General features: G+C 37.7%; 1 protein-coding gene across 4 annotated transcripts; it reads left to right on the top strand.

Annotated features, from left to right (window-relative positions):
- Positions 1-34,320: 34,320 nt before the first annotated feature.
- Positions 34,321-125,445, top strand: MDFIC (MyoD family inhibitor domain containing). 4 transcript variants are annotated; one of them, XM_057730856.1, is made up of 5 exons: positions 34,321-34,677; positions 34,985-35,170; positions 53,711-53,833; positions 86,791-87,063; positions 122,615-125,445. In XM_057730856.1, the coding sequence occupies exons 2-5, from the start codon at positions 35,086-35,088 to the stop codon at positions 122,860-122,862; spliced, it is 729 nt and encodes a 242-aa protein (XP_057586839.1). In that variant the 5' UTR covers positions 34,321-34,677; positions 34,985-35,085; the 3' UTR covers positions 122,863-125,445. The 4 variants fall into 4 exon arrangements, with proteins under 4 accessions (XP_057586839.1, XP_057586840.1, XP_057586837.1 ...); XM_057730857.1 differs by having other exon boundaries at positions 34,982-35,170; XM_057730854.1 differs by having other exon boundaries at positions 34,322-34,698.
- Positions 125,446-144,179: the final 18,734 nt, after the last annotated feature.

Raw genomic sequence — 144,179 nt, 5'->3', positions numbered from 1 at the left:
CCCCCAAATGTCCCAATGACTCCGCTGGGGGCTTTTCCTTAGTCAGGTGATGAGTCTTCTATGTAATCATCAGTTCTCATCAGTTCTTCACGTTCTTGTTCATAAACAATCGAACAGTTTTTTTTTTTTCCATGCTTAACATTACCATTCTTGTTTTAACCCTCCAGTGGTTACAAGGGGGAGGAGAACACAGGATAACAATCTGTAAGGGCAGGCCTCTCAGGCGCCACAGGCTTGAAGTGACAGACACATTGTTAGCTGGTTAAGCTTAATCAGTGAGCTATTCCATTCTTATAAGGAAAGGGTGTATGGGACATTTTATATGCAGTTTTGGTTTGACGGACCCTCACTTCACCGGAGTCCCTAAGTTCCTATTCTTTTATCCTATACTAAAAACTATGATGATTAGAGTGTGCATCCTGCCAGCTCTTGTGAGGCCGAGGGGGCAGAGGTTTGGGATAATTGTGATTGGGTGAGGCAGCATTCCTGATCACAATGCATGGCCCATTACAGCCGAATTGCCAGCATGGCCCAAGGGTGGGGATAATAAGTTTAAACATGCCTCCATTACCTGGGTCCCCTAAGGGTCTACATGTGATTTGTTTGCGGCCCATAGAATTTCCACAACACCAAGAAAGCGGGGGGGGGGGGGGGGGGGGGGGGGGGGGGGGTAGCCACCATTCTTGAAGGTGGCGTAGGCGCCCCTTCACCCAGAGAGCTCATCATTCCTAGAAAAAGAAGTAAACAGAGGAAACTCATAGTGAAACTAAATCTCGGAGAACTCCGGTACTTCCAGGATGCCTGCTTTGCAGCTCTCCCGAACTGAAGATGCCTTCATCGGAATTCCCGCCTTGCAGGCCATTCCCGGAGTGCTTGGCCTTGCCTGAGCCTTTAGGCAATCCCCGAACGGCTCCCGGCAGGTGGACACAAATTGTTTCATATCTTGCCTATTGTAACTAATGCTGCACTGAACATGGAGGTGCACACATATTTTCCAGTTAGTGTTTTCATTTTCTTCAGATAAATATCCAGAAGTGGAACTGCTAGATGATATAGAAGTTCTATTTTTAATTTTTGAGGAACCTCCAAATTGTTTTCCGTAGTAGCTATGCCAATTTACATTCCCAGCAACAGTGCAGAAGGGGACCCTTTTCTCCACATCACCATTTGCTATTTCTTGTCCTTTTGTTTATAGGCATTCAGATGGATGTGAGGTGGTATCTCATTGAGGTTTTAATTTCCATTTCCCTGATTAGTGACATTGAGCACCTTTTCATGGACCTGGTGGCCTTCTGTATGTCTTCTTTAGAAAAGTGTCTATTTGGGTCCTCTGCCTATTTTTAAACTCAGATTTTTTTCTTGCTATTGAGTTATATGGTTTATATATATATTTTTGGATATTAACCCCTTGTCAGATATATCATTTGCAAATATTTTCTTTGAATTTTTCATATTTTTTCTATTATAGTTTATTACAGGATATTGAATATAATTCCCTGTGCTATACAGTAGGACCTTGTTGGTTATCTATTTTATATATATTAGTGTGTATATGTTAATCCCAAGCTCCTAATTTATCCCTCCCCACACCCTTTCCCCTTTGGTAACCATAAACTTTGTTTCCTATGTCTGTGAGTCTGTTTCTCTTTTGTGAATAAGTTCATCTGTGTTGTATTTTAGATTCCACATATGAGCTATCATGTGGTATAAGTGATATCATGTGGTATTTGTCTTTATCTTTCTGACTTAATTCACTTAGTATGATAATCCCTAGGTCCATCCATGTTGCTGAAAATGGCATTATTTCATTCATTTTTATGGCTGAGTAGTATTCCATGGTATATATTACCACATCTTCTTTATCCATGTTGAGTTGATTTTTGTGTATGATGTAAGATAGTGGTCCAGTTTCATTCCTTTGCATTTGGCTGTCCAGTTTTCCCAGCAGTATTTGTTGAAGAGACTGTTCTTTCTCCATTGTATATTCTTGGCTCTGTTTTTGTTAATTAATTGACTGTATATGCATGGGTTATTTCTGGGCTTTCTTCTGTTTCATTGATCTCTGTGTCTGTATTTATTCCAATATCATCCTGTTTTGATTACTATAGCTTTGTAAAATAGTTTGAAATCAGAAAGCTTGATGCTTCCAGCTTTGTTCCTTCTCAAGATTGTATTGGCTATTTGGGTTTTTTTGTGGTTCCATACAAATTTTTAGTTTTTCTATTTCTGTGAAAAATGCTATTGGCAGTTTGATAGGGATTACATTGAATTTGTGGATTACTTTGGGCAGTATTGATGTTTAAACAATGTCAATTCTTTAATTCTATGGGCATGGAATATATTTTTGTGTCTTCTTCAATGTCTCATAGTTATCAGTGTATAGGTCTTTCACCCCTTGGTTAAATTTATTCCTAGGTATTTTACTATTTTTGATGTAATTATAAATGGGATTTTTCCCCCTTTATTTCTCTTTCTGGTCATTATTAGACACAGAATGGATTTTTGTATGTGGAATTTATATCCTGCAATTTTACCAAATTCATTGATTTGTTCTAACATATTTTGATAGTCTGTAGGTTTTTTTCTATATATTATCATGCCATCTGCAAATAGGGACAATTTTACTTCTTCCTTGCTAATTTGAGTGCCTTTTATTTCTTTTTCTTGCCTACTTGCTCTGGCTAGGAGTTCTAATATTATGTTGAATAAACGTGGTGAGAGTGGGCATTCTTCTTTGTTCCCGTATCTATTTCATTATTTATTCCCACAGATATTTTTATAATTTTAATAATTTTGACACTCATCTGATCATTGTGTTGAAGAAAAAGCTACTTCTCTATAAACACAAAGTTTTGCATTTAAGAGAATGTATTTTTTCTGAATGACATGACAATCTTATTTTGCAGTTGATATGGCGTTAAAGAATTAGACATTTTCTATTTAGGCCTTTTATATTAATTACATGAATGCATATTATTGCATACAGTGACTACTGGCTGAAGCAACAGTATTTAGATTATGAAGTGACTTTGGTACACTGTACATAATTGGAGTCTCCTGACAAGATGTCTTAGAATTCATGCTCTTATTAACACATTCTGAGTGGAGAGATCTCCCTCTTTCATTTTGTGCTATTGTGATATTTGATTCCATTTTTCTAATGGGACATAAAATATTCCTTTCTAGAGATCTCTTGCATTTCTCAGCTACATAAAGTCATTCAGCTTATGTCCCTGTCATACACTATCCAAGCTATGGCCCTTAAATACACTATTCAAGGTATTTAAAATCACACAAAAGCTCACAGATCTTATTGCTTTTATTTACTTGGTGACTAGCTCACCTTCAAAGATTAATTAGGAAAGTAAATGACATCTTGGGTTTATATTATAAGGCTAGGTAATTTCTGAATTTTTTTAGCTGATGAAAAACTACCTATCATAACATATGATTTGTTAAAAGGCTGTAAGTTTAATTTTATTTACATCTTGCAGAGTTGGGAGACTTTCAATAGTTCATTGAAATTTTTGTATCTATTAAAGGCCTTTAAAAATAAGAGCTAAGCAATGTGCACAATGAAAATATGTTCATTACAACTATAATTGCGAATTCTTTTACCTATATAGACTGTATTCTGTTGAGGATATCAGTAGAAATAATCTTGTTTAAAAAGAAACTTTTTGGTTTGGTTATGTAGTCCTCTGAAAATCTAGGTTTTCTATTAATTTCCACTACAAAACTTAGAAATAACATTTAAGGAATGGTAGAATGGCAAGTAATGTGTTTAAGTAAATAGCTTTGAATATTATAACTACAAAAATTTGCTATGCATTCGATATGATAAACTCATATTATGCAAATATATTCTACTGTTAATATGCATTCACAGTGTACATGGATAATGGTTTCCAAGGAACTGTTATAAGCTATGCTCTGAATATGTATGAAGAAAAATAGACACATGTATAGGTTCAATATACAGTAAGGGTCTAAAAGGCAAAGTACATGGTTCTATTAATATTCACTGAAAATACAGAAGAAACAACAAAAGACACATTACAGTATAAATCTGAATACATATTAAATATGCATGACAAACTTAGCAAGCCTTTATGAGTCCATTGATTCTACACAATGTGATGGGTGATATTTTATTACAAAACATTAGCTCATCCATAAACAGAGAATGATTTAGATTGGATATTATAGCTTACATTTTAATAGAACAAAATGCTTAGAAGAGACTTGCACCTGTATTCTGTTGATCAAAGTATAGGCCTGATGGTTTTGCTTCCCTTTGAGGGGAATAAACTCCTAAGAGACTGATCTTCCCACAGAGTAGAGCTATCGGTTTTGGAGAAAATCCAAAAAAACCCAAAAAACAAAAAAAAACCCAACTACCTGAAGGCTATGGATAAAGACAAAGGACAAAAGCTAAAAAATTTTATAGGGGAGTCAAAACTTGAATGAAAGAAATGGCATGGTTTGAGTTTCTGGCTTTTGCAAGCTTTGGAATGAGGGTAAAAAGTTGAAGCTCCAATAGAAAACTCATGATATTTTTGGTCTAAGGAATCAGGCGACAGCTCAAGGTGGCCACTGCCATAAGAAAATGACAAGTAGCCCTGAAAATAGCCAGAGAAGGGTGGTCTCAGGTTGTATGTATAAATTCTGCCCAAGTCTCTGAAGAATACATAAAGACCAAAAAAATTAAACTGAAATTTGAGATACCATAGACAAAGCAGAGTTTTCAGTTTGAAAATCAAACAAGTTAATTACTTGCCAAGACAAAAATAACAGCACTCTTCAAAGGAATGTAAAGGAATCTAGTCTTCGCAACATAACACTCACAATATCGAGCACACGACACGCATAGAAAAAAGATAAAGATAAGAGTAGAATTCAATGAAACATATAAGAAATTAGGGAAAATCTAAAAGCCAAAAGCTGGTTCTTTGAAACAAGAAAAAAAAATTGGTCATCTACTAGATTGCATATCAAGGAAATAGAGGGAAGGGGGGAGGAAAGGAGAGATAGATCAAAACTGAGTAATGGATGATCATGGCATCTCCTACAGATATTAAAAGGATAACAAAAGAATATTAAGTATGACTTTTGCCAATAAAATTAACTACTATAAATACAATTTACCAAAACTGACATAAGGTGAAACAGAAAATATGCAACCTTAGTATAGGCAAAGATTTCTTAGAACCCACACACATGCGTGCACACGCACAATTATACTTCAGGAAAGTTATTAAATAAAATACAGGTTTGGGGAGTAGATTCTTAGCATTGTGTTTGTTTTATAACTATAGTGCTTTAGAGTTTTTGAATATGTGCATCAGGAAAACACTAGAGAATATCACATTATGCTTAAGCACACTGTGGTAGGAAGATTTTGACATGCTTCACAACAAGCTCCACCTCTTGGTATTCATTCCCTCACATAATCAACTTTCATTTAGTGTGGCCTGGACCTAGTAACTTTTTTTTAATTAATAGAATGTGGCAAAGGTGTTGGCATGTCACTTCTGTGATCAGGTTACAAAAGACCATGTCTTCTATCTTGCTAATGCCATCTGTCTTGCTGGTACTCTCTCCTGCCCTCTTGTTTCTGGCTTTGATGAAGCTAGGTGCCATGTTGTGAGATACTCTATGAAAAGGCCCAAATGGCAAGGAATTTTGTGAGGACTCTAGTATATAGCTCAGGAGGAACTGAAACCTTAGTTCAACAGTCCACAAAGAATTGCATTCTCTCATCAGTCTCATGAGTAAGGTACAAAGTGGATCCTTCCCAGTGGATCCTTGAGATGACTGATATCTTTTGAGAGACCCAGAGCCAGAGGATCTAGTTAAAACCATGCCTAGTTTCCTAACTTATAGATATATTAAATAATAAACGTTATTTTTAATCTGCTAAATTTTGGAGTAACTTGCAGCTACAGAACTAAAACACACAAACATAAAACTACCACATGTTAAAAATTGGAGGATAAAAGTACAGAGAAACAGATTTCTAATTCTGAATATTCATGAGTAGAAGTTAAAGAATTTGGAAATTTTAGAGTGGCCTTTTTAAATTAAATTAAATTTTTAAAAGTTTTTATTGGAGTATAGTTGATTTACAATGTTGTGTTAGTTTCAGGTATACAGCAAAGTGAATCAGTTATACATATACATATATCCACTCTTTTTTAGATTCCTTTCCCATATAGGCCATTACAGAGTATTAAGTAGAGTTCCCTGTGCTATACAGTAGGTCCTTATTCGTTATCTATTTTATATATAGTAGTGTGTATATGTCAATCTCAAACTTCCAAATTATCCCATCCCCCTCTTATCCCCTCATAACCATCAGTTTGTTTTCTACATCTGTAACTCCATTTCCATTTTCTATACTTGTACCCTTTTTTTAGATTCCACATATAAGTGATAACATATGATATTTATCTTTCTCTGACTTACTTCACTCAGTATGACAATCTCTAGGTCCATCCATGTTGCTGCAAATGGCATTATTTTGTTCTCTTTTATGGCTGAGTAAATTCCATTATATATGTGTACCACATCTTCTTTATCCATTCCTCTGTTGATGGACATTTAGGTTTCTTCCATGTCCTGGCTATTGTAACTAGGGCTGCAATGAACATTGGAGTGCATGTATCTTTTTGGATTATGGTTTTCTCTGGATGGATGCCCAGGAGTGGGATTGCTAGGTCATATGGTAGTTCTATTTTTAGTTTTTTAAGGAACCGCCACACTTTTCTTCATAGTGGCTGTACCAACTTACATTCCCACCAGTTTTAAATGGGTCCCTTTTCTCCGCACCCTCTCCAGCATTTGTTGTTTGTAGAATTTTTGATAATGGCCATTCTGACTGGTGTGAGGTATAGTTTTGATTTGCAATTCTTTAATAATTAATGATGTTGAGGATCTTTTCATGTGCCTTTTAGCCATCTGTATGTCTTCTTTGGAGAAATGTCTATTTAGATCTTCTGTCCATTTTTTGATTGGGTTTTTTTTTTTTGATATTGAACTGCATGAGCTGTTTGTATACTTTGGAGATTAATTCCTTGTCGGTTGCTTTGTTTGCAAATATTTTCTCCCATTCTGAGGATTGTCTTTTTGTTTATGGTTTCCTTTGCTGTGCAAAAGCTTTTAACACATTATTGACCCAATACATATCAATATGTTTTTAGAGAGTGATACAATTAACATCACCATATGAAGTTGTTACAGCTTAAAATTGATCTAGGGTTCATTATACAATTTATGATTGTTATCATCCACATTTTCCTCTGTGAGGTTTTTGTTCCAACCTTTTGTATATTATAAATGCAATTTTATTACTGTAAAATTTTCAAAAATGATACATCATGAAATTTTGAGTGAAAAAGAATTTTTTGGTGACTTTTATGTGGATACTTTCTCTGATTGTCTGAGCAACATATATACTAGTGTCTCAGAATATGATATTTCTTCAAAATATAGTTCTGACTCAAACAATGTGAATGTTAGACCAATAAAAAGACAAAAAACCTTAATGATTAATTCTGAAAAGGAAAGTGGAAATGAAACTCACAGTGCTGGAGAATGCTCCCTTGCTTCTACAGAAGAGTGGATTGAAGACAACATTTCACTAAAATTAGAAGACTTTGCAGGTGTGTCAGGTGTAACTATTGAATGTAATAACCCACAAAGTGTTAGTAAAGTAACAGAATTAATTTTTGGTAATGACTTTTTCAAGTTGGTCGATTTTCAAACTTGTATCACCAACAGAAAGAAAAAAATCATATAAAAAGCATGATAAAGCTTTAAAATGAACCGATGTGAGCAATAATGACATGAAGTTTCTTGGATTAATCATTTTGATGGGACAAATAAGAAAGTCACACTGGAAAGAATATTGGTGACTGATCCCTTACTTGAAACACCTATCTTTCCAAAGATTATGACGAGAAGGTTCAAACAAATAATGACATTTGTTCACTTTAATGATAACTTGGAAAATCCACTTCCTGCAAACAAAATTTCAAAAGTAAAAGCTTTTTTGATTATTTTCTACCAAAATTTTTGTTGATCTGTATACTAAAACAAGAGCTATCACTTGATAAGGCAATGATAAAGTGGAGAGTACAACTCAGTTTCAAAACCTGTAATCCTGGAAAACTTACAAAACATGGAATTTTGGTCAGAATGGTTAGCAAAAGTGAAACTGGATATATATGCAACCTTGAGATTTACACAGGTGAAGGAAAGAAACTGCAAGAAACAATATTATCAATCCTACAACCTTATCATTGTTCATGGCATCATATTTACCAAGACAATTATTATGACAGTGTGTCCACACCTGAAATATTGTTGAAAAATAAAAAAAAAAAGTTTGTGGGACTATAAGAGAGAATCATGGTCTACCAAACCAATTAAAGGAGAAATCGGAAAATCTACAAGGGGAGAAATGACATTCTTACAGAAGGGAGAAGAGATTCTTTTTACATGGAAAGGCAAGAGGCTAGTCCACATGATGACAACTATTCGTGATACCTCCATAGCATCTACAGGAAAGGAAGACAGGAGGACTGGCCATCAGATAACTAAGTCTGTTTGTATATTAGAGTATAATAAATATATGAAAGGAGTTGATTGACCTGATCAATATCTGGCAAACTTCAATATCCTGTGGAAAACTCGAAAATGGTATAAGAAAATGGGTTTCTACTTGAGTAATTGTAGCTCATTTAATATGTTCAAAATTTTTTGCAGCCTTAATGCAAAGAATAAAATGACTTAGAAATTTTTTTTAGCAGTAGCTATAGAATGGGTAACTGACCATTCTGGTGAATGTAGTGGTAGTCCTGCACCTGGTCCTTCTTCTGGCATTTCTAAAAGAGCCCACCACAAAGGTCCACCTTGTTGACTAACGGGTAAAATAAAAGAACATATTCTAGGGGAAATAATACCCACAGGATTAAAAAAAAAATATTGCCCGAAAGTGTAGAGACTGCTTTTCCACAGGAAAGCTCAGTGAAACATGGTATATTTGTAACAGATGTTCTGTTCCCCTGCACAGAGGTGCCTGCTATACTGCCTATCACACTATAACAAAATATTAGAATGCTTTAGTAAGACATGTACAAAGTTTCAAATATATTAAGTGCAAAAAAAATTATTTCCTCAAATGCTGGTGTTTCAATATTCACTTACATAACAAATCACTGGCCATAGGCATTAGTTTCTGCAAAAGTCTCCCAGTCAATAATGTGTTGTTTAATTAGGTCCTATTTGTTGGTTTTTGTTTTGATTTCCATTACTCTGGAAGGTGGATTGAAAAAGATCTTGCTGTGATTTCTGTCAAAGTGTATTCTGCCTATGTTTTCCTCCAAGAGTTTCATAGTATCTGACCTCAGATTTAGGTCTTTAATCCATCTTGAGATTAATTTTGTGTATGGTGTTAGGTAGTTCTAAGTTTCATTCTTTTACACATAGCTGTCCAGTTTTTCCAGCACCACTTAATGAAGACACTGTCTTTCCTCCATTGTATATTCTTGCCTCCTTTGTCATATATAAGGTGACCATAGTGTGTGGGTTTATCTCTGGAATTTCTATCCTGTTCCATTGATCAGTATTTCTGTTTTTGTGCCAGTACCATACTGTTTTGATTACTATAGCTTTGTAGTATAGTCTGAAGTCAGGGTGCCTGATTTCTCCAGCTCCATTTTTCTTCTCAAGATTTCTTTGGTTATTCCAGGTCTTTTGTGTTTCCATACAAATTATAAATTTTTTTGTTTTAATTCTGTGAAAAATGCCATTGGTAATTTGATAGGCTTGCATTGAATCTGTAGATTGCTTTGGGTGGTATAGTCATTTTCACAATATTGATTCTTCCAATCCAAGAACAGGGTATATCTCTCCATCTGTTTGTATCATCTTCTATATCTTTCTTCACTATCTTATATTTTTCTGAGTAGAGGTCATTTGTCTCCATAGGTATTAATAGGTTTATTCCTAGATATTTTATTCTTTTTGATGCAATGGTAAATGGAATTGTTTCCTTGACTTCTCTTTCTGATCTTTCATCATTAGTGTATAGGAATGCAAGAGATTTCTGTGTATTAATTTTGTATCCTGTAACTTTACCAAATTCATTGATGAGCTCTAGTAGCTTTCTGGCAGCATCTTTAGGGTTTTCTATGTATAGTATCATGTTACCTGCAAACAGTGACTGTTTTACTTGTTTTCCAATTTGGATTCCTTTTATTTCTCTGATTGCCATAGCCTGGACTTCAAAAACTAAGTTGAATAAAAGTGGCAAGAGTGGACATCCTTGTCTTGTTCTTGACCTTAGAGGAAATGCTTTCAGTTTTTCACCATTGAGAACGTATTGTAAACGGGTATTGAATTTTGTCAAAAGCTTTATCTGGATCTATTGACATAATCATATGATTTTTATTCTTCAATGTTTTTTAATGTGGTGTATCACACCAATTGATTTGCAGATATTGAAAAATCATTGTATCCCTGGGATAAATCACACTTGATCATGGTGTACGATCCTTTTAATGTGTTGTTGGATTTGGTTTGGTAGTATTTTGTTGAGGATTTTTGTGCCTATGTTCATCAGTGATATTGGCCTGTAATCCTTTTTTTTTTTTTTAATTTTTTTAATGATATCTCTGTTTGGTTTTGGTATCAGGGTGATGGTGGCCTCATAGAATGAGTTGGGCAGTGTTCCTCCCTCTGAAATTTTTTAGGATAGTTTCAGAAGGATGGGTGTTAACTTTTCTTTAAATATTTGATAGAATTCACCTGTGAAACCATCTGGCCCTGAACTTTTGTTTGTTGGGAGATTTTTAATCACACTTTCAATTTCAGTACTTGTGATTGGTCTGTTCATATTTTCTATTTCTTCCTGGTTCAGTTTTGGGAGGTTGTATCTTTCTAAGAATTTGTCCATTTCTTCCAGGTTGTCCATTTCTTCCAGGTTGTCCATTTTATTGGCATATAGTTTCTTGTAGTAGTCTATTTTGATCCTTTGTATTTCTGCAGCATCAGTTGTAACTTCTTTTTATTTTTAATTTTATTGATTTGAGTCCCCTCCCTCTTTTTCTTGCTGCGTCTGGCTAAAGGTTTATCAATTTTTATCTTCTCAGAGAACCAGCTTTTAGTTTCATTGATCTTTGTTATTGTTTTCTTTGTTTCTATTTCATTTATTTCTGCTCTGATCTTTATGGTTTCTTTCCTTCTACTAACTTTGGGTTTTGCTTGTTCTTCCTCCAGTTGCTGTAGGTGTAAGGTTAAGTTGTTTGAGATTTTTCTTGTTTCTTGAGGTAAGATTGTATTGCTATAAACTTCCCTCTTTAGTTCCTTTAGAATTGCTTTTGCAGTCCCAGAGGTTTTGGATTGTTGTGTTTTTGTTGTCATTTTTCTCTAGGTATTTTTTGATTTCCTCTTTGGTTTCTTCAGTGATCCATTGGTTATCTAGGAACATATTGTTTAGCCTTCATGTGTTTGTGCTTTTTACAGTTTATTTCCTGTAATTGAATTCTGATCTCATAGTGTTGTGGTCAAAAGAGATGGTTGATATAATTTCAATTTTGTTAAATTTACCAAGGCTTCATTTATGATCCAAGATGTGATCTATCCTGGAGACTGTTCCATGTGTAGTTGAGAAGAAAGTGTATCCTGCTGATTTCAGATGGAATGTCCTATAAATATCAATTAAGTCTATCCACTCTAATTTGTGATTATTTTTTTTAATTTTTATTTTTTTAAAAAAAATTTTTGGCTGTGCTACACAGCACATGGGATCTTAGTTCCTCAACCAGGGATTGAACCCACATCCCTTGCAGTGGTAGCATAAAGTCTTAACCACTAGACCGCCAGGGAACTCCCTAGCGTGTCATTTAAGGCTTGTGTTTCCTTATTAATTTTTTTGTCTGGATGATCTTTCCATTGGTGTAAGTGGGGTGTTAAAGTCCTCCACTATTATTGTTTTACTGTCGATTTCCCTTTTTATGGCTATTAGCATATGCCTTGTATATTGAGGGGCTCCTATGTTATGTCTTCTTGCGTTGAACCCTTGATCATCATGTAGTGTTCTTCCTTGTCTCTTGTCAGTCTTTATTTTAAAGTCCATTTTGTCTGATATGAGTATTGCTACTCTAGTTTTCTTTGATTTCCATTTGCATGGAATACCTTTTTCCATCCTCTCACTTTCAGTCTGTATGTGTCCCTAGATCTGAAGTGGGTCTCTTGTAGACAGCATACACATTGGTCTTGTTTTTTTTTTTTTTTTTAAGAACTTTTATTGAGATACAGTTAACAGAAAATAGCATATATCTAGAGTGTACAATTTGGTGTCCCAATCTCCCAATTCATTCCCCCCCCAACCCTCCCCATTTTCCCCACTTGGTGTCCATGTGTTTGTTCTCTACACCTGTGTCTTTATTTCTGCCTTGCATTTCCTCTTTCATAGTTGTTAGCATTTGCCTTATGTATTGAGGTGCTCCTATATTGGGTGCACATATATTTATAATTGTTATTTCCTCTTCTTGAATTGATCCCTTGATCTTTATATAATGTCCTTTCTTGTCTCTTGTAACATTTTTTATTTTAAAGTCTATTTTATCTGATATGAGTAATGCTACTCCAGCTTTCTTTTGATTTTCATTTGCGTGGAATATCTTTTTCCATCCCCTTGCTTTCAGTCTGTATGTGTGCCTAGGTCTGAAGTGGATCTCTTGGAGACAGCATATATATGGGTCTTGTTTTTGTATCCATTCAGCCAGTCTGTGTCTTTTGGTTGGAGCATTTAGTCCATTTACATTCAAGGTAATTGTTGATATGTATGTTCCTATTACCATTTTCTTAATTGTTTTGTTGTTGTTTTTGTAGGTCCTTTTCTTCTCTTCTGTTTCCCGCTTAAAGAAGTTCCTTTAGCATTTGTTGTAGGGCTGGTTTGGTGGTGCTGAATTCTCTTAGCTGTTGCTTGTCTGTAAAGCTTTAGCTTTCTCCTTCGAATCTGAATGAGATCCTTGCTGGGTAGAGTATTCTTAGTTGTAGGTTCTACCCTTTCATCACTCGAAATATATCATGCCACTCCCTTCTGACTTGCAGAGTTTCTGCTGAGAAATCAGCTGTTAACCTTATGGGAGTTCCCTTGTATGTTATTTGTTGTTTTTCCCTTGTTGCTTTTAATAACATTTCTCTGTCTTTAATTTTTGTCAGTTTGACTGCTATATGTCTTGGCGTGTTTCTCCTTGGATTTATCCTGCCTGGGACTCTCTGTGCTTCCTGGACTTGGGTAGCTATTTCCTTTCCCATGTGAGGGAAGTTTTCAACTATAATCTCTTCCAATATTTTCTCCGGTCCTTTCTCTCTCTTTTCTCCTTCTGGAACCCTGATAATGCAAATGTTGGTGCATTTAACGTTGTCCCAGAGGTCTCTTAGGCTGTCTTCAGTTCTTTTCATTCTTTTTTCTTTATTCCTTTCCACATCAGTGATGGTCACCATTCTGCCTTCCAGCTCACTTATTCACCCTTCTGCCTCAGTTAATCTGCTATTGGTTCCTTCTAGTGTATTTTTCATTTCCGTTAATGTGTTGCATATCTCTGTTTGTTTGTTCTTTAATTCTTCTAGGTCTTTGGTAAACTTTTTGATCTTTGCATCCAGTCTTTTTTCAAAGTCCTGGATCATCTTCACCATCATTATTCTGAAATCTTTTCCCAGAAGAGTACCTATCTCCTCTTCATGTAGTTGTTTTTCTGGGGCTTTATCCTGTCCCTTCATCTGGTACAAAGTCCTCTGCTTTTTCATTTTCTCTATCTTTCTGTGGCTGTGGTTTTCAGTTCCACAAGACAAAATACTGCTGATGCTGCTTGATACTGCTGTCTGCCTGCTTGTGGAGGAAGCTATCTAGGAGGCTCGTGGGTGCTTCCTGATGGGAGGGACTGATAGTGGGTAGGGCTGTGTGGGCAGAGCTCAGTAAGACTTTAATCTGATTTGGTGGGTGGAGCTCAGTGACACTTTAATCTGCTTGTCTTCCAATGGGTGGGACTGTGTTCCCACCCTGTTGGTCATTTGGCCTGTGGCCACCTAGTGCTGGAGCCCACAGTCTCTTTGGTGGGGCTAATGGCAGACTCTGGGAGGGCTCACACCAATAAGCACTTGCCAAAACCCCTGCTGCCAGTGCCCCTGCCTCCTCAGTGAGCCATAGCTGCCCCCCCACCTCTGCAGGCAACCCTCCAACACCAGCGGGTAGGTCTGGTTCAGTCTCCTATGGGGTCACTGCTCCTTCCCCCTGGGTCCTGGTGAGCACATTTTTTTGTGTGCCCTCCAAGAGTGGAGTCTCTGTTTCCACAAGTCCTGTGGAGGTCCTGCAATCAAATCCCACTGGCTTTCAAATTCTGATTCTCTGGGGATTCCTCCTCCCGTTGCTGGATTCCCAGGTTGGGAAGCCTGACGTGGGGCTCAGAACCCTCACTTTAGTGGGTGGACTTCTGCAGTATAACTGTTCTCCTGTTTGTGAGTCACGCACCCAGCATTTATGGGATTTGATTTTAATGTGATTGCACCCCTCCTACCATCTCATTGTGGCTTCTGCTTTGTCTCTGGATGTGGGGTCTCTTTTTTGGTGAGTTCCAGTGTCTTTCTGTTGATGATTGTTCTGTAGTTAGTTGTAATTCTGGTGCTCTTGCAAGAGGGAGTGAGCGCATGTCCTCCTACTCCGCCATCTTCTGGTCTTGTTTTTATATCCATTCAGCCAGTCTATGTCTTTTGGTTGGTACATTTAATCCATTTATATTTAAGGTAATTATCAATATGCATTTTCATATTGCCATTTTCTTAATTGTTTTGGATTTGTTTTTGTAGATCTTTTTTCTTCCCTTCCTCTTTTGTTCTCCTCTCTTGTGTTTCCTGCCTAGAGAATTTCTTTTAATATTTGTTGTAAAGGTGGTTTAGTGGTGCTGAATTCTCTTAGCTGTAGCTTGTCTATAAAGCTTTTAATTTCTCCATCAAATCTGAGTGAGAGCTTTGCTGAGTAGAGTATTCTTGGTTGTAGGTTTGCCCCTTTCATCAGTTTAAATATATCATGCCACTCCCTTCTGGCCTGCAAAGTTTCTGCTGAAAATCAGCTGATAACCTTATGGGGATTCCCTTGTATATTATTTGTTGCTTTTCCCTTGTTGCTTTCAATATTTTTCTTTGTATTTAATTTTTTGTTGGATTAATATATGTCTCAGTGTGTTTCTCCTTGGGTTTATACTGTGTGGGACTCTCTAAGCTTCCTGGACTTGGGTGACTATTTCCTTTCTCATATTAGGGACGTTTTTGAGCATAACCTCTTCAGATTTTTTCTCAGGTGCTTTCTATTTTTATTCTTTTTCTGGGACCCCTATAATTCAAATGTTGGTGCATTTAATGTTGTGTCAGAGGTCTCTGAAACTGTTCTCATTTCTTTTCATTCTTTTTTCTTTATTCTGTTCCATGGCAGAGGTTTCACCATTATGTCTTCCAGGTCACTTATTTGTTCTTCTGCCTCAGTTATTCTGCTATTGATTCCTTCTAGTGTTTTTTTCATTTCAGTTATTGTATTGTTCATCTCTGTTTGTTTGTTCTTCAGTTCTTCTAGGTCCTTGTTAAACATTTCTTATATCTTTCAATCTGTGCCTCCATTCTTTTCCTGGGTCTTGGATCATCTTTACTGTCATTACTCTGAATTATTTTTCAGGTAGAGTGCCTATCGCCTCTTCATTTAGTTGTTCCTATAGGTTTTTATCTTGCTTCTTCATCTGCAAGATATTTGTCTTCTCATTTTGTCAGACTTACTGTGTTTGTGGTCTCCTTTCCACAGGCTGCAGGATTGTAGTTCCTCTTGCTTCTGATGTCTGCCCCCTGGTGGTTGAGTTTGGTCCAGAGACTTGTGCCGTTATCCCCTTGCTTATAGGGTGTTTGATTGGTGTTGTGGTGACCAGAGCCTGCCTTGGATATTGAGTGAAGCCTCCCCTTTGCTCTGTGGTTGTCACTGCTCCCTAGTGTTGGAGTCAAGGCCCCCAGATCTGTTTCTTAGCTGTGTTTCTGATCTGTGGTGTGAGGTCAGCAGGATTGGAGCCTTCCCACTGGGAGAGAAACCACTGAGTATTCCTCCTCTGGAGTTGTTCACCTGTGAATATACTTTGTTGTGTTCCCTTTCGCCCATTGTGTGGGCTCATAAAGTACACTGCTGTTGGCACTGCTCTTGGTCCCACCTTAACTGTGGGTATGCAGGCAATTGCCCTGGTGACTCTCAGGTATTGTTTTCACCAGGCTGCTGGTGCAGATCCACTGAAGTCAGGTCCCAGGACTGCAATAGTTGTGCACCTGTACCTGCTGTGGGAGCTATGGAGGCAGCTGAGACTATTACCTGGCCCAACTCCCACATGTAAGTGCCCACAAAGCCCACAGCTGCTAAGGCCAGACCCATCCCAGTTGTAGGAACACTTGTCCTTTTGCATGTTTCACAGGCACTGAATTTAGGAAGCCATCAGCAGAGGTGTAACTGTTGTTCATGCAGCAATGAGGAGATATTTCAGCTCTTTTTCCTTAGTCACATGGCCCCTGGGGCTCAGCTGTGGTTTCAGTCCCACCTCTGCATGTTTTCCTCCCACCAGAGTCTGCTCCAGAGGTTGCTGGAGCACACTAGCCCATCAGGCAGGAAGGAGGCAAGGCTGCAATTGGGTCAAGCCGGCTGCCCAGGCAGGAGGATGCTGGGGTAGGGATTAGAATGCTTGCGGCCTTCAGGCATCGATCAGGATGAGAGTGTTGCTAAGGCTCGTCGGGGAGGGTGGAGGAAGTGATGGCAGGGGCACGAGATCCAGCTCTGGTGGGAGCCCTCCCTAGTGCCAGTGAAGGCAGGGGCAGGAGTGTGAGAAGAGAGGCTGCAGTGTTAGCCCTGCCCTTTGCAGTTCAGTCAATAATGGTGCTTTGCTTCTATTGCTGTCCAGGCTTCCTCAACAAGCATTACCAGTTGTGGAGCTCCTCATTCCTGTCCCCTCAGGCTGTGTCCTCACAGCCAACAGCAGTCCCCTCCCCAGATCTGCTCTCCAAACCCCACGCTTCAGCACCCGGCCCCTGTGTGCACAGGCAGACACCCATCTCAGGCTAGGGTGCACAGGGATGTGGCACAAACCATCTGTGTAGGTCTCACTCTGTCCTGCCTGCCACAGAGCAGTTGCTGGGCTCTCCTCTGAGCCCCTGAGGCTCCCCTTCTGTCCAACCTGATCTTCCTAGTGGTGAGGGGTCTTACCCAGATGCTGGGAACCTCTCCTCACCTTCAGCTCCATGCCAGGGTGCAGATACCATTCTGCTTCCTCTCTCCATTTTCTCTTCTTCTTTCTTTCATCCTACCTGTTTATGTGGGGATCTTTCTTGTCCTTTTAGATGTCTGAGGTCCTCAGCTGGTGTTCAGCAGTGCTCTGTGAGGACGGTTCCATTTGTAGATGTATTCTTTTTAAAAAAAATTTATTTATTTATTTATTTATTTATTTATTTATTTATTTATTTATTTATTTTATTGGCTGTGTTGGGTCTTCGTTGCTGCACATGGGCTTTCTCTAGTTGCAGCGAGTGGGGGCTACTCTTCCTTGTGGTGCGCAGGCTTCTCATTGCGGTGGCCTCTCTTGTTGCAGAGCATGGGCTCCAGGTGTGTGGGCTTCAGTAGTTGTGGCACATGGACTCAATAGTTGTGGTGCATGGGCTTAGTTGCTCTGCAGCATGTGGTATCTTCCTGGGGCAGAGATCGAACCCATGTCCCCTGCATTGGCAGGCAGATTCTTACCCACTGCGCCACCTAGGAAGTCCTGTAGATGTATTCTTGATACATTTGTAGGGAGAGATGAACTTCATGTCTTCCTTTTCCCTGCCATCTTGGAAAGTTAGAGAAAGTGGTTTTAAAAATCACCTACTGAAGCCACTTCCTTTTATTCTCATGAAAAGTAGTCATGTGACTTGCTAAAAGATGTAACAGCATGGTTTATTTTGGAAATCACTATCAAAGTATTCTAATTGCTTAGTGATTTTCTTGTAGCCCTCCATATATATGTGTGTGTGTATATCCATTTATCAATAGAAAAGTCTCCTAACTGATCCAAGCAATATTCAATGAATGTTTATAAGGCAAATAATGTATATGAAGGTCAAAATTAACATCAAGTGAGATTTAATACATCCATGCTGTTGTACACGGCAGGATTTCCTTCTTTCTCATGGCTCAATAATATTCTAGTATGTGTGTGTGTTTGCATGTGTGTATATCACATCTTCTTTACCCAGTCATATGATGATGAACACACACTGTTTCTGTATCTTGGCTATTGTGAATAATGTTGCAGTGAGCATGGGAGTGCAGATATCTCTTTGATAATTCTCTTTTCATTTCCTTTGGGTATATACCCAGGAGTGGGATTGCTGGATCATATGGTAGTTCCATTCTTAAAATTCTTTAAATATTTTCTCTGCAGGTCTTTCTGATTCCTTTCTAATTCTTCATCTTGAGTATATATAAATTTTTATTTTATTCTTCAACCACATTGAGCTTATTTATTTTATAGATTTTTTTCAAAGGTTTATCATTGGACTTATTTCTATTTTTTTTTAAAGTTATTAGTCCTATCTAATAGTTTAAAATATTATTTGTCATCTTTAACATTCCTTAAAATGAATAATGTTTTATTTTTATCTTTAATTTTATTAATTAAGGCATTTAAGGCTACACATTGCCCTCTGAGTACAGCTTTTCCTGTATTTTCTAGCTTTAGATTAAAAATGTTCTTAATTTCTTTGTGTTCTATTAAGTTCATAATCTCACTATTTCTTCTTTTATTTAATGATTTTCCAGGAGTATGTTTATTAATTTTAAGGTACTTTGGAAAACTTTTATTATTGTCTTATTATTTTTAATATATAAAAATAAATTACTTATCTCTATAATACTAATGAACAATGAGAAACTGAAAATTTTAAGTTCCATTTAAAAATGCATCAAAAAAGTAAGATTTTGGGAGACAATTCTCTATTCATTTCTTTCATTTCTGTGTGTCTCACCAGTGCAGACACTGCCTTTGTTCTGAACCATCTTTTCAAGTGTGCTTGTGTCACAGAAAACATTGGAAGACAGAGATAGTGCCTCCCAGAGAGCAAAGGGTAGGCTTACTTATTGCTTATTATAAAATGTTTAGGTCTCTAAGCTTGTGCAGTTATCACAAGAAATTTTTTGCATCATCTCATAGGAATTGGGGATTGGAGAAGTGGTGCAAATGCTGATACTCTGGCTAGTGCTATCACTGTGAGTAATAAACTATCTTTTGTCTCTGGTCCAGAACTCAACTGTCTTCTGCCAGCACCCATGTAACTGTGACAGGCTAACTTTTAGCTTGCAAGTAGGGTAACATTTCAGAAACATCATAGTTCCTGACAAAAATACTTAGGAATAAATTTCACAAAACATGTGTAAGACCATTACATTCAAAGTATAAACATCACTAGTATTAAGGAAAAGAACTAAATGGAGAGAGATAACATTATCATTGGTTGAGAATCTCAATATTGTTATAATGTTCATTCTTCCTATATTAATACATAGATTCGATGAAATCTTTTTCATAATTTCTGTAGGCTATTTCAAGGTATATGACAGATTATTCTAAAATGTATATGGTAATTTAGAGGATTTAAAATTAAGCCAATTTTTAAAAGGAACACTGTTGAAGGACTTGTACAATATGGTTTCTAGACTTAAGATGAACTGCAGCTATAGTGTAGTATCCAGGTAACGCCAGGAAAACAAGTGATGCAACAGAATAGAGAGCCCAGAAAGAGACCAACAGAATTATGGTCACTTGATTTTTAATGAAACTGGCAAGTTAGTTGAATAGGGAAAGAAAAGTCCTTTCAACAAATTGTGCTGGAACAACTAGATATCAATATGAAAAAAAGTGAAGCAAAGTCCCTCTCTCATGCCATACACAGAAAGAACAATTTGAAATAGATCATAGACCTAAATTTAAAAGGCAGAACCATAAAACTTCTTAAAACTTAGAAACCCATCTTTGTAACCTCAAAGTAGGCAAAGATTTCTTTGACAGGCCACAATAAACACAAACCATAACAGTTTAAAAATAATAAGTTGAACATTATCAAAATTTAACATTTTGGCTCCATCAAAAGACTTCATTAAGAATATGAATAGACAAGCTAGCGTCTGGGGAAAAAAATTACAGCAACTGTATCTAACAAGGGACTTGTACCCAGAATATAAGTACACACACACACACACACACACACACACACATAACAAAAATTCAAGCAACTCAATATAAAAATGGGCAAGATATATAAATGGTTAATAAATGTTGAAAAATGTAGAACCTCATTAGTGGACAGAGAAATTGAAATTAATATCACAATGAGATACCAATTTTACCTACTACAATGGTTAAAATTTTTTAAAAAATACAACATTAAATATTACCAAGCAGGTTGAGCAACTGGAATTCTTCTGTATTGCTTATGGGATTGTATAGTGATACAAGTTCTTTGAAGAACTCTTTGACAGTTTTTCATAAAGTTAGTTATATGCTTACCCAGAAATCCCACTCCCAGGTATTTACCCAAGACAAATAAAAATATATGTACACACAGACCTGTATTCAAATGTTCACAGTAGATTTATTCATAATAGGCAAAACTTCAAATATCCCAAATGTCCATCAACAGGTGAATGGATACATAAGTTGTGGTATATCTATATAAATCAAATATTGCTCAGTAATTATAAGGAAGAAACTGCTGACACATACAACAGGACAGATGGCTATTAAAATTATGTTAAGCTAAGATTAACCCAGACAAAACAGAATAATACACAGTGTTTAAATCCATTATCATGAAATCCAGATTAAGCCAAAACTAACCCATGTCAATAGAAATTAGATAGTTGGTGAGGGAGGTAGCAATCCATGAGGAGGAATAATAACAGGAAAAAGGCAGGAAGAATATTTCTAGGGTGATGGAAATATTCCAAAGCTTGTTTTGGGTGATAGTTACATAGATATACACAATTGTTAAAAACATCAAATTAAGCCTATGTAATCTGCATATTTTATTGCATATTAATCATATCTCAATTTAAAATGTCAGAATATTTGGTGCTTTAGGGAGGTAGAAGAATTCACTTATTTACCCATAGGTATGGTAGAAAAAATTCAGACACTAGCAGAACAGGCACCCATTTACCCTTTGGCTGAAGGACAACTCTTGTGTTTATTTGGGTTGAGAAGCAAACAAACAGGGATCCTGAAACATCAGCTTAAGTGCTGGGCACCAAGGCAATTGCCAAGGCTTAAGCTCTCTCTTTATGGTTCCAAATGGTGTTCTTTTGTACTCTGTGGATTTAGAAAGAAAAAACATGCTAAATGATTGTGTTGGTTATCTACTGCCTTATTACAAATTACCCCAAAACTTACTGGCATAAAACGACACCCATTTATCTCATGGTTTGTGTGGGTAATGCATCTAGGCAAGGCTTAGCTGGGTCCTCTGCTTCAGAAGCTCTCACAGGCTGAAATCAAGGTATCAGCTTGGGCTATGGTCTCATTTGAAGGCTCAACGAGGGGGCAGATCTGCTTCTAAGTTCACTCACAGTTTTTTTGCAGGATTCAGTTCTTCAAGTGCTTTTGGTTGAAGGCTACTTTCAGTGTCTTGTCATACTGGGGAGAGAAAAATACTGAAAGATAGAAGGAGAGGGAGAGAGAGTACTAGCAATATGGAATTTTCAGGCTTTGTAACCTAATTATAAAAGGTGTATAACACCACTTTTGCCTTATTCTGCTTATTGCAAGCAAGTCACTAGGTCCAGCCCACACTCAAGGAAAGGGACTACATAGGATCACTGAAGATCATCTTAGATTGCTGCCTACCAAAATACTTACTAACGTGATTAGCATAGGGGATACTAAGTGTAGGGTACCATGTTATAGAAAGTTACATTTTCTAGTCTTCAGTATGCGTGTTATAATATTTAATATTATTGAGAAATTCACATGATGCTAAACATAAAATATAACAATCTTTCAATATGCCTTTGTAGTATATAGATGTATATAATATAAACATTGACAAGATAATGAAATAATCTTTCAGTTATAAATTATTAAATTTGCATTAAATTTGTAAAGTATTAAAAAGAATATGCTTTAAGTAATTATTTTAATTCAATTTTCCTAGCCAACCGATCATTTTCAAAAATAGAAATTTGTGCCTGGTATAATATTTTTTATAATATGGTAGCTATAACTTGATTGTTTAAACAATTGATCACTTATTGGCTTGATATTTCAATGACAGAAGTCATCCTAAACTATCAAAAGTATCTAACTTTAAAGGTGGCTTTCTAAAATACTGATTTTTCAAAATTTATTAAGCATACAACTATTATTCATTTAAAATAGCCAGGGAAACAAAATTATTTGAAAGTGTTTCTAATATCAGAAAAAAACATTTTTTTATTCAATATTTTGAAACTACCATTGGTCTTCACTGAATACACTAAACTATATGCACATAGACATGTAAAAAATTTTATTGATGTATTTGAATCAAGCTTCTATATCCATAATCCTGGAAGCAAGATTCTTATAAGTAGAGATTATCACTCTTTGGAGAAATTTTAACAAACCAAAAGAATGATGTTAAGCTTGTCAAAGACCAAAAAAATGGATTTCTTTCATTTCATCTTGTATAATAAGTGCAGTTTTTAATGTATCTATTGCCCTGCGTCAAAGGCCACTAGGGAAATATTTCAAACTGCTGATTATTTTACTACAGTTTTTATCTTTCTCTTGGATTAAGGTTTCAAATTCTGTAATCGAAAGTCTTCTCCCTCCACCTTGTCCTGTTGTCTACCCTGATTAGGGTGAAGGGCTGGGGGAACAGATGTGGCTCCTTGACTCAAGAACCTTTGAGTCTTAGAGAGCATGACTTTAGCAGAGCTGAAGAAGGGAGTGACTTAGCTTCTTTATGCTGAACTAAATAATAGAATCATCATTTGAGTTATTTGAGAATCTTCCATAGCTTAGTTTTTAAGGTAGTTTTGCTTACTTTGGGAATTATACTCAGTTTTTTTAAGGGCTTTTAAATAAGACAATCCCAGACTGTCTCCAAGGATTGATTAATCATGCAAAAAAAAAGGTCCAAAGAAGTTGCTTCCTTCTGGTTGTGAAGATATTCACATCCTTGTATGAAAGAGGTTTAGTGTCTGTTGTGCTGAATGATCACAGGCAATGTCCCTCAGCTAGTATGTAAAGAAAGAGCACTCTGGGTCTCAATGCAGACTAAATGAAATATTCTAATGTTATTTCAGCGATTTTAAATGTCATGATTTCGTTTTGTAATGGTTTGTTTCAATCTTATCTTGCTTATCATCTTTGGCCTTAATGATTATATTTTATATGATTTAGAGATTTCCTTTTACTTTGAAACAGTTTTATAATCACACCTCTTATAAACACCATTCCCTCTTTTAAAAAAAACAAAACAAAACTAACTTAGTGGGATTTCCAAGTACTGTCTTCTTGATTACAGAAGGACCCAGAAGATAGCTCTTAGAGTCTAAAAAGAAAGACTCTAGGATAAAAAGAGACAGATGACACCAAAGGACTCCAGCCAGTGTCATATTCCAGCAACACTATGGAGCAAGATTATTCTACTATTGGTGGTATTGGTGGTGCAGTTTATGGTATAAATACAAGTGAGCCTTCTAAGCATACCCTCTTTGTGTGAGTGTGTGTGTGTCTATTGGGAGAATTTTTTTTTTAATTGGGGTATAGTTGATTTAAAATGTGTTACTTTCAGGTGTACAGCAATGTATATCAGTTATACATATACATATATTCACTCTTTTTTAGATTCCTTTCCTGTATAGGCCATTACAGAGCATTGAGTAGAGTTCCCTGTGCTGTACATGTCAGGTGGATTTTTGCCAGCACCACACAGCCAATAGCATCTTCAGCATATTTCAAATGGGTTTTTGTTTGATCACCTGGGGGAAATTTAATAAACGGTCTAATTGTTAGAGAGGAGAAAACATAGTCTAGAAATCCCTCTAAAAGAAGTCTTAGATGAATTAAAATCTTCTGGAACGTATAAATGAGATCCTATTTTGATATAGGCACACATGTTGTAAGAAATACAATAGAACAGGTTATAAGGTTTGGATTTCTCTGAATGCCTACTTCACCTTCTCCTGTATCTTTGCACTTGCTGCTGATTTTCTCTTTCCTCCCCACCTTTCTATCTATGGTTAAGTCCTTCTCATCCACACTCTTCTCCAAAGCTATTTCATTCTTCAGACTTCTCTCTCTTATGATTGGGTTTGGTGCTGCCTCTTCTGTCCTGTCATAGGACCCAATTCCTACTTCATAGCATGAATCCCATTGTATTTTAATCCTCTCTTTACTTGGTCCTTTCCCCTACTCTACTTTTAAGTTTTTTCAGAGCACGGACTTCGTCTCTAACTCTTGCCCCTCTCACACACACTCACAGCATGCCATTGTTCTTCACTAACCACTATCTGTGCTTAGATACTTACACGTGAGATTATTTGACTAATGTCTACCTGTCCTAAGACTAAAACTTTGTGAAGACCAGGACATATGTGTTTTACTTTTCATTTTATTCCAGTGTTTAGCAGAGTATTTGACATCTTGTAGTTGATTAAAAAAAAAACAAACTGCTGCCAGGACCTAACTGGAGACCTGGGATAGAGTTTATATTCAACAAATATCTGAAGAATAATTATGTGCAGATTTCAGTTACAGTCTGAGCGTTTCTTTGTTTTTTTAAATAAATTTATTTTATTGGCTGTGTTGGGTCTTTGCTATGCGTGGGCTTTCTCTAGTTGTGGCGAGTTGCGGCTATGCTTTGTTGTGGTGTGCAGGCTTCTCATTGCGATGGCTTCTTTTATTGCTCAGCACAGGTTCTAGGCACGCAGGCTTCAGTAGTTGTGGCACATGGGCTCAGTAGTTGTGGCGCACAGGCTTAGTTGCTCTGCGGCATGTGGGATCTTCTTGGACCAGGGCTCAAACCCGTGTCCCCTGCACTGGCAGTTGGATTCTTAAACACTGCGCCACCAGGGAGGTCCCCAGTCTGAACTTTTCAACTTACTGCTTAATTGTTTCTCATTGAACCTCTCTCAAACATTTGTTTCCTTATTTTTACACAATGGGAATTCTAATACATTCAATACATATCACACAGGGTTATCCCTAGGATAAAATTAAGGATGGATGGTAAAGAACATGTTAATTTTAAAGGACTTGGTATATGATAGTCATTATAATTAATGCTAAGAGATGGGCTTTAACTGTGGAGGTATTGGGGTGGACATATCAAAAGCCTTTTCCAGGTTGACATAAGAGTCAGTCCCGGGGCTTCCTAGGTGGCACAGTGGTTAAGAATCTGCCTGCCAGTGCAGGGGACATGGGTTGGATCCCTACTCCAGGAAGATCCCACATGCCACCGAGCAACTAAGCCCATGTGCCACAACTATTGAGCCCATGTGCTGCACCTACTGAAGCCCACACGCCTAGAGCTGGTGCTCTGCAACAAGAGAAGCCATGGCAAAGAGGAGCCTGCGCACCACAATGAAGAGTAGCCACCACACACTGCAACCAAAGAAAGCCCGCGCACAGCAAAAAAAGACCCAATGCAGCCAATTAAATAAATAAATAAATAAATAAATAAATAAATAAAACAACAGCAACAACAAAAAGTTAGTAAAAAAGAAAAAAAAGAGAGAGAGAGTTCAGTCCCTTCAGGGATTCAGAGGAGATTGATGTTTGCTGTTCTCTGTCAAAGGGAAAAGCAAATAATTAATAGTACATTGGGTCTAAAGAGCTTTGATTTCACTTTTTCTAAAGACAGTTGTATTAGTTTCCTGTGGCTGCTATAACAGATTATCCCAAATTTGGTAACTTAAAACAACAAAAATTTATTCTCACAGTTTCAGAGGCCAGAACTCTGAAGTCAAAGTTTTTAAAGGCCTGTACTTCTTCCGGAGCCTCAGGGTGAGGATCTGGCCCATGACTCTTTTAGTGTCTGATAATTACCAGGTTCCTTAGCTGTGGCCACCTAACTCCAATACCCCTGCATCCATCTTCATAGTGCCTTCTCTTGTCTGTGTCTGTTACAAGGACACTTGCTGTATTAGATAGGATTCTCCAGAAAAACACAACCAATAGAAGATACATATGACTTACTGTAAAGTATCTGGTGGAGGCTAAGAAGTCCCAGGATCTGCCATCTGCATGCTGGAACCCGGGAAAGCGTGTGGTGTAGTCTGAAGCCTTGAGAATCAATGGCACAGATTCTAACCTGAGACTGAAATCATGAGACCTGGGAGTCTGAATGTGACAGAAGATTGATATTCTAGCTCAAACAGTCAGGCAGAGAGTGAATCCAACCTTCCTCTGCCTTTTTGTTCTATTCAGGCAGGATGATGCCCATCCACACTAGGGAGGCTCATCTGCTTTGATCAGTCCATTAATTCAAATGCTTATCTCTTCCAGAAACACCCTCACAGACACACCCAGAAGTAACCTTTAACCAGCTTTGTGGGCATCCCCTGACTTAGTCAAGTTGACACCCAGAATTAACCATCACACTTGCTGTTGACATGAGGGCCTACCTGGATGATCTCATTTCAAAATATTTAATTACGTCTGCAAAGACCCTTTAACAAAATAATGTAACAGTCATGGGTTCTGGAGATTAGGATGTGGACATATCTTTTTAGGGGCCAATACCAGCAGACTACAACAGTCTGTATGAGACTGAGTAAGAAAACATGGCTTTGAATGGGTGGGCTGTTGTAACCAGAGTGTTCTGCTGTTGTTGACCTTTAACACAGATCATTAGGTAATCATCTGTGTGGTGATTTTAGAGATATATGTAAGATACGCCTCTTTCAGTATATATCCTATAACATCTTCATTTCTTGTCATTTTATTACATTGCCTGATAATAAGACTTGCTTGAATTTTTGTTTGGTACATTATTATCACATTTATTTATTATTTATTTATTTATTTATTTATTTATTTACTAACTATTGGCTGTAATAGTTGTCATGGTTTTGGACCTCTAAAGGAGAGAATTGAGTTTATCAGCACCTTGGTATGTGGCACATTATCACGGTCTGTGCAAGTCCACTTTTCTGTATGAATGCTAGTCTGCCTATATTTGTATGTTCTCTCTGATTGCTATTCTTCACTCTTTTCCTCCCCCTCTTTACCATTGTAAGATGTTTATGTAAGTCCTTTTTCTTAGGTGTGTTCTTATAAACTGCTCTGTTGTTTTGTGTGTACATACTTTTAATTATTAATTGGTGCTACACTAAAATTACATTGTTCCTTACTCTTTTCACTAAATACAATGTTTTAAAGATCCATTTTGTCACTAACATGTGCATGTAATCTGTTCCTTCTAATAGCTACACAATACCCTGTGGTCTGCATCCACCCCATAAACTTCCTGCTCTCCCAGGGATGGCTGCCCAGGTTGACTCTAACTCCCTGCCACCAAAATAATGTGGCTGCAAATAACCCAGGTCCCTTTCTGGGCCTGGATTCATTTTAGGGGGACTGTGAACATGGGAACAGGCTTGTTGCCCCTAGAATTAGGAAGACTATGAGTTACTAATATCGTTGGTTTTAAGATTGGAAGCCTGGGGTCGCAAGAGAATAGTATGGGGATCCAAGTGCCTGAAGAGGAGGGACTGTTTTAAGTAGGAAAGAGGAGAATAACAGGAGGTGGAAGTATATTTAAGAAAACTTTGCCTTTTTCCCAAAGTAGATTAAAGGTCCCAGAATTGAAAGAACAATATAATTGATTTGCAATCCTGCATTTTTTTACTTAGGGTTTATTTCTTAATAGAAACTTTGGAGAAATATAGGCATTGGTTTAAATCCCAGAGTCAAAAGTTCCTCTCTTTACTTGAGATTATAAATGAGTTTAGGGGCCATGGTGACAAAAGAATCCTCATCTTCTATGTTATTTCAAATATCTTTTTCAGGATCATCATGCTAAAATGATTTCTAATTGCAAGTTTAGCACATCAGTCATCGTTTTCAAGGGCCTTTTGTATTTACTACTTTTCCGCCATACTTGGTATATCCCGGTTCACTTTCTATGTACCTTATTTTCTGCTGTATGTGACAAAAGCTCATCTTCATTTCTGCCTTCACACCAGTTGTTCTTATCTGACATGTGCCACTGTCTGCCTTAACCTGTCCCTCCCTTCCTTCAAAACACAAGCAGGAAAGTACAGTGACAGCAAGGAAACACCCTGAAGGCCAGTGCCCCAGGCCAGAGGAGTCAGACAACTGATAGGGACACTAACTGAGAGCTTGGAGGGGAGGGACAAGTCAAGCTAATTCAGCAACAGGAGACTCTGCTGAATTCTCTGGTCACACATTTACAACAGAAAATCTTTGCAACTCCTAAATAGAAGATCAGATATGCCCTGGCTTCTCCATCTCTTAGAAGTGATGGATTCATTTACACAGCTTATCCAGATAATCAATCAGAGCAACAGGCCTGGATGTTTAGAAACGTAGCTCTGTAGCAAACCTACAAAGCAACCTTTGCCAAGTCATTTAACTTCTCTGGGGCTTTCACATTTCTGTGCTGTGTAGGCGTTATCGCGTGTCTGGAATTCCCTAGGCGTTGTGACAGGAAAACTAGTACTCATCAGCAGTGCTCAGCTTGATATCATCTTTCTGAAACGTCCCCCAGCTCTCCCCGCCCACGCCTGAGCAGTTAGGTGCTGCTACCTTTGCGTTGCTGCTGTACAGTCATCGTGAATGGCTCTCTCCCACTCTGCTCCCTGCTCCCTCCCTCACACCCTCTGAGCTCTCAGTCTTTCTCTGTCTTTGAAATTCTGATGCCTAGCATATAGTAAACTCTCAGTATATGTTTGTTGAACCTAGTGAATGAACTTTATGTCTATATATTTCTTCATATGTTAAATGAAGGAGTTGGGCCTTTGGGTAGTTTTCAAATGTTCAAAAAGTGGAAGAACCAGTTTTCTCAGTTAAATTTAAGGGAAGGACCTATGCATTATGGAGAAAAAGAACAAAGTCCTCTATGTGAAGGAAGGATGGGATTCCAGAAACCTGTCCACTTGACCTCTCCTCTTCAAACAGAGCACCAGGAGGCAGAGGAATACTGTTACAACAAATTGGCCTAGAATCATGATTGCTCATTTCCCTGGCAGCTATCAAAATGTAATTCTGTGAAAGTTATTCTTTCAAGTAGCAATATTTTTTATGCGAACTTTTTTTTTTTGGTGGAATTTTTCCTAAAAACGTAAAAATACTGACCTGCCTCCTTAAAAAAACAGAATGCAGCTCTAACGTAACTGAATCTTTCCTTAATGACTCAGGCCCTCATTAGGAACAGTCCCTGCTTCACCGAGCTGAATTCACAAAGGCGTTGTTATGACGTGTTTATTTCTCTGTATCTTCCCTGTCTGTCAGCTGTCATTTCTTCTGCTGTCACTTTTTCTGACCTAATAGCTCCCTGAGCTAATCTCTTTTTCTCAAAGCCCCTGTGCCCTAAATTTTCTGTGAGGTAAAACAATAGAGAATAAAGTTTGTTGAAAAGTATATGTGCACAAAGAAAAAATGAGTAGAATTTGAGAAAGTCGACGGCCATCATGTTGGCATTTTGTGAAGGTCGTGGAGGTTATTTGAGGTACTATGAGACTCAGGGTTATTTTCTGGTTTGTATGCCCTTGGGTTTGGGAATTGCTAAAGTCATGCTTCTACTTAAATGAGGTAGGTATATATGTTTTCTAGAAAAACTAACCTTGGTACAGTCTGGGTGAATGTACTGAGTGAATGTACCTTAAATTATTTAAAACATTTAAATCGTTTTTTAACCACGTAAACAATAAAATACTTTCAAACATGAACCCCTTTTATTTATAAATTATACATACTTTTGTACTAATATGTTATATAAGTTTTAAAACATTTGAGAATTGAAATGACAAATGATGACATAGAAACAAATACAAATACTCATTCTACTCTTTCCTCCTCACTTTCCAGAGAATTGTCTTGTGTACCCTCTGGGAAGCACACACAATTGCACACCCCAGTTGTAGACCTCTGGCTTAGATAACTATGTAAGGATATTAACTTTGACTTTCGCTAGGCAGATAGGCTTCTACCCAACTGAAAAATAATTTAGCTGTTTTTCAAGACATTAAATCAAATAAAAACAAAAATCTCCAGAACTTAACATGTGGAGATAGGTACACGATAAATGTTTGAATGTTGACTGAGTGATGAAGATGAGGTAGTCCACAAGGATGCTTTATAAACTTTTAATTAGTTCATTTCATTTGCTTAGCTCATGTCAGGTCTTTCACAATGTGTTTATGTATTATTACATCATCAGTGTGTACATCACTAGGCAGGAATGGTTGTAAGGGTTGTAATGGGATTTCAGTGCAGAGGGCTTTGAGCCAGCTAGGTTATTTAATTCTAATGGAAGCCTGGTCCCCAGGGAAGGTTTCTATCTAACAAGATGACTATAGTATGAGACATGATAAAATCCGGTTTAATAAAGACCATCATGTGATACACCCTGGGGCATTTGGGCTTGTGGAGGGACACAGGTGGTAGTAGTACTAAATAATGGTGATTCTCAGAGATAGTCAGATAACAGTATTAAGGCATTGAGAAGGGTGCGCAGAAAGCGAGAGGGGCCAGTAAGGACACATTTGGATGGCGTTTCAGGGCACAGTGTGTTTTAGGCCTTCCATTCTTACACAGCATGTTCACCTTGGGTATTCGTGACCTCCTTGCTGGTAAAGTACCATCTTATATGCTTGTATTCCAGACACCTACCCAGCAGCCTACTGGACGGTTCCAATTAGCCATTTCACAGGTTTCTCAGACACTACATCATCCATATGACTAACTCAGCAGCTTTCCCCCAAACCTGCTTCTCTTGAATGTTTCCATTTCTGTAGGTAGTATTACCCCATCCACCAAGATGCAGAAGACTGGAAGTAAGCCGTTATTCCTCTAGTTTCCTTATCCTTTATCTCAGCCTATTTGGCTCCATTCCCACTGCTGTCATCATCCCTTGCCTCCTAACTGGACTTCTAAGCTCCAGTCGCAGTGCCTTCAAATCATTTTACATATTACACCAGAGTGACTTCTATAAGTGGAAATTTAGAAAATAGGTCCTACTTGTTCAAAGCTGGTAAGACCCCTGCTCCTCTCTTCAGCTTCCTCCCCCAGCTCTCTCCCCTTTGCATTGGGTTATCCTCTTACATTGAAGTTCTTTCAGTTCTTCAATGATGCTAGGCTGCCCTCAAACCTCTGCACTTCCACCTACACTGCCTGGAGTGGTCTTTTCTCTTGTCAATTTCTTCTTCTGGTCCCAGAAGAGACATAATATTTCCGGAAACTTTTCCCTGATTCCTAGACCAGACTGTATCTCCCTGCAAAGAAGTATTATCATGGCATCCCAGAACTTTCCTTGCCATCCCACTCAGCGACTGTTAAGTGGTTGTATGTCCATATTTCCTTCTAGACTGAGGTCCAGGAAGGCAATGGCCACACCGATCACCTTCACTGCTGCATCCCTAGCACCCACAACAGTGCCTCCCACCTCCATACGTGTTAGTTGAATAAAAGAATGAGAGGCTGAGGGCACTGGCGTGCTCATCAAGAACTGAGCTAAGTGATGAGTCACAAAGACTGAACAAATACAGCAGGAGATGGGGTAAGTGGACAGCCTGGGGAACACTTAGGAGCCCCTACTTAATTCCTGTTGTATCAAATACCAAGCTTATGGACTTCTAGGTCCTCCTAGAAGGACGACCTGGGTTTACCTAAAGACACAAGATAGCCTTTCAGTCAGACAGACTTGAGCTATAAATCGTAGCAATGTAACCCTGGCAAGGTACTGATAAGGCTGATGTCAGAAGTCTTTGAGGTAACTTGTGTAAAGTATGGATTGCACATGTATACCAGGAACGATTACCTGGCATTCTGATGTGGCCCTTGTGATACAGTCATTACACCATGTTCAACACTAGCCATCAAAATGCTTCTGCTGAATAATAAGAATAGTTAGTATCTTTCAGTACCTTTCCGCATATCTGAATTCTTCTGAAAATTATCTTATTTAGTCCTTATGGGACCCTGTGAGGAGTTTCTCTTAACATTCTCACTTACGAGGCAACCAAGGCATAGAGAGCTTTGACTAACTTGCTCCACCTCTTGCTGAGCAAGATACAGCATTTGACTGTCTTGGTGATTCTACCACACAGACTTTCATTTGCTGCTAATATTTTTACTTGCATCTTATTTCTTCCCTGTTAAAGAGTAAGATGTTTAAATTTAATTGAAGGAGTATTTATTGAATCACCTACCATGTGTGTAACATTAAGTACTGTGCGAAATTAAATTAACATTTATCACTGATTATAACTTTCTAGAAGAGTGCTATAATTTCTTTTTTTTTTTTGTAAATGTATTTATTTATTTATTGGCTGCATTGGGTCTTCATTGCTGCACATGGGCTTTCTCTGGTTGCAGCAAGCGAGGACTGCTCTTCCTTGCAGTGTGTGGGTTTCTCATTGCGGTGGCTTCTCTTGCTGCTGAGCGGGGCTCTAGGTGCTCGGGCTTCAGTAATTGCGGCACATGGGCTCAGTAGTTGTGGCTCACGGGCTCTAGAGCGCAGGCTCAGTAGCTGTGGCTCGTGGGCTTAGTTGTTCCTCGGCATGTGGGATCTTCCCAGACCAGGGATTGAACCCACGTCCCCTGCATTGGCAGGCGGATTCTTAACCACTGAGCCACCAGGGAAGCGCGAGTGCTATAATTTCTTAAGTATTCATGGAGTTTAACATCTTAGTGAGGGTATATTTTTTAAAAAGGCAAGGAAATATATAAAATAGGAATAAAATAGAATCTAGACATGAAGCTTCCTTAATGTTTGTTCTCTAATGGATGCAGTTGACCTCAGAATTGGTCCGTTTTCATCAAGCAGATTACAAATAGTCCAGGCCCCCAAATTTTCAGAGAGTTAAGGCACTTTAATACAGACCATTCCTGAAGTCTCTAAATTAAAAAACAAAACCAAAACAACAGCATGTTAGTCACAGGTCGTTGGGCAAAATGTCATTTGTCTTTTGAGGCAGAGTATGGTCTGAATAACTGTTATAGGAACTTCAAAGGCTGTGTTTTTCAGGAGGTAATTGAAAGTAAGTTTGGTTGCACTGATTTTTTAAAGGTAAGAAATAGGTCTTTTCAATCAATTGGAATCAATTCCAGTTGGTTTTTTGAAGAGATGAAATCCCTGGGATATTTTTGATACCTCTAGAAGGAAGATGTATCCAGTGTACATTTTCTCCAATTTTGATAACACTACTGTAATTACTCTTGTCCTGGAGAGTCAGAAAATGAGTTTGTTCTGGATTTCTACAAATTTGGCATTTCATTCACCAGGAAATAAAGAGCACAAGTTATCTGAAGTACTTTATAACTGCAAGTTATTTTATATTTGTTATTCTTGGTTCATCAGATTAAATTGCAATCAGAACGTCTCCTTTATAAATGGAGAGTTGATCAGCTTTTTACTTCCGTCCACAAGTTTATCTCACCACAGAAGGCATCTGTGGAGGAGGCGCTGGGCCCGAGGCCCTGGGCCAGCGCATCCTTAAGGGTGTTGCCCTTGCCTGCCTGGCAGCCTCCAGGGTCTTCATGCAACTGCTGCACAGGTTTTTCCTGTCCCGAGATCCTGTTTGACCAATGTAAACAAAGAACTGAAAAGCAGAATAAAGGTTACTTTAGAGTCAGAGATGAAGAGATGAAACACTCAGCTAGGGGTCAAGGTTTCAAAACCACCCTTTTGTATCCCACCAGGAAAGTCTGATACTTTTTCATTTTGCATTGTCCGCGCTGAAGGCTTTTGCCTTCCCCGCACTGAAGGCTTTTGCCTTCCCTGAGGGCATTCCCATAATGTCGGTGGGTCTGGGGCAGGAGTCGGGAGAGGGGATGGGTTGACTCTCTGGGTGGGGGACACTTTGGGGCAGCCAGAGAATAGCAACTCCCTCCTTCCCCCCCCTCCCGGCCCTCCCCCCGAGGAACACCCCACCCCCACCCCCCCAGCGCCAGCCCTGTAGGGCTTTGGCCTCCTGACCCAGACAGAGCCGGGCGCTAGGGAGCCCGGGTCGCGCCGCCCCCAGCCTTGGGGCCGGGGCCGAGAGCCAAGAGTTCGAGGCCTCCCCGATCCGGATGTGATGAAAAGGCGCCACAGAGGGAGAAGTGTTTCTGGAGTGTAGGAGTGGTGGAAGGGGGAAGAAGGCAGAGAGGGAAGAGTTCCCCTCGGAGGGGAACCAGCCGGGCTGAGCTGGCTGGAAAGAGGAGGCGGAGAGCGCGGAGTCAGAGGAGCGGCCGCTGCCGCCGTTGCCGCCACTGCGGTGTCTGCTGAGCGGGAGGGAGGCGGGGAGGGACACCCAGGGGCGGCCGCCGTCAGGCCACCGCGACCCGCGGCCCCTGCCGGAGCCTCGCTAACTTTCCGAGGCAGAAGAGGAGGAAGAGGAAGGGGCTCAGAGTGAGTTGGGGGGATGCCGAGGTAGGTGGCGGTTCCCCGGGCGGGAGGAGGAGGGGTTCTGATCCCCCTAGCCGAGTTTCTCCCAAATGTGATCTCCCTTCCAGCCCCTCCCCTTTGGGTGCCCCCCTTCGACTCCCTCGGACTCGCCGCTGTCAGCCTGCTGGGTAACAATTTTCCTCCCAGGTTTCAAATCAAAACTTCCCCGGGGTGGGGTTTGGGGGAGGGGAGCAGAGGGGGAGGGAATGTCCCGCAGGGGTGGTGTGCTCTTCTCTCAAAACATTTTTTTTTTTCTAATCCCTGCCAGCAGCAGTCAGTTCCCTGCACCCAACACCTCCCAGGCCTTGGTGCGTCCGCCCCGCAGGGCGGCGAGCTAGGCGGAGGCGCAGCGCGGGCTCCGTGGAGCGGCCCATGTCCGGCGCGGGGGAAGCCCTCGTTCCCGGGCCCCAGCTCGGGGCCGAGGCGGGCGGCGGCCGGCTGGGCGCCCCAGCCCAGGGTGAGTGCCGCTTGCAAGTTGCAAGCTCCTTTGTCATTGTTACATTTTAAAATGTGTTCGCACATTTGCTGCTTGGGATCTGTGTGTGCGGAATTGGTGCGAGGACCGAGCCAACCTCGTCCTTGTGAACTTTTGCATAGTTAGCATTACTCAAGCAAGTTCTCCAGGTTTGCAGCCGTAGATCAACAACCGGATAAGAGGGCGGGATCCGCGGGTCCCTCCACTCCCCCCTTCCTTTGGCTGCCGAGAAACTGAATGGCAGGATCTTTTCTTTCTTAAGCATATGCATTTCAGGGCCTAAGACCCAGCAGTGTGGGCTCTGAAGCACTTCCCCACTACTTCTCTTCAATTCTGTGTCTTCATCAGAGCCCAGGACTGCCGCTGCTTTCTAAACAAGCCTGCACGCTCCCTTCATCTGTGTCTTGGGGGCTCCTCTGCAACTCTGATAATCCAGGTTTCTGTGACCAATTGCTTTGGAAAGGCTCATGCATACGTTTTCAATAACTGTTTCTGCTTTGAAATAAACAGGCTTCAAAAGAAATGCTTCCCAAGAATGAATTAGCTCTTTGTGTTCTTCCAAAGTGTTAACGCTGTAAAGAAAGTACTGTTTCTGAGAAACTTCTGTAACAAGCTTATAAACAAGTCAGACAGTATCTTTCTTCTCTTGAAGGTAACATACTTCGTTTTCATTGGTGACAGAGAGCAACGATCTTAATCTTCTGATGTGTTTTCCTCTTAGGGTAGTTCTGATTTAAAGAGTTCTCACACTGATACAAACTAAACAATCTTCCAGGGCTCAAAAACTCTTGATTGTAAGCCTGTCTGATTATTAACCCCCCCGCCCCCCACCAAACAACAAAAATGTAGTGAGCATCTTGGGATTGTTTTTGTTAAGGCAGTAAAAAGTTGGAAAGAAGAAGTTAATGTTGAACCCACAGTAGGTAAAAGCAGAAAACATCTATGGCTAAATTAAAATGTTCTGGCATTCAAGGGCTGTTAAATAGAATTATGTTTATCATTGTTATTTTGCTTCTACACAATGAGTCACTCTTTCTAAATAGAGAAAATCAGAAAATCAGAACTAGAATGATAAACACGTTTTCCCAGAAGCAGCCCATGTTCTGCACACTGTATTGCCAAGGCAATCATTTTCTTGTCATTCGGCATGCTCTCAGTAGTCATATCGACTCCTTGATGGCCTGTTTAGGTTCACACTTGAGCTGTTAATCACTGTTGTTAACAAATGCTTATGTCAAAAATCAAGCCCAAACACACTAGAAAAACAATTGATTTAGAACTTGTGAGTCTACAATGTCCAGCTTTAATAATATACATTTTTAAAAGTCCCTAGAAGTTGCAGTGATACTTAATGTAGCTGTGCAGATGTAATGCTGTAAGGTATCACATGATCTGACTTTAGGAAGCTAGCATCTAGAATGATCTGAAGGAGAATGTGGACTGCATACAACACATCAGTGTGGAAATTCTTAGGTTATGTTTTACCTGAAAATTGACTTAGCCTCAGTAACCGTTTTTTGGGGTTTTTTTTTTAGTTTTTTTTTATTAGTTTAACTTTGACTCACCACATCCTTTAAATAGGTGTCCATTTAATTGTAAATGTAATATAAAGTTGATTTTTTAAAAAAGAAATCTTAAAAGATTGTGTCTCAAACAAGCAGATTTCATAAGTTAAAAGAAAAAACGTTTTGGAGCAAGAGGGTAGGGAGAAAACATCAAGATGTAGACACCATGGTTAAGCTGGTTTTATTGGTAAAGATGTTAGTGAAGAACTTTTGCTCGCAGGCCACTCTCCTCTTAAGCTGCTCCGGGGTTCTTTCATCCTCGTCCTTCTGTCCTTGGATTCTTGATCATCTTTTCAGAAGAATAGTTGAATAATACTCTGATGAGATATGGCTGCTTAGTTGACAGAAACCTAATTTTATATATTAAAATCAGTGTGGAAAAATGGAATGTTCTATGAAAGTTAACAGAAAATGTCTTTTCATGAAGGGGAAGGATAAGATCAAGTCTTCCCCTGAAAACAAAGTAAAATACATGTGTGTTAGTATGTGTATGCACGTATATGTTTATACGTAAAGACATATGATATAACCTATACATATATTACTGTGTTGTGATGAGCAATCTGTCCTACTAACCAAAGACATAGAAAGTTAAAGTGGAAAGTAATTTTAGGGGGTCTCTAGTCTGAACTCCTCATCAAATCTAGAACTTTTTTCTACGTTTTTTCGAGTGATTAGCTAGACACCGGCAGTGTAGCTCATTCTGCTTATCAGCACTCATACTTAGGAAAGTTTTTCGTATTGAGAGCATAGCTCTCTCTCTTTACAACTTCTCCCTTTCGGCTGTGATTCTGGAAGCACAATTCTATTGCTCTGAAAGCATTAAGAATCTTATTTGTGCATTTTGAAAATTGTTACAGAGCAAGGACTTAAGCTCATATGCCCCAGGCTGTCAGAGGGAACCAGGATGGGTGTGGGCAGGTAGGGAGCAGTGGGGACTGTGGGCCACTGGAGAGCTCAGGGCCAGGAGGCGGTACTTCTCGGTTCCAGCTCATTGTTGCCATTTGGGTTAATATCTTCCGATATTTCAAGAGATACTGGAAATACAGATTTTTATGTATCATCGCTCCCTTTTTAAAAGTTGGCAACCAATTAAATCCAATTTTCATCCAGGCCAAGCAAAACAACCACACCTGCAGGCTGGAAATGGCCTCTAAGCAGCTGATTTGTGATCTCTATTACAGAAAGTGGAAAGTAAATGTGTGATTTTAAAACTATTTCCCTGTTTATGATGAACTTCTGAAAGATTGACTTGATTTGCCTTCTCACACAGAGTACCTGTATACGTGTCTTGATAAGTGAAGGACAGTTTGGACCACAGTTATTTTTGTTTCAAGAGAGAATGTGTCTTGTATACGTGATTCATCTAATTGTCATTTTTTTTTTTTTGGATCAAGCATCTTAAAATTCACTATGTTTTCAACCCTGACAGGCATTTACCTTTTTGTGAGAAAGTTATTAGAATCCATATAATTGAAAAAGCCTTTTGATTAAGTGCTTCCATATTTGCAACTTGTAACTAGAAGGATCTTTAGAAATAACTTAGTCCAACTGGCCCACTTTCTTGAAGAGATGTCCAAAGAACTTAAGTGACTTGCCCAAGGTCTCATACACAGTCAGTAGAAATCAGGGTGGAAGCACCAATTGTAAAATATATGTCATTGTGATCAATGTGGTTGAAGCAGAGAATCAATACAACCTTTTTCCTGCGGACGGATGAATTGAAGATAATCAGCTTAGGATATTGCAATCACTTGAGCCTGTTCCGGCCCTTGCATTCCCCCTCCCTCCCTCATTGCATTTGCCAAGATTTAGACTGTTGGACTGTGTGCTGGAGTATTCTTTAATGTGATAATGTGTGATTTAATGCACTCTTCTCTCTTGGGAGAGTCCTCTGAGACTATTAGGCGGACTTTTCATAGCAGGATGCAAAATGCCAGTAAAGTTAATTAAAAATAATTTAAAATAGAAGCTAGGGAGAAAATCTTCAAGTTGAAATTACATAAGAAGAGCTTTGACTTAGAAGCTTAGCTGACTTGTCAGGAATTTATAGTGGCTAATCAGATTTCCTTTATGGGAAGCCTGTTTATTTCAATTTATACCATGTATGTGCATAATATCCATATTCTTCAACTTTTATCATATCATTTTATCCTTTTGATTAAGAATGGCATTCCTCAAGGTGTGTCATCTTTGGGCAGCTTCTATCTCTGGTCCTCAGTTGGGGACAACAGTGCCTTCCAGGAGACATTTGGCAACCTCTGGAGACATGTTTGGTGGTCATGACAGTGGTGTGGGGTGGGTGCTCCTGGGATGTAGTGGGTGGAGGCCAGGGATAATGCTAAACACCTTACAATGCACAGGACAGGGCAACCCCTTGCCACAAAGAATTATCTGGCTCAGAACTTCAATGGTGTTGAGATGTTGTCCTAGTCTCTCAAGGCTATTGACATCTTTGCCTCCACTGCAGACTTATAGAAACAGAATCTTGAGAGTGAGACTCAAGAATCTGCATTTTTAACAGCTCTAGGTGTTCTTTATCTCTTGTTGAGATTCACTGTGTTCAGAGGCTTTTATCTGTAGGAAGACATGCTATGTTGATAGTCATTGTTGTTGTTGTTGTTAGAAAGCCTTAAAAAAATCTTGAAGAGTCCCCTTTTCAAGTTCCAGACTTTAAATCATATCACTCCAAGTGTACTGTCTCTTACAGCTTGCCAGCATTTTTACCCTACATCCCAATTAATAAAACTAGGCCTGAGTATTCATCCTCAAAAAAGTTCCCTGTCAATATTATATGTACTGTAATACAAATATGTTGTGAATATTAGAAGAGAAATATATAAATAAAAATTTTAAAGGATGAAATAAAAATAAGTAAATACATAGATCTTTTAATACTTTCTTCTGCCACCTCAGTAAGTATTTTTCTCCCACCACCCAACACTTCTCTCTGGGGATCCCAGGATTATGGAAAGAAGTTCCTAATTTGCATGTGAGCGGTATTCATTTGTAAATTGGGTTTTTGGAATCTGGATTAGCCTTTCTCATAGAAGCAGAATGATAAATTATGTCTAGCTTCATAATCTCAAAAGATGGTTGAAAATTTTATTAAACTTTATATATTTATTGTAAAATGATAAATTGTAGAGAACATACTCTTATGATACTGGCAACCGCATACAAATAACCAAGAACAAGACTGAGTGAATCGTTTTGAATACAGGTGCTTGAGAAAGAACTGGCATAATTGGAAAACTATAAGAAAACTTGTCTAGATTTGGAAAAGGACTTGGGGGCATTTTCAAGCATCTTAGACCTTATACTCCCAATTCTTTTTTATGCCTAAAGGAACAAATGTTCACTTCTAAGTTTAGTTAGAGAAGTGCAAGCCTTATCAGCTAGGCATAGTCATTTTCCCTCTGCTAAGAAAAAGAATCAAGTGCGTAAGAGAAGGATGTAACTGGGAAAAAAAATAAGAGGGGAGGGAGGAAGGAAGTGGTCAAAAAGATATGAGTATAAATTTAAGAAAGTGGAGAGGTTGAAGTGTTTGAGCTGAGAACGGCGAATAAAGTTCTAAGGAATAGCACGGTATGAGCGGAGCTGGAGGGGACATATTAGGAAACCAGATGATGGCACAAAATCTTGAGATAGGCAGGGAACACTGCTGACCTTGAAGTAGGCCTTAGTATATATTTGTGGAATAAGTGATTGGGTAAATGGAAGGCTTGATTGCTGTCCAGAACAAGTGTGAGTCATGGCAGCAAATGGCAATGAACAGAAATGATTTGGGGGCCAGGGTGGAGGATGGGACTAGTGAAAGCATTTATATGTTTGTGTTTATAATTCAGGATACTTGTATAGAGGGTTCGTTTTAATACCAGTTTTCATCTCTACCAGCCTTTTTGTTTGTCTTCACATTGTTTATTTCTGCCTTACTCAGGTGCTCTGTGAATGTTCCGTCATATCTACATATCTATATATATCTATCATGTCTATATCTATCTGTATCTGTCTGTCTGTCTGTCTGTGATGCTATATGGCAGATACAGAGAGAAATAGATTGATGAATGAAGTCTGGGACTTGCAGGGTGATGGAAGAAACAAGTTTACACATACCTATAATATAAGGTGGATGGAAAGGTGCTATAACAGAGGCACAAAGAAAATGATGGCAGAACACGGGAGAGAGAAAGCATCTCTAGCTGGAGCATTTGGGAAAACCTCAAAGAAAACTTTTTGAGTTGGACCAAGAAGCATAATCAGACTCACCTTGGTGTACATGGATGTGAAAAGCAAGGCTTGGAAGGGACTGTTACAGAATATGGAGGATTTCACTAGGACCATTGTATGAGCTGTATTAAGGAGTTGAGAATAGGATAAAGTTGTAAAGATAGGCTAAAGTAATTTTGAGGAGGGCCCTGATTCTCCTGCTGAGGAATTTGTATATTCTTTCTGTAGGCAGTAGTGAGCCATTGAACGTTCTTGATAAGGGTAAGGATAGGAGCAAATTGGTGTTTTTAGGAAAATAAATCTGGTGGCAGTTCAAAGGATGATTTTGGAAGGAGAGGCAAGAGTTGAAAGCAGTGATTTTGCAGGAGGCTATTATAATAGCCTGACAAAAGATGAGAGGACCTAGGGCAGTACCAGTGGGAATGGAATTGAGAATATGGATTTAAGAACAATAGCAAAAGTAGGATACAGCTCTACCTTGCTGTGAGAGATTGTTGAGGGCATTGATTTTTATTTATTCATTTTTGAATCTTCTAAAACCAGGCATAGTGTCCCAGTTTTGTTCAATGGAATTGATGTGGTTGGGCAAAATATTTAATGTGGGAGGTAGTAGAAAAGTAGAAATTTAAGGAAATCCATAGGTTTGCTCTTTTGGTCTCATCGCATAGCATGCAGGATCTTAGTTCCCTGACCAGGGATCAAACCCATGCCTCCTGCAGTGGAAGCACAGTCTTAACCATTGGACCGCCAGGGAACTCCCCATAGGTTTGCTTTTTAGCTAGAGTGGAAACAATGGAGGAGCTATTGAGTCTTCTTTTGATCATGTTGATTCCATGGAGCTTATCCCTAAGCCAGGATAGCCAGTAGGCCACTGAAAAAAAAAAAAAGAATTTGTCACTAGGAGAGTGGTGAGGGTCAGGCTCACAGACTAACAGTTCGCCACCAGGTAGCTGATGAATGGGCACAAGAGTGAGAGAGAGGACTGAAGATCAGATCTGGGGGAATGGCTAACCTTTCAGGAGGAGAAGGAAAAGAATACAGAAAGAGAGTCCATGAGGATTGGTCACAGAAGTGTTAGATGCTTAGAGGTCATGGAAGATGAGCAGAATTGTGGTTTGTTAAGGGAGAAACAGGGTGTATAGATGGTTACTTTTGGATGGGTGATTCTGAGCATGTCCACCACACGGTAATGGAAAGAAAGCCAGGGGATAGGAAGAGAAAAGATGAAAGAGCATGGGGTGGAGCCGTGGTGCACTGGGTGCTTGTAATTGAAAGAGTATTGAAAGGAAGGGGATGATGAGACCAGTCTTAGGAAAGTTGGGAATGTTCCCCTTAGAGATGGGAATGGGAGAAAAGGAGGAGTGATCATCTAGAGAAAATTTCATATGAGAAAGATTGTTGAAGGCCCAGATGTTCTCAGCAAAATAGATGTAACATTTGCTGAGAGCAAGGAGGGTTAGGAGTCAAGAAATTTGAGATGTGTGGAAAAGATTGGGAGGAATGAAGAATTCAAGAGGGAGTCAATCTAGGGCAAACAAAAGGACTACTCAGTAACACTGTGGGCTTAATGAAGAATGAACAGCATGAATTTTTAGTGGACACGGTCAGCATGGTTGATTGCCTTTCTCAGCAAGAAGCATTCGGGACCTTGGGAAGAGAAGCAGATAGAGTGGATTTTTGGAATTAGCGTAGGGTTGAAGGTTGGCAGAATGGAAGCAGGGGTGGGGTGGAGGGGTGGTGAGGGAGGAAGATCAGGCATGTGTGGGAAGAGTGTATTTGTACCAACTGATCTTGTATTCCAGGCTGTATGGGGAGCTGGAGAGATCAGCAGTGCAATTAGCAGGCTATGATTTCTGGCCAGCAAGAATCATGCCTGTTGGCCTTGTTTGGTCAGTTCACATACAAGGATTTAATATATATAATTGAGTGACCTTTACAGGGCTACTGGGGAAGCTGTGGAATTTTTGGGTGTGTAAGAGCCTTTCCTGTTTCTTTGCATCTCATTTCCTGGATCTTGTTGAGGTGATTTCATGGAAAGGTCTAATAACAGTGTGTAATTATTTTACTAGCATTATATTTTTATGATAACAGATTTGGGGGAAAAGGAAACAAATTGTCACAATATAAAGTTAGGCCATTTACAAATGGAAAATTAGGACAACAGCAAACAGAAGAGGGAAACAATTCAATCAAGTTGTTTTTCTGAGTTAATGTAATTATGCTACTGTATAAAGGCATGGGAGGTGATTTTTATCTTTCTATTCTTAAAAGTCTTTATTCAGTTTTTATTAAGGGGAAATTGATTCTGCACTGACTAGAGTCTAGATGTTTGGATAGTTGAGCTTTGGTGATTCATTGGAGATGTGAAATGTGGAAGTGGTTAGCAGATAAACATCAAAAATAAATTGACAATCTTTATTACAATAAAAAAAAAAGTTGTTGCAGCCCTTCCTACTGTCTTAATCAGTCCTGTGTTTTGGATGATCTTCTCTCTCTCTTCACCTTTTTCTCTCTCTGTATCTCTTTCTTCCCCCTCCTTTCCCTCTTGCCATTAACACTTTACCGAAGTTACTTAAACTTTTCATATTTTCTTTTTATGTTAGCATACACATCCTGAAGGAGGTAAGCTTTTTACTGTAAGTTTTTGAAATTTTATAGATTCTAATCTGTAAATTTTATAGATTCTAATCACTTAGGGTTCACGAAGTAGGAACTGTGAAAAGAGTTATTTTAACATTAATTTTGTTTGTGGTTTCTGCTTGCAGTCCACTTCTGTTTTCAGATTCACACCCACATTATCTGACGTAAGATGATTCATGTGCATGTGCTTTTATGCCTGATTTTTAAGTAGTTTCAGAAATAAAGTCTGAAATACATTTTCATGCTAGCATATATTTCTTGTCCAATATATTGACATATTTGAACGGGAAACCCTGTCAACACGTATTTCTTGTGTGCCTACTATGTACAGAATCTTGTGACAATTGAAGATGTACGACACATAGTTTTGCCCAGAAGGAATTTGTAAGCTAGGTGAGAGAGAGGATGATGTGTACGTGTGTGTGCCAAATTATATTGTAATCCCTCACCTAAATATCAATTCAAGATTACAAGAACCATGTGGCAGATTAGTTTCTGGCCATTGGGCAGCTGACTGGTACAGTTCTGGCTTCTGGTGGTTGAGAGAGAATCGCAGAATAACAAGGAGTCAGTTTTGTCTGGGTTGGGCTGCGAGTGACCGCAGCTGAAGACGACACAGTTTGTAGGTCTTCTTGGTTTGGACTATGCAGAGTTGAGCACCAAAAATAAGGTACCTTGTGGTTGAGCAGGTGACAGGCCCTCTGAAGGCAGGTGGCAGAGGACAAGGGAACGAGCTTCCTCTCCTCACTTTCTCTCCTCCAAGAAAGAGTCCTCCTACTCTTTTTCATGGTGGATCAATCTTTAGTCTTCTGGGTCTTTATGAATATAGACCTACTCTGTTCTTATTTTTTTCCATCACATCATCCAAGCAACATACAGGATTTTAGGAAGATTTTCTGAGGGGTTTTACTCTTTGTTTCTAACTGAGATACAAGCTGAAATTATGGAGCATCGGAAAGATATAAGAGTTTATAGCATTAAAATATGTACAGTGTTAAAATAACTATCAGTTTTTATTCATATGCAAAATGAATTTAATTCTTACCGAGCCAAGGAGTAACATTATTCAATCTTTGTGTTAGAAAAGTATTTCTGGTTGGAGTAGAAAAAGATGGGAGGCCTTGGTTGTGGATATGGGCAAGAAAGTATAGATTTAAGAGAAATTGGGAAGCTGTAACTAGCAGGATCTGATAATTGATTGTTGGGGCAGGGGGAAGAAGCGGGAAATGGAGAGTTAAAAGTGATTCTGTGAATACCACTGACCAATATACAGACCACAGTTGGAGAAACAGGCGGGGACAGAAGAGAAGTGGTGATGAATTTTAGGAAATGTTAAGTTTGAGTTGCTGAAGATATATTCACGTAGAGTTGAAACTCCAAATCTATAGGTCAGGACAGAAATCGGGGTGAAGGTAATGGATCTATAAGTTATCCTCCTGGAGGGGACTGAAACTGTGGAAGTTAATGAGATTGAAGAGATTGTAAAGCCAGAATGGGTTGGTGGTCATAAAGGAGCATTTAAAGCAGGCAGTGCCCCAAAGAGGTGGTCCAGAAGGCCAGAGATGCTGTGTTGGTGAATTAAATGAGTCTCCTGGTTTTGTCCTTCAGAAGAATTACCAGAGAGGAAGCATCCCCTGACTTCTAATCCATATTCATCATTCTGAAGTCCAGGAAATCAATTTCAATATACTGCAAATTCTCTTATTATCTTATTTGTGGCTTCACCACTGTTTGAAATGCTCTTCTCTGTCCTCTCTCATTTATTTCAAGATCAGACTAAAATCATAGCTTTGAAATGCCTTTACAAATTAAACAATTTCCTTTGGTCCACTTTTGACTTCCACTGGCCTTCCTTTTTGTAATAGCGCCAAATCAGGGTTCATCCTTTAATCAGAGAGCTTGGGGTAGAATGTGTTCCTGATAAAATCACTCGGTATAACTGAGAGGTAACAGAATAGTTTTAAAAATATTGGCACTTGGAATAATGATAATAAAAACTAAAGATGAGTGTGTACCCTTATTTTAGAAAAGGGGAAGAAGGTAACATTCTCAATTCCTTTTTATAACAGGGTTAATTGACTGTTAAGTAGGGGAACTGCTATAGATGTGGTATCTCTGGATTTCAACAGTCAGTAAGGCAAATTCTTTCATGACGACTTTTTAGATAAGAGTATATATATACATAAGAGTGAGAAGACTATCGTGTTTATAAAAGTGGATAGAATATGGTGGCTCTGTCACACAGAGGGAAGATTAGACTTTGATTGCAGAGAGCAAAATATGATGAATCAGTGAAAATTGTAAGTAGATTTTAGACAATTGTGGGGAAGTCTTTGAGTAATTAAGGAGTCTAGAATTGAAGTAAGCTGTCTTCTGAGGCTGTTTCCTTATCCCTGGAAGTATTCATGCCTAGTCTTCTTGCCTTATTCCTGGGGATGCTGGCTGGTTGATTGATTTTAAGTGAATTCATGTATCAGGTTGGGCTAAGAGATCTTTATGAGCCCATGTAACTCCAAATTCCATGAGCTTATGAGAGTTTGGCTTTAATATGAGAATATTTGCTGGTAGAAAGAACACAATTGAACTTGCATTTGAGGAGGCAGGAGTCAGGGGTCAGTTATCCTGAAAATACATTTTTAGGATGAGGAACTTTAGATTTAGATGTAGAAGGTGCAGGAGACTAAGATGACTGAGATAATGTGGTCCTGGTCCCCTGCATCATCTTGCCTTTGTCTAACTTCCCCACTACTTTAAAAAATTTTTTTAATGGAAAGTGTCTAATTCTTTCTCCCTGCATTTATTTAGAGCCCTGATTATTGAGACACTGTTTGCACTGTTGCTGCATTTTCGCCTTTTCATTTGCATATTTTTATTCAATTGTGTATTCATATAATTCTTGTTTTTCACTTTACTGTGTATAAAATTTATTATTCTCTCCCCACCCCCAACCTGTAAACTAGTTGAGTCAATGTCATTTTTCTTATTCTTTTGACTCTAAACACACCATAAGCTAAATGCATAAGAAGCCCTTTGAAGGAGTGAATTTAGATTTTGCTCAGAAGTCTTATTATTTTTCAAAATAGTGGTAATAATGATTAGTTGATTGAATTTATTTAAGCATTTAATTCATTCAACAAACCTTTATAGTAAATCTGATTATATAATAACATATTTATAAAATTACAAAATTTTGTGCATATGCTCATTCATCTGTTAAAAATGCTTTGGTTATCTTAAAATGTTGTTCTGGACAATGAGATTTTAATCTGTTTTAGAACATAAGGCTAAGCAGGTAGGTTTTGCAATGTTTCTTAAAGGTCATTAAGCTTGAGGGATTTTTTTTTTCTTCTTTTTTTGGATCAATGAAGAAGTAAAATTCCAGAGCCTCAGGTCTTCCTGAAAGCTGCCTTATCTTTGGTTTTTAAAGGTTACATTTGGGAAACATTTGTAGATTTCCACATTGTTCTTAGCCTCTGGGAAATAGAGTCTCAGATTCCCCCCCCCCCCCCTGCTTTTTTCCCAGACATCTTAGTCTGAGATTACTTGAGGTTTCAAAATCCGGAATACACATAGGTGATCTGAAATAATGCTGGCATTTTAATGGAAGAGTAAAAATGAAATTGTTTAAAGTTTGCAGATAAAGGAGGTATGAATATAGATTGCATAACAGTAAGACTATACCTATTATGTAGATTATAAATGATTTGTCATAGGTTAAAATCAAATATGTAATTGAAGTAGATCTAACATGCAGCAGTTGCAAATTTTAAGTGTAAAGAAGGCTGCTAATACTTCTTTCTATAAGAAGTAAGTGAATTATATACTGATAAGTTTTACAAGGTTTTATAAGGATATCTACCAAGGACCATCATTTATATTCGTTTTTCACAAAGTGAGCAAATGAAGTACAGATAACAAGTAGACAATGTATTTGATGATTGGTTCGAGCATTTACACCTGCCACTGCCTAGTTCAAAAGATTATTTGAGATAACTTACAAGAGTACATTTTAAAAAAAGAGATTAAAACAGAATAGTGGAAAGTATGGGTAGCCTAGGAGATCCAAACCTGAAGGAAAATAGAAATGTACAGGTATACTGTAGGGTCAAACCCAGTTATTCAATTTTGTCTGCAAACTTGAGGCAAAAAGAAAGCATTTTTCCCTCATGATTCTCACAAGGAAAAAAAAAATAACATATAGCTTCTTAGAGGAAGAAATAGTTTTCCTTCTGTTCAGTCTGGAAACAGATTTCTAGCATGGTTTTTCACATAGGGATTACTGAATAGATAGCTACTGTCCTCAACAGTATCCCTAATGTTTTAAAAAGGTACATATTATAATGACACAATGTAACATGAATAGCAAGTGTGAACGAGCCCTTGCTGTATAGCAGACACTCTGCTTTCCAAGCATGATTCCATTTATTTCCACATCCACCCTCTGCTGTAGTTACTGGTATTATTCCCATTTTAAAGATTAAGAATCTGGCAAAGATTACGTAATTTGCCCAGGAGCCACATAGTCAGGGGTGGACCCATGCACCCTGATTTCAGACCTTGTGCTCTTAACCATTTCTCCAGTAAAAAGTGCAGTTTAACGACAGTATTTCTGTCCCAGAGAACCTAATGAGAGTCTTTTTATTTATCAGGAGGGATTAAAATATCTGGATTTTTAGGTGACAATATTGTCTCTATTTCTTGGAAAACCATGGCATGAACAGTATTGGACATGTTTTAAAAGTTCATTAGTAATTTTGACAAACTCATTGCATCCTCATACAACATTACTAGATTCTTCTGTTACTCTTATTTGTTAAAACCATTTAGCTATTGAGATAATGTGCTTAACGACAAACTAATAGAAAAAAAAATCCCTCTTCAATAGTTTGAATGATTGTTTTATAGAAGCAAGTTTAAGTTTATTACTTTTACCTATAGTGGGCAGAGCCAGAACTAGTTAAAGTATATTTATGCTCAAAATAAAGAACAACTTACTACTGAATCAAACTGAGGAAGAACAGAATGTGTTCTTTTGTGGGGTGTATCATTCCTTGGAATTCTGGAGAAAGGCTGAGTATGGCAGTGGGCGTTCTACCCTGGGAGGGATATGAAATTAGCTGAGCTGCAAGATCCTTTCCAACTCTGAGTGTTATCATTTTGTTTCCAATTGAATATCTGTTTCTGAGACTCATTCTGTAGTCTCATCAGTAAAACTGAGCTAACGTTTTCTTTATTGTATGGTTGATGGGCTCTGAAGATCAAATAAATATTACATATTAAAGTCCTCTGAAAATTGCTAATACTGTAATTGTAATAATTCATTAATTCTTTCAATAAAAGAAAGCACTTTTTCTTTTCTTCCTCTTTTTTTTTTTTAATTTAATAACTACATACCAGCTGAGTGTCTGTTATATGGCATATATAATATTTTAAGTGTATTAATATCCAATTTATTTATTTTTTAATACATTTAGATTTTTCTCTCTTGTTAACCACCATTCATTTATTTTATTCCCCAACTGTCTGAGTAAGTAAAACTCTCAAAGTTTTAAATTTAGATAATGCCAACTAGGTAAAATATTATAGAATCTTAAATCAAATGGAAATTCTGTTTACCTGAATCTCTCATTATCCTTTAGCAAGAATAATCAAGATTGGAGAGAGATTGCTTCTCACCATTCATGCCCTTCTTTAGAAAAATAGCAAAAAATAAAGAATATTGATCCTATAAGATAGTCATTTCGAAGTAGGATATTTTATATTTAAATGGATCCTTTAGAATTCTTACTTTTTACCTTTGACACTGGCGTAATTCATGCTCGTCATTTTCTTTGAAAATTAACTCAAATCCAGTGCTTTACAGAGGGTTTTCTTTTGGCTCTATTGTTTAGCTGTTGTGCAGACTCAGATTTACAGAATTTTAGAGCCAATAAGTTCTCTGCAACTATCCAGCTCAGTGTCCTCATTTCTGGATAAAGAGAATAAGGCCCAGCCCCAGTCACACAGCTGGTCAGTCTTTGAGCCAGAATTATGACCCAGGGCAGTTTTCATTCCCTTCTGTTTTGTAGTTGCTTCATTGTTTTGTGTGTATGTTTGGTCTCCCCAGCTAGAGGATTCGTTGTCAGGGACCAAACTCTTTCCCTCTCATCCAAAGATTCTTCTGCATTTCCCTATTTCGTGCAGGCACAGTGGAATGTTGGGGGGCTAGCCTTTTGGCAGCAGATGCCATTGGTGTACGACTGTCCTTTGCTCTAGGACTATTTTTAAAGTGTCTTCAAGTTTTATATTACTGTCTAAAACATATTTCTTATGTTTATCTATTAGTAGGACTGTTTAGTGTTATGTGTAATACAAGCTTTGTATTCTCAGAGTTGTCCTGACACAGAGACAGAACTAAATACCTCTGATTCATTAGCAATTAGATAAAATGGTATTTTCGAATACCCTGGAATACAGTGACAAAGGGGATGATAAGCAAGGTCTGTATCTCAATATCCGATGGGCTCTTCTAAGTTTTCTCTCAATTGTATAGTACAGAAGGGCTTACCTAGAACAGTGCCCCTCAAACCTGGCCGTATATGATGATGATACCTCCCTCCCCCCATACCACCTGAATTGGGACCCCTGAGATTGGAACTTGTGCATCTTTATATTTAAAGTGCTCTATAGTAGAGAACCAATGGCTTGGAAGAACAGCATCATCAAGATAATAAGGTCCCCTTCTGAGAGAAAGTTGCGAAGTTGGGAAGGAGTGCTTGTGTATGTGTGTATATATATAGCTGGGGAGGAATGGATGTGTATATAGAAATCTTGTAGAAAGAAACAGATTGATTTTATGCATCACTGAAATTACTTGATTGTTTTTGGGATATGTCTTTTGGGCCCACATAGCAGCTGAATTGCAAGTACAAACCTTCATAAAGCCGGAAAGGAATTAACTAAATCAGGACTATGGCTTCTGCTGCTGCAATTCAGAGGTGATAGACAACCTATACCAATAACAGAAACTTGTTATTAGAAACTATTTTGTCATCTTAATAAGTAGTGGCTAACCCAAACCTACTGAAAGTTGTAGTAAGATTGGTTCTGTGGCTGGAATCATGGTGCCCATTTTACAGTTGTCTGTTAATTAAATCTCAGTCTCTCTGATTGCATTTATTCAATACTAGATGTAACTGCACACCATTTATGAGGCTGCCATATTGGTATTCCATTAAATATTAAAAAGATGTTAATAAAATAAAAATAGATACATTAGAAAATCACAGAACAGTCATGTGGTCACAGAAGTTTATAAAAGTGGAGAATTGGCAAGTCAGTTTAAATTTTACACTTGGAGATTTTTCTGAGCCTTGCTTTAGGCTCTGTGGATCATAGAAAAGCCTGAGACCAACTTTTGAACCAAGACATTTAGTTTTCAAAGGAGGCAAAGTTGGATAGACTGACGATTGTGATTTAATAGTAGTTACGTATTTATAATTTCTTGAATAAAATGAGACAGAGAATGATAATTTTTCTTTTCTTTTTAAACTTGTGAAGGACTCTGGGGATCATCTAATTCTAGAATTTCACAGATAAGGAAACTTCAAAAAAAATGTGGTAACTATCTTTTAATAAATATTCAGAGCAGGAAGAACTTTATTTTCCTCTTAGTGGTAGGTCTACTACTCAATTCATGTGACATTTCACTTAGTCAATGGAGAGTTGAGAGGGTCTGTGTTTAGCACTTGAATATTGGACATGATTCAAATGTGAGTCAAGTGTGTCTAGAGGCTTTATTCATACCTATTTTCTTTTAGTCAGCAATGCTTCATAATGCCCTGGTTTCATGAATTAATTTTAATGGAATTAAACTTGAACAGCTCAAAATTATATAATTAATTTCATTCAGCTTCAATTAGAGTTACTAATTGAATCAAGCCTACTAGCATGACACCTGGCGGCAGTCAGCTATATGACAGTAGCAGCAAGGACATAGGACTCTGCTGATGAGAGAGTTTCTGTGTATCAATACTAGTGAGCTGGTAGAAAAATCTTTTCTGTTGATCATCTCAGAAAGGCCTTGGGTTGACTGTAGCACTGGAAAGATTTCTGGAGTTGTTCAAAAAAGTCAAGATTTTAATCGAAACTAACACATCTCAGGAAGATTACATTTTCTCTAAGATAATGCTGAGTAAATGTTACATAAATCTAGAACATATTGGTTTAGCATGATTCTAATTTATATTTTACTGCTCTCTGAATATGGTTTTACTTTCTAAAAATGCTTAGCATTGAAGACCCTATTTTTTTTTTCAGAAATCTTAGCCTCTGGACTTATTCCTGAGTGTCCATCTATTTTCATGTGTTGAAATGTGTTTCATGGCAGAACTTTTCAATTGTGAAATCCCCATGGTACCTGAGAAATTTCTGCATGTGCAGAAATTTTTTCCTTCCACTGGAAATATTAATACAGTTGACTAACAACTTCTGTTTGAATCTCTTTCCTTTCCTTGCTTCCATGGCTTGACATCATCTAGTTTTTCTTCCTTCTCTGACTCCTTTCTAATTGTACAGACCCCTCTTGATAGTCTTCTTTTAACATACTCACTCTTGCGGTGAGTGTACTCATTTGAATGTCTTCATCAATCAAGTTTAGGAAATGACTGTTTCTCACTATACTTTATTTTTGACTTGCAAATTCAAATGTTCAACTAAACTCATCCACTAGACTGTAAACTCCGTGAGGGCCTGGGCTGTGTCTTGTAATTGGTTATATCCCCACTGCACAGTACAATGCCCAGACATCTCTATGTACAAATATATATTTTAAAAATTATTTCTCTAGTCTCTAGGTTTTTCCTGTCAAATCCAGACTAAGAGAATTTAGTCATCTCCAATCCCATCTTCTCTGATAATCTGTGAATCCTGTAGTTATTTTCTCACAATTACCTCCTTTCCTATCTTTTTATCCAGTTGTTGAAACTCTCATCAACTTCTACCTGGGCTGTGCTACGTCTCCCTTTTAGTTTCCCTTACTCTGTTCTCCCTCTGAGATGCGTCCGTACTCCAGCGATTCTCAAGGATGTAGGTACGGTAGAATTACCTAGGCCTCCCTTCCCCAAATTAAAGTAGAATTTTAGGTGATGGGGCCCCGGAATCTTTTTTTAAAAAGCCCCCTGAGTGAGTTAAAGTACAGTCAGGATTGAGAACCATTGGTGTGTACAAGTTCATTAATCTTTCTTACATGTGGCTTTGATTAGGCAATTCATAAAGCTTCACTTACTTATCTTGCTTTGAAATAAGGTCCAGATTTTTCACCTTGGCATTTATATATCCATAGCACATCCCTATTCAAACTTTTACCTTCTTATTTCCTAATATCCCTCTTTAACTACTTCACAGTGCAGAGAGTTGTAACTTTTGCCCAAGTGTCTGCTTTTGGAGTTCACCCAAGCTGTTCTTCCACTTGGAATGGCCTTCCTCCCATCTCTACTTTGAGAATTCCTGCTGATCTTAAAGACCATCCAACATGCACCATTTTCTATAGCGCCTTTCCTGAGCTCTGAATCCTGATGAGTTTCTTTTTCTTCCTTTGAACCTTTTTAGTGCTCTAGACCTCTCCTAACGTTCATTTTACCTTGTGTCATAGTCAGCTTTCTGCTTGAGTTATGTTCCTAATAAGACATTACTTTTCCTTACTTATTGGCTTTCCCCTTGAGAACCCATAAATCCATGTATAAAACTCTCAGCTTCCCTGATGCTTTTCCTGCCACCCCTGCCCTCTACCTGTATGGACTCACTTCCATCCCTGATGTAACCGATCCACATTTTTGTCTTGGCAGATCATCTGCTATGTTTTGATGACTTCTTTATAATGATCTTAACATAATTTTTACAGTAAAATCTGTTTCTTCAATGCTAGTCATATAGTAAGTGCTCAGTAAATCTTTGCTATTGAGTTAATAACATATGCCGTTAGTAGAGATATTGCTCCCATTTCTTTAAATTATGGCAGATTTAGAAGCATTTAGAAAAAAATCTATAAAATGAAAAAATAAAGCAAAATATGTAATATTTAATGATTATATATATATATATTTTTTAGAAAAATGTGATAAAGAAAATACTGAGAGAGATATAACTCAAGCCACCAATAGCTGCTTCACACATGGAGAGATGCAAGACCAGTCCATTTGGGGAAATTGTTCGGATGATGAACTCATCAGAAGTAAGTATTTTTGGAGAAAATTGGAGTGATTTGGGGACATGACTGTGATGACATGCTCTCAGTTAATTGTCTCATATAATGCTGCTAGAAATCTGTAAATCAACAGAATTTATCTGAAAGTGTTTTTCATGAGTCTTTTAAAATACAGAGCTAAAAGTAGGGTAAAAATAATACTGTCTGTCAGCTTTCATCCCATCTTTAAAAAGGAAGAATTGACCTATAAATTTTGGACTCCATTCTTAGAGAGATTTAGACAAAACTCAATTCCTTCTTGAGCAGCGACTAAGTAGAAGTCAGACAATTCTGAGGATAAACAGACTGTGAAACTAAAAAGATAATGATGGAGGTTAAGAACAATGAGTATTACTTTGGTAATGCCACGTGGTCCCTGTTCTTCTGGCCAAATGATTCCAAACTGTTTTTTACACTTAACGCTTTTATCACTACTTGGCTTCTTTTTATTCTCTTCCTCTTAAAATTGCTCTGTAGAATATATAAGAAGCTTTGGTTTAGTTTTGTTTTACTCTGGAAATGCCCTAAAATGTCAGTATCTTTTGAGTGCTATTCAGAATGCCTGTTGGTGTCAGGTTTTGCTTGTTCTGGTTGCTAAATTCCCCCAGGTGGATTCAAGATGAGTTTGCCATATAATGAACAATTCTCTGTAGTGAATGTGCAAGTTGAAAGAACACTACTGGCCCACACCTGAGAGGGCATAGGAATACTACATCTTTTGAAATTCTCATTCATGGTAACCAAATTACCATCTCACTTCTCAGTTCTGCAGAGAGGACAGAGGAGCAGTTTTATTCTGGGAATCAAGTATTGTTTTACTTTATTTTTTAAATTTAATTCTTCAGTCCAGACGACTTCATAATACAACCCCTTTTTGTGTTGCATATTACATTTATTTTGAGTCTTGGAATATTGCCTTTCCTCTCTAGAATGCCCAGTATCTGTCCCTCATGGAAACCAAAGAGACAAAAACAGATAAAGAAGAAGGAAAAAGCCAACTTTGTAGAAAACAAAAAATAATAAAACACTTTTGAAGGAAATTTTGTTTTCAAACAAAAGCTCTAAAAGTGAGTGTATTTTAGTTTAATTTTAGAGCCATTTTGGTTTTTTTATACTTTTCTGTTGGGGAAGGGCATAGAAAGGAAATGGAACTCAGAAATTAGTGAGGAGCAAAATTTATCTAGCTTTCTTCAAAGAATCAGAAAACGTTATTTCAAGTAAACATTTATCCCCAAAACATATATTGGTTGTCTTCTATCTAAATATTGACTCTGCTGTTGTGAAACTTAAGGTTTTGTGAGATACTGGCATATTTTATCTGTGATTTCCCAACAACCAGAGAGAGCGAGAAGGGGTCTTACAGGCAATTTTAACTTCACCTTGTGGGAGGCATGATTGTTTGCTCATTTTTTCCCCCATAGTCACAGAATTTTAAGTGTGTGTGTTTCATTTAATTGATTTACTTCCCTAATCTCCCTTCCCAAGGCCCACACTAGGAAAATGTGAATAGGAACTCTTAGGACAAAAACCAAAATATAAGCACTGTTGCATAAGGATACAGAGAGTCATGTTAACGTGTTAAAAAATTTTAGTGCTATTTGATGAGGCTCATTTTCATCGCTGAATTCACAGCATTAAAGGAATGGATTTAAAATGAACTCTCTATTGTCTATAGTGGTTACATGGACAGTGATTAAAAAAAAAATACTGTAAATGTATGAAATAGTTTCTTTATTGAGATAATGATGCAGCTTGTACCATGGGGCACTTGAGTATTTGGGAACAACTGTCTGGTTGCCTACTAATATGCACTGGAGGAATGCAGAGAGAGAGGTTTATGGTCCCCTCTGAGAGGGCTGCTGGGAAAGCTGGACAGGTGAATGAATATGAAAAGATAATGGTCAAAGACAGTAATGCCACTCTTGGCCAAAACATAAGTTGCCTAGAATTTCCAGATATTAGTGGGTGACTTCAGACTGTGAATTCTGATGGCAAATTGCAAAAACTACATTTTTGTTATTTTTCTGATCATACTTTTCTAGACAAAGGCTACTCTCTTGGGTCTACAGAAAAATTTGATATCTGGATTTACAGGACTGGAACATTTTATGTCATCATTAAAACTGACTCAAGTCTGGATAACATTTGCAAATTTGATAATATGATAGTTTCTGCTATTCAACTCCCAGATACTAAAGTCTACAAAGCTAGCCTGACTTTCCATCTTTGGCTTTCCCCATTGAGTCGTTGGCCATCTCTGCGTCATTTAACGTCTGACTCTCTTAACCCTGCAGTCAGGGAGATGTGTGTTTTCTTCTTGCTTTAGCACCTAGCCCATTTTGGGGGCCCAGTGAGTCTTTTGTAATAACAATAGGCCCTGGAAAGAAGGCTGTGGCTCAGAGCTGCTTGGGGGAGGAGGGGAACATCTGGTGAGTCAGGACCGGGCTGGCTCCCGTGCCAGGAGTCCTGTGTGGCTCCCTGAGCACCGTGGAAGAGGCAGACAGCTGGCTCTCATGGAATTGATTTTAGTTTCCCACTGTAGTGTGAGGGAGGCTGGATGGAGGGATCATCAGAAAAATGAGGCCGGCTGGGGTGTGGGAACATTTTCAAATGTACAACCCACTCTTTTTCCAAGCTTCCATGGGACAGTTCAGCTGCATAAGCAAGAAGTGAAGGGGAGTGACTCTGTTTAAGGCCAACTCTCTTTCTTATCTATTCTTGAGAGTGGCGAGTGAGGGCTGGCAGCTAACGTCTCTGTTGTCCCAGATGCCTGCTGCCTCCTTTGTTGGACGTTGAAGGCATAATTTATAGGGGACTGTTAGCTGTCAGTGTGATGAGGCTGTTTTTACTTTGCTGAGAATAACCAGGCTCTGGAAAGTCAAGGGAGTGGCTGCTTTGGAAATTGTATTCTAATTAAAGGGTGTATTCTCAGGCCTCATAAACGAGATCCAAGCTGAGAATAATTTCCAAATTATTCTGTGAACTTTAACCCCGACCTCAGTGGACCACCCACTTGTGGCTCACACTTGGTGCAGGCTCTACACGGAACTTCCAGCTTTGTGTGCCTTCCCTGGTCCTTCTAGAAAACATCACAGGTGGCAGATCTGAGGTACTGTGTTCTCAGGGCCTGGATTTCAAATTGGTTGCCCTTGAGTTGCTGAGTTGCTAAGTTATTAGAATCCTTTCTGGAAGTTATAAATAAAAGAGAAGAAATCCATGTGGAATCAAACATTTTGAATAAATAGGCCACACACAATCCGGTCAGAGAATGTGCATTGTGATTCTCTTATGAAATTTAAATGAAAAAGATGATTCTAACCACTTTGTTTAAAAAAAGAATCTAAATCAAATCAGTAAAGAATTAAAAACTTAATGGAGGTTTTGTGAGTAAACTTTATAATCGGATAGTTTTTTTTTAATATTATAATTCTTTATCCATTTTACAGTTGAAAAGGCATTTGTATTCTGAGAAAATATTTTGGTGTATAATTTAATTTCTGGAATGGAGGTTCCGTTTTAGAGTTTGTAAAAGTATCTTTCTATGGTTAAAACTGGCTTTTCCTCTCAGATTATCATATATGGGACAGCATATAGTTTGGAGCTATGCCTTGTTTTAATAATCACTAGTCCTGTGACTTAGTGGAATAAACGTTGCAGCGAAGTGACATCCTCAATTAATATTAATTTTTCTATTTAACCCATAATATGCATAAACTGATAAGAGGCAACAGGCAACATTTCATGTTTTAATTAGACTAGAAAAGGAACAGAAGTAACATTTTGATCTCAGTCTTTGGGGGGATTTCTAAGGTAGGAAGGAGTGTGTGTGTGTATGTGTGTGTGTGTGTATATGTGTGTGTGTGTATGTGTTGTGTGCTTATACTCACAGGCATCAGTAAATTTTCCTTTAATTTAGGTCAAATTCTACTATTTTAATTATTTCCTATGGAGAGAGAAGTTACATTTTTTCTTTGTTCTCTCTAAAGTGCCTCAGGTCTCTCTCTCAGGTTTTTCTAGGTCTTTTCTTATTACTTAACTTTATCCTTGGACATTGCTTTTTACATAAACGTCTCCTAATTCTGAATGTCATTACTTCACTCCAGAAATTTTCCTTAGCTTCTCTTCTGAAATAAATTTCCCATTAAATGAAACTATTTTGCTCAGCTAATTCTCTCCTTTGTGATTTTGTAGAATTCCCATGATCTGAAGCAAAGTTAGAATGCTCTACTTAAATGGTAATCCCCATTCTATTTAACCCATTTATTCATTTTGAAGAGGTTTTAGCTCTCATAATAGTAAGCACTTAATTGGTAGTAGAACGCAAGCCCTCTTCCTCTAATTCACACTCGCCTCCTCTTTACGCAGCTGGTGCATCACGCTTTTTCACTCACGCTTCTACTTGAAACCTTCCTCTTGGCATCCTCCGAGCTTCCTCTCAACAGGCTCTTAGGAGCACTATCATTTCTTTTACTAGACTTTGCCAACTTAATGCTCATCACCCCTTAATGAATACCAGTTCATCACATTAGGGAATGCTTGCTCTATGTAAATACTGAAAGAAAGGCAGAGACTACTCAGGTGTACTATTTATATACTTAAAGGATTTCTAACTTTGAATGTAAGGAAAGAGCACTGAGAGGTTGGATTTAAATCTTTACAGCGGCTCTCATATTTGAATGCACATCACAGTAAGTATTACTTGGTTTTCTTTAGAATTCACTTTATATAAAAGAGGCCATAAACAAGCACCCCCCCCACTCCCCCCACACCCCCCCAACCCCCATAAGTACCACCCAGTAGGACTGGGAGATGTGACTTTCCTGTTACGTTTCTCAGCTAATCTGGGATTCTTTCCCTGATACTTCAAGCTCATTCATTTTGGGAGCCCATATTGGGAGCAAGTCTTGGTGACTTCTGTCTTGCTCAGTGTCTAGTCCTCTATTTGTCTCTCAGAAAAATTCTCTTTTTCAATACGCTGACCAAGTGGTTATGTAGCTATAGTTCAGATGCTTTAATTGTTGCTATAGAGAGAAATCTTTAACCACCAATTTTCCAAAACCCAACTCATGGGTTGGTTTCAGAGTTGGGTGGATAATCACAAGCTGTTTTTGATGGCTACCCATATTCAGCCTATTGGTCAGTGAGAGTCATTAGGCTGTGTTGTAGAACAGAGCTCAAGTTCCCTGACACACTTTTTCGTAGGGGTGTATTACTCCATGCTCATCTGGGTTCTGCCCAAAAAGCTAGGGAGAACCATTGTCCATGTTTTATTTTGAGCATCTTGGGTTCAGGGTCCTGGAGAAGAATGAAAGGTGACTGCCAGGCTTCAGACCCTGGATGCATCACTAGTACTGGTGTTGAGCACGTTCCCTGAACTCTCTGAGATCATATTTCTCATTTTTAGAATGTAGATACTAATTCTGTATACCTCATTGTGTTATTTTAAAGATTATATAAGAAAATACATACTGTATGCTTAATTAGCACAGAGCTAAGTGGGTAAACACTGAAGTGAATTTATCATTTTTTATTATGATTATTCTTGGGCCCAAATATCAGTTGGGTTCATAAGGCTTCTCCCCCCACCCCCCACCGTGGTTCCAATGGGTTACATGTCCAGACATGCTGGGTACGGAGACCAGGTCTTTGAGAGCATTGATATTTATGGCCATAACAGAAGCCAGCACAGTGGCTGCTACGTGGTTTATACTTAATAAATGCTTGATTACTTAAGTGTATTGAATTAATGCGAGGAGGGAAGAGAGTCCCTTCCCATCTTGCTTCTATTATTTCAGACTTTAAGGCCTGTGATGAACATTCTAAATCACTGCATGTTTCCTTTTAGCCCTTCTAGGCTCCTTCTTTCTCCCAAGCCACATCTGGTTCATTCATGTCAAGTTCCAAGTGCTTGGAAGTTCCACATGGAACTTAGATGCTCTAATGATGTAAAGCTATCAAGTCCTAAGAGTGACTGTTGTTCACTGATAAGGCTTCTCTGACGCGTTCTCAGGGGACTGTGGCAGTGCTCTGGATAACGTGTACTGTCTGTGTAGGTGGGAAGGGATGACATTTTATGTAGGGCCTTTTTTGGTCCTCTATTCCTTATTTTTCTTGCCTACCTATAAGAAAAAATGTTTGAGACTGCTTTAGTTCCCTTCCTTCATTTTTTATCCTCCCTTCCCTTGCTTTCTCCCCACCTCCCCACCTCCCTTCTCTCCCTCCTTTCTTCTTTCTTTTCATATCTTTCTCTGCCTTTGTAAGTTAGTTTTTATGTTTTGTAGTCTATAAAATGCAATATTTTTATTCTTATTATTCCTATTAATGTTATTTAATCTATTACTTTACCTTTCACCTTTATCAACTACCATGACTCATTCAATTTCCAGTCTATGTCCTACTATACTTTTATTAAAGATTTTCAGATATCCCTAAAATCTTTAGATCTTTATTGGGTGAAACAAGATGGTATTGAAGTACAAGTGGTGGATGAGGGCTCAGTGAGGGAGCCAGATTTATTCCTTTCCCATTTGGGAGTTCGAGCCTCAGGGAGGAGCTGAGGCCTGGGAACTAGCTTAGAGAGCACCCTGAAAATGCTAGCTGCTGAAGAAATAAATAACCTTTAATGATCAAGGCCATAAATACTGCGGTCAAGATAATTTTAGTTCTCAAACCTCAAACTTCCTGGATCTGAATGAACACTCTGAATTTACACATAGATTATTATTTGTAGAACATGTTATTATAATGAATTTTCAGGATTAGGAATCAAAATATAACTTCAAAAGCTGGGAAAAAAAAGTCATTTACATTACAATGGATTGCTAATAGTGTGCCCACACGGTGTTGTGTTGGATACAGCGATGAATAATACAGGTATGGTCTCCACATTCAGAATTTACGGTCTGGTGGAAGAGACACACAGTCCATCTGGAAATGGTGATGTGTGTTTTGAATACTATGATGGTGCGGTGCAGGTGGCTGTGTGTTCACATTTGAGAAACACATATTCTCAGGTAGGGGAGGGTCCGAGAGGGATTTCCGGAGGAAGTTATGTCTGTGATGACACCTGAAGGAGTTGGCCAACTCAAGCAGAGCAGGGGAGGGAGGTGGAGCCAGAGTGTTCCAGGCCAAAAGAACAGCACACCCTCAGGTCTAGAGGCAAGAGAGAATATGGCCAGCTTGAGGAGAGTTGGAGAAGTTTTGTGTAAGCTGGGATGTAAAATGTTAGATGAGGGGTGGAAACATAGAGGGAAAGACTATTAACACGGGCTGAGGGAAGACGGGAGGTATCGAAGGGAGAAGTGAACTAAATTTATATTTTAGTTTGGCTATATTTTAGGATGACTGCTTTTGCAATAGTTGGAAGATAAGATTGGGAAGGACTGAAGGCATTAAGAAATCAACTGAGATCTCTTAGTTGTATTAATCCAACTGAGAAAAGAAGGTGGCTTGGACTGGGGTAGTTGCAGCTGGGATTGCAAGAAGTAGATGGATTCAGCTTTTTATAGGGTACAATCAATCAGTAAGACATCTGAGGTAAGAGAATGGCAGGTGCTGGGAAGGAGGCAAAGTTTTTAGTTCGGACAAATGATGGTTTGTGATGAAAGGACAGTGGGGCAAAGGAGTTAAGGATGTTGTCCAACGAGGGCTTGAAGTGATGGGCTATGAATGTCAGATGGGTAGGGAAAGAAGTAAAGACAGGAAGGATCTTACAATTAAGAAAGAAAAACCAGCGAGACTAATGCATCCCTAAAGATTTCTGGTTTTGTTTTTTTTAAGAAACAAAACAAAACAGGTATAGATGCAGTAAGTGACTAGGATAAGTGGAAAGAGAAGACGGATTATGAGAATGGGAAATAGGAATTTAGGACTTCTCAGGTGGAACAATCCCAGGTGAGAAGAACTGAAGTGTGGCCCTGAGGATGGGTGATGGAAGTAGCTTTTCCTAAACCCAGAGTACTCGATTGGGAAGAGGTTTTGGAAGCTTCATAAAAATTACCATATTTGGCAGGTGGGGAAACAGAAATCCAGATGTTTCCTCCAGTCAGTGTGGCAAAGCTGGGGCCTTATTGATGTTTTTCTTGCATCTCAATGTCTTGAATTCCTCACCCAACCTTAGTGGCTTAGGAGAAGGCGGCTGGTTGGTTGTCTCTGGGTCTTTGCTGCTTTGTGCTAAGGTCAGTCACCTGTTGTAGATAAAAGAGAGAGTTTGGTATTCTCTAAACTGAGGACCCTGAAATGAGTGAAAAATAATACACATGGTTTGAAGATGCTGGTTTTCTTTATTGGAAGATTCTAAAGAATCTTCTCCATCTAGTCCAGTAGACATACAAAATTGGGACTTAAATATTAATGACAATCAGTGTGTGTATATCAAATTATGGATGTGTGTATGTATTTTTTTCTTAATGGAAGATGTCTCCTCACAATAGTTAGCTCTAGGGAGTAATGTGAAACTGAGCAGGACATACTGGTGAAGAAGCCTTCTATTTAATATTCTGTATACTTTCTTCTGCATTGTATCAGTGCTTTTGCCCGGGTCACATGCCCATGAAGCTGGGCCTGGCTGGAGCATTGAGAAAACAGGGATTTAGTTCTGGTAAGCAAAACAGAATACCTTGTACCGATTTTATAATTTTCTTAGTTAGTTCCTGGAATTCAAGAATGAAGGAGTTGTCCTAGGCTTGTCAAATCCGTTGATCTGTTGTTAGTCACAAGCATGAGTAGCCCGTATAGCTATGTGAAACAGCTGCTGGGTGGCAAGCTCTCACAGGGAGGCGGTGGTTCCCAGCTCTTATCCAGCCACCGAAGGGGTGAGATCCGCTTCCAGCTTTACCAAGGCTCAGTATTGAGAGTGAGGGGCTGCATCAGATTGAGAAGCATTGGTGAAATTCCTTCTCCACTCCTTTCAGGAGCTCCATTGCCCTTCACCTTAGCGCAGCTGGGAGTCAATACTGTGACTTGTCCCAAGTTTCTTTCAAGGAGTCCTTCAGGACCTGATGGTAAATTTAAGCTCCACATTTCTCTGCTGGAAGTTGGATTCTTCCCAAGTCCCTGGGTTCTGTAGCAAGAGACACGAAAATCAGGGAAATCTCTTTTAAAACCCTCAGTTGCTGGTATTAAAGAGTGAAATTGCATTAAGTGAACCAGAGAAGAAAGTGGGTGGAGAAATTTTTTCTGCGTTGGCATTCTAATTAATGAAATACATTTTTCATGGTTCTTGAGAACTTGGATTGAGAGATTTAAGAGGAAAAAGAAAAAGATTCCCACAATCTCAAATTGTCACAAATAATTGATTCATGCTGGTGTGATTGTATATGTCTAACCTTCGGATGCTGCCCATACATTACTTGTCTTTAGGAAAAAGATATTCACGTGTCATCTATGTAGGGGCCTGTCTTAGCAGGTTATCTTCGCCATATTCCTTTCACATTACCAAGGTGCTGTCATCATCACAAAGGTGAGAGAGAATGTAGGTTGCAGTGGTGACAACAACACACCTAGTCAATACTGTGATCCTGTGTGATTAACATTGTCCTATTAGTCCTGTGAGTTAGGCTTTTCTCACTGCACTTCTCCCATATCCAGTAAATTTTTAAAAGTCTTACCAAATAGCCCTGAATATGAAAATTTACTACTGGGAATGTAACATTAAACCCACATTCTTACATATTTAGGGCTTCAGTATTTTTCACTTTAGCCAATTTAAGGGGGTTGACTTTAGATCTGGCTTTTTGAAAGAAACACAACAAAAGCTATTTGATATTTTTTATTTAGATATGCATAAATTACCTTTTAATTTTTTAAACGAGTCCTTTTTAATTTATTAAATTTCAAAGATTATACATGTATATGTGTATATAAATATACATATGTCTTTTTTTTTTATATATATATAGAGGATTGAGTAACACTTTCGCCATGAAGTCCAAATTTGTTTGGACTAATTCGAGGCAGGGTGAACAATTAATTTCAGGCTACAAAATCTTCTCATCATTTCAACTTTAAATTTGAGCCTAGCTACCAATCTGGTGCCTGAAAAGTTAATGTGAAGGGGTGTTGGTAGTACATTAATTTCCTGTTAACACTGAAAGTCAGATGGCAGAATCATAGTCAGTCGTTGTGTGAGCTGCTGTTGGGTGTGATATTGCTGTGACTATTCGTGCCTTCAGCTCCACCTTCTAATATAATCTACCTTGTGCTTAACTAGTATCTTATTTGTCCTCTAAATCAAGGCTTCCCAGTGTTTGACTGATATAGATCTTCTTTTAATTTCTTTGAAATCACATCAATTCTCGCCTTCTTTAACTGTAAAGACTTTACCTCTATTTCACTTTAGCCACCTCACAAATATGGACACACCTCGGATATTGCTATCAAGCAGATCTGCTCTATTCTAAGATTTTGAAATCAGAAATTAACTCTCTCATTTCTTCCTGCACTTTACCTTAGTAATAATTATGCCTAATCTGCTGTGTTCTTTTCCCCCAAAATATCCCATCTCCTTCTTCACTTTACCCACCATTTTTTCTTGGCCATCTGGGACCTACAAATGATCCTTCATTATCCCCTAAATTCTACAACGTTATGCCATATCTGCCAAGCTTACACTGAAACTAAGGTAGCCAACCATACCATCAATCTTCTCACTTCACGTTCCAAGGGCTGTGGATCATAGACCAAAAATGTTGTGTAGCAGAAGGACGAGCTCTGGTATAAATACGTGGTCTCTAATCTGAATTGAGACATCTCTGCTACTACTAGATGTACAATTTCTGGTTGATTTCCACTTGTGGTCCATTCTTGCCTTTTTATTTTATGATATTGTTTTATAAGGACTCAGATTATATTCAGTTCCTTCATCACTGTGACGTTTTAGGTTCTATTTAAGCACCAACTCCTGGTCTTCAAAGCCAGTGCTGGTCTGTGTAGCTGATACCTTAGCCTGTCTTGATCTATGTTGTGGAAGGGTTAAATACAACTAAAATAGTCTTCTTAGAGGTCAGTTTTCTCAGTCCAATGGCCTCTTGGTCCTCATTTTTCCTGTAAAATTTGACTGGACATTGTTTCCTGCTTGAAATTCCTCCTCCTCCTGCTACTGTCTCGCCTCTTTCTGCCCCTGTAGCTATGACTGGCTTCCTTTCAGTCCCTCAGATGCCCTGAGTTCCTTTCTGTCTCTGGGCTTTTGCATTCCAGGTCTCCCTCCAGGCTTAATTATCCCTTCCAAAGGGAGGCTTTCCCAGACCTCTCAATCTAAAATGGATTTTTCCCTATTTCTCATAGCACCTTTTTCTCCCTAGCCCTTGCCACAATTTGTAATTGATTTTTGCTGTTACACGTCTAATGTCTGCTGGCTTTACGTTGCAGTGCCAGCAATTAGCACACAAAGCTTTTATGAACTTTTCCCACAGTCAAAATACATTCCTTGCTCTTCCCTCTACCTGTTGAGTATTTTCCTTCTCCCACGCTCGTGTTACCCGTCTTTCCACATCTCCAGCCACACATCTGTGACTTCTGCCTTGTTTGGACTTGCAGAGTGTTTATCTTCATCTCTCCTAAAGGACTCGTTAATTTCAAAGTGGTAGTGCCTGTGTGGATGGCCCTCTTCCCTGTCACTGAGCTGAAGGCTCCTTAAAGGCAGCATTGGCATCTCATTCAGTTTTGTAGCCCTCACAGTGTCTAGCCCAGGGCCATGCATGAGAGTTTGTTCCCAATGTGTACATGTTAATTGTTGAATAAATGAAAATCGGTACCTTTTGACTACGCTTAGCTTCTCTGTAGGAGACTGACAGCTTTGAATTGGTTAAGCTGTAGTAATTTGTCTTAAAATGTGGACTATCTTTGCTTCTCTTAAGGAGCTAATTTTCTCAGTCTACAGTTCATGCATATCAAAGTATGCTTTTTATTAGTTATATTAACAATGTTATTACTTAGAGCTTTTTACAGTTAATGAAATTTTTCATATTGATGATCTAACTTGGCCTATCAGCAATTTTATCAGGCAGGTGGGATAAATATTATTATCCACAGACGAGACTGAGCTCAGAAAAGTCGAGCAGTGCGCCTAGGGCAGCACAGCCCATATCCCGATCACCTAGCAGTGATTCTCACGTGGGGGGTAGAGCAGAGGAAAGGGTCAGGACTTTGTGCTGTTTGTGCTCCCCTAGAGAGTGCATTAAAATCACAGGGGGAGACAGCAGTTTCCCAAATTATAAGCGTATTCCAAGCTGAAAATTCTAATCCATTTCCTAGTTGGGATTTATTGCCATTTTACCACTCTGAATGATATGACTGCATCCTGCCTTTGTCTTAGGTCAGAAAAAAAGTTGGGAAAATTACAATCTACTGTACTCCTTTGGAATGTCATCTTTGTTGTGATAAATTCAAGACAATTCCTGGGCTTAATATATACTTGATATCTTAAGGGGGAAAAAAAAGGCTTCTTTATTTTTCAGAACTATTTACTCATTGCTTCCATGAGAACTTGTCTTCATTTAAGGGACAGGCAGAGAATCTTGGCATCTGCCAGTCTTTTTGTGGTATGAAGATAGGCATTTTCCTTCTGCAACAAAAAAGATCTTAATAACGGAAGATGACAATCTGGGGGTGGGGACGGGCAGGAATTTGATTCTATAGTCACACCCCTTTGGGCAAAGCAGTAGTTCTCAACTCTTCACATTAGCTTAAAAACAGGCCCCACCCCAGACCAATGACCTCAGAATCATTTAGGAGTAGGGTCTAGGCAATCTTAATTATTAAAAGCTCCCCAGTGAGTTCTGAGGCACAGCTCAGGCTTAGAACTCGCAAAGTTTTTAATCAAATATGTTGCCCTGCAACAAATAAGCTTGTATAGTAAGCTGAAAACTAGTTTTTTATTTGAACATTTTAAAGACTTTTTTTCTTTAAAGTGTTCCTTTTGGTTGTGACTGTAAGACCCGGAGGAGCTGATGGGTATGGCTGCCAACTGGGGCGAGCCCAGGTGCTGGCTACTTGCCTTAGTCCTTAGAGATGTTTACATTGTTCAGAACAGTGGTCCCCAACCTTTTTGGCACCAGGGACGGGTTTCATGGAAGACAGTTTTTCCACGGACGGAGGGGGCGGGGATGATGTTTCAGGTGGTAATGGAAAGTGATGGGGGGGCGGTGGTTCTGGGGTAATGTGAGAGATGGGGACCAGCAGAGGAAGCTTGCCTGCTGCTCACCTCCTGCTATGTGGCCTGGCTCCTAACAGGCTGAGGACCGGTAGTGGTCTGTGGTCTGGTGGTTGGGGACTCCTGGTTCAGAATGTGTTTCTTTTAATTTTGCTATGTAGCATTTTAATCTAAGTTTTATTACATTGGTAAAGAATGATTATAATTTGTACTCCTAGCCTTGTTAAATGCAAAGACTTTAAAATCTAAAATTTGATGTGACTATAAGGAATTATGGTGTATCTTAGGAATCTTGACATTTATGAAATCACAATCAAGGTTAATGTTACGTGAGTCAGATATTTCAAGTATGAAAACCCTTTTGCCTGTTTTTTTTCTGAAGAATTACAAATGCTTGCTTCTTTCATCATCTTTAGACACTACTTTCCAAACCAGAGTAAGCTGTCTCTTTCAGTTAAAAATGTCTGGAATAAGCAGCCTTCCAAACACTATATCTAAGTGTCTGTAGATATATTGGAAAGAATGTCTCCCTAACTATTAAAGCTAGAGTTTGTTCTTAGAGTAAAGCAAAGTCTCTTATAATAGAGATACAGTTTACCTAAGAGTCATATTAATAAGTTAAAAAAAAAAAAGATCAGCTTTTTGAATTATATATGAATTCATATGGTATCAGTGGTATCTAGGCATTTGGGACAATACATAATTAGTTTCAATTCCCTTTGAGAGGGAGATGTGGATGTTAAAATAAATTGCTGATGAAGCATATACTTTGGAGAACAGTGTATTTCAAAACTGATATTGTGCAATATCAGCTATTTCTTTCAATGGTATGGAAGTATAGCCTAAGACTGAGAAGATTTATTAGGGGCAATTTTAAACTGTTCTTACTATATAGAAGTTCATAGTTTGCTACTTAGAACTGGATACCAAAAAGAATAATAGCAAATATTTATAGGCCTGCATGGAAAACATTAGTTCTGTACAACTTCTGGCACCATTTGTTGTAGCCAATAAACCAAATAATAATCATTTGCTTGTATAAGAATCATCAGTATCACAATATGTAAGCATTCAAAAGGGCTTGGTTATATAGTTATTACGAGTTACTCCTTTACAAAACACTGAATAATGGACCTACTCCAGAAAAATCAGCACTTAGAGTAAGAAGACTTAGATTTGTGCAATAAATATATTCTGAGGGAGGAAAGGATGAAAAGAGTTTGGAATAAGTTGACTTTATTAAGTAAAAATGAAGAAACTACCTCTATGGACGGAACTATTTTGCTACCAGGAATAAATATTCCAGACTTGCACAGCAGAAAATCTAATCATTATAACCTTGAGGGACTTAGTTCAAAGGTTTGTTTTATCATGGAAATTAATCAGGCTACGATATGTGTAGTATAAGACCCTATGCAAGCAGTTTAGCATCAACCCTTAATTTTTTGAGACACATAAACAAAATACTGTACCTTCTCATTTTTTGCACAAGTCTTTGAAACTTGCACTCTGGGAAATTAGTGCAGGTTATCATCGTTATGTTAAAAATGTTCAAGGGTTTTATTCCTGAAAAATGGAGCCCATTACTTAGCCAAGGACTCATCACTCTGCTTCTCATCGTCTTTTTCAGGTTTGCTTATTTTCATGATCAGCCCCTTGTCCCCATTAAGCCTACAGAGGATGAGGGGTTTGTTATAACACTCACTGGGAAGAACTCTTCAATTTAGTTTGTTTTTCTGATGACATCTACAGTGTTAAAGTAAAAATATTTAAATAGAGCCGTTCACAGAGTGCATACTTAATGTGCTAAAAACACAAATATGTAGGAGTATTCATTTTCTGCATTTGATTCTTTTTTTTTTTTCCTACTAAAAACAAACAAACAAAAGCCCAACCACTACTTCTTGGATCTAAAAAACAAAATAGACTAACTCAGCTCACAGAGTCAGAACCTACGGTTCTGGCAGGCTGAATAGTTGCGATTATAGCTTGGTCAGTAATAATGACAGATTTTAGTATCCATTTTAGTGTATGAAACACTAAATTACAATGAGGTGAAAAACGGGTAGTTTATAGTCCTAAAATAGTATTTCTTGGGGGGTAAGGAGGACGTTTAATCATTTCAGGGTGTTTTTATTTTTTTCCTTTTAATTACAGGTAGAGTGCTGCTTTCACTTCTTAGCATATTAATACAAATGTGAAAATATTTGTTGATGGTCCATTTGGAAGAGAGGCTTATTACTATGTACATCTTCACCCTCAGTGTATCCCTATGTGTTTTTTTTTTTTTTTGTAGCACAGTATTAAAACTTAGTCCTTTGGAAAATGTCATAAAGAAGTTTCATTATTCAGATAACTTAGTTTTTAATAAGTCTTTATAAGAGCTGCTTCAACTTTGAGAGTTTCCAGTCAGTTGGGCCTGATGCAATCCACTCTAGTATGCCTTGCAAAACTGCTGAAATCTCACATACTGTTAATGATTATGTATGAAGACTTTGGAAGAACTGGAGGTGTCACTGATGATGGATACAAACATAGCATAGTGCTTTTTTAAAGTAGGAGAAGGTATACATGTGGTAAGACAATTAGCTTGACTCCCAAGTTCTAAATAGACAAAGCATTTGGAGGAAAATGTAATGATGGTCAAAAGCTTGTCTGACTTGTCTCCCAGCTCCATTTGACAGGAGTGAGCCTTCTGGTCAGAGATAGTAAAGCAGCAGCATGTAACACTGGTGCTTAGAGAAAGGCTGTGTCTATGTAGAGAAGGGAAGGGGTGGAGTCCTATGATTTGGATTCTAATCCTGCCTAAAACCCATTAGCTGTGGGGCATTGGGTAAGTCACTGTCGTCCAGCTTCAACTTCTGCATCTTTAGAGTATAGATGAGAGGAGTACCTTCCCTCACTACCTCATGAGGTTGGTGAAGGGTCAAACATGGAAATCTAAATGGAAATATTTTAAATCTAAGTTTATAGATGGATGTTCGTTATATAATGATGAGAGTAACTAGTACCTGGGTTAAAGGTTGAAGTGCAGGACCACTTTGAGTTATACCTTGAAAAGAATGAAATCTCTTCCATAATTGCACTTTTAGGCTGATCCAAAGAGATTAAGCAGAGAACCAGGGAAGAAAATGGGGCGTGATTCTCTGGGTTCTCTCACTGGTTATCCAGAGTTGGGGGAAGACTCAAGTATACATATCATGGCCTCTTTCATATGATCCTAAAAATAACCATCCAAAACAGATAATCAGAAAATGCACACTGAATAGACCCCTTTTATATTTAAAACTGAAAATTAGTTTTAAAATAAATGAAGTCTCTCAATCAGATAAAAAAATATACAAAAGAATATTCTTCTACAAAAAGAATACTCTTTTTGTCCTTGATTTCTGGTAATATTCACTGTATTGTTGTTTTCAGTATAAAATGATGCTTCTACCTAAGTTACTAATCAATAGGAATTAACTTCTTTGTGGATTTATGTGCTTAATAAATGGAATTCTGAGTTTTCTTAACACTAAATTAACTACTTTAAAAATGGAAAAGAAAGACGATGCATATATACCAGCCATGATCAGATTTAACAAGTGTTAACATTTTGCCAAATTTTCTTGAGTTTTTCTCAGTTTGTCCTAAAAAATAAAAAATATGTTTTGTTTAACATGGCGGATCGAACATATATATTCCTTTTTCTTTGGAAATATCCCTTAAATGGTAGTAAATTAATAATAATATTTAAAAAGACACACATTTAAATAGAGAACAGACAAGGACACAACAGTGGATCAGAAATATTAAGAATTTTCTGGATGATGGAAAGTAGATGGAAAAATAATAACTGACCTTGTAGCACTGAAAGCCAGACCTGAAGTGTTAGTTTGATGCAGTATGGTACTTAATACCTGCTAAAAGTTCAAGATTCGGAAACACCTGGGATCTTGGAATCTGGGGTGAAATTGGGACCGAGAAGAAGAGGGCAGGTGGAAAGTTTGCATACACAAGGTTTAGACCATCAGATCCCTTCCACCTGCTGAATCTGAGCAGCTGTGTTACTCCCACTTCAACCCTCACAAGACATGAAAGAGTGATGCTCTAGAAAATCTAAACCAGAGAGGCTCCAGACCCTGGGCACCTGGCATAGCAGAGCATGGGAGCAAGTGACATACTGACCACAGGGTGCTTGGTGACACTTAACTCCCTGCATGACAAGACACAGACCCAGTCCCAACCTCCTTTTGCCTTCATCATTGATGGTCATGAACCAAATATCACAAACTGGAGAAAAGTACTTATTTTCACATTTTCTTTTGCTCATTAGTTTTCCAATTTTGGGAAAAGAAAATGGAAGAGATTTCATCTTACCTTCTGTTGGTTACCATAGTCACTAGTAGCCTCCCTTAGCTCCCAAAACTGGCTGAGAGCAGAGGGGCTATGAACCTTGTTAAATTAGTCATTGTTGGCTGTAGGTGGACAGAGAAGTGCTCAATCCCTACTACCGCTCCTTCAGGTTAATCTTGCTCCCAATGAATGTCTCTATTTAAGTCATACTTTCTCCTTGCCTCATGCTTCTTTCTCTAGAAAAAGAAGATTTTAATAACTATGTTAATAGATGTTATCCAGGTGGCTTAGATTTTAAATGACAAGGTCCTAGGGTGGGTATGAGGTGGCTCCTTAACTGATCCTTTTCAGATTGTTTTCTAGACATCATGTCATATATACGTTGTTTTTCTGCATGTTGACAGTGAATCATGGATCTGTACTCTTGTAATGTTAAAGTTAGGGAAGGTGCCTTAGAGATCAATGCGTTCAACCTCTGGTTTTTTAAGTAAGAAGAAAGAAGTAAACAGTTTGTCCACAGAGAATCAGGTAGTTAGTGGCAGGAGCAGAGCTATAATTTTTGAAAATGGTCTTTGATTATCAATGAGAATATCTAGTTACCCCTTGCAATTTGTAAACCACAGTGTGGGATTTGAAAGGCCATATTAATAGAAAATAATTACTAGAAATTAATAGGAGTTTTAAAGGCCCCAGGTAGATAAACTTATTCAATTCACTGTCCAATTGCCCATTTTGTTCTCCCTTAAGAGTTTACCTTCATGATAAAAATTGCTTTTGGTCAGCATTCTACCCATCCGTGGTACCGGTATTAAAATTCTGATTCCCCAGTGGAGTGTGTGGGGCAAGAGAGAGGAGAATCCCTGGAGGAAGAGTATGTTTTTTGAAACCTCACCAAGATGTTGCTAAACCATGTGTGTTGCTCAAATAAACCCCGTGGAATTGGAAAGAGGTTGAGATTTACTGCTAGAGAATTGTGTTTTAATTGAGTAATGGAATCTGATTTAGGAAATTGGAATAAAATATGAAGATAAGTACAAGTCAGAGTGATAGTGTTATTTCTAAAATCTGAGCAGATTCATAAGAATAGCAGCAAGATTCCCTCACAACCAATCATTTTACTATTAAAGAACATCAAATAATTCATGCTATTCTCTCTAGCCTCAGAACAATTTTCACCCAATTTCAATATAAATAGATTTGCACGTTTCAGGGAAATGGATGTGTGTGTTTCTTTCTTGGAAGGTAATTAAAGGATAGATTTCTATAAATGTTTCCTAATATTCCAAATTGTGGTTGTATTTTATATTTATATACACTTGATGGCCCCTTTATGTAACTTCCTAAGAACCTTTTTACTGAGAGTGTCTTGATTCACAGTAAGTATTTAAGCCAACTTCTGGTCAGTTATACTGAGAGTGGTCTTATAAGTGAATAATTTATTATAGTAATGGCTTATATAGTAAAGAGGCATAATATCTGGAAAAATATTGCCAAGAATTGTTTATGGGAGCACAGTCTATGATTTTTCTAATATATTTGTTTATAAGTTGAATTAGGCAATAAATATGTGGTCCAAAGGGCTGTGGAATATTCTTCAGCCACATTGACTCCCCATCAGTTTAGCAAATGTGCTGAGTCCTCTTCTGCTTCAGAGCTTGTCACGAGTTGTTAGCCTGGCCTGAAACCCTGTTACTCCTCTTTGTGAGGCAACTTCTCCTTCAGATCTCTACAGAAATGCCATTCCTAGCTATCCAGACCAAAATAGTTTCCCTTGTTATTCTCTCTGATAGTAGTACTTTTCCTTTATAGCACTTACAATCGTTTCAAATTATATATTCTATTTATTTTTATTTAATGTTTAAAGTCTTTTTTTTCACCTGTATTTCGTCTCAGCACTGTGTCTGATACATAGTAGATGTTCAATAAATATTTGGAAAAAGCATGTATAACACGTAAAGAAAGCAGAATTTTATAGATACTGAGCAGTTCCACCCATTCTTTTATCTTCAAGTGCTAAGATGACAATCTTAGCTGCAGTTATTATTTGTGTGTTTTTGTCCACTGTTGGAAAACAGCATCATTCTTCTGATTAAATTAACATGAGGTCAGTGGTGATGAATAATGACATTCTCATTTTTCCAGTTCTTTGGAATTACAAGTAATAATTGGCAATATAAATTATAAAATGTGTGTGGGATAGTTGTGGAGTTTGGAGGTTGAAGACAGTTGCTATAGATTCTAAAAATCATCTGGATTAAGTAGAAGTCATTACATCAGGGAGGTATGGGAGGAGGCAATTGTGTTTATGTTTTCCTTGTTTACTTTTCTAGGTATACAGTGTGTACTTAGGGTTTTATTTAAATGACTGAAATTGGGAGCTGTAAAATGGACGTTATTGTTTCCTTGTGTCATTCCTTCATGTTTTCTAAGTCACCACTGTTCTAAGTGCTGGAGCAGATATTCGAAAGTGCTGGGCACTTCAGCACTGAGTAAATGCTCATTGAGTGACTATACAAATGGATGGATGACGTGTTTCTTGCTACAGAGGAGCCTACAGTCTGGCCAAGAGGGCAGACCTTTAAACAAATTTTGCTCTGGGGGCAGAGAAGAAGGAGATTTGGAGTCCGCATGTGATGCGGTGCTGAGCCATGACACTTGAGGGATGTCTCCTGGAGGGTTTCTGAGAGTGGCATTTTTATATTCTTATAAGGGACAGTTGGAAAGAGCTCCCTCTTTTTTTCAAGGACTGTCATCATCTCTCCATATGGTGCCTGGATCCATGTCAGGGAGTCTTATAACTATGAGGGGAACAGTCAGATGGGAAAGTTGACATGCCAAGGGTGCCAGTGAAAATATATCAATAGAGCCTGTGACATTAATAATACTAGAGCTGCCCTGTCTTTGGATTTCTTGTTATGAGAGATAGTACATATCCGTAAGCTCTGTGAGGGCAAGAAAAATTTGTAAATTTTGTTCACTGTAAATCCTTTATGCCTAGAACAATGACTGGGACTAGAGTTATATACTCAGCAAATATTTTATAATAATCTATTTAATTTATCAATAATATGCAGCCAAAGGTGCCTTGATAGATTTTGTGTGTTTTAGTGGCAAAATTAAGGGAGGAAATGTTTGTGTAAATGATTTCAATCATATTCATCTTTAAATGTGGTTAATGAGTTTGTTCCTCTGTGTTTAGTCATTTCCTGGTACTTATATTTGGGTAACATTTTATTCTCATGGAGGCTAAAATTGTGTTGCTACATGAGTGTAGACAAGAATCTAAAACTCATATTCCTCCAATCAGGCTCCAGAAATTTAAAGCAGTCCTATAAGGAGGTAGGGGGAGAGATTTCATCTTAGGAGAAGATAAGATAATGAGAAAATAGTGTTATTTTCACTTATTAATTTGCATATTGAAACCTTTCCATTATGTTTGTTTATATGCTGTTCACATATACGAAAGAATTGTAAATTCATATATGTGAATCTACCTCCACAGGTTTGGAAAACTTTATTGCACCATTTTTCAGAATATTGTTGTTAGTTTCTGGGATAAGCAGCTTATTTATTACTTCCTTATGGAGGAAATTCACAGGATCTCATATTGGGGTTGGACGTGACAATTAGGACCATCCCAGTCCTAGAGTCAGTTCTGAGAACTTTGCTTGGAGATCTGTTTTCAAATTATGTCAGAGACAGCATCATCTATTATAACTGTTATTAGAAGTAAAGTACAAAGGTTTCCTTGTCTCAGGCCATATCTCAGAAGAATTTATTGAAGAGTGAAAAGCCATCCTAATAACAAATACTCACCAATGAACTTTGAAGGCTATGTGCTCTATTAAAGCTCTGGGGAATTCATAGTAACAGAGTTTACTTTTCTTCTGATTTACCTTGTATAAGCTACTGGAAATAAATGGACTTTTTAAATGTTCAGTTAGCAATTCATAGTTTCCTCTCCCTAATTTCATATCTCCTAACTGGAACTTCATTTGCATTGCCACTCCTGTAATCTCAAGGAGATACCAGTTTTACTTGTACATTAAGTTGGATTTACTTTTATTACAGGGAGGGGGAAAACTTTTAGCTCTATAATTTGGTACTGACTTTTCTTAGGCTGTTTTCAAAAAGGTCACTTAACTAGTATTTTTGATGCATTTCTCTACGCATACTTTGATATCTGTAACTGAATCTTTAATTCCCTTGTTATAAGAGTTTCCTGAATCCTTGCTGTAGCTTCACCATCCTCATATTATGCTCTTACAGCAATTCCCTAGACTCGTGAAGGTGAAGGATGAAGTTTATAATGGTATTGAATACCAAACTGTTGCTTGATTTATTCAGGAAGGTTGTTATATGCTGGGATCGAGTGACAGCTTAAAAGCTAGTATAATTTATCATCATCAGTTAATTTTCACTGGGTGTCCACTGGGTGCTGAACATTGTACAAGGCTTTTTGTCAGCAGGTATGTGCCTGATAAGGTTGATAGAACTCTGAGAACACAGAATCTTGTCCTTAAGGCACTTGCTATATACTCAAAGGCAAGTCAGCAAATGCCTCGATTTGTCAAGCTCTGTGTATAAAACCTATGTAACTGAAAAATTAGTTTTTGAAGGGTTCTTGTCAACAAATCGTGGTCCCACTCTCATTAATACTTATACAGCCACCAGAAGAAAGGGGGTGATGTTGGGTGGACCAAGAATAGGTATCTACTGTGGCCCAGTCCCCGGCTGACTGGCACACATTTGTGTGTGTGTGTGTATACACAGATACATTTTGTTCCCTCCATATCATTACAAAATATTCCCACCTAATGAGATCCAGTTATCTTTTGAACAAACATTGTGTACTCTGTCTCTCCCTAATGAGACAAATCAAAGTCACATCCCAGTGATGCATCTAGAGCTAGTGTCATATGACCATTATTCCACAGGCCTCTGGATGATTTTTATTCCTCCTCTGAAATGATCCAGAAATCTGATCTCAATCAAATTTGGATGTAGGGCCTCATGATCTTGGAAATTATGGCTTAAAGCATATCTGATTGTATAATAGTGAAGGAAGTGTGGGATAGCTGCCATGTAACTCAAGTACAGGATTGGTCGAGGGAATAGCTATGTTCCCCTGATGCAGGATATTCCAGAAGATGCTGTGGCCAGGGACTACATAAGCATCTCCAGTACATTTCTTCCCTGACCTTGGGTTCTGTGGCCAGTGGATGTGTTTACCTAAGGATTATCTGCTAAGAAGTTTTCACTTGTTGGGTGTCCTTCATGGCCATCTCTGAGAAAGGCTTTCCGGGGAGGATTCCCTTGCAGGGGCCTTAGCAGTGCTTTTCTTGTTGGTAACGAGGGCTTAGATTCAGGGATTGCCTTCGGGGTAGAACAGTCTCAGGTCTTTGTTTGCTAGGCTAGGGATTTTTTTTCTAGCAATATAAATCTTTTAGCATCTTTGTTAGTTGCTTATCGATATCCTTTTTTTGGAGGTGGTGGTGGTAACTGGCACTAAAGTTGTGTGTCAAATAATGCTCTTTGGCTCTGGTCCCTTGCCTTTCTACTTGTGTTTCAGAGTTCAGGGATCCCTCTGTCTCCTTTAGTCTTGATTTAATGGCTTCCTGTCACTAGCTCTACTTCTGTGGGTGGTGAAGCTTGACCCAGGCTGTTTGCTTCCCCAGGCTCCTTCCCCAGGCTGTATCCCTTGTGAATGTGTTGCATGTACTACTTAGTGAGTGGGAGAGGCACTTGAGGGAGCCTGGAGTTTCAGGCTTCCATAGCTCTTGCGCCTCCCTGATATCCCCTTATTCCATTTTCCAGCACTTCACATTTACCTGATCAGCACACTGCATTCAGACTGTAACAAATAATTTGGCTGCTTGAAATTCAGGTAACACATCTGAACTTTAGTGGTCCGACATCACTGGCTACCAGGGCTATTTCTTAATGGTTTTGTATCTGTGAGTTTCACAAAGTCAAGTGGGGGCGGAAATCTAGCCCTTGCTCTACTCACCAAGGCCTGCATTCAGGCAAGGAAGCCTTTTTGAAATTTGTCTCTACAGAGGGGAGTGCCTTTTTTTGATTTACACAATAGCAAATGTATTTGTGTGTTGCAGGCTTTGACTGTGTTGCTTGCAGGTAAAAAAGCTTTCCTTAGTAAAACTGTCTGCTTTTTCTACTTGGCTTTTATGTTGGCCAGTTAGAATGGAATTTCTTGTTTTCTTGTAGCGGCTACTGAAAGCCATGAGAAATCCAGTATACTGATATTGGATGGGTAGATTTCTGCAGAGTCCCCTAAAGCTCCAGCCTTCCTGTGCACGCAATGTGTGTCCCAAGGACTGATGACTGCTTATTTTAATTAGCGACTTTGCTACTGTTTCATATTGACTGCTGATTTTCCAGCTAGGATGGAGTGATCATTTTCCTCAAATTTGCCTTTACTTAAGTTTCACATTTTAATAGCCTACTCCTGATGCAGGTTTTTATATTAGATCACAGTCCTTTGTTTCAAGTTTTTTGACTTGTATCTTGCCTTACCAGAGAGCCTTATCATATAGAGAAGGGATAAAGGCACCCAAAGGCAGGCTGGGTCTAGGACCTATGTCAGAAAGCAGTTCTGCCTCTATCCCAGTGTGTCAATGTGTATTTTAAGTTGAAACCTAAGAGTGCTGCATGCTTCTTAATGGGATGTCTTCTTATATGCTTTGTGGTCCTTGAAAGCTATAATCAGTGTGTAAAGACTTAGGGTGAATTTTGAAGTTTCAAATACTTGGGATTTTCAGTATATGCTTTTTCAGTTGCCAACCACCCTAATTTTACTGTAGTATACATTGCTTAATGTTTGTAAATGCTGACTTGGTTAAGTATTTCTGTGTTATTTAAAAAGATAATACTTGAATATGTTCTATCCCATTGTGATAGACAGTCAGGTGCTTTTAAAGTGAATACTTCTAAAGCCAGATAATAATACTTTAAAAAATTTTTTCCTGTAAACCTCACGGTGAAACACTAGCAAGGGCAAAGAAATGTTTAACTAATGGTCTGAAGATTGAAGTGAGGTATAGCTACTTAATACTTCCTGACTTGCTATTGTTTTGAGAATTCTGAGGAAAACCTATATTTGTTGAAACATAACACAGTAACAGTAGGACTTTTCAAACTTCTGCTTGCCCACTAATTGATCTAAGAAAACAAACACAAAGAAAATGCCTTTTTCTACCTAAAAAAAAGTAATATTTTATATATATATTTTTAATATATAAAATTTGCCCTGAATATGCCCACTATTACCTATTAGAAAACTCAGGAGTCAACCTTCAAAAGAACATGAGGGCATTATATTCCTTTTAAAATATTAAATATTAAAAAATATTTCCGTATGTAAAATAGATTTTTGGAAGATTGTGCCTTTGTGGTATCTTTTTATGATGTTTTCAGTCATACAAAAAACACTGTTTAAGCTATTGATGTTTTGCAAAATATAAGCATATATACATTTATTTAGATATTTATTATACAGTTGTAAATAATTATAACAGAGGTCACATTGTCAGTTGAATCAAATGATGGAAAAACCTATTGAGTCAGAGGACAAAGGAGATCACACCCATCTTCACTACGGGATTATATAGGAGGACGATATGCTCTGTTAATATATAAATGAAGCTTCTAGACAGCAATCCATAACGGAACCTGCTAACTTAAACTGGAAATATTCTGTTTTCAAATATATGGGTATTGGGCTCCTATTATCCGGGTAAGTTAACTAGAAACTATGATGTTCAATAGCTGGCGTAAAGTGAGGCCAAATTTGTTATCTATTTGAGGATTAAAAAACAAGCATTAGAGAAGAGCTCTACTGGAGGGGATGTAATAAAATCTGTGTTATTCATTGGTGTACTGTCTGGGGACTTTTCAGTAACACATGCAAATATTAAAAGAAGGTGTAGGTCATTTTTTTAATAATCTTTATTTTTGAATTTGTTTTTCTGTTTGTATATTTATTTGAAACCTGTTTATTTACAAGAAGGTTTGAGGTTGATTTTTAGGAGGAATATTTTTTTATTCTGTGTTATTCTGGTAACAGAATAAAAAAAATAAAAGTCAAGTAATAAATCAGAAAGAAATGGGGGGGGGGTGCATTAAGTATGGGAGAGTGAAGAGGGAGAAGAAATCAGTGGGGTGGAAGTGGGAAGATAAACCTCCCCCCCAGGCCCATGAGGATCTATCATTTTCTCTCATTTTGCCAAGTGAAGGTCCTAGTGCCCAGGGAGAGGAAGTAACTTTCTGGAGCTCACAGAACTGGGAAATACTGACTCCGGAATTCAAATCCTAGTGGGTCTCGTTTGTCAAAGCCTACGTGCTTCCCGCCTTCTGTTGTTGCTAGTTTCTTGTTGAAGGAGACGCTGGTGTACAAGTTGTGCCTGGTATAAAGGTGACCGACTGGTCCCAGTTTGCCTGGGACTGTCCTGGTTTTAAAACTACAAGTTCTGCCTCCCAGTACCTCCGTCAGTCCTGAGCAGACTGGGATGGTTGGTCACCCTGCTAGCTTGCCATCCAGCCACGGTAAAGGTAGAAGTTTGACAGAGTTGCATCGCTGTCCTCGAGTGGCAGAGTAAGGCTGGGGTACTTCTGCGACAGAACTGTGTGATGCGGGATTATCCCTCAGTGATAGTTGGCTCCTGTGTTGTAAAGCTGAGCTGCTGCTTTTTAAGACCCACCGGAGGCTGTGGATTTGGCAGTGGTCTTTCCACTGCTGCTAATAGATTGTTTTGTTTCTTTTTTGCTAATGAAGTGTGGTGTCTTTTGGGTCACTTGGACTAGGGGCAGTTTACGTATATGTTGATGTACTATATGTAGTTGTTCATAGGCTTTGATAGAAGCTATGAATGTTTTATAAAGAGTCCCCACATTAATCCCGTGGCTAAATCAAAGTTTATTTCTTATGGAACAGTATGAGATGAGCTTTCCAGGTCAGTGAGAGGCTCTCTTCCCTGCTGCCATGCAGATTCCTTCTGGTTGGTTTCTCCAACATCCCTTAAGATATTTCCCTCAGCTGTGGTCAAAGCTGGGTTGCTGCCAAGTGCAAGAGAAGTATAGGGAGGACACACCCAAATCTTAAGGCCCAGGCCTAGAAGTGGCAGGAATAATTTCTTCGCTCAGTACTTCAGAGCAAACATGGATATGTGGCTGAAACGAACTGCAAGGGAGGCTGGGAAATGGGTTAGCCCCGTGCCCAGGACAATAAGGAGGATGGATTTGGAGAACAGCTAGCAATCTCCCTCTTCTAGGCTCTACTTAAAGATGTTGAAGTACTTCCTAAATATTCTTTATGAATTGGAGAAAAGTGCTCAATTCTCCAAACTTCTAAAAGTTGTATTCTGTTGTCTTGAGAAGAAGTACCTCTAACGCCTGACATCTGGTGATTTATTTTGCAATAATTAAGAAATTAAATTTATTTTGCAATAATTTAAAAACTACTGTTAAAAATGCTAAGCAATGTGATAGCATCATAAGACAATCCCTTCCATCCTGTGAGGTCCCAGTCATGCGGTCACAGTATTGCAGAAGTTGGTCCGTCAAGAAACCAAGCACCACACTTGGAGGGTTGGAGAACTCAGGTATATTAGGCCGGTGGCCCCAGACAGGTAACACTCCAAAGTTTTGGGCCCCGAGCTCAGGGTGAGCTTTACTTTTATGGGGGTCAGTGCACATATTTACAGTTAGCATGGGTAGATTTATTACTTGGTTTACAGAGCACGGAAGTTTCCAAACAGAAACTTACAAGAGCAGGTGCAGACCATTCCATTTTTAGCAAAACATCTTATGGTTACATTGGATTGCTAGGTCATCCTGTTTTTTTGTTTTTCTCAGTGCAGCAAGCATATTTTACAAAAGCAGAATAAGCATGGAGTTATTTTTAGCTGAGTGCAAGTTTCTAATTTTCCTCTTCAACAGAATTTAATTGGGATTCTCAAATGATCAAGATTCCAAAAAAATTACAATTCCAAAATATATCTCAATTTGTTAGTATACACATAAAATAAAATGAAGATGGAAAATATGTGATGAAAAAGTTCAGAAGCTTGAGAGAAAAATCAACTTCAGAAGGCTCTTGGAGGAAAACTAAGGAAACAGAGGTAGAAAATGCCAGGAGCTTCCAGACTGTGTGTTAGGATGCTGGTTCCATCAGGGTCTGTACACTGAGAAAGGCTTGTATCAGGTTGATACAGGGTTGTCTAATAGCACATTTATTTTAGTTGATTTTCCCTAAATTTATATTATAACAATAAAATAATATAGTTTTGTGATATTAGTACATATTAAAGTAAGAAACTTTTAAAGCTATTATTGTATGTAGATGCATATTTTATGTGTATATAATAAAACACTATTTTGTTATAGGTATGTATAAATAAAGTCTACATGCACATGTGTGTGTGTTTATGTGTCTGTCTCATTGTAACCGTGAAGTAGCATACTACTGGGTACCCAATAAAAGCTTTGTACTATCCCTAGGAAGAATACATTTGGTTTACACCAAGTCAGTTTCCCCCGTCCATATTCTATTCTCCATATTCTATTTTGATCATTTTGCTACAATTTTAAATCCTAAGCATTTAATTTAGATTTTTTTCTGTATGTACAACAACCATTTAAACTGACTACATGGCATGAGAATTCTTTTGTAATTTTATTAAATCTGACTTGTGTAAAGAGACCAGCAACTGAAGATGATTTGCACATGCTAATAGATTATATGCTATAGCAGAATGTTGCTTTATATTGCTGCTCCAGCAGCTGCAGTTTCAAGTATAGTTATTACTAGCTCCAATATCATCCAGTTTAAAAAAAAAATTATCAAAAGAAGTTCATGCTATTGACACATTACTCCCATATTTATTATTCTTATTGAAAATCACTAGATCTAATTCTATTGGTTTCCTTCCTGATTGAAAACATTTGAACCAAGAAAGCACAGTAATTCTTAAGACATTTGTAACTATTCATGGATATTAAAATTACAATCATGCCGCATTGTGTGAGCAATGATTTAAAAAAAAATTCTTTATACATATGGTAAGCGGCTGACCAACGCTATCCAGGTTTGGAGATGCTGAATGTTCATATAACTGGTATTTGAAATTTTGATGTGTATTGCATTCGTTACTGAATGTCAAGAATACATTTTTTTTGCTCATATAGAGTGAGTTTAAAATGGGGTCTTTTGTAGAAGCACCCATCCTGTTTAGAATGATATAACAGATGCTGAATGTTCACATATCAAACAAAATGCCAGCTTTCTGTAGAAAAGAGGTGTCAAAAAGTTTCTTTGTACCTTTAACGCATGTGATTATGTAGTACAAAATGCAGAGTTTGTAAAATTTCTTGAATATACAGGCAAAAAAATGAATAATTCAAAACAACTCATAAGTTCTACATTCTATTGTCCCTTTATAACGCAGGCAGAATATAGCAGTGCGCTCCCAATAGAGCTGAATTTGCACAAGTTACACCTCTGGAAATGCCAGATGGTCTATGGTCTACTTTTGAGAGCTGTCACATATGTAAAGATTTGAAAAAAGAAAGACAGCTGAATGAGAGCAGTGGATCATTAAAGGGAGAGCGAGGGTCCCTAGGCATCACTTGTGTTTTAAGAAGCATTGTGTCGTTCCCATATTAGTGTGCTTTTTTTTTTTTTAAAGCCATACACAACTTTTACACAATAAGGAAAAGAAATCTGTTTAAAGCCAAGTAGTTATGGTTTAATCAGTCAGATGTTTTTGTTCTTTATTCGAGAATAAAATCACATTTCTGATTTGGTTTTAGTTGTACTTTTACTGTAAGAATTAAGTCACATCTATGGAAAATTATCAATGAATTTGAATTAAATGTCTTTTAAGATGATTCATGTATCTAGGGTTTATCCAGTTTTGATTTGACTTACATATTGTATGCATCTGACAAAATCATAATGTTAAAAAACTGCAGTGAAGAGATAATACTTGGTTACTTGGCCCATAATACAAACTATACTAAAAATAATTAGGTGGCAGTGAAGCAAAAATGAATATACTATCATTTATCTGCCAACAGGAATAGATACCATTTTGAAGGTTGAAATGTAGATAAATCATTAAGGATATGTTTGAATATCACTCTGGCCTTACTCAGTAATTTGCAAATAGTCAATTTGGATAGTAGGAAAAGATCAGACCTGTTGGATTTAGAATTTGGCAGCAAGACCTGATTGTCTTTTACCACCTTTATTTTTCTTTATGGAGAATGTTGATTACATAATCATTTTAAATTGATCTTGGATTATGGACTATGACAGGGCATTTTTGATTGGTAAGTCTCTCCAGCGTTGGTCAATAACATTTAGACTTAACCCAGCTCTCACATTGCTTGAATTATTCTTTTCAGAGAAGAAGTAGCCCAAAACATTCCATTTATTTGCTGAGATTACAGGAAAGAGCTCTGAAAAGGACACCAAATTAGGTTTAACTGTCTTCTTTGGCATCCCGTTAAATACATATGCATAACTGGCTTTATGTTCAATAGCAGTCATTAGGATGTCATTCTAGTTGATACAAGAAGTTACAGGAGCAGCAAATTAATCTCTAGGTCAAATGATTGCACACCCATAAGAAATAGATCTCCTTTTGCACAAGCCTTGATTGTCGATTTTAGTTTCGAGAAGGGCATATTCTAGCTGTTAAACAGAGAAGTAATGTTTTCTTCTTTTCACCAGAAGTTAGGAGAAAAACAAAACATTTTGATAAATTTAGTAACTTACTTTGTGTTATTATTCCCAAATATTAAATGTTTAGAAAATTATTCTCTTTTGTTTATCACTAAAAAAACTGAATAACTCCAAGAGGAGTTCATATATTAGTTTTATAAATTGGGTATTAATGTTAATAGACTTGGTATGAAAGGATGCTTTTGTTAAGTAAAAAACAACTTTTTTCCTTACAATATGTACATTCATGAGTAAAATATTCAGGTGTGTTAAGATGTTTTTCCTCAAGAGACATAGGGTATGTGAATAAGAACAGAAGTAAACAATGTGTGCTAAAGACTTACTCAAATGCAAGCTGTCTTCTTTGTCAAAAATATACACCAGGTCTTAGGTAGTCCCGAGATGACAGATGATTAGTCCGTTTTAGACATTATCAATGCCATGTTACAGTTTTGTATGCAATACTTTTTCTAAGTCGAAGACCTCTTAGTATTCAGATTTAATTTACATTTCATAACTGTTCATAATCATAAACAGAAAAGACTAATTAAAACAGCTTCAGATTTTGAAATTCCAGGAAATTATAAAATAGTAAAATCTGACCCCAAACGGTTTTGTTTACCGTTGTTTTTGCTGAAATGCTGTGATTGATAACTCTGCTTAGCAGCTACACAAGCAAGGTAAATGTTGATTTTAAGACTCTCATTACTTAACCAATGTAAACAGATAACATTTTGGATTGAGATCAGGGCTCTTAGCTGGAAAAACCAGAATCCATTTTAGCTAATTTAAATTGAAAGTAAATGTGTTAGTAGCAACAGACTCTCCCAAGAGTTACCCAGCCAAGGATCATGCCCACCCATTCAATGCGGCTTCCCCAGTGAACATCCCACTACTACTGCCCCCTTGGCCCACTGGTCTGCTAGGAAGTGGACACCGGATACTGCAGCCAAGACCAACAGATGTCTTCTTCACTGTCTGGGCTCAGAGGCTCCACCACCCAGGTGTGGCTGCCGTCTCGCATTGGTACTTCTGCACATAAGTGCTTGGTACAATGTAAGTCACGTATGTGCCTGCTAACTCAAGAGGAATGTAGGGATGGGACAGGGGAAGTTAGCAAAATCTATGAGGGTGTTCAGAAATGCTGGGCAGCGCCAATGATCACTAGTTACCCTGCTTGTTTTGTGATTCGTTTTCCAAAGAATCAGTTCTCTTTTTAGTGTCATGCTAATAAAATATTCTTTTAGATTTTTCTTTTAAGCTCTTCATATATAGACATTTAATACATCTGAAGTTTCTTTGTATAAGGGGTACATGCATTTGAATGTGCATACACACATTTTGGGGACTTTCTCTGCTGTTTCATTGGTTTATGTCTATACCTGGACTAACACCATATTGAAGTCAAATCCCACAATCGTCTTTTCCTTCCTTAAAATTCCCTTGTGATTCTTGTACTCCTGCTTATAATTTTTTTGGATTAGCTTGCCAAGTTCCACAGATAAGCATTTTGGAAGTTTTATGGGAATTACAGTAAATAAATTGGGGATCATTAACATATTACCAGAATTAACATATTTATACTGTCTCCATTTCTTAGGGTTTTCTTTTATGTCTTTCAGTAATATTTTGTAATTTTTGCCATGAATTCTCTGCCCCCTTTTTCCTAGCTTAACTCCTAGATGATTATAGGGTTTTTTGTTTGTTGGCTTGTTTTTCTTTTTTTGTTACTGTGAAGAGTTCAGTTTTGCTTGTATATTTGCTAGTTGCTTACTGCTGGCTTACAGAATTTTGTTGATTTTCATATCGTTCATCATGTATAAATCTTGCTAAATTCTTAGTTTTTCAGAATGTATAATCTTTTAGATTTCTCCTGGAACATTCAATTATCTACCCATCTCAGAAATTTTGTTTCTTCCTTTCCGGGACTCAGACCTGTTTTTTTTTTTTGTTTTGTTTTTCTGTTTTTGTCTTTTTGGTGTTGATTGCTTTTGCCAGTGTAATGTTGCATAAGAGGGTGAAGGTGGGCATTCTTTTCTTGGTCCTGACTGAACAGGAGCACTTCTCCAGTGTTGACTTTTAATTTTGGTAGATGCGTTTTACCAGATTAAGGAAGTTCTCTTCTATTCCTAACTTTCCATAAATGGTTTATTTTAAAATCAAATTAAAGAATATGGAAAAGGTTTTCTTCTTCAGAATTTAAAGTGAAATTAAAAAGAAAAACAACTATCTTGTTCTCGCTTACCCAGCTTTGAAACCTGACTTCATTGTTCCTTTTCTTTTATCTCAAAAGGTAATTGAGTAGTTTATCGTTATCAGGGATGTTGCAATAAAACTGCTTGTTTATGGCATCCAACAGAGGACCTGGGACTTAGAAAACAATCAACATTTGCTGTTGAATGAGTTTTGAATTACGTTGTTCAGATTTCCAACTTAAATTTTCTTCAAGAAAAAAGAAACACCATTTTTTCTCCTCTTTTTATATCCCTGTGAAAAGTCACCCTTGATGACCCCTTCCCATTTTCCCTTTTAGTAATTATGCTTTCTCTATGTTCATGTTAATTTGTGTTTTCCTTTTTTTTTTTTCCCTCTTCACTTCTAGGACCATGAGTAAAACCCAAGAAAGTCTGTTACTGAGTATATTTTGATTATTTTCAAATATTCATTTTTTTAACTGGAGAAACCTCTCCTGTTTTGTTTTGTTTTTTCACTTAGCCCAGCCTCAGCGCTTGCCTCAGCTTCAAACTGCAGCACAGGAAAGTGAGGAGGAAATAAGCAAGATAAAGAACGGCCACCCCAGTCTGAGCAGTGGAAATGGAATCCACCACGGGGCCAAACATGTACCTGCAGAGAATCGAAGGCTTTCAGCACCCGTTTCTCATAAAATGCATAGAAAAATTCAATCCAGCTTGTCTGTAAACAGTGACATCAGTAAGAAGAGTAAAGTAAATGCTGTCTTTTCTCAAAAGACAGGCTCTTCACCTGAAGGTAAGTGCGAAATATATGCATATTTTATTTACCAGATGAAAAATCACATTCACTAATAATTTGACCAAGCAAATGTGAATGAAGGATATTGCTTAGCCTCCAAACAGGAATTCTGGTAAAATGCAACTTCCCCAAAGGAAAGCACAGGCTAGGAACGGAAGCATCGGCAGCTGACATCCTGTTTTTAGATTGTCTTCTAGAGTGAGTAGTCATTACTTTAAATATAACTGCTATTCTTCTTTTTTAAATACCACATTTAAAAATACAATGTTTTGGTGGCATATGAATGTATGTGTTTTTTTGGTCTCTGATTCCATATGTTACCCTATGCCATGGTTCAGAGATACCTGCTTCTATTTTTGTCTTGCAAATCGGTTTTCAAGTATGCAAACCTGAAGCAAAGATTTGGTAATTTTCTTGCCTTTGTCAGGGAGTGGGCTAGGTGATTGTGTTGCTTGACTGACGGGCGTCTTGCCTACCAGTGCTGCCATGGACGGCCCCCGTCCCCCAACCCTGCCTCATTGCAGGCTCACTGTGTTCTGGCCTTTAGCTCCTTCCCAGAGGCACTAGGCTGTGTTCTCTGACCTCTCAGGAGTTAGTGATTACCTTGTTAATTAACTACTGTGAAGCTGAAAAAGTGTTTCTTTATTATAACACAAACCCATCTGATGACATTGGGTTTATAACCTACAGATTCCTTTTATAAAAATGGCTTGAGGTGTTATGTCAAAAAAAAGAATAGCTTTCCCTCCAGTTTAAGGTCCCAGGTTTCTCCAAGCATGTATGCATGTTCCTCTGTTCTACCTCTTCCCCTCCTTTTAGCAGTTTGCAGGCACCAAAAACTCAAATCATTTTTTTTGAAATATATATGTGTATTTTTTCTGGTTCAGATATTGTGTGTGTGTGTGTGTATGTATTAAACACACACACACACATATACATAAAATATAAAATATTTTTCTTATTCCCCTTACCTTTCTATTTTAATTATCATAAAATCTCAAATAAGGGAAATTCTGGGGATGCTTCTGTGAGGTTGGCCATGCTTATTCGTAGAAAGAGAAATTGAGTTGTAAATAGGAAATTGTATTGAGAGTTACCAGTAATGAGTGGGAGAAAGGATATTACATTTTGGCTACAGGTGTCTCAAACTCAACTGAGGTAAAGTGTTAGGTTGATCAAATGATATGATAATAAATGGTCTGCATAGTTCCAGGTCAGTGACACTACTTTCCAAACTAATTAGATTGAAAGGGACATGATTGACACTTTAAAATGAGTTTGACATGTAAGCTGCATGGTCATCTCTGAAGCATAGGTAGGCTGTTAACTAAACTGGCTCTCCAAGGAGTTGGGAAGGCAAGGCAATTTTCTATAGAGGATCTTTGCTTCTAGGTGATTGGGTGAAATAATTGAATGCAATTGAAATCTTCTTGTTTTATATATTTGACTTTTCTTATAGTGCCCCAACCTCTAATTTTCCATTTGATATTTACTGATTTTAAAGAATGAGAACATTTGCACATCAATCCAACTTGAAATAGCTTATAGAATTTTTATAAAATGTTATTATTTGCTTATTTTTAATACCGTCTGAATTTATTTCTAATGGAAGAATGCAGCTTTGTAAGTAACATATGAAGGAAGAGGAAAACCAATACTATATAAATTAAATATAATTCTCTCTCCTTTTCCTTGCTTTTTCCCTTCCAGCCCCCTCTTCCCCTCTCACCCACACATACTTATGGCTGACTACAAAGGTGTGGATAAGGGAAGTCCCTTGTAATCCTTCTCTTATCACAAAATCTGTTCCAGATTGGATCGGGGTGTGAGGAGTAGGAAACACCAATGAGTTGTCTACCCTTGTCTTCAATGTCCTACCCATTTACTTCACTCTTAAACTATACAATTTAGCCTGATGGTAGGTTCCTTTCATTGTGATTACTTGAATTTAGATGAAAATTCCATGGTCCTGCTCCAAATTTTCAAAGATAGACATCTTCCTACTTTTTGCTGCAATTTAAGGTTGTACCCTCAAATTTTGTTGTTTCTTCTGACTTTCAGTTTTGAAGGTAAGTTTATTCTCTGGTGCTGTAGTTAAACAACAATCAAAAGCACAGAACTGGTAGATGGCAAATCACAAAGGAAAAGGACCTTAACTCTGCCACCAGCTAGCTGGGGGACTTGGGTTTCTCTGGGGCTGCTTTTTTATAGAAAATGTTTTGGATTAGAAATCTAAAATTAGGTTTGGTTCCAAGATTCTGTGGTGCTTTCTTTATAGCAAAGCTGCTTCACTTTCAGAACAGGTCTCTTGCTTTATAGAATATGTGAGTCCTGGGTGAGTAGAAATCTAATACCTGCTGAATAGAACAGGGCAGTGGCGGAAATGTTTTTTTAATTATTTCTTTTTATTGAAATATAGTTGATTTACAATGTTGTATGTTTCAGGTGCACAGCAGAGAGATTCAGTTATAGATATATACACACACACTTTTTTTTTTTTTTACGTTCTCTTCCATTATAGGTTATTACAAGATATTGAGTATAGTTCCCTATGCTATACAGTAGGTCCTTGGTATTCATTTAATATATAGTAGTGTATATATTTTAATCCCAAACTCCTAATTTATTCCACACCCCCTTCCCCGTAGTAACCATAAGTTTGTTTTCGAAGTCTGTGAGTATATTTCTGTTTTGTAAATAAGTTCATTTGTATCACTTTTTTAGATTCCACATATAAGTGATATCATATGATATTTGTCTTATTTCACTTAGTATAATAAAATCTAGGTTCATCTATGTTGATGCAAATGACATTATTTCATTCTTTTTTATGGCTAACATTCCATTGTGTATATATAGCACATTTTCTTCATCCATCGGTCAGTGGACACTTAGGTTGCTTGCATGTCTTGGCTAGTGTAAATAGTTTTGATAAACAGAGCTAGCATCTGGATTCTAGGAGATCTATATGTTAGTAGAACAGTAGGTCTTGAATAGGCTTGATTTGTGACACTATTAAAAATGGATAGAAATTATTTTTTAAAAAACAGTAACAGTGAAGGATTTAGACTTTTCTCAGTTTTGTTTTTTTCACATTTTTCTGAAGTCTTCAGTGTCTACACCTGTTCTAATAGCAAGATGAGCAAATGGGGGCAAAACAGTAGAGACTGAAAACCTTCACAGCAGCTAACCTTGCCCAGTTTGGCAGTGGTGTTTTTTTCTGGATAAATGGTGCTTGTGATTTTTGTATTGCGCATAAACAATACTGATAACCAGAGGGACATTTTTCTGGTTTAGATGATGGAATTAAATGTATAGCTATTTCATAGGCTTTCATTAAGAGCATTAAGGGCTGCTTTGCTGACCAAGTTTGGAAAACACTGCTATGATGTGAGTCCATTGCTCACACAGAGGTAAGGATTGACCTAGCCACATAATTGAGTCAGTGGGTTGGTGACATCTTTTCATAAGGTCTCAGTACAACTAGACGTGTTCCATCAGATTCTCTTTTTAAGCTATGTTGATTCATAGAGTTAGTTATGTAGGTTCATGTGGGAACAGGTACTGTTCCACCTACTTCACTCACATGAACTCATTTAATCCTTCCAACAGCACTGTAATCCTGTGAACTGTATGTAATTATCTATTTATAAATGAGAGAACTGAGGCACAGAAAGGTTAAGTGAACCTGCCAAAGTCGATTAGTACATGATAGAAATGAGACTCAAACCCAGAACATTCTGGTTCCACAGTCTGTGCTCGAAACCACTATGGTATTTTGCCTTAAAGGTCTCTGAGGAAAAGGTAATTTAGTGGCCATTCTAACATCACATGGGTTGTTGATATCATTACAGCTGTGGGTCAGGCAGGGATCTTCTGATTAGAATACATTTGCCTTCTACTCTTCCTACTAAACTCACACCTCTGTTCTGTGTCCATTTTCCTTCTCTACTAAAGACCTGAAGAGGCTGGACTGGGTCTGAGTCCTTTTTTTTTTTAATTTACAGTTCTATCCAGTACAATAGCTTCATAGAGTTTCCCACGAGTTAATAAGTGATGCAATGTTTTATTCCAAACCATTTCCTTGAAACTAGCACTGGAAAGTAAAATGTGTACTCATATTCATGAAAAAAATACCCATGTGGGAAAATACTGTACATTTTATTTAAAGATTATTAGTAGATTTCTACTTGTTTTGTATAATCAAATATTTTCATACATACTTCAGTTTCCTGATTGCATCACCCAGGTAGAAAGTTTTAGGAATAAATGCTTAAGATTCTAATGCTTAAGATTCTTGACCTTTGAAATAATTATAGTATAATTTAGTATCATGTAATATTCAAATTGCCAATGGTTTTCATTAGACTCTAAGATGATTTTTCATATCATATGAATAGTAAATCCTAACACATTTTAGATGTGTCAGTTATAGCTATATGCTTTTGTAAAAATTAAGTTTCAATGAAGATATTTTTGGAAGAGATTTTTATACTTTTTAGGAATATTTGTTAACATACTTTATATTGAAATATAGATTTAGTACTTGTAGAGAAATTGCATATCCAATCCCAGCAGCTCATTGAACATAAATGCTGAACAAGAGAGTCAGGAGCACTGCATACATGGCAGTGTCTAGGAAGTCTTATGGAGACAGCATAGCCTAGTGATTAGAGCACAGACTCTAGAACCAGTGGCGCGTGTTGTGTCCTTGTAGGTTACTTAACCAATTTGTGCCTCAGTGTACCTGTACCATAGGACGGTTGTGAAGAAGAGTTGATGTTACACTCAGATGAGTAAGAAGAGAGCCTGGCTCAGATGACGTATTTGTTAAGTGTAGTTGCTGTTATCATCACCATCATGAAGGAGCACACAGGAAAGGAAGGGTCAGGAACGCCAGCTTTCTGGACAGGGCAATGCCTGGATGGAGACCTAAAGGATAAGATAAGGTTAGGGAGTTGGAGGAGGCATTCAGGGCTGAAGGGGGCTTGTGAAATAATGTGTTTTGTTCAGAGAACCATACATAGTTTGTTGCTGAGGAGAGATGAGACTGGAAAGGACCAGTCCATAGGCAGCCTGGGATGCCCTGTTCTTCAAACACTACGTAGCCAGATACTTATGACTTCTCTGAAGGACATCGTTTTATATCCAGTTTATATTTCTTTGAAACATTCTATTTCTTTTTTCTCCATGATGCAGAAATCCCACAGTTGCAATTATGTAACCTAGAATACTGCTGTATATGAAGCATCTGTACTCTGATTGCCTTTATAATCTTTTTGTATTTTAGTAATGAAATATTACCATAGGTAAAATGATGAATTGGTTTTAGACTTGTTGAGCTGGGGATGCTAACAAGTTCTTTGGGAAGGCTTTGTATCTATACTGCTTCTCTCTGCTTTCCTTTCTTTAAAGTAGTCTCTTGGCTTCTTACCTTTGTGACTTTTCTCTGGTCAGTGTATTCTCCCTTGCATGCATGATGCGATGGTGTGTACCCATATTTCACAGCATACCATAGGGACAGGCATCATATCCTCAGTAGGAGGAGTACAGCCATGACTCTGGGAGGCAGTCTGGGTGGGGCACACAGCCTTCAAAGGAGATGTAGCACAATTGAGCAGGACAGTTAGAAAAGCCCACTAGGTGATTCAGATAGGTCACACCCCCTCCTTCCTTGAGGATCACTGGTAAAAGGGTAAAAATATCTTTCCTTGACCTCACCACTTCTCATCATCTGCAAACCCTGACAACTCCTTGCACTTGAAATTGTGCATACCTGAAGTTCCCTGCACCCATGGTTCATGTCACAACTAAATGCCTTTGCAGGATGAGGGAAGAGAAGCCGCCATGTTCTTATAACTTAACTTTGCCTTCTTGACCTCTACACATGTTTTTCAGAACTCAAGCATCATCTCCTGATGCCCCAGTCTGGGGCTAATTGCTCTTCTTTTGGGCATTCTCCACATACAGTGTCCTCCAAATACAAAATGATACTGGAGTTGTTTTACTCTGTCTTCCTGCACTAAAATGTAATCTCATTGAAGGCAGAGATTCTGTTTTATTCATCTTTTAGCCTTGAGCACACAGCCTAGTGCCTGACTTAATCATAAATATTGAATCAAGTAAGGAATGTAAATTGGAGAACATAGATACTTAGTCTTTAACATTCCGCAGACATTATGGTTGAAACCTCGGGAATTGCCGAAAGCCTCAAGGGAGATAATAGGGAGTGCAAATATTTGAGCTAAAAGAAAGGCAAAAAAGAAACTCAGCTGAGGCAGGGCAGGCTTGGAACTCAGAACTCCTGTCTTTCAGTCTCACAGTCTCATCAAGTTTTCTCATATTCCGTACGGTTTTTCGGTCAGCTACACATCCCAAACCCTAAAACCAGAAAAAAAAATTAGAAAGATAAACTTGGAATTGAATGGTTCATTCTTAGTTTTAGTAGTATTGTAAAATCTTATTCACTTCTCCCCCCATAAAAACTTCTCTTGTAGTTTAGTGAAAGGATAATAATAGGACTTCATGACTTCATGATGTGACCGTAGTATTATAATCTGAGCTTCCAGAAACAAATTTTCTGTGACTTTGGCAAGATACATTGCTGCGTTCCTCAAAATACTTAATTTGCTTGGATGATGTTTTGTTTTGTTTTGTTCTGTTTTCTCAGGCACAGTGCCTTCCATTCCATGTCAGAATAATTGTGTGGGAGAAAGGTTTAGAATTCTGCCTTCCGATGCAGTATTTGCCAGTCCATTGGAAAACAGGATTTTAATAAATTTCATTGCTCAGCCAGCAAGCTAACTGGGACAACAGTAATACAAAGAGAAGAGTGTGTGAATGTGTGTGTGGAGAGCAGGCATGCGCAAAGTTGACTAGGCCAAAGTGTAAATCATTCTGCATGTATAAATCATCGCTTCTTATTTACTTGAAATATTAAATCAGCTGTTCTTAAAAAATTAAAACAATTATCTGTCAAAGTATTTATAAATGGTATGTGTTACTTTAGGGCCAAAAGTAAATATTTAAGTACACTTCCTTTTGAGTTTAGGAAAATAGGTTGTAATTTATGTTCTATAGTAAATTATTCTCATATCCATCCATTTGATGAAAAGCAAAGATTTTATAAGATTCTGAAATATATATATAATTTAACATTTGAAACATAGAGGCACCTCAAAATATGCCTCAAATCTTAGAGTGCTTCTTTTCTAATAACTGACAGCTTTGCAAGCCATGTTAAAGAGATAGACATAGCTATCCGCTGTGTGTGGACTACACCTTTGGTGTTTTGGTTTTGTAGACAGGCTTAGACCACTGCGCTAAGAATTTAAATTAGCTTAGCATCCACTCAGGAGATGGGTGGGGAGGAAATAAAACAATGGAGATACAGATAGACTGGCCAGGAAGCATCAGGGTGAGGGGTAGCTGAGGGAAGAGGCTACTTGGAAACCCAGCTTCCGAATCATAGGCTAAGTGGAAAGAAAAATTGAATAAATCTAATGATGTAGTAATTTATCCAGGTTTTAATTTTTTCTTTGGTGATGATACGTTTAGATGATGTTTTATTAAGTGAAACAGGTGCGTGCAACAGCCAGGTTTGTCCCAAGAGTTGTGCCAGGTTTAGGCAGTAAAGGTTTTCTTTAGGGTTTTAGGATTGAGTTGAGGGATCCTGGCCCAGGACTAAAGCTGAATAGAATTGGAGCAGTAGTTAGATATGCATTCTAAGCAGGACTGCCATTCATTGTCTAGTTCAACTAGTTGGGAAAGTGAATAGAAATGAAGAATAGCTGAGTAGTTTGAATACAGTCAGAATGGCTGACCATGAGTTGAGTTTTAGACCTGTTCAGTTTCAAATCATGATATATACAATCCAAGAACATTTGGAAATATACCAGTGGCACTTCAGAGAAGGAGTTAAAAGCAAGCATACTAATTTATATTTGTTCTCATAGAGGGGATATTTGACATGATGCATCTGGATGAAATTTCTTAAGTAGAGATTTAAGAGCAAAGTTCAGATGGCTGAGAACTGAGTGACTCAGGGATCACTGGAGGCCAGCCAGCTTGGTGGGATGGGAGTGTGGGTTCAGCTTGAGCACTTGGGAGACAATCCCATGGAAAGTTCAGACATTTCTCCAGAGATGACATCAGAAAGAGGCCATGGCACTGATAAGATAGCCTAGGGCAAGGTCAGAAAGCAAAGAAAAGAGGAAGAGGAAGATGATCTGGCCCAGAGGAATCAGTAAGAAAGGTGAGAGAAGAAACAAACTGGAGAGGGTGGTGTCATGGAGGCCAGTGAAGAAATGTTTTAACTTGAGGAAGAGGCCTGCACCCTATATCGTGTCAACTATTATTGACAGCCTCAGTCAGGTGAGAACGGAAATAATTCTATTGAATTTAACAATGTGGATGTCATTTGGGGCCCTAATTAAGAGCCATATTTGTGGAGAAGCCAGAATGATGTGGGTTGTGCAATGTGATGAAACACACTGATGACAACAGCTCTAGAAAGGCCAAAGTCCAAGGAGGTTGTTTTGTTTTAAGATGGGAAAGGTTTGTGTGTGTTTACATTTGGATAGGTTTGAAGATTTAAGAAGGTAATAAATGATACCCTCATTGACAAGCCAGCATATCATTTGTTTAGAGTTTAGATCTAGAGTTTAATACACTGAATTATGTAAATGCACATCCATTATCAAAGCAACCAGAGAAGCATTGTTAACCAAGGTGACTCCACTCTTTACGTTATGGTTGATTAACCTTAGAAGCTTGTTGAGTAACTTCTCTGGAATACCTTGAAGAAATGGTATGAGGATATGATTAAAAAGCCTATCTCAGGTCCTCACTCCTACCTCATTCCAGGAGCATTAATTACATTCAATGGAAGACATTGGCAAGGCAGACATTTATGATTCTGAGTTACAAATTCCTGACTTGTGTTTTGGACCACAAGTTGACGGCAGTTGATAGCTTCTTATACTTTAGAGAGGTAAGGCCCTTGATTGAATGTAATCATAGCTTTTACTCATAGTATAGTATAAAACAGGAAATAGAACATAAACAAACAGTTAAAGAGAAGAAAAGTGTGGGAACGATGAGTAAGGAAACTATTCAGTATCCAGTAGCTTAATTTTAAAATGTATGTAAATTTGTGTTTTAATGTGGTCTACTCTTCAGTGAATTACTATCGCCAGCAAAGGCTTTAAAAGGTTAAGACAATCAAAATTCCAATTTAATTGTGATAGTGATTGTGATCATATTCGGTTCATGGGCTTCTTTGAAAATCCAACAACAGTTAGGATCCTTTCCCTCAGGTTTCTAAGGTGGTAATAAAATCCTGTTACCTTCAGATGTCTTATTCTAAAAGCAGATATCTAAGAACTCAACAATAAAGTGAGCAGATTATGAGGGGAGCTAATGAGCCCTTGTAAGGATTTTGATTTTGATTTGAGTGAGGTGGGAAACCAGTGACAGGGTTTGAGCAGGTGACTGACATGATCTGACTTACCGTTTTCAAGGGTCACCTGCCTTTTGTGCTGAGAGTAGACTGCAGGTACACAATGGCCAAAGAAGGGGGGCCTGTTGTGTGACTCTTCCGATGGGAGATGATTGGGTTAGATCAGGGTGGTAGCGGTGGAAGTAGTGAGATATTGTATATGGATGTATTTTGAAGGCAGAGTAAGATTTATTGAAGGATGACTCCAGGTTATTTGGCCCGAGCAGTTAAAAGTGTGGAGTTACCATTAACAGAGATGGGAAGAACGGGGTTTGGTCTGAACATGTTGGATTTGAGATGCCCATTCTCTTTCCAAGTGATGATGTGAAATAAGCGGTTGAATAGAGGAGTTTGGAGGTGAGAGGAAAGATCTGCATCCTGAGATGTTTTGTGAGTCATCCTGAGAATATCCAGTGGATGGGATCCTCTACGATTGTGGTTCTCAATCCCAGCACCTGGGTACCTGGAGTAAGAATATCTGGGCTAAGAGAGTAGAATGTGAAATATCACTCTGGGTATAGACCCCATAAGATCTCATTCATTTGGAGTGGAGTAGGGCCAAGAGGCATAAGCATCCTTTAGAAGCTCCCCACATGATTTCTAATATGCATGCAGGGTTAAGAACTACTGCCCAGGAAGTAAAGTTGAACTGAGCTATGGACCAGTCCGATATGTAGAGATCAAAAACTGAAGAGAAACTATGAAAAACATGGGATGAGTAGTCAGTGATGGAGAAGGAACTAATAAAGAGGGGCCAGTTGGAAACCAAATGAAGAAAGTGTTTCAGGATGGAGTGAACATGTGTCAAATGGCAACTGAGAAGGCCAGTAAGATGAATAAGAAGTGACTGTTGACACTGTCCTGTGAAGGTCATTGGTAACCATCATACTTTTGGTGTTGTGGTGAGGGCAAAAGTCTGATTGAAGTGGGTTCTAGAGAGAATGAAAAGAAAAAAATTAAAGATTGCAAGTCTAGACTACCCTGTTCAAGGGGTTTTTCTAGAGGAAAAGAGTAAAAGCGCTGTGAGCTAAAGGGGAATATTTTTAGAAATGGGATATATTGGTTGAGTGTTGTTGGTAATGAGCTGGTAGAGGAGAAGAAGTTGGTAGATGATGCAGAAGAGATCCATTAGAAGGTACCTATCTTGTAGTTATTGATATCTGTATCTATTTCTTATCATCCTGCTCAGATTTTAGATCATTAGCAGACAGTGGCCACATTTTGAGATTATCTTTTACAGTGCCTTCTTTAGTAGGCTTACAGACATGAGGCACTTTATGTTTACTTAACTGGAGATCTTTCAAATGACCAGTAGGATTTGACATTGTAGATTTACAGTTTTGCAAACCTTCTGCCTAAGAAACTATTTTGTGATTTGTAATGATGTAAAATATGCTAACAGTTTCCATTCATTTTAGAAGAATTTCAAAAAATTATCTCATAGCTATGACACTGCATAATACTACAGTTCTCAAAGGAAGAAGTTTTTGGGAAGAGATACAGAATGTGCAGGATGTTTTGAATCTTCTGACAAAAACTGGCTGATGACTCATTAGTCTCTTGTAGTTTATGAAGTATATACACAAGAAAAACAGTATCAGAGAGCATTGTTCATTGAATATAATTTGTCTTCAAATATTTGAGGTGACCACCTACAGTAAAACTTTGTTAGATGCTCATGATAAATCAAAACATTTTCTTTAGCTAAGGTGGTAAAAATTTATATTTTGTGTCTCACTTTAGCCTAAAGTGTATTTCACCTTTGAAAAAATTAGTTCCATTTTTGAGGACAGAAGAATAAAAATATTTACCTCAGTTGATGAACTGAAGAAAATACTGATGTATAATTTTTACCTCAGTTCATGCGCGAATGCCATGTGGTCTGCCCGTTGACAATCTGGAGGAAAGAGTAAATTCAAAAATTTAAGCCTAAATAGATTATTCACATTCCTTTGTCTTTAATACTGTTTTGATAATACTATATATTTTTTTATTATCTTTGATGCTGTTATAAATGTCCTCCTTTTTTCCCAGTGTTTTATTATTAGATTTTTTTGAATTCTTTGTGTGCTCGCCACTGCACTCTCTATACACTTAAAAGATCTAGTGTTTTATTGACTAAATAGACACTGAAATGTTTAACTTTGAACAATGAATTTTTGAAAAAGATTCTTCAGGAACAGGAACACGTCTAGAAATACGTCTGTTTTGTGCACTCATCAGAGAAGCTTCTATCTTTTTTCTTTTTTATTGGCTGTGTTGGGTCTTTTTTACTGTGCGCAGGCTTTCTTTTAGTTGCGGTAAGTGGGGGCTGCTCTTCGTTGTGGTGCGTGGGCTCCTCATTGCCATGGCTTCTCTTGTTGCGGAACATGGGCTCTAGGTGCGTGGGCTTCAGTAGTTACAGCACATGGCCTCAATAGTTGTGGCTCACGGGTTCTAAAGCACAGGCTCAATAGTTGTGGTGCATGGGCTTAGTTGCTCTGCGGCATGTGGGATCTTCCTGGAGCAGGGCTCGAACCCGTGTCTCCTGCATTGGCAGGCGGATTCTTAACCACTGCACCACCTAGGAAGCCCAGCTTCCATCTTTAAAGACCCGGCCTGCCAGCCCAGAATTTTGGTTGGCTCATCTTAGTTGTTATTCCAAAGCATACCTTCTATATCTTTAGCCACTTGTCTGTCCATCTTTCAACACCCTGCCTCCTCATTTCTTTTACTTACTATCTCTCCCTCCTCCCTCCTGACTCATTTCAGCTAGAACTTGTGCATGATTTCATTCAATACTTACCGCAATTTAGAACTCAAATGGCAATGATTCGTGACATTTTCAATAATAATGTTTTAATACTCTTTTCAGATAGTTTTAGTCTTAGTTTGTATGTTTATGAGTATGGCTATAGCTTAAAAGAAGTAACTACAAAATTCTCTAGACCCAAGACTATTAACAATGATTTTTTTCTAGGTTGAATTAGATTCTCATGATATTTGAGTTGATTTCTTCTTTAAGAATACATAGTTACTTTGCTATTTTTTTAAACTGTATTCTTAAATAGCCTTGCCTGAATCCTAAAAATAATTGAGGTAACACAAAATTAAAGAGCAAACTTCTAAGAGAAACTAGTATTTTTAATACTTACATATAGTGTTAAACTGTGATAGTTTTGAGGACCTTTTATAGTTAATTTATATAACTCTCAACTAGAATAGTATGAAATAGGATAGAGGGGAGTTCATGGTATAAGGTTGCCATATTTCTGAAAAACTCTCATAAGATGAAAATTTTTTTACATAGAAGGGTTCGGATGAATACACAAGGAAGCTCTTTGAAAGATCCACTTATGATCCCCAGTTCAGGAGTTCTTAGCTTTGGGAGGAGCCCATGACTTTGATGAGGAACAAAAAGTCAACTTAATGTCAGTAACCTCTAAACTTTGAAGGAAATGCTAAATTTTCACTTAATTATAAATGAAACAATAAACTTAAGTAGCGTTAATAGTACCTGTGACTTTGATATTTTCACATTACAGTTGTTTCAGAAATCATGAAATATTATTTGTCGGTCACTACTTTAAAATTATAGTAGCTATCAAATCATCTCTAGATCTTATTTTTAATGTGTTAAAAAAAAGCACATATTTATTATACCTCAACTTTCAATATTATAACTACTTCAGCATAACTGGTTTCCATTGAATCTTTTATGTTTCATTTTACACATTTAAAAATTTTATTTTGTGTCTGTGGCACTTGGAAATAAATAAGAATCCCTGCTCTAGCTCCCTTTGCATCCTAAGCATTCTTTGTAATATAAATTTCTTTTGTAAGTACTTGTTTTGTGAACACATTTCTGTGTGCAGTTTTCCTAATGCAGAGAACACATTTTTGTAAATGGCTTTTAAATTTTTGCTCATAATAAATTGAGGATGTATCCGAATTTCTACCTTAAAAATTACATTAAATAGTAAATTCCTAAGTAACTGTTGTACTTATTTTTACGTTTTAATGGTATTCTTTTACCAAAGCATTGTCAGCAATACCAGGACACAGAGGCATGGAGAAAATTAACTTCATGGTTTTGCCTGCCACCATTTGAATAATCTTAATGTAACTCTCCATAAATAAGTATGGGAGAAAACAGAGGAAAGAATCAAAGTCAACAACCTCGTGAAAAATTTTTCAGACTAATCTTCCGAAGGGATTTTAATTGCTATGCAGCATAGTGTGGCCTCAGGCTCCCTTCCCAGCACAGGTCCTTGGTAATTTGTAGGGGCTTCCCTACTTCTTGTACACTTGACTGAAGGGAAAATGGAAGGTGGTAGACATCTCTCAAGTGGATATAGGAAGCAATTAGATGAAAAAAAATTGAATAATTATAAAAGTTTTCTCAGAGAAATTAATCATATTTCCCATTTTGAAGGGAAACTATTCATACAAATTAATAGTAGTTGTCTCCTAAAGATTGAGAAATCCAGAAGTTTGGGGGAAATGTGAAGATAATTGAAAGAAAACAGCAAATGGATTAATATCCTACTTTTCCAACCATGTATTAAACCTGCCTAAATTTCTACTCTGACTTCTCTTGGGAAATCAAACTGGAGGAACCGGACCTCTTGGGGAATAACATCCCCATAACATAACATAATTTAAAGTTGACACTAGAAGTTGAAGTTTATTTTTTTCCTAATAATTATGCTCAGTGAGGGATGCAGAAATTGTATTTTGGAATGACAGAAGAGTAGTTATTTTAGAAAGAACTTTTTAACATCTGTGGTAGCTATCTCCTAGAAAATGTGTTCTATAGAGTGACAGGAGAAGTAAAAGTAAAACCAAAGGAATCTTTGCCTCTGGCGCTACAAATGAATTTCATCAAGTCAACAGGTATTTATAAATGGTCTACCATGTGTCCAGGCTTGTGCACTAAATTCTATACAGCAGTCCCATTTTATTCTTTAACCTAGTGCCTTTGATTACTGTTGTTACTTTAAAAAAAAGATATACCTTTAGTCAGAAATAAAGATGAACATACTGGCTCTTGAACCCCAGTTGATCATTTTATATATCTCTCTCTCTATATATGTGTGTGTGTGTGTGTGTGTGTGTGTGTGTGTATATATATATATATATATGAGATATAAATGTAATATATAATATATATTTATATTTATTACAGTAAATAATAAATTATAAATATATATAAATGATATGTTTATTATATAATATATATACATATTTTAAAATATATTCTAATATATTTATTTATATATACACAAGGGTGAGTCAAAATTATCTACACTCCTGTTATATTAAAACTTCTGTTGGCCGCACTGTCTTATCAGCACTTTCTGTTCAGGGCTACTGTCTCCCCAGTCACTGCTGTGCAGGTGTGAACGTGTTACATCAGTTCATTTGTAACTGTGGTGCAAGCAAAAGTGGATGCCCTGCTTGTGATTTGCACAAAAGAAAAGCAGCGTGCAGTGATTCGTTTTTTTGTGGTCTGAGGGTGTGCACGTCCACACATTTCTGCCCACACTGTCAACACTCTGCAAAAACTTCATTTTGAGGTGTTAAAGCATCCTCCTTATAGTCCTGAACATGCTCCATTGGACTTTCACCTGTTTGGTTCCCTAAAAGCAGCCCTACAAGGACGAAGATTCCCTTCTGATGAAGAAGTGAAGACAGCAGTGCATTCACGGCTCGCAGCTCAGCCTAAAACATTTTTTAATGAGAGAATACAAAAGCTTGTTGATAGATGGACAAAGTGTATTGAAAAGCAAGGAGATTATGTCAAAAAATGACGTATTTGTCTTTTCTGAAAGTTAATTAAAATAAATTCTACAGCCAGAGTGCGGATAATTTTTGACTCACCCTCGTACTTGGAATAAATATATATGTATGTATGTATATATGTATACAGATCTCTTGCTGAATCTCCTAACTTGCTTGAGAGCCCATTATTCTGACATACTTGCCTTTCAGAACCCCAAATCTAGATTGTCTTTTCACCTTCTCTCTATACCAAGGAGCTGAGCATTAGTGAAGAAGAAACCTCAATGTCCATAAAAACCTCTGTCACTACCCATGTGTGATCTTGGATCTCAACTGGATTCTCACAGTCCCTCAGGTGCCAGGATACAGCAGCAAACTGTGCAGACCTGCCCTCTCCCATTTTCCATGGTGACGGTTTCATTTTGTTGCTACTCTCTTTCAACAAAGCTCTCTGAATACTCGCCCTCACTCTGCATGGGGAGAAGAGGCCCTCGAGCATTTCCTCAGGATCTCTCCACCTCCAGCCTCTCCCACAAATTTACCTAAATCTCAAAGGAACAGATGGCTCCCTTCTGCTGTAGCATATCCTGTTACTGCAGGTCCTGCCCTCCCACTGAGAACCCCTTCCCATGTTCTGACTCTTTCAGTTATGCAAGTCTTTCCTGTCTCACAGCATGTATGTTGTGAGTGGATCCAAGTGTTTGTGGGTATCTCTTCCTCAATTCCGTATCCCTCTGTAGTGTTTCCTCAGGTTTCTCTTTCCCTTCACAGATTTCTTGAAAAGCTAACTGCATTTGTGGTCCCTACTTCTCTTTTCAATCCCTCCATATCTCACTGCTATTCATTTCCATCCCTATCACATCCCTGAAAGTTCTCTGGCTAAACAGAGGAGCTGACACAGGAAATATTTTTCTCTCTTGCTTCCAACGTACACGTCCCTTTCCTGGAGTTTCTACTCCCTTGTTAAGTGCTCCTCTTCCTCAGTCCTTTCCTTCAATGCTGCTGTTCCCTTGCATCTCTTCTCTTTTCATTTGGGACATTCTTCCTGGGCAACTTGATTTTATTCACGCTAAGAGTTTCAGCTACCTCTCACTCCCTAGCCCAGCTCTGACCATCTCCCAAGCTCCAAACTGGTGTCTCCAGCCACCTCTTGGACAAATCCATTTGAGTGTTCCCAAGCTTAACTTGTCTTACATTCAAAATATTTTAAACTATTTTTCTTCCTCTATTTCTTTCTAGGTAAATAGCTCCAGAAGCAGGAAGTCACACTTGACTCTCCTCTTCCCATCACCACCTCTCCAGGGTCTTATCAACTCCTGCTAATCCCACCTTCTTTAAAATTCCTCAGAGTTATCCTGCCTGACCCTCACTGACACCATATTACCACTGATGCTGTCCCTGCCTCATTTCTGAAATGGAAAATTTAAGGCTTTCTACCTGGTTTTCCTGCTCCAACAATATTGAGCCACTCATCTCTAAAACTATCATATTCTTGCCTGTGTGCCTTTGCATAGCCTCCCCACTACCTGTATCCACCTTTGCTTTCTCTTCACCTAACACGTGCCATCTGCCCATCTACTCCTGGGACTTAGCTGGCTTGGAGTCAACTTGTATTCAGCATTAATTAACTTTCCACTGCTTTGACTTTTGTGTTAATCAGGCAATGGCTCTGTTCTAGGCCAAGACAAGACCCTGAGCTAGACTTTAAAATCTACTGTTTGTAGATAATAGATTATATCATCATAGACATTTAGTGCTTGAACTTGGAGATCATTTTCCCCCTCATCCTGTGCATATGGACTCTGAGTGAAATGACTTGCTCAAGGTCACTGAGCCTATTAGTGACAGAGTCAAGACTAGAAAACAGGTTTTAATTTTCCAGATCCTAATAAATAGGATAACACTTGGCTATCTGTGCCACTCATGAAGATGGCAGGGTGATCATAAATTGAAACATCTTTGGTTTTGATGAGGCTTCTAGCAACAGGGAAATAACATTCTTGGGGGCACAAAATCAAACATACTAACAGCAACAACCACCACAGACACTTACAGCATTTCTTTTGGTAGTTCTGGCATTTGCTTCCTGATTTGTCATAGCAGGAGGAAATGAGCTGTGACTCAGGAAAACCTCAGTTGGGGGGTGGCCCTGATGAAGTGCAGAGGATTGGGAAGCGGCTAAGTAAGAGGGTTTTTATTTTTATCTTCTTTTCCACAATTTAAAGTATTATAACAAGGCTACACAATTTTTTTTTTGTATAAAAAAACAAGTTTATCTGCTCTTGTCAATTTTAGAGTATTACAAAAAGCATGAGCATAAATTTTTCTTGGCTCTAGAGTTGTTTGTATGCTAAATTAAGGTGGAGGTATTTATACCTTATAATTTCAATGCCCTACTGTACTGTTCATCTAAGACTTATGATGGTGCCTTAAAAAAAATTCGGATGCTATTAACAGATAGCATGGATGGAGAGAGAGCGATGTAGAAAGAGGAACAATGCCATCATTGATTCACAAATTAATTCCATAAATAACAGGATTTACCTCCCGTGCACAGCTTTGAAATGTGCTTTGGTGTCTCATTTCGCCCTAATGTTTTACTCAGCTTGTTTCCCTTCATCTTTCCTGCAGTGTCTGTTAGACTGCTGTGCTTCTTTGGTTGGGGCCCTGCTTTTCTGTCAGGGCCAGGGCGCACATCCCAGGCCTTCTCAAGTGGGGCTCCCCCTGCCTGCGTGAGGCCTGTGCGTCCTGCTGGGGAAGCTGCCCTGCCTCCCCGGGGGCCTGCAGGAACAGCAACTGCCGGGGCCGCTCAGCCCTTTGGGCTTTTGCTAAGGAATGCTTCCGTGCCTGCAGAGTTGTTGTGCCTGCTCCCAGCTCTGTGTGTACTGTCAGCTTCCTCTTAGGGTGCTTGTTTATTCCCATGCTGCCACAAAAACTTTGTATCCCATGGCCCACGCCGGGGGCTCTGTAATAATGACTGATATTAGCCTAAAAACATTCCGTATGGGGACTTCCGGTTCAAGATGATGACATAGGAAGATGCTGAACTCACTTCCTCCCAAAGACCCCAAATCTATACCTACGTAGGGGACAAGTTCCTCTTTATAAAGAACCCTAAAAACTAGCTGAGCAACTCCTACACATCAGGCAATATGAGAACAAAATACCCATATCAAAGCAGGTAGGGGTCTCACCATAAACCCCACCCCTGGTGCAGTGACCACAATCAGGAGGGAACTCAAAACCTGGAGCTTCTCCTTGAGGGTGAGGGGTTTAAGCCTCATATTGGAGACACCAACTTTTAAGACCTGCACTGGGGAGATGAGCTCCCAAAACATCTAGATTTAAATACCAGCGGAACTCGTTTCCATGTGACCGACAAGGCTACAGTGACTGAGAAACAGCTCTTAAAGGGCTTGCTTGCTGGGACTCACCTGTTATCTGGGACCAGTGCAAAGACAACCAATTGAGAGGTGCCAGACATAATGTGAAAGAGACTTATTTGCTTACCTTAAAGTATCAACTTGAGGGGCAAGCATCGAATTTAACACACATCTAGAGGCCTACCGAACTCTCTGGGGATGGAGGCTGGCAGGCTCCATCTTTGTGTGCCCCTCCTGCCTCCCCTCCATTTCAACGGTATCTCCCAGAAAGGAACTTGTACCCTCCTTGAGCACTCTGATTCTTATGGCTACTGCCCAGGGATACCTCTAGATCATCTAGCTCTGGTGGCCACTGGGGCTTATGTGCAAGAGTCCCAAAGGAGAAAAAGAGTTCTTAAGTGGCCCCCACGGCCCGGCACATCAAGAGGCAATAGTCTAAGAAAGTCTTTCTGTGAAAGAGGTCTGTCAGCTTGACTTCATAGCTATGGCCTGAGGGGCAGCCTTCTAATTAAACACACATCTAAGGGCCTGCTATGAAAACCTGTCCAGAGATCTCAGAGGGCACTATCTATGTGCTTTTCCTCCACTGTGCTCCAGAGCACAAATGTATCCTCTGGGAGAGCTTTTTACACATATCTGATGGCCAGTTTTTATGGTTGCTACCCAGGGACCAGGGAATGCTTCATGATCACCTAGCTCTGGTGGCCAGCAGGACTTGCATTCCTGGGTCCCATGGGATGTAACAAATGGAGAAACAGTTCTTAGTTGGCTACCACTCCCACAGCACTTCACAGAAAGAAGACTAAAACACACTCACAGGGTTTTTGGGAAAGATGCCTATTTGCTTGAACTGAGCTTTGGCCAGAAGAGCAGGCTTCTGATTTGGCACATATCTAGGGGCCTACAGAGCTGCATTTGGGGATGGAGGTCAGTGGACACCATCTTTGCGCTTCCTGTCTTCCTTGCTACAGATCACCAGTATCTCCTGGAAAGGAACTTGTACACTCATCTGCCCTGATTTTGTGATTGTTACCTAGGGGATACCTCTAAATTGGTGGCCAGTGGACTTAAGCTTGTGATTCCACAGGAGGTCTAGCTTCCAATCATCCTGGACCCAGGTGCTGACTGAGATCCTGCTCTTAGGGACACTGTTAGGTCTTGGCAAACCCTCAAATATTGGGATCCACTAAAAATAAAATAGGCTGCTTCAACAATCACAAAGGTTTGAGAGACAACCAAAAGCTAGGGCAGGATTGAACAGTAAGGTTCATCTCATATATGAGGCTACTCCTTCAAGACTGGATGTTTTATCTAATACATAGAAGTCAACACACAGAGTCAAAGAAATTGAAGAAACAGAAATATCTTCCAAATGGAAAAAGGAGAAAGAAAAAACTCTCAAAAGAAGTCCTTAAGAAGAGATGAATGATTACAGTTGAAGATAATAGTCATGAAGATGCTCACCGAACTCGGGAGAAGAATGAACACAGTGAGAACTTCAACAAAGAGATGGAAATATGAGTACCAAATAGAAGTCACAGAGCTGAAGAACACAAAACTGAACTGAAAAATAAACTAGAGGGATTCAACAGCAGACTAGATAAAGTAGCAGAAAGGGTCAATGAACTCAAAAACAGGCAGTGGAACTCTTTAATCAGAGCAGCAAAAGAAAAACAAGAGTGTAGATATTTTAGGGGTCCCAGAAGGAGAAGTGAGAGGGAAAAGAGTGGAAAACTTATTTTGAGAAATAATGGCTGCAAACTCCCATTACCTGGGGAATGAAACAGATATCCAGATTCAGGAAGCCCCAATATTTCCAAATAAGAGACCCAAAGAGACCAACACATTATCATTACAATGTGTGGAGAAAAGGGAAGCCTCCCACACTGTTGGTGGGAATGTAAATTGATACAGCCACTGTGGAGAACAGTATGGAGGTTCCTTAAAAAACTAAAAATAGAGCTACCATATGATCCTGCAATCCCTCTCCTGGGCATATATCCAGAGGAAACTGTAATTCGAAAACACACATGCACCTCAATGTTCATTGCAGCACTGTTTACAATAGCCAAGACATGAAAGCAACCTAAATGTCCACCAACAGGTGAATGGATAAAGAAGATGTGGTACATATATACAATGGAATATTATCAGCCATAAAAAAGAATGAATTATTGCCATTTGCAGCAACATAGATTGGACCTAGACATTATCATACTAAGTGAAGTCAGACAAAGACAAATATGTGATATCACTTATATGTGGAATCTAAAAAATGATACAAATGTACTTAGTTACAAGATAGAAATAGACTCACAGAATTAATATTGTTAAAATGGCAATATTACCCAGAGCAATCTACAGACTTAATGTGATCCCTATCAAATTACTCATGACATTTTTCACAGAACTAGAACAAATAATTCTAAAATTTATATAGACCCATAAAAAAACCTAGAATTACCAAAGCAATCGTGAGGAAAAAGAACAAAGCAGGAGGCATAACCCTCCCAGATTTTGGACAATACTACAAAGCTACAGTAATCAAAATAGTGTGGCACTGGCACAAAAACAGACATACAGATCAATGGAAAAGAATAGAGAGCCCAGAAATAAACCCACACACCTAAGGTCAATTAATCTTTGACAAAGGAGGCAAGAATATAAAATGGGAAAAAGTCTCTTCAGCAAGTGGTGCTAGGAAAATTGGACAGCTGCATGTAAATCAATGAAGTTAGAACACACCCTCACATCATGCACAAAAATAAACTCAAAATGGCTTAAAGACTTAAACATAAGACATGACACCATAAAACTCCTAGAAGAGAGCATAGGCAAAACATTCTTTGATGTCATTCTTTGATGTAATTGTACCAATGTTTTCTTAGGTCAGTCTCTCAAGTCTCTCAAGGTAATAGAAATAAAAACAAAAGTAAACAAATGGAACCTAATCAAACTTACAAGCTTTTGCACATCAAAGGATACCATAAACAAAGCAAAAAGACAACATACAGAATGGGAGAAAATGTTTGCAAATGATGCAACTGACAAGGGCTTAATTTCCAAAATATACAAACAGCTCATATGACTCAACAACAACAAAAACCTAAAGCAAAAAATGTGCAGAAGACCTAAAAAGACATTTGTCTAAAGAAGACATACAGATGGCCAATAGGCACATGAAAAGATGTTCAGCATTGCTAATTAGTAGAGAAATGCAAATCAAAACTACAATGGGGTACCACCTCACACCAGTCAGAATAGCCATCATTAAAAAGTCTACAAATAACAAATGCTGGAGAGAGTATGCAGAAAAGGGAACCCTCCCACACTTTTGGTGGGAATATAAATTGGTGCAGCCACTATGGAAAACAGTATGGTTGTTCCTCAAAAAACTAAAAATAGAGTTGCCATATGATCCAGCAGTCCCACTACCGGGCACATACCTAGACAAAACTGTAATTCGAAAAGATACACGCACCCTTACGTTCGTAGCAGCATTATTTACAGTAACCAAGACATGGAAACAACCTTAATGTCCATCAACAGATGAATGGATAAAGACGATATGGTACATATATACTATGGAATACTACTCAGCCATAAAAAAAATGAAATAATGCGATTTGCAGCAACATGGACGGACCTAGAGATTATCATACTAAGTGAAGTAAGTCAGAAAGAGGAAGACAAATACTATATGATATCACTTATATGTGGAATCTAAAATACCATACAAGTCAATATATCTATGAAACAAAAACAGACTCACAGACATAGAGAACAGACTTATGGTTGCCAGGGTGGGGGTGGGGTGGGGTTAGCAGAGGGAAGGAATGGGAGTTTGAGATTAGCAGAGGCAAACTGTTACATATAGGATGCATAAACAACAAGGTCCTACTGTGTAGCACAGGGAACTATATTCAATATCCTGTGACAAACCATAATGGAAAAGAATATGAAAAAGAATATATATATTTGTATAACTGAGTCACTTTGCTGTGACTCAGAAATTAACACAACATTGTAAGTCAACTATATATATGGGAAAAAACTGGAATATTCACAAATGTGTAGTGATCAGACAACATGCTGTCAAACAACCAGTGGGTCAGAGAACAAATCAAAAGAGAAATAAAATACCTTGAGACAAATGAAATGGAAATACAAATATCAAAACTTATGGGACAAAGCAAAAACAATTCTATGTGGAAAGTTTACCTTAACAAATGCCTACCTCAAGAAACAAGAAAAATGTCAAACAGCCTAACTTGTACCTCAAGGAACTAGAAAAGAAGAACAAATAAAGCCCAAAGTTAGAAGGAAGGAAATAACAGAAATCAGAGTGGAAATAAGTGATATAGGTAAACAAGATTGATAAACTTTTAGCTAGACTCAATAAGAAAAAGAGAGATGACTCAAATAAAATCAGAAATGAAAGAGGGGACATTATATAACATCAATATTATAACTGATACCACAGAAATACAAGGGAACTCTTATAAGAGACTACTACTGTGAACAATTATACACCAACAAACTGGACCACTTAGAAGAAATGGGTAAATTTCTAGAAATATGCAACCTACTAAGATTGAATCAGGAAAAAATAGAAAATCCCAAAAGGCCTATTTTTAGGAAGGAGATTGAATCAGTTACACACACACACCCACACACCCACCCACCCACCCTTCCAATAAACAAAGGTCAGAACTGGATGACTTTATTGGTGAATTCTGTCAAACCTTTAAAGAAGAATTAGTACCAATCCTTCTCAAACTCTTCCAGAAAACAGAAGAGGAGGGGATACTTCCAAATTTTTATGAGGCCAGCATTACTCTGATACCAAAAATAAACAAAGACACCACAAGAAAAGAAGTTACAGGACAATATCCTTGATGAAAAGAGATGCAAAAATTCTCAACAAAATATCAGCTAACTGAATTCAACAATAGGTTAAAAGGATTTTACACCATGATCAGCTGGGGTTTATTCCAGGGATGCAAGTATGGTTCAACATCCACAAATCAATCCATGTGATATACCACATTAACAAAATGGAGAATAAAAATCATGATCATCTCAATAGATGTGGAAAAAGCATTTGACAAAATTCAACATCTATTTGTGATAAAAACCCTCAACCAAGTGGGCATAGAGGGAACATATGGCAACATAATAAAGGCCACATATGACATGCCCACAGCTAACATAATCAACAGTAAAAGCTGAAAGATTTTCTTCTAGGATGGGGAACAAGACAAGGATGCCCACTCTCACCACTTTTATTCAACATAGTACTGGAAGTCCTAGACAGAACAGTTAGGAAAGAAAAAGAAGTAGACATCCAATTTAAAAAGAAGTAAAACTGTATCTGTTTGCAGATGACATGATCTTATGTACATATAGAAAACCATGTAAAGATGCTTCCAAAAACTGTTAGATCTAATCAATGAAGTCAGTAAAGTTGCCATATCCAATACTGGTATAAAAAAATCTGTTCCATTTCTATACACTAATAATAAACTTAAGAAAATAATCCCATTTATAACTGCATCAAAATGAATAAAATGCCCAGGAGTGACTTTAACCAAGGAGATGAAAGGTCTCTACACTGAACCCTATAAGACATTGTTGAAAGAAACTGAAGAAAACAAATAAATGGGAAGATATTTGTGCTCAAGAATTGGAAGAATTAATATTATTAAAATGTCCATACTATCCAAAGCAACATACAGATTCAGTGCCAACCCTATCAACATTCCAATGGCATTTTTCATATAAATAGAACAAACAATCCTAAAATTTGTATGGAACTACAAAAGACCCAGAATAGTCAAAGCAATCCTGAGAAAGGAACAAAACTTGAGAAATTACGTGCTCTGATTTTGACTATATTACAGAACTATAGTAATCAAAGCAGTATGGTATTGGCATAAAAACAGATACATTGACCAATGAAACAGAATAGAGAGTTCAGAAATAAGCCCATGGATATATGGTCAAATAATTTATGACAAAGGAGCCAAGCGTATACAATGAGGAAAGGACAGATGCTTTAATAAATGATGCTGGGAAAACTAGGTAGCCACATTCAAAAGAATGAACCTAGAACACTATTTACACCATACACAAACATTAATATAGACTGAAGCCTTGAATGTAAGACCTGAAACCATAAAGCTCCCAAAAAAAAAAAAAAAAAAAAAAAACGTAGGTAGTAAGATCCTTGATATAGGTCTTGGTGATGATTTTTTAGATTTGATCCAAAAATCAAAGGTGTTGCCTTTAAAGCAAAAATAGACAAGTGAGACAACTTCAGACTAAAAACTTATTCAAAGCAAAGGAAAACATTGACAAAATGAAAAGGCAGCCTACTAAATGGGAGAAAGTATATGCAAATTGGGATTAATGTCCAAAATATTAAGAACTCATATCGCTCAATAGCAAAGAAACAAACTGATTAAAAAACCACAATGAGATATCACCTCACACCTGTTAGAATGGCTGTTTTCAAAAAACAAGAAATAAGTGTTGGTGAGATTGTGGAGAAAAGGGAAACCTTGTGCACTGTTGATGGGAATGGAATTTGGTAGTCACTATGGAAAACAGTATGGAGGTCTCTTAAAAAATTAAAATAGAACTACTGTGTGATCCTGCAATTCCACTTCTGGGTATTACCTGAAGGAAATAAAAACACTGACTAGAAAAGGTATATTCAACCCAATGTTCATTGCAGCAGTATTTACAATAGCCAAGATATGGAAACAATCTAAGTGTCCATCAGTCAATGAATGGTTAAAGAAAATGTGTATATTATACCATGGAATATTATTGAGCCATTAAAAAGAAGGAAATCTTGCCATTTGTGACAATATGGAAGGACCTTCAGAGCATTGGGCTAAGTGAAATAAATCAGACAGAGAAAGACAAATATTATAATCTTATATGTGGCATATTAAAAACAACACCTAGGAGCTATAGATACAAGGACTGGGTTGCTGGTGGCCAGAGGCTGGGGGTGGGGGCTGGGCAAAATGGTTGCAGGGGATCAAAAGCTACAGATTTCCACTTATAAAATAAATGTCATGCAGATTGACTATAGTAATAGTATATTACATATTTGAAAGTTTCTCTGAAAGACTAGATCTTTAAAGTTTTCATCAGAAGAAAAAAAATTTGTGCTTATGTACGGTGATGGATGTTACTGAGACATAATGTGGTGACCATTTTGCATTATATACAAATATGGAATCATTACATTGTGCACTTGAAACTTGTGTTGTGTCAATTACACCTCAATGAAAATGAATAAATAGCATCCCATATGGCAAAGGTATTACTATCATCACCATCATCACCTTTTACATGATCACCCAAATGGGATACTACATGGCTTTAAAAAAAAGCTGATTTTTTTCATAATATACCTTGTACACTATTTAAACAAGCACACATCAGAAGAAGTGAAACACACACAGTTGCAAAAATAAAAATGGGAAAATACTAAGTTAAGCTTTTGGGAGAGATTTCTTACATCATTTTTATACAAGTATATATTTTCCTTAAACCTAGAGGATTTACTTATTTTTTGTCCTAACCATAGATGATATTATGACCAACTTTAGCAGTCTGTTTATACAGTGATTCTTTCTAGGAAAATGCTTTTAAGATCTGAAGTAGATTTTTTTATCCAAAAGTTATATTCAACCTTCCTATTAATTAAACTTTTTGGATTAGAGATATTTCAACTGGCCAACTTAATATTGTTAGCATTGAGTAGGTTCAAGTATGGTTTTACTCTGTTTTTGCTCTCTAGCTTCCTGAGAAAATAAATGAATAATAGTTTAAATATGGAAAAAGATTATTATTTTAAAATCTCCTGCCATAGCCAAACACAAGATTGACTAAATCTTTCCAGGCAGATCTGCTGAAGATTCTGTCTCTTAGAACTGCCTTCTTGATTCTCTCTTTTTAAGTATTTGAACTATGAACAGAGTCTTTTATAAACCTACGTAAGTTAAAATAGAATGGCCCTATTTTCGTGTGGTAATCAGAGTGAATGAAACATCGAAAGGTAGAGAGTTTTAGCCTCTCTAGAATATTTTGCCATCATCTTCGTTGCTATCACAGTAATATTTAGTAAGTACTTACATGATAAATTCTTTACTGAGTACTTTATATACATTGTCTCTTCTAATCCTTACCTTAACCCTATGAGGACAGTACTGTTATTACCAGCTATCAAATGTGTGATCTTAAAGTGTTATAGAGATTCAGTAAACGCATATAAATAATACTTGCAACATTGATATTTTTTCACTTTTCTTTCCCTGCTTCTCTGCCCACATACTAACTTTGCATTTAAAGAGTTTTAAATAAACACCTCTACTCACTGTGCATTTACTCCCCGGCAGATTTCTGTGTAAAGCTCCTGGGAAATAAAAGGTGAGCTGATATACGTTATCTTCCTAGACTTTATAAAATGTGACTCTTTAGAAAGGACTGCTTGAATCAGTGCTATAGTTAAGTCATGACCAACAATTACTGGTTGAAGTCTCTTGAGAGTTTGGAATGTTTAGTGAATCAGCAACAGATCAGGCATCAGGATAAACAAATAAGAGAATCAAAAAATCTGTGCTATCCAGTTACTGTAGTTTAAAATACAAATGCACTTCCCATAGGAGATGAATGGATTCTAGGATTGGGACGCACGTTAGGAAAATGATTGAGAAGTCACTTTGTGGGGTGTAGGAGAATGGTGCTGTTTTTTTTCTACAGTTCTTTTGAGTTTATTGAGAGGAAAGTTAATAGTAAAGGTGATTGTTCAGTTTCTCTAAGTGTGGTCTTCTTTGTGCTGCAGTGGAAAATGTAGCTGCTCTCTTTCTTTTACCTCCTGACCTATCTCACTTTCTTCCCTACTAGGAAAATGTTGACTGTGTTTTGGCGAAGATGCATGGCCTCGCGGGGACAGCTGTGTGCCAGAGGGCTCTGTGTGGGAGGCGTACTTCAGGCCAATTTATGCAAGCAGCAGGTCATTCTAGGGCCGTAGGCCAGAATGCAGTGTGTCCTCTGGCTTGGAGACACGCAGCTCCTTGGAGCTGAGCTACCGTGCCGTCTTAGTAAATATTTCCTGCCCCCACGATCACTTGAGGAGCGGAACTCCCTGGAGATGTCTGTGTCTCGTCCCTCACAGCTGGCTTTTTCACAGAGGCCAGATACTGACTTAGCCATCCTGGCTGTGATTCAGGATGACCAAAGCCCACTTTAGCCTGCTTTCTTGATTTTGTATTGAGAAACAGTTGCAGCAAAGCAGTATCTGGGAAGAGGAATGCCTCTTCCTCTGCATGGTGAGTCCCGCTGTGCCCTCCCAGGGCAGATGTGAGCCTTAGCAGCTAAAGACATGGCCTCACCTGTGGGTTCTCTGTGCCTTTTATTGTAAAGCTGGAGTCAGGTTTGAACACAATACAATTTCCTAAATTACTGATGACACATAACTGACTGCTCATGCTTAAATCTGCATTTGCTGCCTGGCATACTGTTGACCTGTTGAAAAAAATAATGAACCCTGTTTCTTAGTATCTAGTTTACATGATGGGGACCTGATGAAGGAAGTATTTTCAAGCATTTTCAGTCATAGGAAACATTATCAGAGATCAGTCAAGATAAGACAAATACAAATCTGCCTTTGCTCAAAAATGGGTTGTGGGTTATTCTCAGAATTCACTGTTCTTTGCCTTTCCCTGTACTCTGCTGTTCGGTGTCTTTTTCCCAGAAATTCAAAGCACCTGTCGTACCACATCTTAAAAGAAGGAAACTAAAAAAAATAGACTTATTTAGAATACAGCTGGGTTTACTGTGCAAAGAGTTTGCTGATGGCTCTTAGGGTTCCTTTCACTGTAACAAAGTGCTGTCCTCATATTTGCCTAGTGTTTTGGGCCACCTATGATTGGGTGAATCAATTTGGGATACTTTTATTATTCAACTCGTGTATTCTTTTAAAGGCAAATCTTCAGTCTCGTTTTAAAGAGAACAGAGGCCCTCAGCTCAGTCACAGATATTTTCACCAGTCGTCTAAGATGCTGTTTAAGTAAGTTTCAGTTACCCTCCCCAGTAGGGAAGCTAGACACGTTCCAGATATGCCAGCTGCATGGATTTAACATTGATGACCTTTCACAGGACTTGGAGATTTTGTTTGGGTTTGTGTCTGCAAGTAATTCATAACAGTTTTTTTAAAAATCAAACGTTGTGCTAAAGATTTCCTTTTATGCTTTCTTTTCAGCTCCTTGGCTGCTGGTATGTTTCTTTGTTTTCCTAAATTTACAGTAGCTGTCAGTCTTATGCTGAGTTCTCCTCTCAGTAATGCACTAAATTGTGCAATTCTTTTGGGCTCATTTTGGAACAGGCATCCTTCCCAGAACCTAGTTGGCTTCTCAAAGGTTAAACACTTTTGGCAAAAAACTGCAAATATGACCGAATAAAACCATAAAAACTAAAAACCACAAGAACAGAGGGAAAAACAATTATTTCTGACAGGGAACTACATGGATGCAGAGGACACATCTTTTTTTAAAGTTTGTTTCTCCATTTAAGTCTCCTTAGTTTGTTAATTCTTATAATCCTCTCTTTGCTTCAAATAAACCAACAACTTAATGCCTTTTATGATTCTTCATTCCCTTGGGGGTAGGAGGGGTGGTGATGACAGAAACTATAACAGCTATTTCTTCTTTGTTTAACCTTTTCATTACCCCAAGTCACAATCAGACTAGTCTTTTAGAACACAACTGAAAAGAAAAATGCTTTTGGAAAGGAATACAAATCAGGTTATTAAATTGATTTGACAGAATTTAGGGATTCATTTTTTGGTTTGCTTCTTTTGTTGTCATGTCTAAGTATTTTTCTGTTTATAAAGTACAGAAAATGAGTGTGTTTCTGGTAGATGTCTCTATAAATGCACCTTGCTTAATATCACTTCAACCTCTAAAATGAATTTTGGTTTCTGACTTCTTTAGGTGCCCTGTTCATAGATTTGATTTTTCAGAGCAGCCCAAAGTGCTTTTCTAGTAAATTATGTAGGACCTATGTTTTAAGAGGATGACTATTTTTGTAAATTTTAATGTTTATATAAAGAGCTTTTTCTTTTGAGACCTCTGTCATAACTGTCTATTTACCAGTAGAGTTCCTGTGTAATCTCTACATTGCTCCGGTTCATATAAATATGAACCTAAATTTTTAAGTTTTAAATTTAGATTTCTTTTGATTGAGACATCATCTCTCTCTTGGCTGCCTACCCTCTGATGTCTATTTCAGCAGTGTAACTTGAAGTTTATGAGTTCACAAACTCATCAACTTTGTTCTTAATTTGTTGAAGGATAACAGTTACTATCAAGTCTTCATTAAAAGCAAAATTTAGAATCATCTTTGGGAAGGAAACGTGAATCGAGGCTGAAAACAGATCAGCAAGACAAATCAGCAGAAAGCAGTTGGATTTATAACTGATCTTCCCCCAGGAAGATGAACTAGGGGTTAGAAGTGACCCATCCCTGCATTGGTAGCACAGCATGCTGGGTTAGACCATGGATTGTAGAGGTAGATTGTGTGGGTTCTGACCCTGGCTCTACTACTTCCTGCCTCAATGACTTTTAGCAGATTTGCTAGGTTTTCTGTAATCTGTCTGTGATAAAATGGGAATAATACCATTACTGCTTCTTAGGGATGTTATTTGAATCAAATGAATTAATTTCTGTAAAGAGCTTAAAACAGAATTACAAAGTTTCTTAAATAGTTAAAAAAGTGAAAGAGTGATGAAAATATCTCTTCTCCTAAGATAACACATTTCTTAATTAATAAATGCTTTTTCTTCATTAATGCCAAGCTTCTTAGTCTATGTAAAACCACCGTTTGTATCTGTTATAGAAATTACACTATGTTGTCAAAGGCAGTCTAGAAATGGAGTGTTTGATCTATTTAGCACTGAGAATTTATTTTCTCATGTTCCTTGTTTACTAAAAATACAAAGCTTAACAGACTTAAATTACTTTGTAGATCTTGTAGGCTAAAAGTAGGAGTTTGGAGAGATTCTATTCTTGGCTTAGGACTTCTGATTTTTGTATCACAACTGTCATTATTGTCTAAGATATGGAAGAGGTTTTGATTCTCAAATGAATATGTTTGGGGCTTCCCTGGTGGCACAGTGGTTAAGAATCTGCTTACTAATACAGGGGACACAGGTTTGATCCCTGGTCCAGGAAGATCCCACATGCCATGGAGCAAGTAAGCCTGTGTGCCACAACTACTGAGCCTGTGCTCTAGGGCCCATGTGCCACAACCACTGAGCCCATGTGCTGCAATTACTGAAGCCCACACACCTAGAGCCCATGCGCTACGAGGAAGAGTAGCCCTTGCTCACCACAACTAGAGAGAAAGCCTGCCCACAGCAACAAAGACCCAACACAGCAAAAAGAACAAATTAAAAAAAGAAGTGAATATGTTCTGTGAGCGGCAATGAGTTGTTTAGTTGGGAATATCACTCCCATTCCTCTTCATCCTGAGGGCAGCTGATTTCACACCAGTTACATTCAGTTCCTCCCTCCTGATTATTTATTGGTTTCCCTTCCCTTTCTGTATATCAGAATAGCTGGACTCCCTTGTTTTGAATCAAACACTCAAACTTTTTATTTCATTCTGCTACCAAATCTTGTTAATGCCTCCTCTTCTTTTCACTGACCCATTTGCCAAAGTTGGCTATCTGCCACTATACTTCTTCAGCCATGTAATCCCGTATCTCCAGCTAAAAATGAGATTTGATTTTAATTTCTCTTCATCAGTTCAAACTCTCAAGGTCAATCATTAACTCATCTGTCTCTTATCTCTTTTAACTACAAAAAGCCACATACTGAGAGAGGACAATCATATTTGACAAAGGACTGATGTCTTGACTATATGAAGAACTTCTACAAATCAATAAGAAAAAAAGGCAATTCAATAGAAAAGTGAAGGGAATACATGAACACCTGTTTCAAAGAAGATAAAACACAAATGGCCAACTAAATGAAAAGATGTTCAAACTTATTAGTAAACAAGCAATTGCAAAGTAAAACCCCCATGAGAAGCCATTTCACACTCAACAAATAGGCATATATGAAAATATGGCAGTTTCAAAGATTGGTGAGAATGTGGAACGATGAGCATTCTCATGCTTGGTTGGTGGAAATACATTTTGGAGCAATCATTTTGGAAACAAATGTGGTATTACCTAACTCAAACATATGCATGTCCTGTGGCCAACAATTCTACTGCTAGTTATTTAGCATGTGTGCTCTAGAAGACTTGCACGGAACTGTTTCAAACATTAATGTTTGGGATAGCAAAACACTGGAAATGACCAAAATATTCCCAAGCAACATGGATAAATAAGTTATAGTGTATTAAATCAATGGAATATATACATCTGGAAAACAAGTGAACTTTACATGAATCAAGAAGGGTAAATCTGAAATACATAATATTGAGGAAAAATGCTACTTCTGGGAATTTATATGGTATCATTTCCTTTCTGATACATTATGTAGGGATATTTACACATTCACTATTGTATAAAGTACAATGAAAAGCAAAGGAAGAGAAAGATGACTTAGGAAGGGACCAAAGAAGGCTTCCAAGGTATTGTGACCCTCTATTTCTAAGGCTGGGGGGAAGGCCATTCTTTCACCTTTAAGACTGATAGATTCATTACATATAGTTCAATGTATATTTTATGATTAATACATAAAGAATCTAATGCTCAATAACTATACTTAACATTCTTCAGTATCAAGTGAGTTTTTGTGGATTTCCCCTCTTAGTCTTGAAATACAAGCATTTCACAGCAGAATACAAAGTGAAGGCTGGAAGTATCCTTAGACACTAAGGGGGGAAATTGGGGGGGAGGGGCAGTTAGGGTGGGATGAATTGGGAGATTGGGATTACCATATATACACTACTAATAAGAAAAAAATATCAAATCGTACACTTTAAATATATGCAGCTTATTGTATGTCAATTATATCTCAATAAAAGTTCTTAAAAAACATGTCCTTAGAATTAATATGGATATTTGTTTGAAGGCATATTGAATAGAACTGAGTTGCTTGCCAGTTAAACACTAGTTTCTTAATAGGAATAATAAAAATAAAGCTAGCTCTTTATAACATTTCAGATATTTTACAAATCATGATGATAACATAATCCTGGAAAAACTCTACTGAATAAATACATATAAGATATTAGGATAAAAGTTTATAGAAAGCATGTAGAAAGAGGGAAACTATAGACTCTCTAGAAACAAAGAACTTTCCAAGGCCGTGGACTTGGATCCATGTAGTTGATTTCACTGTTCTCCTAATACGATTGGCTATAGTAATCCCCACTTATCTGTGGTTTTGCTTTCCACAGTTTCATTTACTCACAGTCAACTTCAGTACCAAAATATTAAATGGAAGACTCTAGAAATAAAGAATTCACAAGTTTTAAATTGCATGCTGCTCTGAGTAGCATGATGAAATCTCACACCGTCCCAGTCCATTCCACCCAAACCATGAATCATCCTTTGTCCAGCATGTTCTGCCTTTTCATCATTTAGCAGCTCTCTTGGTTATCAGACTGACTGTCGCAATATTTTAGTGCTTGTGTTCAGTAACTTTTATTTTACATAATAATGGCTCCAAAACACAAGAGTAGTGATACTGGCAACTGGAATGTGTCACAGAGAAGCTGTAAAGTACTTCCTTTAAGTGAAAAGGTGAAAGTTCTCAACTTAATAAGAAAAAAAAATTATATGCCAAGGTTGCTAAAATCTATGGTGAGAATGACTCTTCTATCCATGAAATTGTGAAGGAAAAAGAAATTTGTGATAATTTTGCTGTTGCACCTCAAACTGTAAAAATTATGGCCACGATGCATAATGAGTGCGTAGTTAAGATGGAAAAGGCATTAAATTCGTACAAGATATTTCGAGAGAGACTACATTCACATAACTTTAAGAATATTGTTATAATTGTTCTGTTTTACTAGTAGTTATTATTGTTCATCTCTTTGCCCAATTTATAAATTGAACTTTATCATAGGTGTGTATGCATAGGAAAAATATAGTATATATAGAGTTCAGTACTATCCATGCATTCATGCATCCACTGAGGGTCTTGGAATATATCCCCCACTGATAAGGCAGGACTACTGAACTACTAAACACATTTAGGGAAAGATGGAGAGAAACTCACAGACTTACAATTCTGCGATCTTTTTCCAATGGTTCCATAGACAGTTTTATATGAGAGTGGGCTTGGCACTGAGAAGAATGGGAGGAAACATTGGTGTATTTTTTTAGCCTTTAATTTTTGGGGGGGATGGGGGGTGCACACTGAATGGCTTATAGGACCTCAGTTCCCTGACCAAGGATTGAACCCAGACCATGGCAGTGAAAGCCAGGAATCCTAACAACCGGGCCACCAGGGAACTGCTAGTCTTCAATTCTATAAACAACTCTGGAGTTTCCTTTTTGAGTTTTTTATGACTCTCTCGCCTTTTTGCCATCTGGCATGTAGAGTATGTATTTCCCACATTTCCCCCTTTTACAAAGTTATAGACTTTCTACAAAGTTAGAGCCTACAGGGAAACAGGGGAATGTTCCAGGAGTTGGGGGGTTTATGATGGAATACACAGTTTTATGAAACTCCATCAAAGGCACTCAGTCTTAAAGCCAGATACAGAAACACACAAGTCATGTGACAGTGGGATTCAGGTAGGGATTGTTCTGTACTGTTGCTGTTGTTGGAAGCAGAATCCCCTCATTAAAGCTTCCATTGTAAAAAATTAAAAAAAAAGAAGGAAAGGAACACAAATACAAAGCCAGAAATAATCCTGCTAAAAATTCACAAATATTTCTGAAATTAGACAAACATCTTGTAACACTGGTCTTAAATTATTTTATTACGTGTTAAAGTCTTCCAGAAATAGAAATTTTCTTCAATTGCTCCTTTTACTTGCCCCAAAATTCTAGAGGAAAGAAGTTTAGAATATGGTGTGCTAAATTTATTAGCTTGTAATCTGTTTGATTTCTCACTTTTTTTATATCAGTTCATGACATTTGTTGTTTAGAGAGGCATCATTAGATATGTCTCAGGAAATAATAGAAATGTGAAGTACTTTGCACACAGGAAGTGGGAAAGCAGTGTTACTGTGTCATTATTCACATTTGCTAAGGTACAAATCCTTTGTTAGAAATAGGCAGAAGAACCATCCCAGAAACAATGGTTGGAACCAAAGAGTCTCACTGTTTTTAATTCTTGTGAAACTGAAAAAACTTGAGACCATAAAATTGAGCCAGTTTTATTAGAAAATAAAACATGTTGATCCCAGTTTAATGGATTCCAATTTAACTGTTGAATTAATTATTCAATAGCATACTGAATGTCTCATATCTAAAATTTTTTCCTTGTAATTTTGGAGCAGGTGGGTGGCGCTGAAGGAAATTTCTGTTTTCTGAAGGACTGTAATGTCATGGAGTCATTTAGCTGAAGCAGTAGGATGTAGGGAAGATGGATGAGAAGTGGAACCCAGGACCAAGGACCAGTGCAGTGTGTGAATAATACTGTAACCCACATTGCACACGCACATGTATACACAACTACAATCTTTTTTTTTTTTTTTCAGATGCAGTATCTATTTCTAAAGATTGCTCATCTAGAATTTAACTTGTTTCTTTTTACGCTTCCAGCCCACAAAAGACTTCTGGGACTACATATCATTAGGTTCTGGATTACTTAATTATTTTCATCAATTCTTATTATTCAGTATATTGATGATTTATATATTTTGTGTTCCTCCTTTTTCTGACTATGTGGTCTCCCCCCAACTGAAAATGAAGATTGCTGTGTCCACTGTATCCTGGCCTGCCTGTTCTGTGAATTCCTGACCCTCTGCAATATTGTCCTGGGACAAGCTTCGTGTGGCATCTGCACCTCAGAAGCCTGCTGCTGTTGCTGCGGAGATGAGATGGGAGATGACTGTAACTGCCCTTGTGACATGGACTGTGGCATCATGGATGCCTGTTGTGAATCATCAGACTGTTTGGAAATCTGTATGGAATGCTGTGGAATTTGTTTTCCTTCATAAATATTTATCTTTTCTTTGCGTTAAAACTGGAGAGTGTTTTAAAATTGTGCTTTTAAGGGGAAAGAAAAGCACATGGTAAGATTCTCATCAAACAATCCAGTATTTTGCACTGTTAACTCATTATTTTAGGTAATCTCTAAAAGCCTGTTTTTTTTCCCTCTAACCAAATCTACATGGTTTAATATGTGAAATTTTAACTACTTTTAAACTTCTTAATAGGTTACAATGACTGAGGGACGTTTTGACCAAAAAAAAAAAAAAAAAAAAAAGAGAGAGAGAGAGGGAGAGATAGAAAGAAAGAAAGAGAAAGGAAGAAGGAGGAAAGAAACAAAAAGCCAAAATGTCTCCTCCTTTTTATGCTTATTTCTATTTCTTTTAACCATCCTTAGGAGCCCCTTGCTCCAAATGTATTATTTCTCAGTGGGTATTTAAATCAGACAATTTTTTATTGATGTTTATTAATGGCTAAAAGTATGCATTCTTTAAAGTAAACTTGGGGAAACAAACCCACACAATCGTTGAGCACCCAGTATTCATCTCCATGCTCTGTTCCCCACTTGTTCAGCAGAGACTGAGTGCCTACTGCGTGTAATCTCCTGCTGCAGCACAGAGATGCATGTCATTCAGCTCTCATCCAGAGGAGCACAGGAAAGTTTAGCAGAGGAAAGAGACCTGTAAAGAATAAACCAGCCCACAAGGCATACTGAACTGAGAATTATGAGAGAGAGAAACTCAAAAGGCTATAGGAATACACAGAAAGGAAGAGCTAATGTCTACTGGAATATTCAGAAGGCTTCAAGGAGAATGTGGCATTTGAAGGAGGCCTCTTAGGATGAGTGATTCATCTGCTGCTTGAGTGAATTAGATTAGGGCAAGTTTTAGGTGACTAGCCTGAGCTGTGTGTGCCCTTGAGCAATTACAAGAAAAAATGCCTTAAGTATGTATTTTCTTTGGTTGCAGCAATACACCTTATTTTTTTTAACTGTAAAATTTAAATTAACAATATGCATTGTTTTACATAATTTAGATGTTATGATAAAGTTTTGATAAACGCTTTATTAAAAAAGCTATATTTTTTAAAGAATGTGGAATACTTTTGAAAAGTTGCACTTAAATTAGGAGATTTGTTTAATATTAAAATCTCAGCATTCTGTTTTTGATTTATTCAAAAGCTTTTCTTTTTGAGAGCTTTAAGTCTTTTGTGGGGGGTTGTTTTATTAAGAAACAAACCCCAAACCCAATATTTATAAACACAGTTAATCTTAAATGCAAACCATTCCTTCCAATGCAGTAGGAATCTTGACATCCACTGCTGTGACCAAATTTCACTATTGCAACTTTATATGAAATTAAACCAATATGGCAAGTTATAAAGATCCTTAAGTATAAAGAAATTAGTCAGTTACAAGACTTAACTAAGTCCTAGTGACTTAGTAAGTTACTAAGTTACTAAGACATGGAGACTTTGTGAGGTGCAGATGAAAGGGAGAGTACATTTTCACAGTACGTGCTCTCCTACTAAGTTTGAGGTCCCCAAATTGTAGTTTGGTTTGATTTAATGTAATTCCTTGTAGAAATTTTAAAAGTATACCTTTGGATGAATAGTTACTTTTAATTCTTCCAGGTGAATATCAAATTGATAGAAAAAACAAATGCAGACTTTTAGGAAGCCTTTTAGCAAATTTAGGCTTTTAAGAAAGATTTTAAACCTAAAGCATGGGTATGTCACTGATGGTTTTTCCTTTGAGATGAAAAGTAGTTTCTACTTATCATTATTTAAAGGCTTAAAAAAGAAAAAAAAAGTTAGCAAACTCTTGAATCCCCCTTTCAGTATTCTTTAAACACACACACACACACACACACACACACACACACACACACACACACACACACGGTTACATTGTCAGGTTTAGATAGAATTCTAGTAAAGAGCTGTCTTTCTCTTGTCTAAAGAGCGCCTTTGATGTAACAAATGAAATATAAGAACATCTTTCTACTATTTCATAGTAACCAGAATCTGAATATTTACATATACCCAAAGTTAACTTATGCATATATATTAGGATGTAAGAGTATCAACTTTATATTGAAATATAAAACCTTCTAATGACCTGGAATCATTAAAATATTATTTTTGTCCTGCAAAATTTTTCAGCCAAATTGTTTGTCTAATATTTAAGTGTATTCTGCTACTATTTGCAATGACGATATTAGCAACTTTTAAAATAATGTTTCTCTGTAACAGAGAGCATTAGTTGATAGCAGAATTTTATTCTCATATTTATATTCATAGTACTTTTGCTCTATTGTCTTTTCTGCAGTCATTCCATAAAGTACCTTATATGATTTTTTAAAAATAAATGAAAAAAACAAGAGTAGGCAAATGTGAAAATAGTTTCCATATGTATTTTAGAATTTCTGTATGGAACATATTTTGTTGTATGATATGGCCATCATGATGCAGTGCTCTAGTTTACAGTTATAGATTTGGTCTCTTTAAATGTGGAAACAATCTTAAATATTTTTAAACTGGATCTGTATTATCCTGAATATATTATTTTGAAATAAAAAAAATGACTTCTCTATTGTTCTTTAGCCTATTTTCAATCTAATTGATATATTGATATTTAAACAAATTTAACTATAATTTAAACTCTTGAGCTTTTCTGTTCTTGTTACCTCCCTTGCTAAAGATTTCCTAGTCTCCTTATGTAAATCACATGACTCATGCCCATAAATGAACTTTGAAAGATTCAAATCAGTTTATACTGCAAATCATAGCTGACAAATGATTTCAAAACAGTTTTCTTTTAAAAATTCACAATAGAGCAAAATGCACATTTTGTACATTTCTTTTTAGTAAATTGCTTTTATCTATTTGCTTTGGGATTATCTCCCAACTGATAAAAACCATGGTAGTTTTTTTTTTTTTTTAATACATATACTGAAATTAAACAAACGATCTATGGAACTGGGTATTAAATTGAATGAATTTCACCCAAAAGTAAATCGTCGTAAGTACTTTCAACTAGGGTTTTTAGGGGCACAATTTTTAAGGAGTAGGAAAGGTTTTACTGTTAGTATTTAACTCCCTTGCCCACCCCCCAACCCAAGTCACTTTATTTAGGAGAAGACTTTTTACTTAGGAATATAATAATGTTATTTTTGTGTTCTTACAGTATATTGACTATATCCATTTTCCTCACCTGAAGTAGTCAGTGTTTCTCTGAACAGTTCAAGGAGTAACCAAGGCAACCTTATGTAATAACTTTTCATTCTTTATCCATGCAAACTCTCTCAGTGCCCTAGGTTCTAATGTTATAAACATCAAAGTCACGGCCTAACATAAATAAGACTCGAGTCCAGAGTCTCTGTGGCTTGCCTTCTTGAATTCCAGTTTAAATCCCTAGATTTACCCAACCACCTAATGAATGTTTATTTATTAATGATTATTTTTCAAATTATTCAAGACCTTTATGCCCTTTCCAATTACTTGTGATTTGTAGGCCTGTAGGTTTATTACATCTAATCTGACAGGCAAGATAAAATTTCATCAGATACTACAATATCCATTTTTCTCTTATTTTAATACTAATATAGGCAAGCATGCCATTTTTGTTTTAAACACCAGTTAATATAGGGATAGGGTTTATTCCATACTTACTGTTTATATTTTAAAATTGAGGATTAGGTCCTACAAGGCAGTCTTTTTAGCCCTTCATCTCCATGTCTCCTATAAGCAATAAATTCATAGTGACTGTTTTCTCTAAGCCCTTCAAGGGAGTCAAAAAACCCTCAGGATGTTTCATCCTAGGGAAGGAGTTTGGCACTTCCCGTGAGAAAACTGTTAGTTCCAACAGTGAGGCTACTAATATGTACTTCCTCATTTCAGATTACTTTTAGAGATTTTGGTTAAAATGGAAGGGGTTGTGGAAAGGGGGTACCATTATAATGCAGCCCTAATGTGGACGGCGGTTTTTGCAAAAACTATCATTGGTGACTAAATCCAGCAGGTATTTTCACATTGCAAAATTCCCAGTGAACAATGGCTGCTCTCTCTACTTTAAAGGACTATGGATCAGTATCATGTGAATGATCAAATTTTGATAAAGTCAACAGGCTCTCTGGAGGTGAAAAGCATTCTAAGCAAAGCCACATCTGAGCCTCACCTGGAAAGCAGGATCTCTACCTAGGCAAGCAGAAGTCTGCACCACCTCATTCTTCATCAAACTGGGACAACCGTGTGACATTTTCCAGTGGGGCAACAACTATAGCCCCTAAGCTGCCAAATGTCAACATGAGTAGTTCCCTGCCTTCCAACTGAACTGTAGCCACGAGTTCTAGTTCTGTTGTTTGTCCATTATTTATGCCCTTGACCTCAGCCCTCACTAAAAGAGAATCTTGAATTTCTTTGTGAGGCGGACATGAAGAAATCACTTTAGATAACCATGCCTCGACCTATTAGCAACATGGGGTATAGATATATGTGTTAAAGACGAAGTATAGCTCTGCAATTAAGTGTTCACTTTCAGGCAGGTCTTTGTTTGAGATTCAGCGGAGAAGGTAATTATTAGGAAAATAGCGAAAAGCAAATTCAAACAAATTCTAAGTTTAGCTTGAAAAACTGAAAAGGTTCTTAAGTTCTGTCTGATGCATAAAGGGGTAGAAGCAAAGGAATTACATTCCAAAGCCAAGAAAGAGGGTGTACAAAAGCAGCTGATCCACTTGACATAGTTCATAGCCTTTTGCAAAGGAATAAAAGCCCGTTGAGCAGGGAACCAAAAGATCTCATTATAGGATGAAGCCAAGCCATATTAAAGCTTGTGCACTAGTAACTATGTCTAAAAACAGCCTGCTGTTTTATATTGAACCAATACATTTCTTAACTTGGTAGGTTGCAGTGTAAAGATGTACAGAGCCTGTCTGCTGGATGCTATGCCAATTACAGATGTGGCGGAGTGGTGTCAAACACCTACAAATAGTTAGGATCTCGAGCAATCTTAGAGTGAAACAAAAGAAGTCTTAAAATGTCACCTGAAAACCTAGATGGCACAGTTCATCATGTGTGTCTGACTCCCAGTGTCTCGAGATCACCTTTATTATATAATTTAATGTGGACGTCATATGATCCCTCAATCAGAATGCACAATTCTTTCAAGGACATGAATAGTGCCTGAGAGATAAGGAGAATATCTTTTAAAAGTAATACCTTCAGATGACAAGGCATCTGTGATCAGCTCTGCAGGAACTGTTTTATTGGTGTTGAGGTGAAGGAGGAGGGAAACGCCCACGAATACATATTATATTAGATTTTGTTAGAGCACCAGGAAGAATAATTGGGCATATTTACACAATTACATTTTAGTAAACTATTATGCCAGCTTAATGATAATACATCTTCTGGTAAAAGTACATTAAAGAGCAATCCTAAAGCAATCCGGCTGCTGAGGGCATTATTTTTTTCATCTAATTATTCACAAATTAATGAATAAAATTAAATTCTAATCACTGAAGAAAATGAAGCAATGGTGAGAATCAGAACTACAGATTAGTTAAAGCAAAGATATGCAATGCATAACAGAATTAAAGCATTTCTTTTATTCAAACTCGGTGCTTAAAAAAGAACAAATCCATCATCTTGAAATTTGACTTGTAGCTTGACATTAAAAATAATATGAGTAGAATTTTCAGTGGGGTAAGCACAAAACTAGTTCAAGTTGTGTCACTCTCAATTACTGTACTCAGGTGGTGTGCCCATTAAAATTCCCACTTGTGGGTTCCGCTCACTATGCAAATGGGGTCATTACCTGGAGAATTTAATTGGTTATGACACTGGGAGTAGGACTTTTCCTTTCAAAATAAACCTACTTACACACATTTTCACTAGAAATTTGATATATATACTTTGGATTGTTTTGCTCTATAAATATTTACTAAAATTAGACTGTCTTTGCTTCCTTATTTCTTACAAATAATTCAAAGTGGATCCAAATTACTTTGTGCATGTGGTTTCATTCATTTGCCTATAAGGCTAGCTAGAATGATCTTTTGTAAGTCATATTGCTTAACAAAATAGTATTTAAAAAGATCTTTGTGTCTTTCACACAACCCATCATATGTGGGTACATTGCCAGTGAAGGTTTTCATCATTGAATCGTTTCTGTCTTCTCTTTCATCATAGTTATAAATATTTACTTTGAAGGGCTTCTTCCATTTTTCTCCTTTTTTGTCACTTCAAAAAATGTACAGTTAAAGAGCTGACCTGCTCTCTTGGGGGTATAATATATAGCATTGCTGAGAAGCCATGCCTATAACACCTGCAAGGCCCTTATATTCACTGATAAGACCAGGTGAAGATATTAAGCTGTTTGTCAGAATTAGTTCTAGAGACAGTTCCACCAAGAACCACGAGACAACTGAATTTAAAAAGAACAATCATTATGAACAACTCATGAAAGGTACAGTTGTCCTTACATCTACCATCTGTTTCCACTAATTGTGGTGATTTCAACTAGAAAAAACCTGAGTTTACAGCTAGATAACAAGAATATTGATAATGGCCTGAATTTACAACAAACACTGAAATTACAGTATGGTTTAGTGAATGTAACATTAAACTGGGCACCCAGGAATTTAGTTCCTAGACACTGTCTCAACCAGCAGTTCTCAGAGTGAACTTGAAGTGGGAACATGATTGCTATAAGTATTAATGATATACTCTCAGGGAAGCATTAAGAGAGAGGGGTTCTGCAGTCCAAATTGGTATTACTATACCAAGTTGTACAACAAGCCCAGATTTTATCACTAGCTTATCTGGACCTAAAGAGAATATTTTTCCTTTAACGTAAAAAAGAATATTCTAAAATCAGAGAAAAAAATAATTCCAGGGATAATAGAAGAAGAAATACTACAAATTTGTAACTGGACTATTGGGCAGAATTTTTAACAACTGTAACTATGGGAAATTTCCCATAGAATATCAAACATGGATCCAAGTCTCTGACATTCATTTCTCTATGATATTTCTAATTGTGCCCAGAGGATAAGAAGGAGTTGGCGCATCCAATAAATATAATCATTTACATGCACGGAGCTCCCTTTGAAGTTAATAGGACCTATGGAAAGGGGAGTTATGCACCACGAAAACGGAGTTCAATGTGAATCTAGTTCTTTCTTTTTAACATGCAGTGGTATTGCCAACACATTTGGATATTCTTACTGCTTATCTTTTCTTTGTATGTGATGTTTCAGTTGGAGTTGAGTGAAGTGCTCCATGTGTAGAGGAAAGATAGCCCAAAAGAGAGGATGTGATGATTGGCAAGCTTATACTCAGGGACCAGCTTCATAAGATAGTATCCAAAAGTGATAGGGCCTGACATTTGTAGACCTTGTTTAACTTTTCAAAAGGAAACCACGTATATTTTCTCATTTGATCTTCACAACCCTATGATTCATCCAGGATATACATTTTTACTTCCATTTTACAGATGAAAAAACTGGGACAGATTCCTGAAGCCACACAGTTCCTGATAGAATGTAGGAAAACTGATTTCTATTCCCAGGTCTTTCCATTAGAAGGGTATATGTTTTAAGAAATCTTATATATAATGTAATATAATAAAGAGATTTAATTACAACTGCTCTGATTGAAACTGGAGTGAGGAAGTTGGGATCTGAATTCTTACCTGCCTTGTTTCTTGTCTCCCATCTTTCTTACCTTAACTCGGTATCCTGGCATGGGGGTCCAAGGGAGACTGAAAATCATAGTTATCTATCTGAAGATACTTATATGTGCTACTTATTTCTTATTACACACATTGACCCCAAAGTCAATCAACTCACAATATTTCACTGTTCTGTTCCTACTTATCAATGACTTTTTTTTTCCCTAGATGGATGAGGAGTCAAGAGTTAGATGTTCTTCATAAGACTGTTTGCTGGTCATTCTCCATATGCTCCTGCAGATCTGTTCTCTTCCTCTGCATTGTGCCAGGATCCCTTGCTTTCAGATTGCTAGTTGGCTTTGGCTAATGGGAAGCCAGGACTAAAGGGAAATCAGAGGGTGGGAGGAGAGAGAGGTCAAGCTATTAATTCCCACCCTGCTCCTAGGCCCCCTTCCTGCCAGGCAGTGATTTTTAACAACTCCATTCTTCCATATAAGGTGACCTTGTTCAGTGACCCCTCTCCCATAGCTACAGCTCCCTGATCTTGTCCCCTCCGGCATGAGGGAGTAATGTTTCCCACCGTGGCTAGTCCCTGACACTTCAAAATCCCTTATTCGTTACTTTCAACTGATTGCTCCTCTTAAACAGTCCCTTTTATTAAACGCTCTTCAATTAATCCCTTTGAGTGAGCCATCTCTTTCCTGCCAGTACTCTGACGAACGCGGGAGTGAGGAACAGTTTGTGTGTGTGCAAATGCACATGTTGTCTGAATCCAAAATTGTTATCATGTGTTTCTAAGATTTACCAAAATAACGTAAATCCTAGTGGTCTCTTAGATATTTTTTTCTTTAACATAGTCAAATCTAATATCGCCAGAATTACACTAGACTCTCCAGAAATGTACTTAACGATTTCGGGTTCAATGATCACACCTCTCCATGTTAATATTTGACACTATAACAAGTTGAGGGTGGGAGAGGGAAAGAAAGAGGGTATCATTACCATGAATGGTCCAAAGTTTATTGAGTTTATAAAGCTTTAGGATCCCTAGAGATAATGAAGTTTTCCTGTTTCCCTGAAACCTAAAATGATTCAACATTATTAACATAAGCAGCCCCACAATAATAGAAAGCTTAGCCTGGAAACAAATCCCTCCAGATACATCCTATTTGGGGACTCTATGTGAATGTAACCAGTAGTAATAAAAACAACTCAATATGACATCTGTATGCCTTCAGAGAAAAAAATTCTAAGCTAAAGTAGGTCCAGTATCAACCTTAGTTCTCCAGTTCAACCTCCAAGTTGGGAAACTGAGAACATTTTAATTGATGCCTCAATATTCATCCAGTTAGTCAAGAAGAACTTACTGATAACCTGTTTGTTCCAGACCCTGTGCTGGGAATAGGGATAGCAAGATGTCCATTGATGAATTCTCAGTTTAGAGAGAGAATGCAGATTAATTTGATAGAATTAAAGCGTTAGAATAGAGACAGTATAATTGCTAAGAGGGGAGAAGTGGAGGATGACTAACGCTCCCCAGGAGAGCCGCAAAGTTTTCCTAGTAGAGGTAATATTTGAACTAGGATTTGGAGAAAGTAAACAGTTACTGGTATATTCTGAAGCTGCAGTAATGTTGGAAAGGGTAGAGTTGGTGATGATGGGAAGAAGCAGAACTGAGTCCAACAAGGTAGCACTTTAACTGCTTTGTTGAAGTCTTCTAAACTCTGACCTGTGGGTAAAGTGAAGCCTTCTGAGGATTTAAATCAAGGGAATGGCAAGATCAAATTTATATTTTGATATAATTTTATTGGAGCAGCAGATGAATGATGGATTAGAGGGGACTGAGGATGAACGTGGGTAGGGAGTTAGAAGATTGCGGGTTCATCTACACAAAAGATGGTGAGGGCCTGATCTAAGGCACTGACTATAGAAACACATGAGGGGGCAGGGGGGAGATGGGGAGGGACTGAATTAAACACATTTCTGGAAAAGAACTGGAAGACTATTCCAGGTGAATATGTTAAATGTGCCCAGTGTTTGCATACAAAACCAACTGTATGGGGAATTCCCTGGTGGCTCAGTGGTTAAGAATCCTGCCAAAGCAGGGGACACAGGTTCAATCCCTGGGCTGGGAAGATCCCACATACTATGGAGCAACTAAGCCTGTGTGCCACAACTACTGAGCCTGTGCTCTAGAACCTGCGCACCACAACTACTGAGCCCATGTGCCACAACTACTGAAGCCCACTTGCCTGGAGCCCATGCTCCGCAACAAGAGAAGCCACAGCACTGAGAAGCTGGCACACCACAACCAAGAGTAGCCCCCACTCTCCGCAACTAGAGGAAGTATTTGTGCAGCAATGAAGACCTAATACAGCCAATAAATAAATAAATAAAGTAAATTTCTTTAAAAAAATGGATTACTTCTTAAAAAAACAAACAAACCAACTGTATGAATGTTAAGTGAAAGTCAAATTCATAGAAATTTTAAAGTGTATACATGTTTCAGGCCACCCATGTCATGTCTTCATTAGTGAGATAATGGATCTCAAAGTACTCCGTTTCACCAATATTGAGAAACTTTGTCAGAATTCCATTTAGGGTTTACATGATGGGAATGGTAGCATACATAGTGCTCAGGTGGGTGAACCAGTGAGAAAAATGCGAGAGTAAAATTTTCCACTTCCCTACCATGCTAGGGATGTACGCTAATGGATGTAAGCCAGGGGTTGGCAGAAGTGAGAGGAAAACAGAAGCAAACAGATATGAACCAAGGATCTCCAGAGTGCCTGGCATATAAGAGGTGTTCATTTATATATGTACTGAATTAATATGTGAACAAATGAATTAATAAATGAATATACGTGTATATGTATATCATGAATAACAATGTACAGAATAGGACTTGTGTTACTACAACACACTGGATGCAATTACGAGCATAATAATTGAAAGGGGAGAAATTTTCACTGGGCTACATACACAATGGATGGATCATTTTTAACTAAAGCAATGGATCACTAACCAGTTACTGATTACTGACTGGTTAAATGAATCATTCTTTCATTGGCTTAGTGAGTAAGTCCAGTTCCCATCATAAGTCTTAGGTAATGTATGACCCAAATCTCTTTGGTTGGCCTCCAGCAGCCCTAAAATTAGTGAGTAAATCTTCCAAAGTTATATTCTTGCCAGCCTTTGTCTTTTTGCACAACCTGATTCAAATTTTCGACTGGGCCTGTTCCAAGTTCTGTGTTAGTTTGGGAGGGTGTTTACTGGCCCCAAGAGGTTGCCTAATTTGTCTAAAGTTATGTGCATCACATATTACGTTTCCTCAGTTCTAATAAAGTGACCCAAACCTGCCTGAAGTATTTTATTCTTCACAAAAAATCTGCAAAAGGATCATAGAATTCAATTCTGTTCTTACAAAATAATTATGTTAAAATGTAAATATTTAAATACATGTTGCAGAGACAAATACATTTTCAAGAAGGTCTTTACAATGTAGGTGTTTCCTAAGGATCATATGGGAGAAGGAGTCACCAGCGCAAAAGGAAGCCACTTAGACTCTTTCCTGCCCCTAGTGGTGGAGGCTGGTACTTGAAGGGAATCACAAAACAGCTGCCCAGGGTGAAGTTTGATTTGCATCGGGAAACTAGATTATAAAATATGAACAGAGGGCTTTTATCTTTTCATGAAAATATGTATTAATTATTGAAAGTATGGAGGACAAGGCAATGGAAATCCAAACCAAAGCTTAAATTGGCTAGATTCTTAAAATGTTGTATATTTTGATTCCCTGAGAGTTTTTGTTTTCAGAGATCATGTCATAGAATAAAAGGAGTCATGTGCTGAGAATTTTCATATATTAAGAAGTCAAAAGTTTGCATTTATTTAGATTACATTTTCTTTTAAACAAAACTTTTTGTTGTTTAGGTTCTTTGACCTAAAATATGATAAACTGTACTGAAGTATATAGGTGGTACTAGAAATTAGTCAGAGGCTACCTCAAAACATATTTTTAAAATATTTCAGTGCACTGTATTGGCATATTAATCATTTCTTCTTTGAAGAAGAGTATCTGCCTGGGACAAATGACAATTTCCAAGGGGAGTAAAGTTAATATTTAATAAAAGAAAACGTTACTTCTACGCTTTCTTAATTTTCAACAAGTATCTGATTTTGAAAAGTATCAAATGCCTGCATATATTTGTGACAAAAAAAGTTCTATTCTTCCTATATTCACTCAAAAATTCCCATCATTTGGAAGTTGGCAGATTGTCTTCAAAGCTTTTCGAAATGAAAAATATGGTGGGATAACACACTGCATAATTACATTCCAAGTTTGCATTAATAAAGAATTATACTTGTAAGTTTTACAACTAGAAGTAGTACCGTGGTTGTCATATATTACAGTACACACAATTTGATTGTTACAGAGTAGACATCTGCCAGAAACATTTCAGTTTAGCATGATGAATTTACCTTAGCCCTGTCAGGAATCACATTACAATGCCAAAGTATTGCTTTGAATATATGTTGAAAAACAGAAATAAATTTGTTGAGGTAGGGTTTCAAATCCCCTCAGAATCATGTCATTACTGGTATTGTGGCTAGGCACACACGAGCTCACGTTACTCCAGGGGGGATTTGCTAGCAGTGAATGTCACTCATTTAATCAGGGCAGCTAAAGAAAAGATATTGTTGACTGTGGATGATAGAAGAGTTTATCAGCATCACAGCAAGGATGCTAGCATACTCAATTTACGTGAAGGTATAAGAATATTTAAAACATAATCCCTTTCTAAGCCATTTAAACACATTCGCACGGGAAGTGGTTTATCTGCGGCCCCCTTTTCAGCTTAATGGTAAACTTCTCTGAAAGATTTAACTAAACTGTAACTAAGAGAGGCCATATTTGTCTCAAAACACCTAATTATAGGCATTATTTGTTCAAATAGTGGAATTTATACTTTCCTTGTGTGTGAGATATAGGATTATTATAAAGTAGACAGCAGGAGATGCAAACAATTGGCAGATTATTCCCAAATCACTCAAGAACGATTGATAAGTCCATGTCTAGGGTCTTTGGGAGCCTAGGTAGACCATAGTCTCTTCTACAGCCTGCTTTGGAAATGCAAGGCAAAATTTTACTCTAATTTCTTGAAAGGCCTATGAATTCTATCAAAAATTTGCTGCGCACTTTGGAAAGATTTTACGGTGTAGACATGACCACATGATAGATTTCTTATATCCATAGCAACTTTTAAAGTCTAAGATACAGAATAAAGACCACTGCCTTAATAATACCAAGGGCCACATCCACATAGGCAAGATTGTGTGCAAGGTTCACAGTTTAAGTACCATAAAATTTAGCTGCCGCTTTCATTTGAGAAATGTGGCAGATAAAAGCAGTTTCAATATTGCACCATTGCATTAATGTAGATGTAGCACAGATATATTAAATTTTTTCCTCTCAACACCATGCTCTAAGAAAGTAGTAAAAGTATTATGTTTGCATGATACTGATTTGACACGTAGTCTGAGAAATATATGAAATGTTGTATTTTTAAAGGACTTGGCTTATGAAAAGTCATATTTGAGCGAGTGTGGAATCAATTCGCAGGGATAGTTTATGGTCTAGAAACTCCTACAAGGTAATGGGGAAACTGGTATATATGTATTACAAAAATCTGGCAGAAGAAATATTAATAACCTAGACTGAACTTCATCAAGGAAAAATAAAAATCATACAATCTCTAAGTTTATATGTGCAACATATCAATAATATTCAATTAGTCTAGGAACTATGTTTGTATCATTTTTCAGTTTGTCTTTTGTATCTTCTGATTGCCACCAGTTCAGCTACAAATACAAATTTCTATCATGTTCACATAAGCTTAGTATAAAAAGATAAGATTTAAGTACAGAAAGATCCCAGAAATCAGCTTTTTATGTTGTGTTGATAAAAAATATATGTGTGTGTGTATATATATGTCCTTGTTTGATGTAATCGCCTATATATCCTGGAAGAATAATCAGAATAACTGATTTGAAGAAGGTTTGCTGACTCTTCTCTACCAAAATCTGACTGTATTATAGGCATTAGAATCCTAGTTGTCTCCTTCTAAAAGGAAAAACTCATAGCAAAATAGCCCAGATAAACAGAAGACACGGATAGGAAGAGAACAGATAAATACAATGATACTGTACTAAGAAACTAGTAACAGAGACCATCGACAGTATATCCAAAAAAAAAAAAAAAAAAAGGGAATTCACAGAACATCATATCATGGCACAAAGAATATCATGTCAATGCAAGACAGCGACAAAGAATGCTGCTCTCATAGGGGAAGTTCTTTTTATTAGAACTTTGAGAAACCCTTTTTCATATGAATTCAGAAATCTCGGACATCCTAATAGGTCTGATATCTCTCCAACATATCTTCTATATTAAAATCAAAAAAAGTTTCAGATCTTTTCTACTTGCCTGATATAGTCTAGCAAGGGGAATTAACATTATAAATCAAATCAGTTTCCTCTGAACTTACTTGTATGTTGAAAGCATGTCAAGTTTTTCAGTTGTGAAAATTTCAGACTTTTTGGCAGCCCGATACCATGCTCATTGGGCTCCATCTCTGGCTTTTGCATCAGGTAAAATATGAGATACACAAAGTGATACTCAACGTTCTTTCTGAGATAGAAGCCTGGACTGTCAAGATTCTCAAAAGGGAAATTCCAGTTTGTAGAATATTTTCAAAATAGAAATGATCATTTAAGTCACTTAACATTATTTTGTACATGTTGCCTTTATGTACAAAATTTTTAAAGGATAAATTGAAATTTGAAATTAAATTAACCCCTGAGAGTGCCACAGTTTGTATAAATAATAATAGTACTTAGGAAACTTAGCTCTAATAACCTGTTGGATATTTTTTTTAAACTACAGCAACAGCCCTGAACATCTATCTGTATCACCTTTCTCTTCGCATTCTACCTGCATTTTTCTTCTTCTCACTTTCCTTTTATATTCAAGCTCCATTTTCATTCATCATTCTTCACTGCTTCCTCCAAATTGCCTGTTTATAAATATCCTCTCCTAAGTCCATCATCCTCTTACCCCGTGCCTCTCTTCAATGTCTAATTCTCTCTCCACATTCTCAGTACTGTTCAGCTAGGTTTGGCACACATTTTTAAGTGGCCACTTTCTACTGTGCACTGGGAAGACAAGCTAAATCAGAGTTGGCTCCTGCATTTCCGGAGCACACAGGAGACTGAAGGAAATAAAGACGTGAACAAATTACAAAAATGCATTGTGAGAAGATTTAGAGAAATGTGAAAATTGTATGGGACTGCAGAAAACCGAGGCATGGGAGGACCAAGAATTTGGATGAAAATATCATTTGAGCCAGTCCTTGAAAGCTGATTTCACATTTCCCAGGCAGACAAAGAGAGGAGGGAGGAGAGTTCAAGCAGAAGGAACAGCATCTACAAATAAATGAAGCTGCGAAGAGCATGCATGTCCTAAGACAAGAGAATGTTCAATGTGGCTAAAAAAACAACTCACGTGGGAGGGACAGGGTGGAAGATGAGACTGAGAATATAAGCTGTGGCTAAATTGTCTTTTTATGCTATGCTAAGTAATTTAGATTTTATTCTATTTGCCATAATTTAAAGCAGGAAAAAGTTTCAGACTTGTGTTTTAGAGAGGTCATTTAGGCAAAGAGATGGGAAGATACTGGAAATGAGAGAGAAGGGAGAAAGTGAGCCTAGCTATGCTGGTCTGTTATTATACAGGGTCAATGATGGTCCAATACTTAAAGCTCCCAGGTCTATGGCAGAGGGGTTAAAGGATGGGGGATGAGACATTCAGGTGATAAAGTGATGAGTGAATATATGGGACTTAGTAACAGGATATGAAAATGAGGAAGAGGAATGAGTCAAGGATGACACCAAAGGTTTTATCTTGAACCGCCTTATGATCATGTCAGCAACCAATATAAAGAAAGTCTGATGAATGCAATGTGCTAAGAATGAGGGTCCCATACACATGGAATATCCAGGCAGTCTGACACGCAGAACAGGAGCTCAAAAAAAGAAGTCAGGACAAGAAAAGTAAATTTGAGAGTTATTTTAGTTTGGATAGGGCTGCTCTGAAAGCAGAGTCTGAAGCAAGAATTTGTATTTAGTTTATCTGGGAGGTGATCCAGAGGGAAGGATTGAAGGATCAGGGAGAGAGACACAGGTGAAGAGGAAAAACCAATTTCAAGGTGTTATTGAGGTTGTCACTGTGGGCAGTGGGTCTCAATTCTGCCAGTACCAGCTGAGAACAGCATAGAATGTTTCCCAGAAATGTGCTTCTGAGGACAAGAGGCCAGGGCATTAATCTATAAAATCCATTGGCCAGCATTCCCCAAGGGTATTGACACCCCACACTTCCAAGCTGTGCTTGCTCTGGCCCATCTAACTTTCACGGGTCTGAACCAGAAACCCTGGTGCAGAAAGCCAGTAAGGGGTTACTTGACGCCAGATTTGGTCACCATGGAACTAGCGACCCCACTGACAGCTGAAAACAGAGGTGTCACTTAGCAAATGTGAGTCAGGGCATCAGATTAATTTGCTATAAAAGATAACCACAAATAGGTGCTCGTTGAAGCTCCTCAATTAAATGAGAGTTTAAGAGAGTAACTCTAGTTACTCACTGGAGTAAACACACAGATCAGCACCTCTGGACATGGTCAGATTTCACAGTAAACCCGTAAAAAGTACGAAACATATTTGTATTTATTTTTAGACAAATTTTTCTGAGAAATAAGTCCCAAGCTCTCATCAAACTCTCAAAGTGTTTCTTGACCCAGAAAAGTTTAAGAAACACAAATTTGGAGCAAGAACGGAAATACAAAAAAAGAAATTTTGGAAAAATAATATTTAAGGGTTAGAGAGGAGAAGATGCGGAAAGAAGTGTTAGTGCCCAGGCTATGGGATCATAAAGGCTTGGGTTTAATCTAGGCTCTATTTGAATTTGAGCAGATGATTGCATTCTTTGATTCCCATGAGCTCCTTTGTGAAATAGAGATAATAACATTTAGATTACAGGGGTGTTATGAGTATTATAAATAGGAAATGTGTGCAAAGTACCTAGGAGAAAGTAAATACTTATTAAATGTTGATTTATCAGAAAAGGAGAAAAATGCTAGGAAGAAACTATGTAATAGAATTCAAGAAACAGTTATAGAAAAAGAAGCAAATGATAGTTTTCATCAGGCAAATATTTAAGAGGACTTTGAAAAGAGTTCATTGAATTTTTTATGATTTTTGTCAAGAATAATCAAGATACATTGGGTAAAGAAGTTCAGAAGAATAGTGGGTTGGGGAGTAAAGTATTAGATTACTAAAGTAGACTCATACAAATCTGATATCTCACCAAGTACCAAGCTGTACAAGTAATTTTAAGGATACCCTCGAAAAGAAGCACAGATGAAACAGAGAGGCCTGGGACTTCCACACAGCTTTCCAAGTCATTCCTCCTGCAAAAGATATCCAGTCTCTGGTCCCAAATAACATGAGACGGCCCCCCAAAAAGTTTTACAGATACCTGACACAATCAAGAATGTTTAAATTATGGGATGTCTCCATTTTACACTCAAGAGAATTTTATAATTTATGGGACATTTTCCAAGAGTCATGCCTTATAAATCCATATATAGATCCTGGATTTACTATAGTAATCCTTTAGTCAGGGACATCCTGCTGAGAGAATTCTGTGAATAAGGTCTCTTTCTTCTAGCAAATATTATTAGTCTATTTACATGTAAGTCCAGTTAACAAGGAGATTAGATCAATTCACTTCTCATTTTCTTTTACCGAGGAGTGCTCCCCACCCTCAAGGAGACTGAATGAATCATAAGCCAACTGCTTGAACTTTTTTCTCCACAGCATCCTGTTCATTGCCCCACCTACTTCTAACTCAAATGCCCAATCATATTTCTCTTCCAATAGGTAAGTAATCCTTTTAAAATTATTTGATGTATATCCTTCCAGAATTTTCTTTAAATATTTACATTTTATTTGTGTATGTTGGGCTCAAATATGGGCTTATACTGTATGTGGTATGTGTCTATTCATATACACATTCTTGTTTTGTTTTGTCCTTAACAGTATGTCTCAGAGATCTTTCCACATCATACTACTATAGAGACTTAGTTCAACTTTTTAACAATGTCAGCAGCTGTGAAGGGTCTGAGACTTCATTTGCAAGTTAAATCTAGCCTGCCACAGTTTCATGGATGCCGGTAGACAATAGACACCTTTGTTAGAGACAAAGAACTTTTTTACTAAGTGCAAGAGCAACATCCAGAGCATCAGCGTTTATATGAATTTCCTGAACTCCAATACCCACAGGGTAACCCAAAGAATAGGCAATGCCTGCATATGCAGAAAATTGAGTGACCCAAGCTTAGAGAACCCAAATATTTATTAATAAGCAATAAGCAAACCAGCTATACTTTTGCCCTGGAGGAAGATAATATGTTTATTATACTGGAAAGTAAGCAAACATTGTCTGTGCTCCAGAGGGAGATATTATCTCTATCTTCCAAGGCTATTCATCACACATTCTTGCAACAAGACATGCAGAAGTGTGAACCGTGCCATGAACAATCATCTCCCAACAAACAAGTTTAAACAATTTCACAGTATGGACATTGTTTAAATATTTTCCTATTAATGGTCATTAACAGTAAAGGTAGGACAAATTTTTACTTCTCAAATAATTATTTTCCCAGGGTTATTTATTGAATGAGCCAAACTTTTTAAGTTGTCAAATTGTTCAATTATATTTATTTTATGTGAATTCATTTTCTAAATTTTGATTGTTGTCTTTCTTAGTGGTAGTTTCTCATGTGTTTTGAATGTTTATTCTGAATCTTCCTCTTGAATGCATTTCTCTCTCTCAATTCCAGGTCTCCTTCTCTACTTTCTAAGAATGTTTTGAGCTCTTTCATCTGGTCGCCTAGGACCACCTATCAGACTCAGGTCTTAGATTGATGACTAGTGGCTCCTGACTGGGAATATTTCAAATTGCTTCATTGAGCCAATATCTGGTTTGTGTTCAGGCTTGGCTTGCAGTCTGAGTTCCCTCCCTCCAGTCTCTCAAAGTATGGTGTCATCTTTTAAACCACAGTCCTTAGTGATCCAAAGCAGCTATTTTCATTTTCCTCTCAAAGCACAGTGGGAATAGGGGGCAGGGAGAGGAAATAATATCCCAAATCTTTGTTTTAAGAACTGAGGCTGATGTAATATTCATTACATCATAGTAAATGAACTTCCTGCTGTCTTGACCTGACCTGGGTGTGGAGCCCAGCAAGCCCACAGCCTCAGCTTTACTTATACTCTATGTACCTGTTCCAGGAGTCTACGCCACAGAGCCAATCAGCTTGTTATGAGCTCTGATACACAGAGGAAGTGATATATGTGTGTGTATAAATCTGTGTGTACATATATATAGTTCCTTTTTCTAAAAATTATATTTCTTTTTTTAAGAACTTTTATTGAGATACATACAAGTGACATACAATAAACTGCATGTATTAAAAGTGTACAATTTGATACTTTTTTTTCTTATTAATAATGTTTATATGGCAATCCCAATCTCCCAATTCATCCTCTCCAACCCCCCTTTCCCTGCTTTCCCCACTTGGTGTCCATATGTTTGTTCTCTACATTTGTGTCTCTATTTCTGCCCTGCAAACCAGTTGATTTGTACCATTTTTCTATATTCTGCATATATGTGTTAATATACGATATTTGTTTTTCTCTTTCTGACTCACTTCACTCTGTATGACAGTCTCTAGGTCCATCCATGTCTCTAAAAATGTCCAGTTTCGTTCCTTTTTACAGCTGAGTAATATTCCACTGTATATATGTAACACATCTTCTTTATCCATTCATCTGTTGATGGACATTTAGGTTGCTTCCATGTCCTGGCTATTGTAAACAGTGCTGCAATGAACATTGGAGTGCATGTGTCATTTTGAATTATGGTGTTTTCTGGGTACACGCTCAGTAGAGGGATTGCTGGGTCACATGGTAACTCTATTTTAGTTTTTTAAGGAACCTCCATACTGTTCTCCATAGCGGCTGTATCAATTTACATTCCCACCAACAATGCAAGAGGGTTCCCTTTTCTCCACACCCTCTCTAGCATTTACTGTTTGTAGATTTTTTGATGATGGCCATTCTGACTGGTGTGAGGTGATGCCTCATTGTAGTTTTGATTTGCATTTCTCTAATAATTAGTGATGTTGAGCAGCTTTCCATGTGCCTCTTGGCCATCTGTATATCTCCTTTGGAGAAATGCCTATTTAGGTCTTCTGCCCATTTTTTGATTGGGTTGTGTGTTTTTTTGATACTGAGCTGCATGAACTGTTTATATGTTTTGGAGATTAATCCTTTGTCTGTTGATTTGTTTGCAAATATTTTCTCCCATTCTGAGGGTTGTCTTTTCTTCTTGCTTATAGTTTCCTTTGCTGTGCAGAAACTTTGAAGTTTCATTAGGTCCCACTTATTTTTGTTTTTATTTCCATTACTCTGAGAGGTGGGTCAAAAAAGACCTTGCTGTGATTTATGTCAGAGTGTTCTTCCTATGTTTTCCTCTAGGAGTTTTATAGTGTCTGGCCTTACATTAAGTCTTTAATCCATTTTGAGTTTTTGTGTATGGTGTTAGGGAGTGTTCTAATTTCATTCTTTTATATGTAGCTGTCCAGTTGTCCCAGCACCACTTATTGAAGAAGCTGTCTTTTCTCCATTGTGTATCCTTGCCTTTGTCATAGATTAGTTGACCATAGTTTATCTCTGGGTTTTCTATCCTGTTCCATTGATCTATATTTCTGTTTTTGTGCCAGTACCATATTGTCTTGATTACTGTAGCTTTGTAGTATAGTCTGAAGTCAGGGAGTCTGATTCCTCCAGCTCCATTTTTTCCCCTCAATATTGCTTTGGCTATTTGGGGTCTTTTGTGTCTCTATACAAATTTTAGTACTTTTTGTTCTAGTTCTGTAAAAAATGCCATTGGTAATTTGATAGGGATTGCACTAAATCTGTAGATTGCTTTGGGTAGTAATTTTCACAATGTTGATTCTTCCAATTCAAGAACATGGTATATCTCTCCATCTGTTTGTGTCATCTTTGATTTCTTTTATCAGTGTCTTATAGTTTCCTGAGTACAGGTCTCTTACCTCCTTAGTTAGGTTTATTCCTAGGTATTTCATTCTTTTTGTTGCAATAGCGAATGGGATTGTTTCCTTAATTTCTCTTTCTGATCTTTCATTGTTAGTGTATAGAAATGTAAAAATTATATTTCATTTTCCACCTTGCTGTGTATTTTGAGCATATGGGGACCTCAAAGGATGAACTTAAAATGCTACCTTGACCACTTGCCTGGAAGCAACTATAACATAACAAAAACTAATTCCTACAACTGAAAAGCAAAAAACCAACCAACCAAAGGGAAAAAAAAAAACCCTAAAAAATAAATTAGAAATCCCCAAGAATTTGATTAAAAAATGGGCAGAGGATCTGCATAAACATTTTTCTGAAGACAAGCAGATGGCCAATAGGTACATGAAAAGATTCTCAATATCACTAATCATTAGGGAA

The sequence above is a fragment of the Hippopotamus amphibius genome, chromosome 4 (genome assembly GCF_030028045.1).
Source record: "Hippopotamus amphibius kiboko isolate mHipAmp2 chromosome 4, mHipAmp2.hap2, whole genome shotgun sequence".
Taxonomy (NCBI): domain Eukaryota; kingdom Metazoa; phylum Chordata; class Mammalia; order Artiodactyla; family Hippopotamidae; genus Hippopotamus; species Hippopotamus amphibius.
This window is presented reverse-complemented; position numbering and strand designations above follow the sequence as displayed.

What these genes read in the sequence shown, in the direction of transcription:
- MDFIC (XM_057730856.1), top strand. Translation starts at nt 35,086, where the DNA reads ATGTCCGGCGCGGGGGAAGCCCTCGTTCCCGGGCCCCAGCTCGGGGCC. An exon ending in GCTGGGCGCCCCAGCCCAGG is followed by an intron (nt 35,171 to 53,710) that starts GTGAGTGCCGCT and finishes TATATTTTTTAG; the next exon opens with AAAAATGTGATAAAGAAAAT. An exon ending in GACAGGCTCTTCACCTGAAG is followed by an intron (nt 87,064 to 122,614) that starts GTAAGTGCGAAA and finishes CTGAAAATGAAG; the next exon opens with ATTGCTGTGTCCACTGTATC.